The sequence below is a fragment of the Arvicola amphibius genome, chromosome 6 (assembly GCF_903992535.2).
Source record: "Arvicola amphibius chromosome 6, mArvAmp1.2, whole genome shotgun sequence".
Classification (NCBI taxonomy): domain Eukaryota; kingdom Metazoa; phylum Chordata; class Mammalia; order Rodentia; family Cricetidae; genus Arvicola; species Arvicola amphibius.
In genome coordinates this window covers 15,679,972-15,823,261 of record NC_052052.2, presented here as the reverse complement: position 1 = coordinate 15,823,261, position 143,290 = coordinate 15,679,972, and the positions used below count along the sequence as shown (strand labels likewise).

Below are 143,290 nucleotides of genomic sequence, written 5' to 3'. Positions count from 1 at the left end.
AGGTTCAATTCCTAGCACCCACATGTCAGCTCACAACTGTCTGTAGCTCCAGTTCCAGGGCTTCTGACACCCTCACACAGACATACATGCAGGCAAAATGCCAATGAACATAAAATAAAATGAAATAATTAAAAGAAACTATAGAATTATTTTTTAAGAAGTGAAGAACAAAACTGTGTTCATGTATGCCTGAGCCATGGTGCACCTGTGAGGATCAGAGGGCAACTTACACTTGATTTTAGCCAAAAAGCCGAGATGCAATCAGATGACAATTTATGAGAGTAGATCATGTTCTCTCTTTCCACCATGTAGATGTGAGAATTAAACTCAGGTCGTTAAGCTTGGATGGCAAACTTCTCTACCTCCTGAGCCATCTCTCTGGCCCCAAATTGGTATTTTAAAAGTTCAATTTTTCTGAAGTTGGGGGACAGTAATGGGACATAGAAAGCCATGAAGAGTCTCCCACATGGCCTTGAAAGTACAGGAGATGGAGCCCTGTCCTTCTATCTGGGACTTAGACTTACAGGTATATTGCAATGCAGAATGTGCCCACCACTGGAGTTCAGAACCCTGGACAGCTCTCTGATAGATCCAGGACCTTGGACAGCGCAGCCCTAGCCAAGTCAGGGGCAGCTCTTGAAGTCCTTTTCCAAGACACTGATCCTTGCCAAGGCACCTCAGAATCCTCCCTGTTGATTAAAACAACAACAGCAACAAAAGCTATTTTTTCACTTTATTTTGTTGTGGAGGTATTGTGGCACACAGTTCATGTGTGGTCAATTCCCTCCTTCCACGTATGTGAGTCCCAGGGTTTGAACATAGGCTGTGAGGTTTTGTGGCAGACACCTGTACCCGCTGAACCTTCGTGGTGACCCAGGCATAAAATCTACTTTTTAGAGAAGCCCCAGGTTCACAAACAAGTTGAATGGGAAATAGGATCTGTAGGTACGGGCTCTGTGTGGTTTTGTTTGCCATTCATTTTGTATGTGAGTGTTTTGCCTGCATGTATATATGAGCACTGCATGTCCTACAGCTTGACTCTCAGGCAACAGGAAGTGGTCTCAGACACTGGGCGGTATCTTAAGCATGTATGAGACCTCAAAGTCTGCCTCCACATTGACACACTTCCTCCAACAAGAACACACCTATTCCAACAAGGCCATAACTTCTAGTAGTGCCCAACGAGGGACATTTTCTTTCAAACCACCACATTGGCCTTGAAATGTATCTCAGGCTGGCTATCTGCCCTACTCAGTCTCCTTGATACTGGAGTTTTAGGCAGGTGCCCACACATCCAATTTCTTCTGGCTTTCAAATATTTTTTTTGTTTTTAAGATTTATTTTATTATTTAATGCATTACATTTCATACACTTGTGAGTGCCCTCAGAGGCTACAAGAGAACATCAGGTTCTCTGGAGTTATAGGCGCTTGTGAGCTACCCAACGTGGATGCTGGGAACTGAACTCCTGTCCTCTGGAGAAAGTAGCCAGGGCTCTTAACTACTGAGCTCCTTCTCTAGCCTCCAACCAGTTTTATTTTTAATCATAGACTACTATTTTGACACACAGGAGTGGGAAAACCTGGAAAACAATTAATGGGCATATATGCATCCATCATCAAGATTGAGCACTTTTTTGGGCCATATTTATTTCAGTCCTGTCTTTTAGAAAAGAAAATCAATGAAACACAACAAGTAGACTGGAGCTGAAGCCAGGGTTTATCTGCCCCACAGGGTCTGTGCTGCCATTATCCAGTTATTCATTCAAAACCTCGGCATCCTGTTGCAACGTGCACTTCTGAGGTTTCCATAAATGAGATGACACTCTGCTTGCCCCACTGTCATTCATTTCTCTCCGGATGACGTTTGGAGGACTCATCCATGCTGACTCGTGTTGATCTGGTTACTCGTGTTAACCGAGGTAGATTATTTCACTGGACTTGTTAAGCAGTGTGTTTTTGTGATCCCCCGCCGAGAGCCTGTCTGCGACTTTGCTTTTCCGTTATGTGTTAGGCTGGGATGGATACCCTCGGACACACGTGCTTTTGCATATTAATGGGAACCACTGCTGATGGAGCTGGGAGGGAAATTTAGCTGCAAACAGATTGCTTAGCGTTCTTGGGGGAGCAGATTAATCCACAATATTGTCTCCCAAAGCTCCAAAGTCACAGTTGATGCCCCTCTGGGTGTCTTTTTGTCTGTAGGTGGCATTGTTCCTCAGCAGCTGTGAGAGTCGGGTGCTAAGGGCTCATAGCTGTCCCTTCGAAGCAGGCTATGAATTTGTGGATGACCCACAGGCTGTGGTTAACATGAAGGTACAGAAAGACAAGCTATAGGGTCACTGATACTCCAGTGCCTCCCTTGATCATGTTAATGTTAATGTCGCAAGATCACTGCACTGCCCTGCTGTCCCCTCATGTGCAGGACGTCCTGTGCAGGATGCTCCATCCCAGGTCCTGCTGAGAGACCAGAAGCTATGGCAGCACACATTCATTGTGATATTGGCCAAGACATAGACCTGTTCATTTTGAAATTTACTAAATGTTTCTGAGCTAGGTGTGTTGGTCCACACCTGTATCTCAGCACTTTGGAGGTAGAGGAAGGAGGATCAAAAGTTCAAGGTCATCCTCTATTATGTAGTGAGTTCAAGGCCAGCTTGAGCTACAGGAGCCCTTGTCATAAGACAAACAACAATAAAATTTTCCTAAGCATTTTCAAATGACTCTCCAGAGTAGCGTGCCAATTTGCATCCCCCCATAGTGTGCCAATTTGTATTCCCCCAGCAGTCAATAAACAGAGCTGTTTCCCCCACTCCATCCATAGCCGTTATTAAGCGGATGCTACACTCAGACTGATGTAGACTGTGGCCTCATTATTGTTCTGCTTTGCATTTCTGTGTTTATTGGTTGAGAATCTTTGTAATATCTTTATTGGCTATTCAAATTTCTTCCTGTTATCTGTCCATCTCCGGCCCATATTCCTATTTTGGAGAGGGGGCAGTTGATGAAATGATTCCAAGGTTTTGTTATTATTATTGTTTATTTCTGGTTTTCATGGTACTAGAGATGGAGCCCAAGGCCTCATGCCCACTAGCCCCAAACACTACCTTGGTGCGATATCATGAATCCTTTGGATTTTAAAAGGGTTTTCCCCACACTATTCATGTATGTGTCACATGTGTGCACATGTCACAGTGCACATGTAGAAGTCAAAGAACTACTTTGGGAATCACACTAATCCTGGGAATCAAACTCCGGTTGTCAGGCTTGTTGGCAAGTTTTATAACCCACTGAACCACCTCAACAACCTTTGGATAAAAAAATAAAAAACAGAAACAAAAACCCATATATTAGTTTAGAAACAAATTCTGGTTTGACTACACAGATTATAGGTATTTCCACAGTCTGTATGTAGCTAGAAAAAAAAACCATTCTTATTGGGCTGGGAATATATCTCAGTGGTAGAGAGCTTGCCTAGATCATGCCTAAGACTCTGGATTCAATTCCTAGTACCACAAAAAGCATTATTTTTATTAGTCTATTGAGACAAATTCTTGCTGGGCAACTCAAACTGGCTTTCACTCATGATGTAGCCCAGGCTGGCCTTGGGCTTAAAAGCCTCCTGCTTCTGTCTCCCAAGTGTTGGGATAACAGATGCTACCCCCCATCTATCTATTTTCCAGTAGAAGTCCTTGTATTTAGTAATTAAACCTCATATTTTCTTTTATCATTTATGCTTTTTATGCCTTGTTGATATTTCTCCCCTAGTTGTTTTCCTTTGAAAATTATATTAGCTTTCTTTATCCATCTAAGGCTACAAGTCGCCCTGGAACTTATTTTGTGACTAGTGTGAGTTGGGACCCCGATTTGCCTTTTCTGCTGGACTCAGTTGTCCTGACGTCATCCTTCAATGGGACTGGGCTGTACCCTTGCCATAGTCAAACTTTCCTGTGTACCAGGCTTGGTTCAGAGGCAGCGTCTCTACTATTTTCGTACATTGGTCCCTGGCTTGGGACTAAAACTCTCCAGTTCCCACTTCAAGATGGTGACCAGCACACTGGAGTGAGTTCCTTTGCCTTTCCTCCTTGTTCTTTGCAAAGCCACGTTGGTTTCTCGAGGTTCTTTCTTATTCCACACTTACCTTGGGCTGACCTTGTCGCACCGATGCTGGTGAATCTTTTATTCAAAGTGCAAGGCGTAGTGAAAAAACAGAGGGAAGCAACCAACTCTGCCTCGGCACGTTTGCCCATCCCCAACCCACCTCGCTCCTTTTCCTCTCTGCATTCTATGCTTTCTACCAAGGGTTGCCCAGAAAATCAACACCCAACCCTTCTTTCTTCAGGAAACCCTTGGGGGACAGTCCCAGGCACCCTTCTTTCTGGCCTCCCCGAAACCCGTGCCCATTTCAGGAAGGTCCAGCATGCTGGGTATTCTGCGAAACTCCGCTCAGCTTCATGGCCCATGTGGGCTCAGTGGAACCTGACGATTGGTGGGTAAGGGTGAAGGCAGAACAGCAGGAGCCAGGGGGAGGGGCCTGGGGCTGGATCTGGAGTTCCCATCAGGTATGGTTTCACAGGAGGTTCTTGCTGCTGGGACACAGGAACCTCTGTTTGCTCTCTGCCCCTCCTCTGTTCCCACTGTCACTCAGAGGGAACTGAAGAGGATGCCCCCTCCTCAGTTGGAGAGCCTTTACTTGTTCACGGAACACGGAAGCATCTCCCCCAAATGCCCATGCCACTGACTCAAATGGACAGCCTTGAGTCTCACTGTTGCCGTGGTGTCCTGTACCATCCTGGCACTGATGTCTGCTCGCTCCTTTGGCTCCTGGTATTACATCCTCAGTTTCCCAAGGTGACTTCTGGGCCTCCCTGACTCCCTGTCCCAGGGAGTTGTTCCCATGGGCCTTTCCTACCTCTTGTCTTTCTCCACTAGCGGGCGTGTTTCTTACTGACCAGGCATCCAGCAAGGCCATCAAACTGCCATGAGGACTGGGCTGGGGGCTGAACCCCAAATGCAGCCTTGGAGTCAGAACCTGGCCTAGGGGAGGATTGCATCTCCCAGTGTGTGGGCTTCAGTTCGCCAGCACCCCGACTTGACTCCAAGACCCGTTTCTCCTGGAGCAGAAATGGCTGGGGGTGAGGGGGAGTCTTGCTGTGAAATGAACATTGCTAGTGCCTAGTGGAAACAGGAATGGGGGGAAAAACAGGATGCACAGGCAAAGATGAGACAGAATTTATTCTCATCACAGGTAATTTCCAGACAGAATGGGAGCCACAGAGAGGCCCCAGGAGCCCCCAGGGGGACCCACCTCAGAGGCCTTGCCTGAGGATCCCAAGCCCAGACACTGGGTGAGTGGGGTGGGGTGGAAGACGGGGTGTTCCCCCACCTCGTGTCCTGACCATGTTTCCCACTTCCATAGGAAGGAAGGGCAGCTCGGCTACATAGTACTATAATATATAGAAGCGCAGGAGCTGGCCGCGGCACCTGGGTGGGGCTGAGCCCCTGAATTATTGCAGAAGGGAAGGGGCTCAGTGCTGGTGTCTCGCGGGGTGCTGTGCTGGCTGTGGGCAGGGCTGGGAAGGGGAGGGGGCCGCCCTTTGCTCTGTGCTGGGGCTCCTTGGGCCCTGCCTCCCCCAGGGTGGGGCTTTCTCACCCGGGGTGCTTTGTATGTGCTTTGAAGACCATTTTTGCATTGCCAGGAGTGAGGAAAAAAATATCCTGACATGGTAGAAAAAAAAGATATTTACATACCCTGGTGGGCCGTAACGGGGGTGTCAGCCTGTGGGTGACGGGCTTCCAGGCCTCTCCCATCCTAACAGACCATGACTGGGAGGAAGGGGGCCCCGATCTGGAATTTGGTTGTCATGTGACCTCAGACAAGGCATCCCCTTCTCTGGGCATTCCTATCTGGTATTGGAAGGGGTGGGATCGGGGCTTAGAATTTGCCCCATGCTCCTGTTCCCAGCATGGGCAGGGGTGGCAGGGATGGGCAGTGAGAAGTTGGGAAGAGGCATCCCAGCTGTAAGAGCATGTGGCCAGGCAGCCAAGCCCCTCTGAGGGCATCTCACACTCTGCTGCGACCCTCTATGGAAGGTGGCCAGAGGGACTGGCCAGGAACCCTGTTTTCCTGTTGAGCAGCAAGAGGAGCCAGGCAGAAGCTGCAGGTGGCTCCCCCATATAGGAAGGAGGCCCGGACCTGAGATATAGCCATGGTGGGCTCACCCAGGCTGGACGGTGGGCCTGGTGCTGGTGTGATTAGGAAGCAGCCTGGGCTCCAGCCTCCAGGCACTGGGGGGAGTGGATGCGGGCCTCTGCCTGGTCCCCACGGGTACTGGGAACTGGACAGTGTCAGCTCAGATTCCTTGCTCACGCTATCATGCCTCCTCATCCATGATGCGTTATCTGTGGTCACACACATGTGGCTCCTGCCCTAGTGGATAAGCGCACACGTGGTAACCTGCACACATCTGGGAACAGAGACATGATCACATATTGTTTCCATCAGCTGCCAGGGCCTTGTGAGAGCACACCCTGATCACCACCTACATGCATGAATGTACACACAGGTAGGGGAGTGACGTCGCTGTTGGATTCTGGTGTTGGAGAGCCCAGGCTCTAGAAGACACAGGTCCTGTGCCTCTAGAGGGAGAGGGCAGGTGTTCTATCCACCTGGAGCACCAAGGACCTTGTCCCAGTTACTCCTGTAACTGTAGGTTCTATGGCAGAGCTCCTGGGCTACTGTGACTTCTGGGTGGCCCTGCAGAGCCCCGGACAGCTAGTATAACCAGGGCTAGGCGGCTATGAGTCAGAGGTGCCGGCGGGGCCCCTGAGTGCTGCTTAGCTGGGCTCTCATGGTCTGGATGCTTCCAAGGATCTTCTTCTGGTGGCCCATGAGGGTGATGCCAAGGGCACGCACATCCCTGCCAAAGAAACGAGGTCCACTAGTTTGGCCTTAGGAGTCTGGGAGCTGGGAAAAGAGCCCACTGCCCACCCCTAAACTGCTGTGGAACTGCTTCTGGCCCTGCACCCTCTTCCCCACCCTGTCACTCACTGGGCATTCATGCGAAGCACCATGCCAAGGGAGGAGTACCCGCCGGCTGCAAAGTGGTCCCGGTACCGGCCCATTCGGATGGAGTCCAACCAGTCCCCCACAGTGAGGTCCCCACTGCCACTTCCACCTCCTCGGAGGTCGAAGCAGCTCCTGGCAAAGGCAGGGGGTGGGCACCTGGAAGCAGAGAATTCAGTGAGTAGTCTATCAGGGCTCTGGCCTTTTCCAGGGACATGGGCACTGGGCATCCTCTCCCTCCATCCCAGCCCTGCATAAGGTAGATGATTTACAAAGCTGGACTCTGGGAAGGAAGCATACAGCTGGTGCAGGCCTCAGGTACCTGCTGACGGTGGCTGTGGCCCTAAGGTTCTCAGGGCTGTGGATCAGGGCATCGAGGACGCTCACGACTTGAGAGAAGCGAGGCCGCTGGGCACGGTCCTTATGCCAGCAGTCCAGCATAAGTTGGTGCAGGGTGCGTGGGCAGCCCATGGGTGCTGGAAGCCTATAGCCCTCCTCCACCGAGCTGATGACCTAGGTGGGGCACAGTGCTGGGCTCAGGCTGGGTTCCCTATTAGAGCCCTACTGCTGCAACTCTCTCCAGGGCCCCAGACTCACATCCTGGTTGGTCATATTCCAATAGGGCCGTTCACCATACGCCAGCACCTCCCACATGACCACGCCGAAACTCCACACATCACTGGCTGAGGAGAAAGTGCGGAAGGCAATGGCCTCGGGTGCTGTCCACCGAATAGGGATCTTCCCTCCCTGGTATGGATACAAAAATGTTGAAGGACCGGTGGCTGGGTTTGTCCTCTAGCCCAAGGCAGAGTCCTGCTTCCCAGCCCGCCAACCAAAAGTGCCTGTCTTAGGGGAGCCCACCTCCCTGAGTTACTAGAAAGATAAGATTAAAGCACCCTGAAACACATGGTGTGTTCCATGGAACACATTAGAACGTGACTGGCTGCTCCCTCCCCCCCCCCCCAAGCTTTAGAAACAATTGTAAAGCCTCGCCCATAAAACCCCTGCTCACAAGAAGATGTTGGAAACGCACCGCAGTGGTATAGGCGGCTTCGGGGTCATCCTCCAGAGCCCTCGAGAGCCCGAAGTCTGAAACCTTGCAAACCAGATGGCCATCTACCAGGACATTGCGGGCGGCCAGGTCACGGTGGATGTAGCCCAGGTCCGAGAGGTAGCGCATGCCAGCGCCCACCCCTCTAAGCATGCCCACCAGCTGCACAATGGTGAACTGCCCATCGTGAGTCTGCAAAGGGACACAGTGGTGTGGGCTTTGGAGGTAGTTCCTGGTACAGGGCTGGGGAACCTCCCATAATTCCCTAGAGACTGGGTAAAGTGAAGTGTCGAGCTGCTTAGAGGTGTCTCCTCTGGGGAAATGGAGGCCCAGAAAGGTCACGTTCCAGGTCTGACAGCCCCCAGTGGATACCTAGCAGTGGGGGCACAGGACATGCTATCCCTTAGCTCTGGGTAGGGCAATAAGGGCCCTTGCAAAAGTGGGACCTTCACGGTAGGGGGCTAGAAAGCAGTTCGATCACCTGACCCTTAAGATGTCCCTTGTACCTGCCTCTTCCCCACGTATGTGAGATGAAAGCTTGGGTGGAGTGAGGGGTGCCGCTTACAAACCCTGAGCAGCCAGACTGAACCTCCATATGTGGACGGCAAGCGAACATACCCCATCTGTGTGGGTGGCAGTGAAGGACGAGCACCCGTCCCCCAAGTGGGCACAGACATACCCTGAGGAAGGCATCCAGAGAGCCATTCTCCATGTACTCAGTCACGATCATTGCCAGGCGGCCTGGACAGGGAAGGGGAGATATAGGTCTGGTGTGTGGGGGGCCAGGGCTGCCGATCAGGGACCCCAAGAACATATGCCCACCCGGGAGGTGGTCAGGACCACTTTTAGGGTCCGACTGTGGTCCTGGGCTCTGAGCACTCCAGGCTCATTTAGGGACCTGAGACATAGGGACAGAGTTAGGACAGGCCCAGCAGCTGGGCCTGATCCCCCTGTGAGTAGAAGCATCCCACAAGGTGAAGCTACCCTTGTCTGGCACCTACCACGGGTGACGACACCCTCAAGGCGGATGATATTAGGGTGGTCAAACTGGCCCATGATGGCTGCCTCGCTCAGGAAGTCCTGCCGCTGTCTCTCGGTGTAGCCAGCCTTGAGGGCCTTGATAGCCACAGGCATGTCCCGCTGGCCCGGTACCTGCAGCCGCCCATAGCACACTTCTCCCGACTCCCCTATGGGGCACAGAAGGAGCAGGCAGCAGTGGAACCCAGCTCGCACTTGGGTCCACTCTTTCCATGCCGCCAGCACCAGGTGCTCCAGGGTCCCCATTCCCTACCCTCTGGCCATGGGTCCCCTCCCAGCCTCTGGGGCTCACCCGAGCCTATGATCTTCTCGATGTGGATCCTGGATGCCTCGATCTCTCGGGTAAAGCTGCGGCCCGCTCGACCTGGCTCCTCGTAGGTGTGGGGCTCTGCACAGAATTGGGGTTCTGGGAACTTCCCCGGGGGGTGATTCAAGGGCAAGAAGACAGGTGGGGGTGCTGAGGAGTCAAGGAGAAGGGCCCTCAATAGGGACAGGAGGAAGTTACCTCTCCCAATATTTCCTAGGGGGAATGGGGTGTCTCTGGGAATCCCTAGATTTAGCATCAGACAGCAAGGACCCAACAAGTCTCACCCACAGGCATAAGCGGGAAGTCTATGGCATGGCTCTGTGTTCTGGGTCTCTGGCTAATTCTGACATGTCTGTTGTTCTCTGTGCCACCCCCCCCCCCGTGCAATCTTAAAATTGCTCTTAGGGTGGTAATGCTATTAAGAAAAAGAGTTCACAAGTGCCAACTCTGCCTGAAGGTGGGTCACTAAGGATTCCGAGGCTGCATGGAGCTTAGTGGGGAAGACTATTCTGACTGGCATTTAATGGGCACAGTGGTGGGACGTGGAGGGGAGGATCCCCCATGTCTCCCCTGCTTCCTGGAATCTCTCTATAGGAACCTGGAAATCTTTCTGTAGTGGGGTTCTCGTCCAAAACTGCACAAATCCCCACCAGAGAAATCACACATGAAACATATATGAGTGGACATTGCTGGGCCTTGGCCTGGCCAAAGAGCCTTCAGTATCCCACAGGAGGCTGTCATCCGGCCAAGTGGAGGTGGCCTCTGTAACAACTAGCCTTAGCCTGGGCCCTGCCTGGCCTTCCTATAGACAGCTGGACTTGGCAGCCCTGCACTGGGTCCTGCTGGGGCGAAGCTGAACACTCACCCTGCCCATTCTGGTAATGCATCTTCTCTTCATCCGAGTCCTGGAAAGCCTTGCTGTAGCCGCAGTGCCTGCATGGGGGTGGGGGTGTCCGTCATGAATTAGGATGTCCCTCTCCCAGCAGGCTGGCTCTTGTCCCTCAGCAAGTGTGCAGGGGACAGTCCTTGTTTTGGGGCTCACAGTTAAGCCCATGGGGACAGCCCCAACAGCCACAAAACAGGCTCTGCTGGGCCACCCTAGTAAGTCCCCTTTTTTCCTGGCCTGGGGGTTGCTGGGCGTGGCTGGGCTGTGGCTGAGGTTGACTAGGCAAGTCAGTGTCTGGGGTGGGGCTGAGGTGGGACCAGGCTTGGTTGTGGCTGGGTTGTGGCTGGGGCAGGGGTGAGGTTGGTTGGAGGGGATAGGTTCTGGCTGGGTATGGCTGGGGTGGGGTAGAGGTGCACCTACCTCTTCTTGCAGATGAGAAGTAGGAGGAGCACCACCAGGCCCGTGATGAGTGTCAGGCAGATCCAGACAATGGTCCGGGTATCATAGCGGGGTCCTGCAGGAAGGCCTGGTCTTTTGCAACCAGCAGCCTGCTCTGTTCCCATGCCACCCTGCACTAGGCTTCCTTTGGAGTTCTTGCAGCTGGGCTGCCTTGCTTCCTACTGTGCAACCTGTGCATGCTGGGGACAGCTACTTGCCCTCTTTGACTCAAACAAAGAAGAGCTGAAAACCACCTGTGCTGCTGTCAATCTCACAGCACCAGGAGTGTGTTGAGAGATGTGGGCGCTGGCCTCTCTTCTCAGCCCTGAAGGTCGGGCCTGGCACCGTCTGCAGCCTACCGGAGGCTCTGAGAACTCTTACTGGAGGCCACACAATAAATGGAAGGGAAAGGGCATGATTGCCACCTTTTTTCTCAAAAGGATCTATAAACACTGAGGCATGTGCACACCTTTAACCACTGGGCCCCCTTTTTAGGGTTTCTGATTCAGGGCAACAGGCCTGGGGATTAGTATTTCCAACAAGGCCCCAGTGATGTGGATGCTGTAAGTCCCAGAATACACACGGGAAAGCCTCTACCGTCTGAAGAACATGAGATTCCGAGAGATGTCCCTGGGACACCCGTAGGGTCATCTGGAGGAGGCCTTCCAGCCTGTAAAAATCCCACTGGATTGGATAATGAGAACAGGGGTCCTGAAGGCACAGCACGGTGTGGCCACAGGTTTTCCCCTGCTTGCCCTCCTCCTCCTGGTCTCACCAGTGGGGCTCCCTGTCCCTCACCCTCCATGCACTCACGGGGTTTCCCGGTCTCCACCTCCATAGCCTGGCTGAAGCGGCCACAGCCAGCTGAGGTGCGGGCTCGGACCTGGAACACGTAGCGAGTGCCCGGCTTGAGGCCTGATACGGTAGCACGGGTAGTGACAGCCTTGACGGTAGAGTAGCTTTGCATCTCCTTATCCTGACCAAAAGAGGAGACGAGGGCAGTGAGGCCGCGGGGCTCTGAGGCCCTCCTTGCCCACCCCCCTCCGGGAACCATCTCAAACCTTCTCGTAGTACTTGATCTCGTACTCCAGGATGATGCCGTTGGGCTGCTCTGGCTCCTGCCACAGCAGTGACACGCTGGTCTGCCCCGCCCGCTCCTGCCGGATCACCACCACCTGGGACGGGGCTGGGGCGGCAGCTACCCATCAGGCCCAGCGTGGGCCACACCCAGGCCCCTCTAGGACCTCAGACTGAGCTTGTTGACCCTCCTGCTTCTACACCAGGACAATCAGCAGCCCCATACCCTGCAAAGGCACTGGCTGCCTCCTGGAGCACTCCCTGTGGCCAGCACAACAGCACAGCTTGGCTCTTGGGCCAGGATGTGAAGTTGGCTACACCTGGACAGGCCTGGTTGCCTTCAGGGCCTTCACCCTGAGCAGAGGTCTGGTTATAGCAGGTATGCCTGTGGAAGGACCCTGGGCTGGAGTCCTGGCTGGGGTAACACTGGACAACGAGGGGCAGGAGCTGAGGAGGCCTGTCTGTGTTCAGGGGCTCCTTAGTCACCGGAGGTGCCCTGCCTCCTACCCCTGGTTTCATCTTCGGGTGTTCTGTGCTCTCCTGAGTCTGCTCCAAGGTCACACATAGCTACAGACAAGGCCAAACAATGAAATAAGCTGGGCATGGTGGCTCCCACCTGTAATCCCAATACTTGGGGTGGAGGCAAGAGAATCAACATGAATTCGGGGCCAGCCTTGGCTGCAGAGTGAGACCCTGACTGGCCCGTTCTTCCTGCGTCTAGGTGTGCTGCTGCTCCAGCATGCCTGGGAGCGCTCTGAAGGCAGGGACTGCATACAGCTGGTGCCCAATAGATGCTGCTGCTGCTAGACACTCTGACGAGAAAAGTCAAGAAGCCCCTATGGAAGGACCTGAAATAGGGGAGTCAGATGTGGGAGCTCACAGCTCTGAGGTGGCTTTCTTTCTCGCTAGCCAGGGCCAGCTAAGTCGCTTTCGGCTGTTCCTGCAGGCCGCTCTAAGGAGACCAGGACTGGCAGGCAGATGGTCAGGGGTACAGAACAAGGAGAGGCACCTGCTGTGTGTGGCCATGGTGCCAAGGTGGGGAAAAGACTAGCAGGTGCAGTTGAGGTCACTCTGCAAGGAGAGCCTTGTGGGCCTTTCGACAGGGACAGCACATGAGATCCGCGGTGGGTGGAGTGGGGTAGCGGTATATCTCTTTCTAATGTGGGTGCTGTCCAAATGCTGCTGGGGTCTCTGCTCTTCCCCGCCCCCCTCCAGCCAGCCACCTGCCTTCCTGCTCCTGCAGACAGGTGGCTGAACAGGGCTGTGAACCCAGGCAAGGGTCCGTTCCTGAATACTGCTGGACAAGATGGTGGGAAGATGTGGGGAAAGGAAGTGTGTCCTGGGTAGATGCCACTAGGCCACGGGAGAGATGAGAGTGGTGAACTTCCCGGGAGGCTGCTCATCTGGGTCCCGACCTCTGCTTTCTATGTGGAGACAGGGGGTTTCTGAACCATGTCTGTGTATGTTAATGGTAGGAATGTTCTGGGGGTGACCATGCATAGAAAGCTGCCCCTGGCTGCTCTGAGGATCTCGGAAAGAACGAACCTCTGGGGGCTGAACTCAGTTCAGCTGACCAGAAATAAGGGAATGACCATGGTCCCAATATATCCAAACCCACCTGGCTCTGGAAATAGGCACTGATGTGATGATACCTAGGGCTGGGGATGTGGTTTGGTTGGTAGGGTGCTTGCCTGGCATGCATGAAGCACTGGGTTCGATACTCAGCCCCGCATAAACTGGAAGTGGAGGGCCATATCTGTCATCTCAGCACTTGGGAGACTAAGGCAAACTGGTGTGGGTTCAAGGCCAGCTTGGGCCAGCGTCAGACTCTGTTGCCAGCTGCTGGGCTGGGCACTCTCCCCTCTCTATGCCTCCACAGTATGGAGGGCAGTTACTTCCACTGCACAGGAGAGAAAGCAGAGATATAGGTAGGGAAAGTTCTAGAATCCAGGCTTATGATCAACCCCCCAAAAGAAGCCTGCCTCTGTACTTTCTGGGGTACATCCATTCGCAGTATGGGTTCCGCTTTCCTACAGGCAAAAATGTCCCCTGCTTAGGTCTTGGTGGGAAGGAAGAGCCAAGAGAGACAATGGCTTAGGGGGAAAAGGGGATCCCTAGGGCTGCTCCGCCTACCTGCCTGGTTCGTGGTGATGTTGACCATGGCAGCACTGCGGGGCTCGGGGCTCAGGTTGGACACACCGTTGACAGCCTCAATCGAGAAGGAGTAGTTCATATGGGCCAGCAGGTTGGCCACCAGCAGGCTGGCCTGTGCCAGGCTGGTCTGCTGCGGGACGAAGCGGGTTCCACTCCCACAAGCCTCACAGTGGCTCAGGGTCCAGGGGCAGCGGCGGCACACTGCGTTGTAGGTGATGTCACTACGGCCACCTGGGTCCAGGGGAGGGGCCCACTCCAGGGTCACGGATGTTCCATTCACACTGGAGATCAGGTTGACTGGAGCTGAGGGTGGCCCTGAGGGCAGAGAGTAACAAGTTGGGGTGACACTGGCCCAAGACCCCCCATTGTATCTGGGTCTTCTTTACTAAGGAAGCCACATCCACTCCATCCTCCATAAGCTCACAGGGTGGAGACTGTGCCAGCATCAGAGACAGGAGCCTGAGTTTCCATGTCACAGGGTCACAGTGTGTGTCCTACAATTCCCACCGATAGCTGGATGGACACCGCACAGTCCTGGGGAGCCCACAACAGTCATGCTTTATGTAAAGAGCCTGGTTGTGTCCACCTGTCTCCTCTCTGTGTTCTTGTGCTAACAGAAATGCCACCGAGCACTCTCTGGGGAAGAGGAATCCTGCTGTGTATGCACTAGGCTGTGTGGTACCACAAATCCCTGCCTTGTCCCTGGAATATAGCCCCAGGCTGAGCAACACAGACTCTGGAGAGAGGAGCTGGTGGCTCCTTACTTGAGATAATTGTGGGGCTGGGCAGATGTGTCATAGGGGTTGAGCCGGGAGAGCACAGGGTGGGTAGAGGACCCCAGGGCTCATCATTCCAGGCTGGGAATCTTGGTCTTGAGAGATTAGAAGCACACGTTCTCAGAACCCTTCTTAAAGGGTTCTCGGGGCTCTTGAAAGATGTAGGGAAGAATTTCCAAGCCCAAGGTACAAAACACCAAAAGCCCGGAGTTACGGACTTAGGCCAATTGGTAGCTCTGGGCCCTGTAGCATGGGCTTGGGAAGAGGCCAGAGTCTAGCCAAATGTGGGCATCTGCTTGGGACAGGGAGCTAGGCCCACCTCAGCTGAGGAGGAATTCTTTCTGCCCCATCAGGTCCCACATCAAGATAATGCTCAAGCCTGGGCAGGAATCACTACGGAGGGACGACTGGCATGTGTGTGTGTGTGTGGCACCTGTGGGTGTGAGCACATTGGCCAGCATGTGTATGTGTGGCACCCATGGGTGTGAGTACATTCAAGCCCTGACCTGCCTGTGCAGGGAGCCTGGGGCTGGGTGGTGATGGGAGGGGCAAGGGAGGAGGGATCTAGGCAGCAGCTTCAATGCAAAATCATGCAAGCCCTTCTGAAGCAGGCAGTGAGTGTGGGTTGGTGAATGCTGAGCCCCAGGCCAGTGGAGATCGAGGGGCCAGGGTTAAGGAACAACATCAATGCCAAGACAGTCCTGCAGCCCTCAGAGTCCCCTTGGGTACACAGGGCACACACACACACACACACACACACACACACACACCCTCCAGGCATGAGACACACTTGTTCAAGCTCAGGAATCCTTTAAACTGTCCTGTGTCTCACACATAACCACCTGAGAATCTGTAATACACATGAATACAAATGCACGCTGCACACTCACACTCAGGCGTGCAGACATCACCTGTGGGTCTGCCAACACACACACACACACACACACACACACACACACCAGCATCCAGCAGCTCCTGCTGGCTTGTCTAGGACGGTGAGGGTGGGAGTGCTGTTCTGGTTCCCAACCTCACCTCACACTGAGCACAAGGCTTGCCTACTCAGCCCTGGGACACTGACATCACTGCCAAGTCTGATGACCAAAGCCACCTTGCTCCAGGAAAGCAGGAGCCCTGAATGGATGTTCCTTTAGGAGAGAAAGACCCAGGGAAGGACAGAAAGAGGTTCTTGGGTGTCCCTGAAGAGATGGCAGGGGACCACAAGAAGACTCCAGGAGGTCAAGCTTGATGCTGCAGTGAGGGCCAGTGCCCTCCCCTACACACAATCCACCCTTATTTCACAGACACACAGCTCCTGATTCTTGGGGGTCCTACCAGGAGAGCTGCTAGGCAATACTCACGGGTGCAGGCTGCCGACGGTGGGTCCAAGGCCGCGCGGTAGTAGCTGAGGTCACAACGGCAGGTCTGGGCCGCAGGGGTCGCAGAATGGCTGTGGGGTGGGCATCGGGCACACAGCTGGTCCCCGGGGGCTGATTTGTAGAAGCCCAGCTCACAGGCTGTGGAGGACAGGACAGCTGCAGGCAATCTGGGGGCCCACCAAACGGCTTCAGGGGGACTCCCCCTGAGCTTCCCAGTATGTGTGTTGGGGGGTCCTGGAGGGACGAGCTTCTCGTCTGTAATACGATGCTACTATCCTCACCAATGAATAAGGGGACAGATTATAGAGAGGGCATTTGACTTCTGTAAGGTTGCACGGAGCTGAGCTAGGACCTTGATATGCATCCCAATACCAAAAGGGACACCCCAAAACCCCACTCCCACGCTTCCCAAATCACCCACCCTCCTTGGCCTTGGGGTCTGACGGGGCCCAAGCAGTTGAGAATCAATGGTAGGGTGGTTAAAGCCATGACCTGTGTGACCTGAGTGGGTCAAAGAGGGGGAGGGGAATGTGGGCGAGTAAGAAATGACCCACACACGACCTGTCCCAAGCCTGGACAAACAGGGACCCTCTCCCATTGAAGCCAGCTTCCTGGCTCGAGCACAAACCCTAAGATGGCAAAGGCTGCGGCCAGGGTCCCATACTTCATGCCTCACAAACTCCCTAGGGAACCTAACTCCAAAGCCCGCCACCCTGTTACCTCTGCTGCCAGCGGCTTGTCTCCTGTCTGATCCTTTCGTCTGCCGAACTTGTCACCTGTTCTACCTCATCTGAGTGATAGTGGCCCCACCTGCCCTCTCACATCTGGCCAGATGGCTTAGAGCAGGACCCAAGACCAGGCCCATTCCAGACTCAGGGAACCCTGACAGGAACCCAACCCACTTTCCGGGGCCACCATGTTAGGGAAGGAGACACAATATAAAGATGATGAAATTATCTTCAGGAGGGCAAGGGGATTGTGGAGGGCAGTGTCAGAAGGCCCCTCCCCAAGGAGGGGGATGTCTGAAAGCTAAGAACAAAATCACACAGGCAAATGGGCTCAGGAATTCTGGCACCCCCACCCCTGCTCAGTCCCTTGGAGTTCCAAATAAAAACAACCTTCTCTTCCAGGCCAATGCAGTTGCCCATCTTCAAGCCAGACTGAACAGGTTGCTGGCCTCAGGGCCTTTGCATATGTTGGGTTTTCTTCCCAAGGTGTCTTTTCTCTCCTATCCATGTGCTGAGCTCCTCTTTCTGGATCCAATCCAACAGTCCTTGATGACATCCTTGCTGGCCCTCTCCACTGACACACAGAAATGACCACGCCTGTCCCTGCATCTCCCTTTTCGCAGTCAGTCTCTCCCCCTGGATTCCCAATCCAGGACCTCCCAGGTCCTTAGGAGGTTAGGACTGATTTGTTCCAAAGCCGGTACTCGTGTGAACCCTTCTGGACCAGGCAGACCCAGTGCCACCCAGTTGCTTCCAGCTCTGTCATAGCCGAAGTCCTGTGCCACAGGGACAGCCACAGGCTCACTGGATTCTCTCTACACTAAATCCCATTCTGGAAAAGCCAGTCCCCCAGAGAAGTTTTATTTAAGGATGTCATTTCAGAGCACGGTGCCTGTGGATGCTGATCGGATCTCTTTATTATACCTGCTAATGCCAAGCAAATTCTAAAAGTCAGCAGACTTGTAAGAAAGTGAGAGGCAGGGGAAAGGACGACCCTAGAGTGACTTTGGGGGCTCAGCATTGTCAGGTGATGGACAATATGTCCATGCTTGGAGATACCTGCCTCATCCAAAGGGACCCCAAGAAGATTCAAGCTTGATTCCATCTGGGATCTGGGGTGCAGCCTGGACACAAGCTCCTCCCGAGGTAGGGAGCTATCAGGGCAGCACTGTTAGCAGGGGGCTTGGCACCTCCATACTGGACCTGGGATTGTGCTGAGCAACAGTGCCCTCACTGTCGTGGGCAGACCCCTGTGTGCTGTTCCTCCCCTACCCATTCCCCACTCCCCTGCCCCTCCACTACAAACTAGGTCAGAGGAGCTGGCTCTGCCCAGGGAGCCTTTGGAGCGGCAATGGACAGAGAAGCAGTTCTTAGGGACATCTTGCTGTGGCACGGCATGAAGGGAGCACAATGTGACAGGCGTCTCTGAAAAGCTTTGGCTGTCAACAGCTCATAGCTGTTGGATGGGCACAGGGGGTTGACTGAATCTCTTTCTGGTATAACCCCACAGTTGGGCTAAGTGACACAGGGCATGTCATTGGACCCTGGTTCCCTCATCTGTAAAACGGGGACAGCAATAGTCCTAGCTCGGGGCTGAAGAGAGGGTCACATGAGTGCCAGGATTTGGTGGTACCTGGCTCCAGTTACTATAACTAGATACGATCAGCAACTGTAGTACAATCGTTTTGTCTGTGTGTGTGCCTGAGTGCGTATACCTGTGTGTTGGTGAGCATGTGTCTGTATGCCTGTACCTGTGTGCATGTGCCTGTGTGTGTGTGCATGTGCCTGTGTGCGTGTGTATGTGTGTGTGTGTGTGTGTGTGTGTGTGTGTGCATGCTGGGGACAGAACCCAGGGCCTTGCACAGGCTCAGCAAGCGCTCTGTTACTGCATTGCACCCCAGCCCACAGGACCCTTTGGCAGAAGAGGGAACAGCAGGGAGAGTTATAGTCTTCAGCCCTAGATTCTCAGCCAGGAGGTGATGCAAAGACAGGACCACCTAGCTGGGCCCCTCCCTGGCTCTCCTCACAGTCCTGAGCTTAGAGGTGGCTGTGTCTTCCTTAACCACCAAGCCATCTCTCCAGGCAGGCTGTGACTTTCTACAGCTCACGGGTTGGCAGTTCCCTCCTGCTCCGCTAATACCCAATATGGCTATCACGTGTCAAGGCCAGATTAATCCACGCCTTGAAAATAAAATCATCTTTAATAAGAATACTAATCACTGGGCCTCAGGGAGCCCTGGATCCTGGAGGCTGGGCTAGGAATTAGTGGCTAGGACAGATGGAGGCGCTCCGGGCTGTGGCCTGGTCCTGCCCCGTGACCCAGGGGGCTTCCGGAGCGGTACAGGGCTGGAGCGGCAGGCTGTGGGCCAGGAGAGGCCACTGCCCCGCCGAGGGCACCTTGCCCAGCCTGCCTGTCAGGCTGGCAGCTGCCCACAGCCTCAGCCACCTCTCTGCTCCCCCTGCACCAAGCCCGAGATTTGACAAATAAGGTGCCCGCCCGTGGTCGACCAAAGGAAATTAATTCTAAATCAGATTTTAAACACAGGCAGGAAGGCGAAAGAGCTCGTCGTCCCTGCTCCCCTCCGCATGAGCCTCTGATATTTATAGAAAGATGATTAGGGCCCCCGAGGGTGATTTACATTCCCATCCAGGTGACAGGAAGGACAGCAACTAGGCTTCAGACTCTTCCTGCCACTCGGGGTGGGGGTGATGCTCCAAGGCCCTTTCACATGCTGAAGGAGTTGGGGGAAGAGAGGAGTACAGGTGGCTAAGGAGGACACTGAGTCACTAACTGGTAGCTTCCTGCTTGGAGGATCCCAGAGATTGGAGATCTACCTGCCAGTCCTTGCTGTGTGTCCCTGGGCCAGTGACTTTACCTCTCTGGACCTTTGTCTCTCAATGGTAAACTGGACTAGCTTCATATGACTCTGACATTTTCTGATGCCTGAAAGAAATCTCACTTGGGCACCTGAGGAGCCAGGTGACATGGCAGAGTTTACTGTCTCCAGACAGGGACCCAGGCTGGCCTGGCTTCCCATGTGAAGGTCTCAGTTCAGACCCCATGTGGCTCCGTCCAGATGTGGTAACATAGACAGTCACAGATGCCACCAGCAGGGCTGGGGAATGTCCTTCCATGTGGGACTCGAAACCGGCAGCTCATCCCTATGGCTGCCTGCAGTGCACTGTGAATTGATATTTTTTATAAAACCTGTAATTATCTTGCAACTAGCGTAATTATGTTGCATTATGATTTAAATGTAAAACTCAAAACACACTGCAGTTCCCTAACCCTGCCCTGCATGTCTTTGTTATTTTTTATTAATGGGCTGGCAGCGGCAGGCAGGAAGCTTGGCCTTGGCCTCCCAGTCTCTGAGGAATTCTCACCAAGAGCCCTGCCCTGCCCTGTTTCTCACCTCTTCCAAACAAGGGGACTTCCTAGTCTTTCCCGCAGGCCAGCTTGTCTTGGCGCACGTGGGACTGGCTGGCTTACTTGTAGAGCTGGTGGCATATAGAGCTGGGAGCTGAGACATCCCTGAGCAGGTGTTACCAGTTAGTAGTCTGCCTAGTCATGATGGCATGGCTGTACCCATCACTAGTAGCCTGAACGGGATAGGAGGACTCTATGGGTAGAGGGGGAGTCTTGAGGGGCAGTCCCTGGCTTGAGGGCCAGATGGCCTGGGATCAGATCCATTCTGCTACTGATGTTAGAGGGTCTCAGTTTGTCCCATCTCACTTAGAAAACTGTTGTAAGGATGGGGACTTTCTAAAGGCAGGGGCCTCCGGCCCAGCCCTCCATGCCCTGAGCACATGATACTCAGTGGAAGAATAGCTGACCTAATGTGTTGAGGGAATACATTAAAGTCTCCAAATATGGCAAACACTGGAAAAGGTGCCATAGAGACAGTGTGTTCTCCTGGACTGCAGGAGGAGATGTCTCCATGACTGCCACAGAGGAAGATCCCTCCCTGGACCCTCTGTAGCCAGAACCAAAGTTCTCCATAGGCAGCCCTGTCTGCGCTCTGATGGAAGAGGGACCATGTGTCCAGCCTCTAGGGGATCCAAGAAGGGCAGAGGGAATGCAGGCCGAGCCCCACACCAGCTGGTGCCCCAGCGGGTGCCCACGGAACTCCCCTAGATAACTTGTTCCCAGCATACTGGGCTGCAGGGTCCCACATGGCTCCAGAGACCACAATGTGTGCACATGCTTGTGTGTGCACGTGCACAGACACAGGCAAGCATGCATGCATGCAGTACGGTGCCTAGTCTTGGAACACCCAGTTGCTCAGCTGTCCCCTACAGCACTTTGCAAGCTCCCTGAAACACAGGCAGCCTGAGTCTGGGGCCATGTGACAAGTCCAGCCCAGCCTGTCCTCCTTGGGTGACCCTGTAGGCACATCTTTGCAATGTCCCCTCCCTATGCTTCTTTACTCAGAACCCTGGTTCTGATTCTGTCCACTCCACACTTTAGAGGGTTGACTTTCAGCTTAGAATCCAGAGCCAGCGTCAAAATCAAGCTTTGCTACTGCCTAGCTGTGTGCCCTGGGGCACGCTGCTTCCCCTCTCTGTACATCTTCAAAACCAGGACATTAACAGCCCCTGCTTCACAGGGTGGTGACGGGGACTGAGTAAGTTAATACATGTGAAGCCCCTAGAACAACGGCCGCACGGATTAGCACACAGAGTGGTTTCCTACCCTAGGGACATGCCCAATAGCATACCTGATCCCTTTGACAATGTCCACAGGACAGGCCACCTGCCTGTTCCCCAGCCCCCAGATGCCCTGTGCATCTGCTGACAGGGAGCCAGATGGCTGGTGACGTTGTACACCGGCAGCCCTGCCCACACGGAGCCACTTGCCACCCACCCGGCCAGCCAGCCTTGAGATAAACTCACCCATACAGGCATCCCGCCGCTCCTCGTAGCCAGCACTGCACACACACTTCCCAATGGGTACCAGCCACTCGCCCTCGGCACTGCAGTACATCTTGGGTGTGTCACGCTCCTCTGAGTGCCGCACACACTGCCCTCGCACCTCTACCAGCGAGGACGAGTCAGCCCCGGTCACTGCTTCTGAGAAGGCCGCCAGGTTGCGTACCATAGCGGGGCACTTCTTGTAGTAGATGCGGAGGGAGAGGATGGCAAGGCAGGCGCCTATGTCCTGGAAGGCCAAGTAGAAGCCACGCTTGCTGAGCGGGCCCACCCCACGCACCTCCGTGTTCAGCTTGAGCCTCCGCACGCCCAGGTCAGCGCCCGTGAAGCTCTCATCAGCCGCGATGGTGTCGATCTTGAGGAACTGGCTCTCCTGTGTGCTGGCACCCAGGTCCCGGTCAGACTCCAGGTAGTGAAGGTTGAAGGTCTCCTTGCAGGTACCCAGCACGCCAGGTATGCTGTTGCAGTCACGCAGTGTGAACTTGATCTCGGCGTAGACACGCCTGGCACCATCGCGGGGCACCCAGCTTGTACGCAGCCAGTTGTTCTGATTGGGACTCATGACGTTGCACACTTGGTATGTGTGGATGGGCCGGAAGGACTCGTCCACCTCATTGATGGAGTCCCACTGTGGCAAAGAGAACACAGTCTGCTAGGGTGGAGGCCACACATGGCCTTCTCCAGCCAGCCCCTGCCACAGGTGTCAGGAAAAACACAGGAGAGAATGTCCCTCTGGGCAGGCAGTCACCACTGCCCAAGGCCAGACATCTGCAAATGAACCCTCAAGTTACACCCATGGAAGTGTTACTGAGGAAGAGCCAGCTGTGTGCATGCCACCAAGGGGTACACCAGAGCCCACCTTTGCCTGACTGCCGCCCAGGCTCTGACCACTGTTTCTACATGGCTTGTCCCTCCATTCCCAGGGTAACAGGTCTAGCTTAGAGAAGTAGGTGAGTCCAGTTTCCCATTGAGCTACTTAAGGGACCTGTCCAGCACAAGAAGCAGTGGCCCTAGGTTGTACCCCACCTCAATTCCTTCTCTGGCTCCCTCTCCTTTGTGGCCACTTGCTGAATGACTGATGGACTCTTCCCTTTACCCTGCTGTCTTTTGGTTTGTGGTTTGTCGGAGACAGGGTCTCTTGTAACTCAGACTGGCCTCGAACTCACTTTGTAGTCAGAATCAAGCCCGAACTCCTCCGTTCCTCCTGCCTGGACCCTCTGAGTGCCTGGATTACAGACCTGACAGGTTGGTGGAGTGCTGGGGATGGGACTCAGAGCTATGTGTGTGCTTGGCAGGAAAGCCACTGAAAGAGGTTCTGCACCACCATCCTTGGCCTGGGATCCTAGGGCTGGTTTGGACCCCACTTGGGCTAGAACGAGGCTGAGGGAAAGTTAAGCGGTACTGCTTTCGTCTGGCCCTAGCCAGGCAATGGAAACAGAGATAAACCAAATACCCCACAGAGCTGAAAGAAAGGCAGCCGGGAAGCAGGGGAAATCTGCCAACCATATATCAGACGAGACATTAATATCCATAACAAATAAATACGGCTCACCAACAGAAAACTAAGAGTCCAATTAAAAAAAGGAGCAGAGGACTTGAAAAGACATTTTTTTTCTAAAGAAGATACACAGATGGCTAAACAGCATAAGAAAAGGCACTCGACATCACTAACCACTGGGGAAATGCGGATCAAACCCACAGTGAGAGCCCACTTCTCATCCGTTAGATATTTAAACAGAAAAGAAGTGGCGGTGAGGGCATGGAGAACGCGGAAGCCTGGTGCATCGCTGAGCCTGGTGCATCGCTGAGCCTGATGCATCGCTGAGCCTGGTGCATCGCTGAGCCTGGTGCATCGCTGAGCCTGTGCAGCTGCTGTGGCAAACCGTGTAACGAGGGCCTCAAAAACCAGAATTACACGACGCAGCGATTCCAAATGTACATCGTCTTGATGAGATACCTGTATACCCACCAGGCTCATGAGGTGGGCAGGCAATCGGATGTGCTGCGGAGTGTGCCTGCCTAAAATGCAACATCCCCTGGGTCTGATCCCCAGCACCGAAAACACAAACATCTCAAGTACACAACCTACCTGTCTACCAACAGACACACGGACAGAGAAAATAACACACACAGACAGGGGACTATTACTCAGCCTTAAAGAGGAATGGGAGCCGGGCGGTAGCTGCGCAAGCCTTTAATCCCAGCACTCAGCACTCGGGAAGCAGAGGTGGGCAGAGCTCTGTGAGTTCAAGGCCAGCCTGTTTGGTCTGCAGAGTGAGTTCCAGGGCAGCTAGGGCTACACAGAGAAACTCTGTCTCGGAAAAGCAAACCAAAGCAAACCAAGACAAAAACAAAGTGGGTTCCTGGCCCCCCAGCAAAGCAGTGGAGTGTAACAGCTCAGGGGACCTGGAATCCAGATGGGAGAGGGAGGGTGACACCTGAGCCCTCCTGATGTGGCACTTGCCAGCAACATCCTGGGTGAAGCTGGGGCTTATGTAGGCACAGCAAGGGAGGAGCCCTGGCTCCCTCATCCATACCACTACCTAGCTCTAGCCAGGGGCAGGTACTGGGCTGAGTCCTGAGGGCCTCAAGGAATTGCCGGGGCTGAGGACAGACGGCCATGTCCACATCTGTGACTCTCTCTCTCTGCCCTGTCGAAACTAAGGATCTTGTTACTTCAGTATGGGGCTGGGGAGCTTGAAGACCCTCCCTCCTGACACTTCACTAATCACTAATCTGTAGGTTGAGTTTGCTCTAAGTGTGGCACAGTGGGGGTCCTGAGTGTCCCAAGCCCTTTCCTGCCTCTCATGAGGCCCTCCACCTGTCCTCATTTCTTCTGGCCACACCAGCAGCAACCCCAGCACCCCCAGACAGGCCCATCTCTGCTAGGCTGGGAGGACGCCAGGAGAAAAATGCCTACGGAATGCTGAGCTCAGGCCTGGCACAGGAAGACACTCTAAGAGCAGAGCACGAATGCACTGCTGCCCTTGCCAGCAGATCCCTGGGCTGCCCGCATGCCTGCATGCCTGCATGCCCATTAGGACGAGGTTCTTGCCCACAGAGCTTCTGAGGGGTGTGGCCTCACTTGTAAGAGCCCGTGCTTGCTGCCCCCCCCCCCCATACCACACCGTAGCCCCAGCTCCAGGCAGCGGTGCCACATCTGGGGCTAAAGTCATTGTCACAATTAATGGAACACCAAAGAGCTTGCCAGATGCTCCCTGTCTGCTTCCTGCCAGGGGCCCAGATAAATTAACCAGCTTGAACAGAGTCCGCTCCAGCTGTCCCCACCAGTGCCAATGGCCTGGCCCAGTCCTGGCAGCCCCAGAGTGAGGGCAGATGCCTGGAGTGGCCAGGTTCCTGGAAATAAATGCAAGGACAAGCCAGCCCAGTCAGGACCACTCTGGGCCACTTACACACAAGTTGCCTCTGCAGCTGACACCTCAGGCTGTCCCCCACCGTGTTCTCTTCCCGGAACAGAACTGTGCAAAGCAGCTGTGCAGCCGTGGGCCTGTTAGACTCCCTCTCTGAGTGCTGGGTCTTTTATCTATGAATGCCTGCTTCTTCTAGCTACTCCAGGGCATGGTAAGGGTCAAGGGAGGTGTAGACAGTAATGTGCCCCTTTCTAAGGGCAGCGTGCACTCTGGCTGTTCATCGCCAGGCAAGCCACAGGATACTCTAGTGGGGCAGAAAGAGAGATGCATCCTGGTTAAGTACACAGGGTCTGGGCCTAAGCACAGTAGATTAAGCTCTCAAAAGCTCCTGGCTTCTCAATGGCCAATGCCCTTTCTATGCGTCACTCTCTGTAACTGCACAGAGCATGCTCCATGATCATCTCGGTATAAATGAGGTGAACGGCCTGTGCGATCCCACTGGTCAGAGAAGGCAGCCCTGCACCATCTTGGGGCCTGGTACCCATGCCTTCAGTCATGTTCTGCCCAAGCGAGTTAACCCCCCTCGTGCTAAGCACAGACCAGAGGAACAAGGAGCAAGTGGCAGAGAGTTGGACAGAGCTTAGTGAGCCAGTCCCAGAGGCTTTCCTCCTTGCTGGGCAGGAGGATCAGCAGAAGGGTCCCCGAGATGGGAATATGCGCTCACTCTCCCACTTGTGAGCTCAGTTTCAAGTCTGGGGTTGAAGCCAGCTAGCATATCCCTTTTTGGGCAAGTCCAGGCATCCTTGGAGTGCATCCTTGGCTCAGCAGACAATATGAATCCTCCCTCACCCCTTACAGGGAGGTCAGACAAGCCCTTAGCACTTTAAGTACCTATGCCACGTAGGTGCCAGGCCTAGGGAGATCTGGGTTTGAGTTTGGCTCACCACCAGAGCAGGGTTCTTTGCTCTTTTTTTGGTTTTTTTCTTTGTTTGCATCTACTACACTGATGCAGGCCTCATCTGTGGAATGGGCCTACCACCCTCCAAGGACTTGCTCTCATGGCGATATAAACACAAGGTTTTATCACTGTTTTCTAAAAGAAAGAAGAAGCAAGATGCTGCGCATGTCTGGCAAGCCCTGCAAAGCTGAGCCGTCTATCACCAGGTGTGAGCCTTTCCAAACCAAATCCAGGTTCTCATTAACCTAATGGTCAAGCCCTGGCCCAAGGGCAACAGAGACAGCTGGCACAGAGCCCACCTGGGGCCAAGGATACCTCTACCTCGCAGTTAAGAAGCTAGGGAGATGCCCGCTCAGCTAGTATCAGGGCACTCAGCATGGACCAGGCCTGAGACTGGATTTTCCCGTGGACAGGCCCATCACAGGCCTTTCCCAAGGACAACTACACTGAGCAGCATTTCTCAGAAGCAGAAGACCCTGCCTCTGTCCTCAAAAGCGGTGGCTGTGCAGGCTACAGCTCTGGGCCTCGAGAATTATAGCACTCAGGCTTGTGCCTGCCAGCTCCCAGAGTCCTGTGCTGATGTGGCTGATGGCCGTTGGCTCAGCTCACTGCTGCTTGCCATGAGACCCCAGAGAGGGAGAGCAGAGATCCATCCTGGCATCCAAGAAGAAAACCCCACCCCAGGTAAAAAACAAAACAAACAAAAAAACCTGTCCCTTTCCAGGCCTGAACTCCTGGTGCCACTGTCATCATCAGGACAAACTATGCCCTGTCCCCAGGACTATGAAAGTCAAAAGTATTCATAAAAGCCGTCACTATACATACCTGTGCTGGGACAAGGGTTTGCATCATGTGTGTGTGTTCATTACAATCACAGCACACACTAGTAATAATGCTCACTGACTCCAAGAGCCATACTGCTAAGGTCGCACCCTGCACCAAGGCCACGTGACATCCTTAGGAGATCACCACGCACGCCTGCCTTTCTACAGACAGAGAAACTGAGGCCTGGAGAGGTGAGGTGGTGACCCAGGTCCCACCAGTCACTGTCCCACCTTTACTATGATGTCCATGGAATTTGGGGAAGATCATGGAGGCCACAGGTTGTGCAGCATTGTTATGGAGTCCATGGTCACCTGGAGACCCGATGGAGCCTGGGAACGTGCCATAGTGGACTGCTATGCTCAAGGTGATTCCGACAGACACTCAAGGCTCCTGGGTCCTAGGAGCCCCTGGTGAGGCCTGGCAGTTGGAGGGAGGGGACCCAGCCCAAACGAAGGAAGGTCTCGGTGGACTTGGTTGTCTACTTCTCTGTTGCTATGGTTCCAACTACCCTGGGCCTGGGCTGGGCAGGCTGTGAATACACAAGTCCAGGGCACAGATATAAAGATTTTCAAACGGAGGGTTAGACAGGAATCGGGGGCCCGTGTCAGAGCCGGCTCTGTGACCCCAGGGGTGCCAATGAGCTAAACTGCTAAGAACTATCCACTCTGCCTCCCATTTCTGTGCCCTTGAACGAATGAATATACTTCTCAGAGCCTCTGCTTCCTTTTGACCTGTGTCATGTGAAGACCCCAAACTGTAACAATCTCAGAGAGACAACACAACTCCATCACTCACCCCATGGGCCGGATACGTGAGCCAACCCCAGTCTCCGTGGATGGTGGATGTGTCCAACAGGTTCACTGTCAAACAGAAGACAAGAGGGCATTAGGCCCCTGGGACCCCTTTCCCAGCCAGCACCAACCACACTGGTCACTCTTAGCTGCCCCTTCCCAAGAGCTCACAGTTCCTATCCCAGGATGCTTGTTCTTGCCAGTGTCCTTCAACGCCCCAACCAAGGGCCATGTCACCACTGCACCCCGTGCTACCCAAGCCCTGGGCTTCCCGGAATAGCTGGGTGTACAGAGCTGGTCTGGGCGAGGGCTGTTCTGGCTCTCCTCTTCACCCTCTCTAAGCCCCAGATTCCTCTACTGTGGAACGGGGCTGATGGTGTTTACCCCCAGTGCTCTCTGAGGAGGTGACAGCATTCACGTTTACACTATCAGGCCCCACCATTTCCCCGATTTTAATGTCCTCGGTGTCCCCAGGATAGAGCTCGGCACCTGCTGGACCACTGAAGACAGGAATGGGAGGGTCGTGGATGGACGAGAGCTCCCTCCTGACGCCACCTACTGTGTGCTGAACTCGGCCCACGGGAGCCTTAGATGACACCTTGCCTATGACGGTGTCTCATGACAGTCCAGAGAAGCAGTCCGTACTACTTCCACTTAGGAATGAAAGATGTATGTCTCTGAGAGGTTTGGGAATCTGCCTAGAAGCCCAGGTGTGGCTAGCAGGGCCAGCACAGAGAGAGCTACCACTTGACAAGGCTGGCCAGAGAAGCAGGTTCTCTGGGTGGTGCCCTGGGCGGGGAGGTGGGGGAGCTCTGACAGAAATGCCAGTTTGTCCAAAGTCAGGCCCCATGACCACCTGGGGGGCCTGGCAAAATCACAAAGAGCCTGCTTTTGGGGTCAGGCATTCCTGGGCCCTTGCTACATCAGCCCCTCATTACCAAATGGCCTCTATTTCTTTGAATCTCAATTCTTCATCTGTAAAATGAATCAGTAAGACTTGGGAGTTCAGATGGGGGCAAGGAAGCCATTTGTAAAGCACAGGGCCAGCTGCCTGGTCCAAAGCTAGTCCCTGTTGACACTCCATTCTTTTTCCTACAACCCTATGCCTACTCACTCGTTATCCTGCTTCGAGAATAGGACTCCAGTCTCAACTATCTGTGTCTGCTGTGTGTCCTAGGAAAGTTCCTTCCTGTCTCTGGGCTCTGCATTTTTTTTTTAATCTCAATGTGCTTTTGGCACAAACCCCATAGCCTTCCATGTTTTGTTTTGTTTCTTCTGTGGGTCTCCTTCCCTAGCCCACCACCATGGGCTTCCATCTACCAGGGTGGAAAGTGACCTGGCTAGGTTACAGATGGTTAAAGCTCTTGGAACTTTCCCACCGGGAGGAGGGGGTATCCTTCTGTTTGACATTTGCATAGCTCCGAGTTGGCCCCCTCTGGCCCTCAAAGACGCAGCCAAGTGTCATCAGGAACTGTGGAGTGAAGATGCTCTTACAGACTCATTTCCTTCTTCCTTCCACCCTCCCACCTCAATGTCAGGAGCCTGGCTGAACTGGGGAAGACTCCTCTGCACTCCTTTCTAGGTCTCCAGGGACTGGGTGGGACCAGAACCAGAACAAATGCCCACAGAGGGAAGTCCCCTCTCTGGAGCCAGCCCTATGCCAGGGGCGCAGGCAGAGAGAAGGCTTTCCGTCTCCCTCCCTCCTTTGCTCTCAGGCAATAGAGAGAAAAGTGGGTCAGGCAAGCTCTTTCCTCCTGCAGGCTGGGGGAGGGAAGGGGGCTGTACGGCAGCCCCTCCAAGACCGGTGGGGCCCCATTAGGAGAGAGGGTGGGGAAAGAACACCCAGAGGTGTCACCACACGAGCCAGTATCCCACATGTGGGTCTCAGCCTGAGGCCCCTCTTACAGGCACTGAACAGTCCAGTCCAGACCTGCTTCTATACTAGAGGACCCTCCATTGCCACAGAGGCTCCCCCTGAACACCTTGACCACAGGGCCACCGTCTGTTCCCAGGAAGTACCGCTATATCAGCCGGTCCTCAGATAATCCACAGATAAGTCAAAAGTCAATTCTATTGGATTCACAACAGGCTACAGGGGTCCAGGGCTGTTTGTTTCGATCCCTTCTAGACCATTCTCTGTCCCTTTCCTCCCATCTTTTTCCTCTGGACCACTGCCAGCCACCGTACCTCACATCTCATCCGGGAGGGTATGGAGGAGAAGTGGGATGAACCTCAAAGGACAACCCACGCCAACAGGGGTTGATGGGAACTGGGTGGAGTTCCAGTACTAGGCCTGTCAGGCAGTCTGAGGCCCCTTGATCATACAGCTGCCTGGTTTCCTGTCCTGCCAGACCGTGGGATGGATTCCCCGCTCTGGATGGGTCTCCTATTTGGAAAATGGGAGGCTGGACTCCGAGGCTTCCCAATGAACCCTCCAGGCCTCAGTTTCCTCATCTGGAACATGCCCACAGGCAATCCTCCGAGAACTCCCTGTCCAGGTTGTTCTGGGGACCACACGGGGCCGTGAGGTGCTGAGCAGCAGAGATAATTCCACCGCGGCTTCCCGCCTGACCGTGGAAGGCATTATGCGATTCCTTTTCTCTCCAGTACTGTCACCTTCCCCCATTCCATTTCGCTGAGACTAATACTTAAATTGATTCACATTCCCCGAGGACACAGCACGTGATGGGGAGGCCAAAGAATCGGGGTGGCCCAGGGACATCAGGCAGGACATGCAGACTGCTTTAGAGACCACCCTGAAGTGGAGGACAATCCACTCTAGGGAGCGAGAAGGGGCCTGGCGGCTGGCGCGACTCAAGGAATCTCTGCAGGTGTACGACTGCCCAGCAGCCACTGCGAGCAATGGGCAGCTAGCCAGGCTGGGCACTGTCGCCTCCGCTGGTCCCCAGCTGGGAAGTGTGCCTTCTCCCCAAGTCCCCAGTGGTCTTCCTAGCAGATTCTGGCTCTGTACCAGTGCAAAGAGTCCTGGGAGTTCCACATGGACATGGGGCCCAGGTCTCCATCATGTGGTCATCTGAGTTGTGTGGGTCACCCCTGCTTGGCTGGCCACTCCGCAAGCTATCATTTGGCTGTGTACCTTGCACTTAGCCGTGACCCCCTCAGTGTGGGCAGGTTTCTCCCTTTTTTCCAGGCCTGCCTTTTCCCCAGTTGTGACCCCTCTGCTGCACGCGTTCCTGTCTGCAGCATTAGAGCCTGAGAAAAAGGTCCCTGTACCATGGGGACTCTGGGACCCACAGCCTGTGACTCCGGAAGGTGGCTGGCTCCTCCACAGAACAGTTGAGGAAAGGACTCGGGGTGTACAGCTGACTCCTGGAGCCTTTCTGAGGACCTCCTTAAAAATCACTGGGCTAGAAACACCACCCCTACCCCCAGCCCTCGCCCACCCCAACGCGTGCGTGCTGCAGCACTTGGCCCAGCTCTGGGAAACCTGTTCTCTCTCAGGTCATCTTTCTCCTGAGCCCTGACTCTGCCACCTTCTATACTCACTCAGAATAATGCCCCCCAAACCTGGCTCATAACTAGATAGCCAGCCAGCTCTGCCTGCCCACCTGCAACACGCCCCCATACCTCCCCGGCTCTGCATTCCTTGGGGATAGCATCCTACCTGTCTCAGAGTACACACGTTTCACTGGGACGAATGTAAGTCACTTTCTGTGTGTGCTGCGGCACCTAACATGCCTACGTGGGTGTCACAATACACATTTCCATGTGCATATATCTGTGCATGTGCGTGTGCAATGGCTGCACTGCTGTGTGCATGATGGCATGTGTGCTGTCCATGCATTTGAGGTTCTGCTAGCCTGGGTCTGTGTGGATGAATGAGCCTGTGCTTGTGGGCTGGCTGGGCCCCCTGAGCTTATGTTTGGATTCCAGGGACACCCTGAGGAGAAAGAATAGTTCAGCTTGCTAGGGAGCAGTGAACACTGTAAGTCCTGCCTGACTGGTGAGACTGGCTTTAGTCCTGGACAGTGGGCCACAGCCTCCTCAGCACAGCATCCTAAGGAGAATCCACACCAGAAGCTGGGGTGTAGGAGGCAGGACCCTTGGTCTGACTGCAGTGTCTGGTGGGACTAAGGAAGGGTGTGGGTGGGCACTCGGGAGCCCCTCTCAGCTCTGAGGTCTCTTTCCCCACCACAAGTCACTTCCCAGATTCTTTTGGTCCTGATGTCCTGATGACTCCGTGACCCTCCCATCTTCCTGGGGCCTGAGTGAAGGGGGCACCTGGCTTTGACCCAGACAAGACCCTTCTTGGAGGCAGCATGCCTCTGTCTCTCCCAGTCCTTTGCTCACTGAACCTCTTCCCACCGAGTGCCTCTCCATTGCCCCTTTCCCCTGGCCAGCCTCCGCCCCCACCCCACTCTCAAGCACCGCTCAAACCCATGTTCCCTAACCCCTGTTCTCTAGTCTCTGTCAATTCTTGGCCTTGTTTCTCAATGCCATCTTCAGCCCCTATTCCTTCAGTCTTCTGTATCTTGTCCCCGTTTCTTGGAATCTTGCTCGTCTCCCTGTCTGCCCGGTGCCTGCCAGTTCGTTCTGTCCTAGGTCCCCATCCCTTGCCTTCTCTCTGTCCCCTCTCTCCTCCATACCTCTTCGGTCTTCTGTCCAGTCCTGTCCCCTTGCCCTGGCGTCCTATTCTCAATCCCCTGTGTATCTTCCCTCGGCCCCTGTCTGTGCCATCCCGAGCCCAGGCTGGCTGGGGTCGAGGCGGGGAAGTTGCGCCCCGGGCAGCGCCGCCCCCGCCCCCGCCCCGCCGCGCCGCTCCGCTCACCTTCGCCGCGCCCCGCAGACACGCAGGTGGCCGCCGCCGCCGCCGTGACGACCCAGAGAGCAGGGGACAGGCGGGCCCGGGCGGGGGCCATGGCCGGGCGGCGCCGCGCTCCTCGGGCTCGGCCCGGCGGCCGCGCGTGGCGCGCTCCTGCCTCTCCCGCACCCCGGCCGGCGCACACGCGGCTCAGCCGCACGCGGGCACCCGCGCCCGCCGCCGCCCCGGGCGGGGCCGCCCCCGCACGCAGCCAATCAGGGCCCGGGCGGGCGGGTCGCCGAGCCCGCACCGCGGCCACCGGCCGGCAGCACGTGCACACGCCCGACCCGGCCGGCTCGCGCCTGGGGGCGTTGGCCCCCACGCCACTCGAGGACCGCACTGCACGCAGGAGGCCTCGCGACCTAGACGCGCCTGGGAATGTCCCAGAGGACGCACGCGGGACGCACCGCCGGCTCTCTTACTCCTGCCCATGCAGTACCTCGCAGGGGACCGCGCGTGCTTGCTTCTAGTTCTTGGGCCATAGGTAACTCAGAGCCACTTGCAGTTTACACAACTCTCTGCCTCCCCCACCTCCAGGACTAGGCGGCCACCGAGGTTCAGGGAAGTCATACAGATCAGATGCTCCAGAGAGCTCTGCGTGCTGAGCATGCGGGCTGTGTGGCCTCAGGCAAGTTTCTTACCCTCGCTGAGCAAAGCAGGAGTCACTATGCCTGTGCCCCAGGGCTGTGGTGAGAGTTAAGTCAGAGGGTCCAGGTAAACTCCTAGCATCCTTTAAGGGCACACAGCCAAGCAGGCAGTGACTGAAGTTCATTTCCTATTTCTCCTTTACCTGATTCCCCTAATGCCCATCCATCCTGGGAGGGCCACAGGCTGGGGGTATTGAGTTATGTAATGTCTCTTGGGGAGACCCGTCACCGTTCAACACTCTGAGCAGCCTTTGGAGACCGGCCCCAAGTGTGAGTGCCAGCGAGGATGAGACCCACAAGTTCCTGATTGGCACAACCATCTGCCGAGGTCACACAGAACATACTTGGGGAGCATACCCATGCCTTATGCTGTTAGCCCCCTATTTCCGGGCCTTATAAATACACCTGTTATAGGTTAAGTCCCACACCGCCGGGCAGGGAGGAGCTGGGAAGGAAACTAAGGCCATCGTGAGCCTTAGGTACCCCAGCTGGATGCTTGAGGGGGCTCCAGACTGTTTGGCTCCAAGCCCATTTTTTTCCCACTGCATCTTTATCACAGAAGGGGCGGGGCAGTTCCATTTCAGAACTCTTTCTAGCAGAATGAGCTGACTGTCTCATTCTGTAGTGAGCTTCCTGTTTCCAGAGACATTTAAGCAGATATTAAGCTAGAGATTGTCACGGGGTGGAGCGGGGGGAGCAGTAGAAGAGGCAAATTTGACTGGACTTATGTGAGATCAGCAGGCATCCCTGGGATATGAGAGTCCCTGAGGAATGTCCCAGTGTGCCCTCTTGGAGAAGTCTTTACTTCCTGGCCTCTGTTGATTTGGGTGTCCGAAGGCTATAGAGGGAGGAAGAAGCCATTAAAAGTGCTCCAGCAGGGCCTTGGGTGAATGACACCCGGGGTGGTAGAGCAGCCACAGGGCACTGGGAGGTGCATAGATGGGCTGGGGCGGGGTCTTCCAGTCACTGAGCCTGGATCCACAGTCTTCTCACTGAGCCCCTGCAGCCAGGCTCTAATCCTGACACAGTCAGGGACAGGGGGATGGCAGAGAGGACCTGTGACTGAAGAGCAATCAGAACTCTGAGAAAGATACCAAGAGGGTGTGGGAGAAGGAGCTATCTCACGTATGTGCGATCTGACAGTTGAGGTCCACTGGCTTCTCTCTCTGATGCTTGCCGACCTACGGGCGGGCCCGTCTGCATAGTATCTTTCTGATGCACTGGAGGCCAAGTGTGGCTTCCAGAACCCTTGGAAAAAGAAGCTGAGCACTGGCTCCTCTCTACCTGCATAGTGCAACCTTGCTCTGCGGAGCAGGCAGGTCAAGGTGGCGATGCTAGAAGCCTGGCTGAACTGCAGCAACCTCTGGACTGTTCTCCTGGACCCCCCTCTGGCCTGTTCACTGGGGCAGGACTGGAGAGGGTAGGCCCTCCATAATTGGCATACCAGTCTCCTCCTCCATGCCTGGGAAGAGCCTGAGATCTAGACAGAGCTTGTATTCTCAGCATGAGGCCATGCAGCTTCCTTTAGCCTCAGTTTCCAGTTTGTAATGTGCCACCCGGGTTGTTTTTCTAGAGCTGCAAAGGGCATGGAGAAGCCTGGCATTGGCCCTCCTCTGTGAGGGTGCCAAGCTCTCCATAATAAAATGTGGCCTTGCCCTTGAAGAATACGAGGCCAGAGCAGAGGCAACCCAGCCGATAGCTAAGTCCCACAGTCTACTGCTATCTATCCTGCAGGAGACTCAAGCTGTACCCTTTACCTGAGTCCAGCCAGGAGTGCTTAAGGAAGTGTGTGCCACATATGAGATTCAAACTTTCCTCCAATATCACATTAAAAAGTAAAATGAACCAGTGACACAGGTATAAAAATATATGTATAGACTGGATGTTGCCTGGGATGGAATATTAACTAGTGAATCTGTTCGCTAATTCACTTAGGCACATGCCTGTAATTCCAGCCGTTGGGAAGTGATGGCAAGAGGATTAGGGGTTCAAGGTCACCTTAAGCTTCATAATGAATTTGAGGCCAGCCTGGGCTACATGAGGCCAGGCAGGCTTCAAAACAAAACAACAAGCCAATTCAAATTGTGAATCAGCAGCTGTGTTTGGGTCCTTCTCTGAGGTGGTGCCAGGTCTGGCCCAAGCTGATGGGCCGCACAGAGCCAGTTTCTGCTCTCGCTGAGATGTGGTGTATCCATGACACAGATACACAGGCGAGCACCAAACTCCCTCCCACATAGAGGTATGGTATGGCAGGAGCTATCGGCACCAAAACTTAAAACCAAATTTACAATTTAAAAATACATATTTTTAAAGTCCCTTTCAGGCATAAATGTGGCATGTGATTTAGTCCTTTTTTTTGGTGGCTCATAGTCACCGTATGAACAAAGAATCCTTGGCTTTATGTGGAAACCGATCCAGATATACGCGGGTTTGAACCACCATGTGGTGAGGGGGCAGTCTAAAACAGGTGTCCTTGGGAACACTGAGGTGGGTAGGCTGATTGCCCTCCAGCTGGGTGACCCTGGGTGGCTCTGTTCTCTCCTCCTCATAGGCTGGCCGTTGCCCGGTCCCTCTGCTGCAGAATCTCCTCCTAAATTGTGGTTTCTGACTCACTGCAGGCTTTAGTGACCATCACCGCTGTAAGAATTACATGTAAATCAGGAGTCTGTGGATTCCAAGGGACTTGGGAGTGGGGTTGGGGGAGCCAAGGCTGTTTGGAGGCCTCCCCTTCTTATCCCAAGCTTTTCCAAAGATGTTTGTTCTTAGGATATTGGTCTCCAGGTTGGAGGGTAAGAGAGGTGTCGTTACAAATACATAAGAGGTTTATTAATGGCTGGGCATGCACAGACTAATTGCTCCTTCCTGTTTATGCACAATCAATCACTTCTATGGTGGGAACCACTGGCAAGCGCACAGTGGATCAGAAAGACGTCCAGACGGGGAAGGGCCTCGGCTGCTCCATCCTTCAAGTTCAAGACTCTCATGTCAAAACAAAACAACAGCCAGAAAAGCCAACCAAACCATGCTTGGCTCCTTCCCCCATCCCACTGCCTTCTCCCTTTCCTCCCTTCTGCCTGTGTGGATGGGAAGTCTGTTCTCACTGTGTCCGGCTTTCATTCCAGCCGCTCTTCCTCTGCTCAACTCTCCTCGCCCTGAGATCCATTACAGCCTCCCTCATGCTCACTGCCACATGCCAAGGGCTGATACCCCTGACCCTCTCCAAGCTACACAAACCAGGAAGCTGCACTTGGTCTCTCTTCACTCTAGGGCCACCCGTACCTTATGATGAGAGCAGCACACGAGTCCGGACCACAACCGTCTCCCCATTTCGTCTCTGCTGCCTCTAGCCCCCAGTACCGTGTTGTCTCTATGTTATATCACTAGATCTGGGCATACTCTCTGGGCCCCTCTGGCTACTACTCACTGCCCAAGATCACAGTCATCAGATCCAAACCTTCAATCTCATTGGAACCCTTCCAGAGTCAGCTGCCCTGTGCCAGTAGAAATCTAACCCTATGGCTTCTGCAGGCCAATCCAGGAGCTTGACGCCAACAGCACATCTCAGGTCTTGTCTTAGCCATTTCCATTGGTTCTGAGCCCTACTGGGAGTTTTGGCTGTAAAAAGTAACTCCTCCCGGGTTGGCACATTCCCTCCCTTCTGTGCTTGCTGGATCTCAAGACAGAGGGGTCTCCTATCATAAATGCCTGGTGCTGTTTGGCCCTGGCTTCCTTTGAGACTTGAAACAGACCTGCAACTGAAGCTCCGCCACCAGGTGACCCTGTGACTCCAGGCAAATCTCCGAACTTCCTATCTGGGGCTCTGTGCAGCCAGGGGGCGGGGGGAGCTACTGAGGGCTTTCCACATCTGGAATCATGTGACAGCTCATGCACTGTTCTTATTAATCTTAATAGCAGCCCTTTGAAGTGAGTTCTATTCTTATCTGCATTATCTCTATAGAAATGAGAACCGGGTGGGGAGGGGGTGACATAACTTGTCCAAGATGTCACAGATGTTAAGTGGCAGGCTCAGATCTGCCTGGCTCCACAGTGGGGAGCACTTAGCCATGAGGTCTCTAGGAAGTGGGGGAGGGGGCTGGAGCACTGGAGAGAGGAGAAGTCCTGGATAAGGGTCCTGAAGGCTCTGGAGGGAGCTGACTCCATGCAGGCCCAGGCTATTGATTTATGGACTGCTGGGCTTGCTGTCCCCTCAACCCTAGCCTGCCAGGGGGAAAATAGAACAGTTCATAGCCTGAGGAGAGGCTCATGCCTGGAAACCACAGGGAGGGGGCAGGATGCTGCTGTGGAGTCTAGAGATCACAGCTGGGCCTGACCTCCCTGCAGGCACGGAGCAGAGCCAGAGCAGACTCCTGGGCAGCAGCTGGAGAAGTCAAGATTTGCTGGCAGGCTGAAAAGAGCATATGTCCTGGCCTCAGACCTACTTTAGGCAGAGCCCTTGCTGTGTGGCTTTGAGAGGACACTTCACCTCTCTGAGCTTTTGTCCTGGTTTGTAAAACGAGGACACCACTACCCAGCCTTTAAGCTTATGGAGATTAAAAGGCACCCGGCACACAGTAGGCCTACACATCTCACCTTCCTGGACCTGCCTTTCCCTGCCCATCTCAAGATGGGATCAGGAGGCTGGGGGGCGGGGGCAGTCCAGGACTCATCAGCCTCACCAGCAGAAAGGGATGCGTTCTTATCCCTGATATTAAAAGATAACCTTACTGTCACCCTGCCTTGTTAGGAAGGGAGCCCACATGGCATTCTGACAGCTGGGAGCAGCTCACTGTATGTTGTGATGGCTTCTATAGCCAGTCAGACAGACAGACAATGATGAGGGGCAAAGCCAGCAGACCAGTACGTGGTGACAGGACCTTGCTGGAGGTAGGGAGAGGAACAGAGGGGTGGTGGCGGCTCACTAGACCAAGGATTAGCTGAGGAGGGGGCCAAGGAGTTAGGACTCAGACTTGGATGCCAAGCAACCTGATGACCTGAGCCTGCTTTTCACTATGAGGGTCAGACAGAGGGGTGGTGGCATGTCACATCTGGAAAGGTCTAGTGCCAGGATTACAGCCCGGTCCGCGTGGTACCAGACTCTACCTGCCAGCTGCTCCCATCCAGGCCCTCACCTCAGCAGCCATTTGGAGGAAGTTCTGCCCTCGCTTGCCCTGCGGTGCTGGTGGCCAGCACCAGTCATCAGTCACCGCTGCGGCAGCCCAGGGCTCCCTGCGCGCAGCATTCCCCTCCCAGACCCACTTGTCACATAGGCAAGGACCCCAACTCATCTTGCATTTCATTCCTTCTCCTGTGCTCTGTACGGCCCGGCAGCCTGAGGTTACTTGGGGGGCACACAGACGTCCCTTGGGACACCGCTAGTGTGATGGCAGAGACTGGACAGGACAGGCTGCCTAGTCGCCCATTCACGACAGTGAGACAGGAACACAAATAGCTCCCGAATGACCCAAAGGCAAGGCAGTGCGGGGACAGTGTGCATGTGGGAACAGAGGCAATGACTTCAGGACCAGAGAGAGGAAAAGACGCCCCTGACAGCTGGCCCCCACCCCTCACTTAGTGCTCTGACCCTGCAGGAAACCATCTCATTCTGGAGTCACTGCAGACCGGGAGGATGCCAGGCTGTTGGCCTGTATGCATGCCAGCTCCCCAAGTACGGAGGACTGGAATGTGGCGTTGTAAACCCCCAGAAGTGCAGGTGACACACAGCTAGAAGGAGCTGCCATTGGTGAGGTGCCCACAGTGGCTGGGTGCTTTGCAATGCCCCTGTGTGCTACTGGCCTTGCCCTGAGGCTGCAAGAGTCCAAGACAATTTCTACTAGATTCCATGGAGAGTCGCGGTGGGAAAAGTGACCTGCTGAAGCTCTGGAAGGAAGTAGCTGGGCCGAGATGCAGGCCTGAGCTGCCAGCCCTGCACATTCCCCATCAGCCAAAAGAGTCCCTGAGATGGATTTCTTGGGATGACTTGGAAGCTAGGGACCCATTAATGGCTCAGTTCTCGAGATGCCATTTTAATTTAAAATTGCCCCAAATGCAAACATGTATCCTGGGGAATAACAGAGAATCGGGGGGCTAGCCCTGCCCCTCAGGGGCCCAGCCAGAGGTCCCTGTGTTTAGGGTGGCCGAATGCCTCCTAAGCTAACCAGCAGCTCAAGGTCATCTTTGAGGGAAGAAAGGCAGCTCCTGCCCGCCCTTGCTGCCCACTGAGCTTGGGCTCAGGCGGGGCTGACAGACAGTTCCTAGTGAAAGCTTAGGAAGAGGCTGGCTGGGGAGACAGGTCCGCGGTGACACTGTCTCCATGGGGGAGTTTCCTGGGGCTGCTATGACAGCTCCATCTCTGGCTGTGGAGGAGAACAGAGTGGACACAGATCAGCCCTCATGCTTCTTTGTGGCTTCCAGAGCAAGGGTTCAGCTCAGGGTCTCCTCCCCAGGAGCGCTGGGACTCATCTGTCCCTGGAGACCAGTGACCACATCCAATCCTGTTTAACTCCATTGCCTCTTGTTTCCTGGCTACAACTTCCAGAGGCTTTTCTGTCTTCACCCCGACCAGGGTGCCTTCCCAAAACAGGGCATCCCCCCCTGCTTCTCAGCTGCAGCAGCAATGCCCCTGATGCAGGAAAAGGCCTACCATGTCTGGGGTGGCTTTTTCCTGTAGTCCATCCCACATCTCACTGGCTCTGGGCCCTACATGTGTGGCTCTTTCTGCCTCCCATGGCCGTCACCTCCCTTCTTCCTTGAAGCCTTTCCTGAAGCATTGAGTGGAGTGAACCCACCCCCATCACATGCCCCTGGGACCATCTGTCATTACAGCAGGGTGCTCTCAAAGCCAGCTAACTGCCGTTCCCTGCCATGTCGAATTCCACCCAGCGCTGACCATGGTGACACTGGTTCATTCTTTTACCCACCCAGACTAGAGGCCATAGAACCGCTCTTGACAAGAGATCAGGGGGGATGGGCCCATGCAAAGGGGGGATCCAAGGACTCTGACTTACCCAGCCCCCCTTGCCACATATCACCTTCATGTCTGAGCTTTCAGCTCTCACTCCACAGCTTAGATCTTCACACCCTCACTTCATACCCCGTCTCCTGGCTCGCTATGCCTGCTGCTGGCTAGCTCTGTGTGCCACGATGGGCAGTCCGAGAAGTGCCCTAATCCTAGAGCCCGCCCAGACCCCACACTGGGCTTGGCTATGCTCTGTTCCTGTCCCCAGAACAGCTTGTAAACCCCATAGGAGCTTAGCTCAGGCCCCAGGCCTCTTCCCCATTAAGGAAAGGAGCTGGGGGCTGGGTATGATGAAGTTGTCAGAGAAGGACGGTGCTAAAGATGTAAACGAACCCATGAAATCCCGCGTGACAGCCGTGACCGCTGTAGCTCCAGCCATTAAGCACGGAGCTTTAGAGGCCCTGAAATACACCTGGGGCGCTTGTAGCTGCGCCTGCTCGACACACAGGCACACATCGCTGTGCATGAGCATACATTTCTGCAGCTCAGGGGGCTGCACAGAAGGGTAAGAGGAGGGCGAGCAGCCCCTTACAAGGGGGAGAGCGAGGCCCCAGACTGCCTCATGCTCCGCACCCTCTTCCAGGCCACATTTGACACGTGTATACAGCACTCACTCTTCCTCTGTGTCCTTCTAAAAAGGCTGTGGTTCATATGCCACTTAATTAACATCACACCATCTCATCCCTCAGCCCACCCTCCAAATGTGCAGCGCGATGCCAGGCATTGGAAGAGATGAACTAGGTGCCCAGGCCCTCAAGGAACAGCCCTCCTGATGGAGCTGCAGAGCCCGGATGGGGACTCTGGGCTCTGGGTTCCAACCTTGGCTCTGACTCCCATTGGCTAAGGAACAGGTTCTCTCCTGCCTTGCCTTAGGGCATTCTGCGGGTTTGTCTGAAATGGAGTACTAGGTGTTGGTGGGCAGTGGTTGCTGCCGCCTTGGTGGTGGGCTCGCACCCAACATCCCTGTTGGGTCACCTCAGGGCATCATTTCTGTTCAGCCAGCACTAGACATGAGGCCCATTGAGGTACCACGGTAATTCTGCTGGTGGCGGGTGGGGGGGACTCACAGGAAGGGTTCAGGTGTCCTTCAGCTCTACTGTTCCCCAGGACTCTCTGGCTCTTACTTCTCTCTGACTGCCTGTCATGTCTGACCACTCCTGTGCCTGTGAGGGCCACCCTGACTCCCCTTTCCCTGTCTGCTGTGGCCTTTCTCTAAACTGGTGTGTTCTCACCCCTGCCCTGCTTCCCTCCATTCCTTGTCTCTGAGCTGGTGTGTTTCCTCCCTGCTTCCCTCCATTCCTTGTCTCTAAGCTGGTGTGTTCTCTCCCCACCACCCCTGCTTCCCTCCATTCAATCCACTCAAGCTTCAAGTCTCCAAAAGACTCCCTGAGGGACTGGAGAGATGGCTCAGTGGTTAAGAGCACTGACTGCTCTTCCAGAGGTCCTGAGTTCAATTCCCAGCAACCACATGGTGGCTCACAGCCATCTATAATGAGACCTGGCGCCCCCTTCTGGCTTGCGGGCACACATGGAAGGAATGCTGTACACATAATAAATAAGTATTTTTTTTTTTTTTTTAAAAAAGACTCCTTGAGGAGGCATGGCGCCACACTCCGGTAATCCCATCACTTAGGAGGTGGAGGTTAGATGGTAAGTTTAGGGCTAGCCTTGGCTAGTATAGTCCTGTCTCCGAAAGATAAAGCCTCCTGTATCTCCCCACCCTGACCAGGTGTGTCCCCAGGTTTCCCCCAACCTTTGGAATGTCCCATCTTCTCAGACTGATCATGGTGGCATGGCCATGCCAGGCCATGCTGCCTTTCTCTTGATGTGATGTGGGGACATCTCTAGTGACGTCAGAGGTCCCTCATTCCCCCCTGGACACCTTTTCTAAACACTGGGTCTTTTCTCTTGCTCCTGAAGGCCTTCGAAGCTCATCTTTCTACTTCAGGCAAGTGACTTCTATCCTTTCCAGGGGTCATGTGTCACAGATGACAGAAGGAGAGTGTCAAGGACTTTTATTCTGAAGTTCACAAGCAGAAAACTGCCCTTCCATCTGGGCCTGATGGTAGTTGGTAATAAGACCGAAACCCAGAGGGCTTTTCACAGCAGAAAGGTCCGCCTGGCAAAGGCCATTGATGGCAGAAGGACGGTTCGGTCTGGCAGATTCCGGATACCTCGAAGCAGGAAGCCACCCTGTTAGGAGGAACTGACGGCAGGGTCTGTGACCTTAAAGAGGCAGGTAGGCATTTCCAGGGGGGACACTGGAGTGCAGGCAGTACCTGAAGGCCAGACCTGGGCTTGGGGCTGCTGGTGGAGGCTCTGAAGTTGTAGGCAGAGCAGGCATTTGCTGGGATAAGAATCAGAAGTCATTCTCAGCACATTTGTAAAATGGCGATCATGCCGTAGCGTCCGTTAATACAGTCATCTCTGGAAACAATGCCTGGTGCTTAGGAATGGCTAATTGTTACTGATGACCGTGGCTTTACTGCTGCTGCCATTCTGCTAATGATCCTTAATGGAGCAGCTGCCATGGGCTGGGTGCGAGTCAGGTCATAATGAATTTATCCTCACCACACTTTGGGAGTCCCTACTCTATGCGGAAGATGCCTAAAGGGGTGAGGTCAGGGTCACAGAGCCACGGGAGCACAAAGATGACCCAGAAGCCCCGTCTGACCCCAGACTTCAGCCCACTCAGACCTCAGCCTTGGGCAGAGTCTCAGTGGGCAGGACCAGGACGCCTGCTCTCTCCTTGCTGTTTCCCGTCCCCCATCTGTGGGAGAGGTGGGAGACCCCAGCAGTGGGGCTGTGCCTGGACAAGGCTGGTGGCTAACTCCCTGAGCCTGCTCTGTGGATGGGGCCAGCGGCTATGGTCAAGAGGAGAGAGAGACCTCATTCTCCTGGTGACCCTGCCTGCTGCCCGGAGCCTAAGCCCCCCAATTGTTTCCCACCGGGACTCATTTAAGAGCACTGGCCAGCTTGCTAGGGGACTTCAAAGATAGTATTTGATGAGTTTTAGCAGCTTCAGCGAAACTCTAATTTGAATTTCAGGCAGTGGTGTGTGATTTCCTTGGTGACAGCTCCGAGGGATGCACAGGCTCGGCTGTCATCCATGGGGCTTCTCCAGTGCTGCTATGCCCGCCTTCCCAAAGAGGAGAGGGAGTCTGCGAGAAGCCCAGCTCCACTGAAGCTAGGGGAGGAGGGGGGATAAACAAGTGACTGGGAGGGGACATAATAGCCGAGAGAGAGGGGGAAGATGGGAGGGGGAGGAGGACTGGGTGGTGATAACTGGAAAAGAGAATAGGGGTGACACTATGGGATCTGGGGGGAAGCAACAGACACCAAGAGACACCAAAGTGTGTGGGGGAGGGGTGATTAGCTCCAGAGGGAAAACTAGAGAGAGAAAGAGGAAGGGAAGACAGACAGACAGAGACTGGCAGGTCGAAAGCTAGACTGGAACAGAGAACAGATCCAGAGAGATGGGAAGAGTTGAAAGCCAACGGAGACAGAGCTCTGAGGGAGGCCCAGGGAACAGGAAAGGATGGGGAACGGCAAGGGACACCTATATCAAACAGAGGAAGATGCAGAGAATAAGCGGAGGAGACACAGAGGTGCCCACACAACCAGCATGCCTTTGCTAAACAGCTACTCCGTGCCCAGAGGACCCAAAGCAGGTCCCATCCAGAGGGCATGGGGATGCCTGTGTGCTGCAGCCCAGCCTTTCTTACTTAGTCCATGGCTACTCCCAAGAGCAGAGGTGACATGTCTGTCTGTCTTGCCGAGCTGCCCTGACTTTCATCTGATGCTCTGACCCCCTTGACTGTGGAGTTTACATATAGGAGCTGTTTCTCTCTCTCTCTCTCTCTCTCTCTCTCTCTCTCTCTCTCTCTCTCTCTCTCATACACACTCACACACAGAGACAGAGAGACAGAGAGAGACAGAGAGAGAGAGAGAGGAGGAGACCAAAGCCAAAAGGAAGGAACTTTCCCCAGGTTCAGGAGCCAGAAGTGTTTGGAACACTGACCTGAGCAAGGGTCTTGGGGACAGAGAGAGGACAAGACCAGTAGTCTGTTTCCATCCTCTCCCACCCCCTTCCCACCTCTGGCAAATGTTGACTGAGTTTTCATTAGGACAAGATTTGAAGGCATAATTTCCCAGAGTTCAAACACCTGCCAGGTGGATTAGGCGCTTGAAAAGGCTCCCGCCAAGGCTGTCAGAAGATCCTGACCCCAGCCGGAGGCCTCATCAAAGACGGGTCCAGAGAATTCATGACACCACAGCCCAGAAGGAGTGCGCTCATTTCAAAAGCCGCAGGGGGCTGGGGGGGACCGGTCAAGCTGAACTGCACCCGATTATGGTGTCTGCAGTTCATGGCTGAATAAAAGACAAGAATGAAGTCCTGAAGGTATTACCAGCATTGTGCCTGGGCTCTGAAGACTCAGCTAAAGGCCCGGCAAAGAATAAAGACGGTGTCTTGAGCCAGAACCGGCTGAGTGACTTTGGTAAGGGCCATGCTAGTGGGTGCAGGACCCTCTTTTGCAGCAGGATGTCTGAATGTGAGTCTGGAGATCAGGTCGACCTGGCCACTGGTCTCTGCCACTTACTAGCCCTGGGCCATCCTCTGTGGGTCCCTGTGTCTTCACCTGAAGCCATATGCTGCCTGTTCAGAGGATGGCTGAGAGGATCAAGGGGGTGACAGATGTGGCTGGCCACATGGTGAAGGGAATTCACTTGGCAAGCATTTCCTGGGCACCTGCACTAGTCCAGGTGTGGGGAGCCTGCAGCGAACACAGCTGGCCACGTCCCTACCCTAGGGGCTGTCCCCGTGGTGGGAATAAACCTAAAATGTCAAGGCTCAGTCTGAGAGAAACAAAAGGCATGTCGAAGGAAGAATATGAGTTGCCCTGTGGGGCCGGAAGGCATGCTGTCCTTGAAGGGGACAGCAGCAGAGTTGTGTCAGAGTTTGGGTCTGTAGCCTAGGGGTCCATCACAGCTGTGCTAGCCCAACTGAGGCTCTGATGCCTGATTGCCGGGGCTTTATCCAGCACCACCTCAGACTATGCCTCTAGGCAAGTCATTTCCCAGTTTGGTTGCTTCCGTGTTGCATGAGGATGATGGTGGATATACTGTGGGGGTGGTGACAGTCACTCTACTCCTAGAGGCAACTTCTGACTGGTAGCTGGAGAGACGGGCACACACAAAAGCTGCAGAGCCCAGGTTCCAGGTTCAGATGTTGCACAAAAGAGATCCCTACCCTTGGAAAAGCTGAGGGGGGGCTCATGCTTCCACACGGGAAGCCTTGAAGGCTCCCACGGCAGAGCAGATTCTCCTTGCCCAGAACTGGGGCAGCAGAAATGGGGGTGAGATAACCCGAGTGAAGGATGAAGCGAGGAGAGAGTGATGGGGCTGGGGGAGCTGGGAGAGGTCAGCTCTCGGGGGAGCCTGACTGGCCAGTTAAGCTGCCAGGACCTCATCTTGGGCGCCACAGGGGTCCGTATCAGGCCTCAGTGTGGTCAGATCTGTGTCCAGTGTTGGATATGACAGCTGAAAGGCCTGTGAAGACAGCTCCAGGCCCCCTGGGCTCCCCCTTCCCTGCTGCGGGTCTCCAGGGCCTCCAGCTGCCCCAGTCCAACTCCTTAGTGCGTGCCATGCTTCTTAATAGCTCCAGGAGAGCAAGATGGTGGCTCCTGGGCAGACAGCCCAGGCCACCCACAGGACAGTCAAGCACAGGGAATCTGTGGGTGCCTGCCCCCCATCACATATCACCCCAGTACCACATGCCCGTAATCTTACTTGCTTTGTGCCTGCTTTCGGTCACTGGGCTAAAATCCTGGTTCAATCCTACCTGGGTGACTTTTGACAAGTGATTAACTTCTCTGTGCCTGCTTCCTCACCTACCGAATGGGGCAGACTCTCTCCCTCACACGAGTGAACTCATTTATCCCTAAGCTGTGCTCTTTGGTTTCCATGGGTTCCTCCAATCAACAGCTGGGTGAAGCAGGTGGCAGCGGGGGCTGTGTTTACCTCTCGCTTCAGAGATGGCCAAGCCCAATCTGAGAGGGAAGTGACCCGTCTGGGGACACTAGGTACCCACCCCCATACCAGTACTGGAATTCTTACGTTAAATCGGGTAGCTACAAGAACAGTATCTGCTGTTGAGGAACAAAGCCCTGGCTGAGAACAGCAAGCAGGGAATTACCCCGAGCTGAGCCTCCTGATCCTACCTGTCCAAAGGGATCATCCTACGTAAGTATCTGTGTGCTGGCCTGCAGTGCCAACCCGGTCCATGGAACCTTGAAGCTAAGCCTGGCCCCTCCTGGCCCCTGGCCCAGTGGCTCTGACTACAGGGTGTCACGTTGCCTGATCTTGCATGCCACTCACTAGACTGTGGGCTCAAGGGCAGTGTCCCTGAGCTTGGTCACCTTTATCCCCAGCACCAGGATTGGCCACTGCATTCCCAGCCTTAACCTGGGCTGCCCCATTTTATTTTTGGTGTTATTCCCCAACGATCCCTTTAAGAATTTTTCCTAATTTAAGTTTCATACTATTGATGTATATATGTCTGTGTATGCGGCTTGTGTGCTTTGCGCATATCTGCTTTGGAACAGGGAGCATGATTTTCCAGCCCAGCAGCCCATTATCGCCCCCTTGAGGATGCACACGCCAACCCAAGCTGCCCTGGTCCTGAGCACACATGCTGGGCTGGTGTGATTGCCTTGCCAAGCCTAATCACTTCTCCGAGGGACTTGCGGAAGGCAGAATTGATGCTAGGGCACATTTTGCTGGTCAGCTCTGCATTCTAGGAGGGCACAAGATGCTGACACAGGGCCCTCCGAGCTTGGAAGATTAGGGCGGCCATACTGATCTAGTGAAGCTATGGGGGGCTGAGTTCCTGGGGCACAGGGAGACACTCTGATCCACATTTTACTGATGGAGGAACCTGGCTATCAGAGACCTGGGGGTGGGAGCAGAAGCTGGAAGGGGAGGTTGGGGAGTCTGTAACTGGAGTGAGAGTCCCTGGAGCGGGGAGGTCAGCCGAGTGCTTGCTCCCTGCTGAATCCACTGGCTGGGTCTGACTCAGGTTAGACACGCAGGTCGTATCAGCAGAGCAGATGGATGATGGACGGACAGACAGATGGACAGATAGATGGGAGAGCAAACTGACCCCGTCTCTTTCCCCACACTGAACTGATAAGTCAGAGCTGCAGCTGGAGTCTCCGAGGGGTTTCTGTGATGCCAGGTGCCAGACAGGAGACAGCAGAGGACCACTGGCCAGCGTGTTCTGTAACAGCTTCCCAGACTGCAAGCACCCAGAATATTCCTTCTCTCTTCCCCCAAACATGCCTTTCTCCAGGTCCCCCCATAGCCCTCAAACCCTGGGGAGCCATCCTGGACTCTCCTTCCTCTGAGACCCCATGTCCGACCCACCAGCAAATCTGCTTTCTTCTGCCACCCGTCATTTTCCTCATTCGCCTTAAGAGTCTCAGAACTTCGTTGTTGCTACAGTCTTATCCATTTGTAGAAAGCACCGCTGTGATGAAATTGAAGAGCCCCTTAACTAATTCCCCAGCACCCACCCTTTCCCTTAGGTTTATTCTCTAAACTAAACTGCAGCACAATGCTTCTGCTCAAAACCCTCCTCTGGCCATACCTGTGATACCCCCACATGCTCCTGTGTAACCGGAGCCTTCGTTATTCATCTAGCCTTATCCCCAACCAGGCTCCAATTCGCCTACTCTGCCTTAGCCACAGTGGCCACAGGAACGTTCCTGCTTCAGGCCCTTGCACCAGCTGCCGCCTCTGCCAGACACGTTTAAAGATATTTGTGTAGTTACCCCATGAAGGCTACCAGGCCTTCATTCAAATCCTTTGGTCAATGGGGCTCGTCTCGATTATACTGACTGCCATGGCGTGGACAGTTTGAATGGAGCTTGGGCCCCAGTGGGATGGTTTGGAGGAAGGGAATTAGGTGGTGGGATGCTGCCCTGGGAAGGCATTAACTCTGGTCTCAGAATGAATCCGTTCCTAAGTGAGCAGTGGTTGGGTGTCTAGGCCACAGCACCCGCTTGATTCTTTTTGCACACGGCTACCTCACTTTCCCTTTGTCTGCCACGTAAGTGATGCAGCCTTGGGGGCCTCACTCACCAGAGGACACACAGATATGCTTGATATTGTGTTTGCATGTTGTTGTTGGAGCCCAGGGAGCAGTAGTGAGTGGTAGCTGTCAGGAGTGGAGGCCTTTGGATGGGTTGCGCAGGGCAGGGAGAAGCTGGGTGGAAAGGCTAGCAGTGGGCATGGGTGGCCACAGCTGGGTCAGGGACTCTGGGAGTGTGCACATGTCTGGGGCATACCCTCATATCTGCAGTGCAGAGATGTCCTTCACCCCTAGGGCTGAACCCCAAGAATGACTTGTGAGAGTGTGGAGGGGGTGGCTCTCTTCTCAGGCTTCTTGAGTGACAGGATGAGGAAACGTTCTGGGGTCACCTAGCCAGGCAGCTGCGTTCTAGAAGCCTCAGCATCTGGATGCACTAGACACTTCTCAGTGCTCAGGCCCTGCCTCTCACAGCTGGCACAGAGGCCAAAGCTGCAGGTCAATGGGAATCTCCTAGCAAGAGTCTCCCATCACCTATGGGCATCAGAGCCCAGTCAAGCATGGCTTCTTCATGCAGCAGGCGGGAAGAGCCACTGTCCTCACGCCATGCTGTGCTGGACAGGTCTCTTCCCACTTTGGAAAACTTCCTTCTTCCAGGCCAGCTAAGTGGTCACAAGGCCCCATCTGCTGAGGGGAGGTCCCTTTGGAACTGTTCTCAGAAGTGTGGTCTAAGAAGGACACAATCCCTCCATGTCTACCTGAGGACAGGGCTTTTCTTTCATCTCCCCTGAGAGTGGGACCATGAGGCTGCTGTACACATGGCACAAAACCTTCACTGCACACTGGCCACGAGCATGAGACCTCACTCCTTCCTCACACTGCCAAGTTGGCATCACTAGACAAACACGTGTTGGCACAGATGGGGCACATCACACGAGTGGTGCAGAGCTCAGGTGCAGATCCTCTCAAGGCCGTGTGAGGGAGCGCTTCCTGACTGCTTCCTTGGCCCCCTTCTCATTTCTCTTCTGCTTTGGTCTACCACTGGGGATAAATAGGATGGAGAATATGGTACTCTCCGTTGGCACCAGCATGACCTCGAAAGCTGAGTGATAACAAGATTCTTAAGCTCCCTTTCCAGTGTCCCGAGTATCCATTTGGTCCCTCTTGGATGAAGATGGTGAAGGCAGAACTGGGATGTGTTTCCTGTGGGGCCTCAGGGCAGGAGACAGCCTTCGCGCTGTCAGTCTTCTGAAGCTTCATTCAGCCAGTACCACCCACATCAGGTGCCTTCCCTTCCTGGCCTGGTCACCAGTGGGAATGCCACAGGCGTTGGGCTCAGCCACCTCCCATCAGTGGTCCTCCAGCTAGTTCTGCTGTTTGGTGAGTCACTAGCTGCATCTGATGCTGAGATGGAGATTAGTATCAGGTCCCTCAGTAGCACCACATTCCAAATACCATCAGTCATGTGGGCCTAGTGATTTCCATATTGAATGACACAGTAGACTGTTCCCATTGTCACCAAGTCCCATGGGACCCTGATCCAGGGACCTGAACACAGATGCGGTGCCTGCGCTGGGGATGCTCACGGTGGGAATGAACAAATGGTGCCCCTGTCGCTGTACCCTGCCGGGATGCATGCCATCACGTTTCTTTAGGAAGCAGACTCAATGCCGGGCCCAGCTGCGGGTCTGCTATTGGCTTCTCAAGTGACACAGTGATCTGCTTTCCCGAAACCTCAACTCCTTCATGGGCAAAACAATGCCATGTCCTTCCAACCCCAAGGGTACTGATGCAAGAATCAACGAGCAAACGACCAGAAGTGTCCTGAAATATGGAAAACCAGGGCAGACAGAAGGACAGCAGGATGGGGGAGAACAGTCTGAATCTGGAATCAGGGAAGCCGCACTCCAGTAAGCCGAGGAAGTTTGAGAATGAGGCTGAGGTCTCACTCTCTGCAGCTCTTCTCTGCAGAGGGGAAGGGGGAGGGATGCTGAAGGTCCGTATTGTAAAGACCAAAAGAATACTCATGGGAACCCATGTGAAACAGCAGGGGGCTACTGGGAAGTGAGGTACGATGCGACATTTGGCCTGCTCATCCACAACGGAGGGTGCCCTTGTTAGGCTGAACCTTTGCCACACTCTCTTCCTGAGCTCTACCTGCCACAGTCTTTTGGTGGGGACAAAAACAGGGACAATGTATAGATAAGATGGCCTGTTTGGCCCACGTAAGAGGTGGCGGCTGGAGGAACACTGGTCCACGGGCCTCCCCAGTAGCCTCTGCTATCCTTTTCTATACACTTCACAAGTTTTCAGAGTGCCAGCCATGTGCCTGGCGCCAGGGAAGTAGGAAGATAGACAGCTGGGACCAGGCCTTGCCCTCTGATACTGTTCCACCTTCTCCTCCACAGTACCACCCTGCCTGAGCGTTAGCACCACCCTGTCGAGTCTTGGTACCAACTCATTATGTGACCGGTAATTAAGGTCTCTGACACTGATGACACACCAGTGATTATACCAGAGCCATACACACATACACTGTTGTGTGTATGGCTCTGGTATAAACACACACACACACACACACACACGACTGTCCATTTGTCACTCCAAGAGTGTTCACTGTCCCATCTAACAGACAAGGTCATCAGGACAGGACAGAACATCCAGAGTGACACCTAAGAAAGGACAGGACAGGGATTGGCGCCCTGATCTGAGTAACTCTAAAGCTGGGCTCTTGCCCTAATGCTTCCCAGTGTCTTCAGATCTGACTCTAGTAGGATGGATGTTGCCATAGGAAACATTTGCTCTAGGGGCCCAGGGTGAGATGAGAAGCCAGAGAACCTTCCTCCTAAGTGGCTGGGCCAAGGAAGCTCCCCAGTGTGCTACCCACCGTGCTGAGCTCAGACACCCACATGGAGTCCTAGAAGGGTCTGTGACTGCTGTATTCCAGGGGAGCCTTGAGCTGGGAGGTGTCAAGTGAATACTGGGGAAGCTAAAAGGGGCCCAGGGATCCAAAACACTGACAGGTCACTGGCCAACAGGCCCACAGCAAGACACCACTGCTGCTAACTAGATGGAAGTTCCCGGGGCACAGAAGCCATGTATCTCAACCTCATCCCAAGTGTCCAGTGCCTGTGGTGTGGGATCAGTCACTCCCAGGATCCCTGGCCTAACAGATATGTGTAGTCAGACACCTCGTGGGCGGGCCAGACTAACTGCCTAGATGCTCACGTGTGTGTACTTGAGCAAGGTTAATGCCATTTTTGCCCTTGAAGGGGTCACAATTGCTGAGGGAGGCCTGAAGTCACTCCGTGACAATCGAATAATCTCACGAGCCCAAGCTCACCTGTGTGTTATTTTACGACTCTCTCCCCTACATGCCACAGGAACATGTACAAAGCCACCTTGTTCCCCAGCTGCAGGCCCTGGCCTCTGAGGCAGCTCCAGTGCAGGCTTTGAGAGCTGGCTTCTGTCCTGACCCTGCCTGGATCAGGCACTTCCATCTTGCACAGGGTGAAAAGCTGCTGGGCCCCATGCCAGTCCCCAGGGACCCTTCCCAGGCTGTCCATTTTTCTCAGACCCTCTTGATGGCAGGACTACGACATCTCTCCTGGAAAGGCCTGCAGGTCCCTGGACTGACCTTGTCCAGATGTGTTTGATCAGCTGTCCCTGGCCTGCGCTGGGGGAAGAAGAGCGGCAAGGCGGTGCTGTTTGATCAGAGCAGCTGGGGAGCTCAGGCTAGCTTGCTCAGCCTTCTGCTAATCTCATCTCAGAGGACAAAGAAAGGAGGATGTTCCCACAGACTCTCCCACAGGTATCTATGGGAGCATCCTTGCCAGAGATGTGAAGCAGCGCGGGGCGGGGGAAGACATCAAGCAGAATACTGGGTCCCCTTTGTTCCTAAGCTCCCCACTTTTCCAGCGAAAGTTTGTCAGGTTTGGTCCATTCCTCGAGGCTCAGAATCCAGCAGGGATGGAGCTGCATAAGAACTGCGGCAAAATCTAACTTCTGCTGCCAGGGGTTTCCATTGTGAAGCAGCTGGAGAGGAAAGCTGGGCAAGCCCCACCTCCCTCTGTGGGACTCCAGCAACACTCGCCCCAGGCCAGTGCCGCTCTCTGTCCTGCCAAGCTGCAGATGTGCAGTAGTCAGGGAGGACCGGATGGAATTACAGTACACGCCACCCGCAGGAAACAGCTCCCGCAGGGCATCGGGTACAAGCTCAACACAGTGTGCCTGGGCTGAGTCCCATTCCCAGCGGCAAGCAATGCCTAAGCATCCAGTGACTCCACTGTCCATGATCAGTTCTGCTGTCGCACATGCAATAGGTGACGTGGGACCTGTGTGCTGACAGCACTTAGCAAGGGGGCAAGCAGAGAAAAGGGGAGCATGGTGTCTGCATATGCCGGATGCCTCTTCTCGGGGAATCCTTGAGTTCTAGGCTTACCCAAGCCATAGTGGTGATGATACCGCCACACACAATACTTCATTCTCCCCTCCATTTTTCTCTGTGTGTTTTGTGACTTGGTCTCACAATGTAGCTAGCTGGCCTTGAACTCAGAGATGCTCCTGAGTGCTGGGGTTAAGGAGTGTGCTATCTTGCCCAGAATTTTTTTATTATTTTTTTGAGGCAAGGGTCTTGCCAAGCAGTCAAGGCTGACCTCCAACTTGCTCTGTGGTTCAAGCAAGCTTCGAACTTACAATCTACCTGTTTCTTCCTTGGGAAGGCAGGGATTATAAGGCTTGTGTCATCACATTAGGCGGCTTTTCTTTTTTCCACCCAAAGATATTCATGATCATAGGCCGACAGACAGTGAACGGTGGACTGAAGATGCAATTGAGCAGCTGGGAGCTTGGCCATGTTCGCCAGACTTGGTCCTTTGGCTGTGCTGCAGCGGATTCTAGGAGCCCGTTTGTCCTAGGGAGGCTCTGGGCCTACTGCAGTGCAGTCTAGAGGACCTTGTTCTCAGCCTCCCCTGGGATACACAGGGCTCTCTCCTCCTCTCTAGTCCTTCTTGGCCCTCGCTCGTTCCCCTTGAGCCTGTCACAGACAGCAGCAGCTAACAGGAGCCTCTGCACGCAGGTACTTTATGTTAATAACTGTTCTGTCACTCTAGGAAAGGCTTGCCCAAGGTCATCTTCTTACTAAGAGGGTGGGGGCTCCCACACCCATCCCTTCCCTCTGTGTTGTGCTGCCTCTCCCAGCCAGGTCCCCTCATCCGGGCTCGCCAGTGATCCCTCAGCCCATTTCCCACCTCTGCTCACACCATCCCAGACCCCATATTACCCTTCCTCCAGGGCCCAAGGACATGCTTCAGTTAGACCTCACAGCAGTACGGACAGTCAAGACTACCAGTCCAGATGAGACCTGGACAGCTTTAGTCTCTCTGTGAAAACCTCACACGTGGACAGTAGGGTGTCTGTGAGTTCTGAAAACATCCACCTTTGTACCCCAAGATCATCCCAGAAGTGAGCACAGAGCCCCCACCCACCAGTCTTGGAGCCGAGTTCATCTTGAAGATACAGCAGGCTTCTGTTGGGAGATGTGAACCCCCAGATCCTGAATTTCTGGAAAACAACTTGTAATGTTTGCAGCTGCTTTGAGCAGGAGACACTCAGGAGTTCCTGATGGCAGGGGAGTGGTTTCTGGTGGGTTTAGCCGGGGCATGGCTACCAGTTAAGGATCCCTATATAAACTGCCCCTGGACACAATAAAGGGGGCATTCCTGTTTCAAGGATGACCCCTTCCTGTGTCTTTGTGTGTTTAAATCTCCAGCCCCTTGCCCGGTTCACGAACTGTATGGTAGTGCAAACGGGCATGGTGCGCTTCAACTCTGGTCCTCCTAGCACCACCTCTGTCCTTTGTCAGCTGACAGCAACGTTCGTTTCTGCTTATCTATTGCACACTTGGTACGTTAGGAGCCACTGAGATCAATACATAAATGAAAAGTGGTGGATGTTGTAGGGGTCTCAAGGGATTCAGGAAAGGAGAGAGGGGGAAGAAAAGATTCTCCTCGTATCAGAGAACATAGGAGGCTGGCCTGCGTGTAAACCTTCCACACTAAACTCAGTAAATCCAGATTTTATAGCCACCATTCCCCTTCTTACCGTTGGAGCCCAGGAAGGAGCCGAGCAGGTGTCCCCCCCACCCCTCCAGTAGGATAGTGCAGGGCAACTCGGGTGTCCCCCGGATTCCATGCTCTGAAATGCACTCCTTTTGAAAGAGAAATTAGAATGAAATTGTGTGATGGGAGTTATCCCCCAGGCCACAAATATGGCCTGAAGGTGCACAATGGTCCCGGGACACCAAGCCCTTTGCCAAGAACCAAAAAGCAAAAGGGTCTACAACACCAGTGTCCTGAAATAATGTACCACAACTGCTTCCAAAGTACAGACTTTATTTGTAAGCACAGTGCGTGTTGAGTGGAGATGTTTGCCATCCAGTTTACACATCTCACGGGGCTGGTTGTCCTGGTCATGGGGTGGCTTTGCTTAGGGAAACCATGACCATTGTCACAACTTAGAGGCCATGTAAATTAGCCCAAGGAATGATTTCCTCAACATAGTCCCCAAAGAATGCACTGCTCTCTCTTTCCTTATAGGCCCAGTTAGACTGGAATAAGTTTGAGTTTCTTTCTGAGTTTTTAGCATAAGTCCTCAGTGCCCCCAAAGTTTCCATAGCAACAAAACTATTAACCTGCCTCTGACTCCCTTGGCCCCATGTCTTTCACTTTTCTTCCAGGCTCCCAAGTATCTGATGGGCCATACAGGGCGCTGCAGAACAGGGCTAGGCTGGGAGAGCTTACTGGAGCAAACCAGTGTCATTGCCACCACTGGCCAACTTCCTAGTTCCACAAGAAATACTCCTGTCCCCTAGAAGCACTTGCCTGTTCTAAGTGAGGCTGTCAGTATCCCCATCTTTTCTCAGTACAGGTTCTCAGGCACATGAGATTTAAAGGCACACCCTCCCATCCCCAAGAGAATAGAGATCTTTTCCCCTTATTTGGCATGTCTGTCATTCATCTCATTCCTCAGCCCTGACCATTGGAGCTCAGATTCTAGGGACTGAGGTATCGCCCCTGTGGTCAGCAGGGGCCAGAGGCTTCCTTGGACCGGGTAACACAGCATACAGGCCTAGAGTTTAGGCCACAGACTTGGTTACTGACTGAACTCAGAGCTTTTCCAATAAAGAGCTTTGGAGACAGAAGAGTCAGTTTATAAAATAGTTGAGAAAGACCTTTGTCTGTTGCACTGGCCAAAATGCTCACAGTGGTGTCTGCTCCTCAGTCACCTGCTTGCTGTCCATGCACTGGTGACGGACCAACTAGACAAGCTTGGTATCTATCTGCCTTCCCTCTTCAGTGGCTGAATCGGGAGCCCTGGGGAGGACTGGTGCCCCATGGCTCAAATACACAAATTCCAAGGAACCCAGAGACTGACTCCTCTGGCTGCTGCCCAAGGGCCAGGCAGACATATTCATGGGGAGGAAGCAAATGGAATCACACTTCCATTGTAAAAGCAATGTGGACAAAGAGGCCCATTAACAATGCCCTCTGCGATAGTTCAGGTCTCTGGGGCAGCAGCGGCAGACTTTCCCCCGGCTTCTTCGGAGTTACTATAAAAAGTCAGGCAGCTGAAGCAGAGGCCACCAGTCAACAGAACAGAACTCACCAAGGATAGGTGAGATCCAGTGCTGTGGTGCTCCCATACAGTGTGTGCACCAGAGCTGTGCACCCAAAGATGGGTGGCAAGCCTACCTGCCCTATGGCTCTCTGGGGCAGACACATCTGGTGACTGAGGGAGCGTGTGCCCGAGCACCACCTGGGTCCCCAGGAAACCCGAGATTGGCTTTTTCAGGCTCAGAAGGGCCTGCCACTCAGGTCTCTAACTTCCGGCTCTTTGTATTCAGGCTGACCTTCCCTCATAGGCTCTCAGGGATGTATTATTTTGAACTGCTGTTCCTGACAGAGCCTGGAAGCATGTGCCATCCACTGTCTTTCAGTGGGTTACTGATGTGGAGGGACCAGCATACCACTCACAGATCAAGAGCTCCCCTGGTCGGCTGCCACAGGTCTGAAAGCCAGCAGGCCAGGGCCGCAGTGTGGGAACACTGAGCTTTCAGGGAGGTGAAGTCTTGATGTTTGAGCACCATCTTCTGGTCAGTGTTTGGTTTCTGAGGCTGAATGGCTTTGAAAAACATTTACTTTAGAAGGGGAAAGATTCTCTAGCAGATAAATTCAAGCAACCTGCATATACAATGAGGGTGGGCTTGACTGGGTCAGGCTGGCCAGAGCTGGAATCCAGCTTGGAAACTCACCTGGGCTGCCCTGTGCCTGGTGTAGGGGCAGCCCTTGAAACACTGCTGTAGGTTGAACTGCTACCTCTCGTCCTCCACAGTGAGCCAGGTGCAGAGATGGTGGCAATGCACCTACACCATAACAAGACTTGACCCTCGTCTCTGCACATGTGTGAGTTGCACGCGTGCGGGCTTATCTCTGATAGCAGGTGGTTTACAGGCAAGTGACCAAATCAGGGCATTCCCCTCTGTAGGGAGTCAAGCCACACTAGGTGGCAGGGAGCCCTGCCTGATGAACAAAATCTGTGATAGCCCCACTTCTATCTTTGGGCTTCCAGGAAAGGAAGGTAAAGGCAAACCTTCTCTGTAAGCAGCAGGAACCAACATCCATCTAATTGCACTTCCAACAGGATTCCACGAGCCATCACTCACCAGACTGTATCTCAGGATCTAAAGACAAAAGGCTCTGTGACGCTCAGACTTGAATGGAGCACCGACCTGCAGTGAGCATGCAGCCAGGGGAGCCCAGAGAGAGGCCATGTACCAGGCAGGTGGGCCAGTGGCAGAGACAGAGACCACCTCGAATATTTCTCATCCGCCACCTGCAGGCTCAGGCCTGCCCCCAGGAGCTGGGTCATTTTATCACATGCTCCAGAGGAAGCCAGCAAGAGGTCTCCAGGCTGAGGAAAGGTTTCAGCCTCGATTACTGGAAGGCATTGAAGGCCCGGGATCACAGGGTCGCTCTCCATAAGGAATGCGACAAAGAACATCCAGAAAAGCAGGCACAGCTAGATGGCCTCACGTGGAGGTGCCTCCCACAGCAATGCTCCAAAGCTTTGTTTTGGGAAGGTCAGAGCTGGAGGGATCCGGATTGGCAATGAGAGCTTCTTGTGTTGTTAACATTGGCACCTGCTTTACAGCAAAGCTCTGAGGGGCACCTGAGCCGAGGAGAGGATGGGGGAAGTGGGAAGGGCAAGCTGCAGAGCTGACGTCCCTGGAGGTTGTTGGTGCTTTAGTGCAGAGGCACTGGCGGTGTCTGCAGGCCCTCTGTGGGCTCAGATGCAGGTAACTCCCCTGCTCTTGAGACTATCCAGCACGCTGTATCTCCTCGGCCACCTTGGCCACCAGTTCCCATCCACTACTCTTCAGACTCTCATTTCAGAAGCCAGACTTCCCTGGGGGTAGGTGGAATCTAGGCCTGAGCTGCAGCCTGGAGGACTGAGGCTGTCTGCCACGAAGGCGGTAGTGCTGGCGTCAGAGTGGATGGCTCAGACACTGGGTCCTAGGAAAATGACAAAGCCTCTGATTTCCAAGTGAGAGTACCAGGGTGGAGCTGAGTTGAACAGCTCACCACTTGGGACAGCAGCTAGAGCAGAGGCAGGCAGGCTGAGAGCTTCCTCTGCGGTCAGGTCCAGGCCCCTGCTACTGGAGGATCAGCCATTCACTTGGCCTCACCACAGATCAGGGTGACAGTACCATCCAGCAGATCCTCCACCGTCACTGCCACAAGCTCAGAGCTGCTCTGAGAGGTCTGTGAATCTGGCAAGGTCACAAACACCTGTGAGCCAGCAAGTTGCGTCTCCTCTAACGTGATCACCTGCTCGGCTGGGGCTGCTGGCTCCGGAGCTTGGATCACCTGAAAGGAAAGACAGGAAGGCTGCTCCGGGCAGTGTCCACAGTGAGCTCCCCAGAATTTACATGGCTCCCGTCTCACGCCGTAATGATGATATTTATGTTTTCACCTGAGGAGAGCAATTACTTACACCTAATGGGAAGAGGGAAGTTTCACACACCAGCGATGCAAAAGAGAGGCAGGCAGACAATTTAAATAACTCTGCGCACTAAATTGCTATAATTTTGCTCAGTACGCCACCTCGGGGTGCATGGACTCTGTGATTACACCCCAGTGAACACTGGCGCAGCAGCTTGCACTGGCTTCTCCTAAAGGAATGGCATTGCAGAGTAAGTGCCGTGCAAGGGCTCCAAGGAAACAGGAGCGCTTTACCAAGAGCTCAGGTCCCTCTGAGGCTGTATGCCTTCTTGGTGAGAAAGTAGCTCAACTATGGCTGCTCCAACTCCCTTCAGTCAGTTGGCCCAGTGGTTGGTGGGGCAGGCACAGGCTCCTGTTCTCTCCACAGGCTACAGCTGCCCCTGCAAACCTGCACACTCTGCTAACAAAGGCCTTCTCAGCTCTTCTGGGGTTCCTGCTGCACCTCCAAGCTATTACTTCCAACAGTTTGACGCCTTGACATTTCTAAGGCAGTGTGTCCCAAAGGGCATAGCTACCTGGCTCTGGAGGACCTGCCAGGGCTGGAGAGTGGGCACTGGGAGGAAGGTGGACTCAGCTGTGTGGCAGGGTTGTGGGATAACTGTGGTGGCCAGGCACCAGGTGTCTGGTTCAGTAGCTCTGCTGTAAAGTAAACGGCCTTTCTTTCTTTCAGGAGTGGAGTCCTCTCCCACCTGTAGGACACCTCGTCTAAAAGCCTTGTTTCTAGGCAAGACAGAGGCAGAGTAGCTCAAGGTGGGATGACAACGGGAACCTCACCTGGAATCCTGCCCTGCTCTCCAGAGGCTGCAAAACAAGACTGGCTTACACCTGGATAGTGTGACAGCTGGACAGAGACACCTCCATCAGTATACAGCCCCTACCCCAACTTCTCTGACAGCCGCCAGAAGTCAGTTTCTTTTCCTTTCTGCCACTTCTGGAGAAGATGGGAGAGCAGAAAGCAGCAGGGAAGCAGGCTGGCCAAGCTTAGCCTTCTCACCACGTGAGTGAAGGCACGGGGCTTACACAAATGCGTACTGTATCCAGCCAGGTCTACCCATGGGCCTTGCCCGCAGAACACAGCAGTCTTCTCCAGGGTTTCCTGACAGCCCTCCAGATCCCACAGTGCCTTTCAGAAGGTGGGGAATGTGAGACTGCTGTTTCCACCTTGGCAAATTCCTGTTCCAGGCTCCCTCCACCTAGGGGCCACTAACAGACTAGAATTTCCCGTTGTCTGATAGGCAGTTCAGAGATTCTAAGATCAGGAAGGCATTGTGTGAGGACCTGTGAGAGGCCCACAGAGTGGGGCGAGAATCTAAGAGTGAGTGTCCTAGAGGAACCCCTGGAACTCTGTTCACATCCAATGACCCCAGTCTCACCTGCACCATCTGAGAGCTGGTTGCCTGGGTCTCAGTGCCCATTACCTTTGGGTGCTCAGACTCCAAGTGGCCATCAAGCTGGGCCTGGGAAGTAAAGAGCTCACCACAGAGCTCGCAGGGGAAGGTGCTCTCTGACTGCTTGAAGTGCTCTGTGGAGACATGGTGCTGCAGTGCTCCTGGAAAACGGAAAGTGGCCGCACAGTACAAGCACCGGAATGGCTGCGACCCTGGAGGAGGAGGCAGCAGACATTATCTGGCTGCAGGGGAATGATGACTCAGAGCAGGGGAGGAAGAGGGAGGGAGGCACAGTGAGGATGGGGGAGTAGAGACAGGGCTCACGGGACCTGAAGCTCATACACCTTCCTTATGAAACTGCACAAAGAGCAGGCTAGGGCCCTCAGGCCACAGTGCCATTTGCAGTGGACTCTGGCCAAATTGCCTCTGCTGAGGTATGAATTTGCCCACTATTCACTCAATAGCAGACGGCCTGCCAACGGGACGGCATTTCTTCAATCTAAGAAGCATTGTTTCCTGTGCTGGGAACTGAACTTGCAGCCTCAGGAAGCACATCTGAGACTTCTGAATGGGATGGATGGCACCTGACCACTAGACTGCAACTGTGCATGCTGGAGCTGAGTCTGTGGCTTAGGGGAGCATGTCTAAACAGGATGGGGCACACTTTTACCTCTCAAGGATCCAGTGCTCTAAGGGGGAGAAGGCAAATGGAGTACTGGCTACATTCCAAGACTGGGAACCTAAAGCAGCTCAATTTTATAAGGTATTCAGGGGACCAAACCAATGGTTTCCTGTCCTTTGATGGAACCCTATAGCTTGTGCCCAATATCAATGCTCTGATGGCAGAGTGACACTGGAAAAGGGACCAAAGGCTACTCTATAATGCTCAAGTCTTCCTTTATTTCTTCTGCTTTCCTTTTTAAGTATGTACTTGAGTAAATGACATGACAAAAACTGGTATCAATTAAGACTAAATACTGCCAGGTGGTGGTACACAGACCTTTAATCCTAGCACTCAGAGGGCAGAGGCAGGCAGATCTCTGTGACTTTAAGGCCAATCTGGTCTACAAAGCAAGTTGTTATACAGAGAAACCTTGCCTTGGAAAAAAATAACAAAAACAAAAAAAAAAAAAAAGGGAAAACTACTTTGAATAGTCTATAGATTCTAATGATTGAAAAAGCACAGCTTGGCTGGAAGCACTATTCCTTCTGGATGTTTCTTTAAAAATGGTTCAATTTATATTTAATGAAATAAGCACCAGTGACAGTCATGGCTCTCACAGGGCTGTGTATCGGGCCAGACCTGAAGCTTTCATGGTTTCAGATGAGGTTGGTACTGGTGTGCCATCTTCCAGATGAAATGCACAAGTCAGTAAAAAGACAGGCTGGGCTCTAGCGCGGTGAATGGTGGAGCTCAGCTCAGGGAAATGCAGAAGGGTCACTGACCTGAATGCTGGCACTTGATGTGAACCTGCAGCAGCGCTGGTGTGGGGAAGAGCTCCTTACACTGGTCACACTCGTGGAGCTTCAGATCTGTGAGTGTGAAAGGAAAGGACAAAGGATGAAGAACAGGGCTGGGTGGGGCGAGGACCCACGTTCCATATAGCACCTGCAGACTGCTAGGACCCTGTGCCTACTGAGATCTCGGTAACCTACTGGTAAAGAGCACTCATCTGCTCCAGATGGATGCAAAGGGGTTGCGAGAATTAAATGACAAAATATACAGAGTGCTTGGCTGGTGCCCTGCGCATAGGAAACGCTCTGTAACTGACAGCCGCTGTGATTATCCCCAAATGTACCTGCAAGGAAGGTATTAATAACTTCCATTCTGAAGAGAAGAAAACAGACTCAGGAAAGAGATGTCACCTGCCAAGGTCATGCAGCTGCTGAGAGCTAGAGCCAAGACTCCCACCTGGACCCATCTGCCATGAAAGCCGACACCCTTTCCAGGAGCTGGCTGGCTCCTGAGGGCTGGCTGGAGCTTACACTGCTCTATGCTAGGGGGCTTGAGAACTGCTGCCACGTACACTACAGCTCCTGATGGGTAGGTGTGGACTCCTCTGGGGAGCCAGGGCAGGACAGAGGCAATCATCAAATGACACAAGACCCTCCGCCCTCAGCCGCACCAGCGTCACCTGCATGCTCTGCTCTGACGTGCTTCTTGTGTTCGATGGTGTTAGGAAAGGTCTTGTCGCAGGAGCTGCACTGCAGCGATGAGAACTTGGGTGACCGATGGTTCTGGGCAGCAAATACATCCGGGTGGTGGGTTCGATTGTGGTACCAGAGACCAGACAATTGCTGCAAGGCATTTGGCAAATGTTAGACCCTAGAAAGTCCCAGCAATGACAGAAAGTTTGGACACAAGCTCATGGATCTAGAATCATGCCCTTGGAGACTGATGTTAGTGGAGAGGCCACTACAGTCAGAGCTCAGTAGACCCTACAGTAAGCCCTCACTCATGCAAGCTTATGTGGGATGTAAGGATCTTCCCATTGAGGCCGACTGACACTATATTATATGTAGATAGTATTATAAAAAATGTGCTCAGATGTTAAAGAAAGAAAAGAACATAGGTATAGATAATGGTGTGCAAAGTCCCTCTGTATATGTGTTGCCTTTATTGGTTAATGAATAAAGAAGCTGCTTTTGGCCAATGGCTTAACTAATAGGCCAAACAGTGATTTAATTAATACAGTTTCTGTGTGGTTATTTTGGGGCTGAGCAGCCTGGAACAAACAAGCGGCCTCCTACTACATAGACAGTCATAGAAAAATAGGTGAATAGTTTGAAAATAATAAAGTCTCAGAAAGTAAAGTAATATAAAAGGAAAAAGTGATGTAAAGATGGAAAATACACAGGGTGTCTGAATCCTGTATGGTGTTTTGTTAACTTTAAATTTTTAAATGCTAAGAAACAAAAAACAATAGCTGGTGACAGACACTGGATTATGGAAAGCGCTGAATTAAAGCAACCTATGTGTTTTAAGAATGTCTAAGCTTCAGAATGGAAGTCAGAGATGGAGAGATTGTACTTTTCTTTCCACAGAAAACAAAAACCTAGGGATTTATCGTGATATTTTATTTGTGTTTTAATAAATAAAGCTTGCCTGAAGATCAGAGTGCAATGCTAACCAAACTAGTCAGCCACGCAGGCCAGGCAGTGGTGGCTCACACCTTTAATCCCAGCAATCACACTAGTTTGCCACAGAATCCAGGCGGTGGTAGTGCACACCTTTAATCCCAGCACTAGAGAGGAATATAAGGCAAGATGAAGTCTGAAGGCTTTGCAGAGGTAAGAGCTCTCTAGTAGTTGGCTGCTTTGCTTCTCTGGTCTTTCAGCTTTAACCCCAACATCAGTCCCTGGGTTTTTATTAGTTGTGCTACAGAGATTCCTTCAAAATCAGTAAAGATCAGATTTGACTGGGGGAGACCTCTTAAAAATCTTGGCTACAGACATAAAAGAAAAAAGCCAGAAAAGACTACAGGACAGGTGATGTATAAACCCTCTGCTATGGGAACAGATCTAAGACTGGATGAGACATGATAAATCTTGTTGGCTAGAGTCCTCATGACCTATTATTACATGTCATCCTTTCCTATGGCATGGATAGAGGTTTGGTTATACAGTCCAAACAAACTTAAAAAGTTAAAAGATGTCTTTTAGCTGCACAAACATAAAGCGAAATTTCATTTTTAACTGACTTGTGCACACTGCAATTCCATACTTGTGTTACTGATGATATATGTTACCTTTAAAAGTTTACGTGTTTTCAAAAAAAGGACCAGACACCAATAAAGACAGTCCAAGTGATCCAGCCTCGCAAAATGCCTGTTATGATTTCCTCAAAATTCTACATCCAGATCAACATCAAAGTTGCTAGTAGAGATTGTCCAGCCTTACAGAGTGCTGCAGCCCAAACTTCAGATAAACTCTACACTTTCCCATCACACACAGACTAAACAAAAAAAAACAACACAGCTACCTCTCCCAGGACTTGACCATTATCCCAATTTTCTCAGAGTCCCTTAAAGAGGCCATTGCCCCCAGATAGCAAGAAGCAGTTTAGAGAAAAGATGCCCACATCCCCAAGATGTGGGGTGGGTGGTTTTCTGTTATTCCATGGCTATGGGTGTTGGTTACAAGTTGTTATTGGTCATGGTCAGGAAAAACACTGAACAAACGAGATTAGATTCAGGTATCTCTTTCTGAAGAGAAAAAGAAGGATATACTATAGAAATTATGGAACAAAAGGATGGATTGTTGAGTCTTTTGAACAACCACTAGTCTCAAATATTTTACATTGGTATGGATTTTTGTATATCAATACAAATTTAAGGTTATTTTTGTTATACTGTGTATATTTTTCTACTCTTGTTTAAGGTGTAGTATCTATGCAGCTCATTTAAAAACATAAAGTTTTAGCCAGGTGGTGGTGATACATGCCTTTAATTCCAGCACTCAGAGGCAGAGGTAGGTGGAACTCTATAAATTCAAGGCCAGTCTGGTCTATAAGAGCTAGTTCCAGGAAAGGCTCCAAAAGCTACAGAGAAACCCTGTCTCAACCCCTTCAACCCTCCTCCCCCTTAAAAAGTAAAGTTTTAGTCCTTTAAAGCTATTTAGTATAATAAAGAAAGACAGGCTAGTAGTTAGTCATCAGTATCAAACTTATAGTCATGTTAGGTATGTTTTCAAGGTCAAACATATTTTAAATAGATGGTCTTCAAACACTTTCAAAAGACCTACAGAATATGACATTTAAAATGTTTTAATAACATAAGGCTTTTCATGAGTGAGACATATCTGCTCCTGGAAGCAACAATTTACTTCAAAAAAAGGATGATGGGAATTGAAGAACCTCCATATGGAGTTTGCTTTCTTTGTGGCAAAGTTAGTCATGGGACAAAGAAACTACCCTTGCTTTGACTGCTGTCAGAATGCTGTCCAAACTGGACAAGAAGGATGCAAAAGAAAGTGACTACCAAACTTTGCCAAGACAAAGTAGGACAGGCCTTCAAAAATTCCTGCTTCACAGAAAAGTCTGTGATATTTTGGCCTACAGGCCAAAGATGGATGTTCCAACATTGCAGATGAACCTTGGGTGACTCTCCAGGCAGTCAGCTGTTTCTGTCATTTCTATAGTTTTAGAAGTTGGTTTGCTCTGCACTTCCTGTTGACTCAGGTAATATTATATCCTTCTCTAGTCTCTAATGGAGCTGAAGATGAGATAGATATTGTTTTCCTTGTTACAAATTTCAAAAAAGAAACTTACATAAGAGATGTAAAGTTTATAAGGCTGAGAAACATAAAAGCTTAAATTGTTTATCTAAGAAAATGTTTTAGGTATAGAAAGATAGTTTAAAGATAGTAATACAAATAATGATAAAAATAATGGTTTAGGTATAAAACTTTAAATTCATCAAGATAAGATGGATACTACTTCCTCCAAATATGCCAAATACAAATGGACTGGACATTGTGAATGCAATTCTTAAAGAATAATTGTTAATACTGTATTTAGTTTTACTGTGTTAGAGTTACAAGCATATCTTTTTGTTTAGACAAAGGGGGGAAATGTTGTAGGATATTTGTACACTGTGTGAAGATATATTGCTGTGGTTGGTTCAATAAAGAGCTGAGTGGCCAATAGCTAGGCAGGAGGTAGAGGCGGGACTTCTGGACAGAGGAAGTAGAAGGAGATAATTGAGGCACGCAGGAGATGCCAACAACAAATCAGACATATAAGACAGAAGAAAGGTAACAAAGCCTTGTGATAGAATACAGATTAATAGAAAGAGGTCAATTAAGTTATAAGAGCTAGTTAGAAAAAAGTCTAAGCTAAGCACAAGCTTTCATAATTAGTAAGTCTCCATTTCATTATTTGTGAGCTGGTGGCCCAAAGAAAAATCAGACTACAATCTGCTAGGGATGTAACCCAGGGTCTTATGGATGCTAAGTGTGTGCTCACTGAGTACAGCCCCAGCTCATGCTTTCTCAGAGTCAAATTGTCTGTAATATCCTGGAGACAAGTTTGCAGGCAACAAACACCAATAGGGAATAAGGCACAGACTGGGTGTGCTCCTGGTGGCCAGGGTCACCTGATAGGCCTTGTTGCAGATCCCACAGCTGAAGGGCTTCCCTCCGACATGGGTCACCATGTGCCGCTCCAGCATGGAAGGGGCGCTGAAGATTTTCCCACACGTGGGACAGGGGTGGAATTCTTTGGAGTGCACCTCATGGATATGCTTCCGGTGATCCTGCAGCGTGGGGAAACTCATCTTGCATTTCTTGCAGTCATAAGGATCTTCTATGTCTGCTTCCAGGCAGGGCATCCACGGGAGGGAGGGACAAAGGGAGACAATAGCACAAGCAGCAGTCAGTGACATGCCACTGCTACATACAAGCAAGATGGAAGGCTGCTCAGACTTCCTGTGGCACCAGAGTCCAAGGACCCCAACTCAGTGTGGCAACAATCTGGCTCTACTCCCTTTTCCCGAGGAGGCAGGACTCCTCCAAGCTTTTAGACTTACCATCTGTGCAGTGCCAAACTGCTCACCTCCACCACTCACTTCCTGTCTTATATGTCAAACTCCCTCCATCATGGGTCTACTTTACAGGCAGTATCATGCTTGCTTCTCCTGTCTGCAGTGATAGGTCTGTCTACCACTTCCCAGTAGACCTTCCCAACACACCCTCTAGAGTGTCACTGTGTCTCCTGACAGTGGCAGTAAGGGGACGCATTTTTGGTCCCAACTTGAGACCCAACAGTAAAACCTTTGCACAGACTCCTGGTGAGCACTGGGCGGGTGTATTCAGGAAGTTTGTGCATGTTAACTTCCTCAGAGACCGGGAGAGGAGGGTCTAGTTTGAGTCTTATTTTAAGACTAAGAAAATCAGCCGGGCTGATTAAACACCTTTAATCCCAGCACTCTGGAGGCAGAGGCAGGCGGATCTCTGAGTTCGAGGCCAGCCTGGTCTACAAGAGCTAGTTCCAGGACAGGCTCTAGAAACTACAGGGAAACCCTGTCTCGAAAAACCAAAAAAAAGACTAAGAAAATCAAGGTTTAGAGATCAACCAATCCTTGCTCAAGGATCTAATTGGGAGGAGGTCTCACCTATACATCCACGGATATGCCAACTCCTCAGTGAGACCTCAAAAATAGGAACCACTGCTGATGGACATTTCTGCCATCTAGATGACAGAAAACATCATATCTTTTTCTTAAAGCAACTGAAAGCAAAATATTTTGATAATAAAATCCCCTGTCCACAAGAAAGTCCAAGCCATAGCTCCACCTATATATGTAGTGACTTTGCTTAACCCAGGAATACTGCCGACAGCAGCCTTGAGAACCATTTTGCTAGTTACCCCTATGATGAAAATGTCAGGTTCACACTATCTTTTAAGACTCTTTGACAGTTTCTATGAGCAATGCTGTGATCCTGAATACTGGACCCTGAATACAGGGATTGTGTGAATGGTACACTCTAGGATATGCCAGCGGGAGTTCTAGGATATGCCAGCGGGGCTCTAGGGTATGCCAGTGGGGGCTCTAGGGTATGCTAGCAGGGGCTCTAGGGTATACCAGCAGGGCTCTAGGGTATACCAGTGGGGGCTCTAGGATATGCCAGCGGGGGCTCTAGGGTATGCCAGTGGGACTCTAGGGTATACTAGCAGGGCTCTAGGGTATGCCAGTGGGGGCTCTAGGGTATGCTAGCAGGGGCTCTAGGGTATACCAGCAGGGCTCTAGAGTATGCCAGTGGGGGCTCTAGGATATGCCAGCAGGGGCTCTAGGGTATGCCAGTGGGGGCTCTAGGGTATGCCAGCAGGGCTCTAGGGTGTGCCAGCGGGGGCTCTAGGGTATGCAAGACTAAGTTTGAAGATTAAGTGTTCTCCTTCACTGATTATCCCACTGCTGTGAAGAAGAAGACTAAAGCAGATCATGATTTCCTGAGGTCGAGAAGACACTGGAACTGTGGCACTGGGTCTGACCCAAACCCCACTCATCTGGAGGTCCACTGTGACTAGAGGTCAGGACAGTCTTGTTAACTCCTCAGGGGTACATGACCCAGGAATCCTTGCACATGCTGGGCACATAGGAGCTCTGGGAAAGTCCTTAATGGGTGGCTGATAAGAGATGTGGACATGTTTACAGAGAGCATATGACCACAACTAGACACTGGGATAAGAGAGAAAGTGGGGGCAGACGGATGAGAGCAAGGTACCTAGCAATGCAAGAAACACACACTCTGAGGGTGATGTATGGTACGCAACAAGGCTGTGCTTATCACCCGCAACACCAGTCTTTGGCATTTACTAAGCATTTCTGAGTCAGGCATGGAACGTAAACCTTTCCATTTAATATCTCTGTGGTGGTTTGAATAGGAATAGCTCCCATAGCCTCATATAATTTGCATGCTTGGCCATTAGGGAGTGTTGCTACTTGACAGGGATTAGGTGTGGCCCTGTTGAATAGGTGTGGCCTTGTCAGAAGAAGTGTCACTGGCGGTGGGCTTCAGGGAGTTTCAAATGATCAAGTTGCCTGTAGATCTGGATCTAGAACTCTCAGCTACCCTCTAGCACCATGTCTGCCTGTGTGCCACCATGCTTCCCACCATGATGATAAAGAACTAAACTTCGCTGCAATAGAACAATGACTAAGACACGCTCATTTAGTTTTTCTAACAAGTCAAGCTGGTGGCATTACTATTCCTATTTATTCAAGTTTGCAAGGCAGAGGAGGCTTACTTAGCAGGGCAAAGAAATGTAAGGTCTCGAGGAAAGTATATGGAAGGGTCAAAGTGCAAATCTAAACTCATGTGACTTTCAGAGTATGCACTCAGTCTACCTGCTGTGCTATGTTGACTATATATGGTAGTTACAGAGTACACGGTTACTGCACAGAAGGATGAAGAAAATGACAGGGCCAGTTACCCAACAGTGTTTTATGGTGTATGTGTGTGTGTGTGTGTGTGTGTGTGTGTAGCTCTCTGAGAAAGACAGGCAGCTATGGCAGCCCCAGACAACTCAATGAGACACAATGGTACTTGGGAAAGAAATGCCAGGCAGGAGAATTTGAAGGGAATATGGTAGCATTGCCAAGCACAATGGATATTAATGCAGAAAGGGTCAGGCTTCTTTAGAGAAAGCAGGAATGGAAACAGGATGAATATGGAGAGGGGAAGGGTAGAACATGGGAGCTGGATGAGTTGATGGAATTGTTCCAGTGTCCTGTGAGCCTGACAGTGAAGACACTCTCTCCTTCCAACACAATTTGCTTCTGCTAGCCAAACACTGTGAGGTGAGCTAAAGAGACAAGGAGGCAGGCTGGACAGAGAAGCAGAAAGTATACAGAGATATGCTAAGGAGGGACTGAGGGACTGTGGGTTTATAACACTGGGAGGAGAGGGCCCAGAATGGGGCCCCGCTCTGGTGCAGTGACTGCTCTGTTATGACTGTCACGGGCCTCCTTAGTGCCAAACGTGGCCTGTGGTGCCCGACACTGTGACTGCAGTACTCACTGTGAAAGGTGTGCAGGTGGATGGAGAGGCCATTGGCTTGCCGGAAGCCCTTTCCACAGTCCCTGCAGACATACGGCTTGTCCCCAGTGTGGGTCCTCACGTGCCGGGACAGCTCGATGGATTGGGCGAACACAGCATCACAGTACTGGCATGCGTACATTTTCCCTGCAAATGCACATGAACATGTGAGAACAAGCACTGAACACGGATGGCACTCCTACAAACAGATCAAACTCTAAAGCACACACCAGAGAAATGTCACTGGCAGGTGACATTACCTCAGGCAATGCTGGGTAAGTCTGAGGCACCTCATCAAACGCATGTAGCTCACAAACATAACCCATCACACAGTGGGTGAGCACAACTGGATGGGGAACAAAGCTCTTGTCTCTAAGAGAACTGTTTGTTTATCAGGTTTCTACAGAGAGAAAGAGCCCACTCCACTTCCAGCCAGAGATAGGTCCTTCTGTCCAGAAATGTGAGTTAGATCTTGCAAAACACACTGTGTTCTTGTAAAGCATAGCCTAGATTATGGGAGACTCGTCTCAACAGATTAACAACCAAATCTAGCATGGATTCCCACTACTACAAAGATAATCTGGGGATTCTGAGGGGATGAGGGCTTGCAGTGACCCACCGCAGTCAGCGCACAGCCCTTGACTCCTTCACTTTCCCATGTGCACGAGAATGTAACCAGAGTTTCCTCCCAGGCCAGGGAGCAGCCACTGGGGAGGGGTTCCTGATCAGCAAGCCCAGTACTAGGCCCCACTTCAGCTGGAGCAGAAGCCTTGTTCTTACTTTTTTACTGGCCAAGCTTTAAGATTTTGCACATGCACACACACATACAAACACATGTGCCCACTGTGAATCCCATCTTATCATCACCTGATCCAAACTCTTCGGTGGCTTCTGTAGCAAGAATCTATTACTGTCACCTTATAAAAGTCACTGCTGTGACTGAATCAAGCGTCTCGTGATGAGAAACTGCACTATCCTATCCAGGTGGCCTGGGGAATTCCAGATACAAGAGAGGACACAGAGCTCAAGGAGGAGGTAGAAAGGCTGGAGTGGTGTGGCTCAGAGCCTAGCAAGAATCTAGAAGCTTCACAGGTCAGGAGCGGAGTCTCCTGATAAACCTACTCCAGAGGAAACCTTGGTTTTGTCATTCAGGACCCTTCTAAAAATAACCTCTAGCTCCCTGGTGGTAATGACACGTATTATTTCAAGCTATTACTTTTGGTAATTCATGAGGACAGAAGAGAAAACCGAAGTCCTTTCCCTGGCTGTAAGAAAACCCTGCAAGCCTTGGCCTTTGACAGTCCCTCTCTGAATACTGCCTCTTAACGCAGTCCCCTCAGGATTCTGCATCCAGCTCTGTGGTCCACTTGGAGCTCATCTGCACTGAGGAGGGGTGTGACGCTTCTTCCAGATGTCCCTCTGGCTGAGCCCATCCCTGATGGTGTGAGCAGCCCTGTCCTTCCCCATTGCTCACCAGCCTTGGTTTCCACCACGGCAATGACTACCCTCTCGTTTCTATCCCGCAGTTGCTGTTTATCTTGTTCACTGAAATTTAAGTGCTACAGGAGCAGGGCAAGCATGTTCACAAATCATCTACGTCTGGAACAGCACTCAAGAAATCCACTCGCCCAAGTGTTTCTTTTTTGTTTGTTTGGTTTTTCAAGACAAGGTTTCTCTGTATATCCCTGGTTGTCCTTGAACTCAGGGACCCACCTGCCTCTGCTTCTGGGGTTAAAGGCTTGAGGCACCACGGTCGGATAAACAAGAGTTCTTGAGGGCCTTTTGCTGCCATGCACTGTTCTAAGTTCTGAAAAACTAGCAATCCTGTCATCACAGAGCCTGTGCTCTAATGGGGCATTAGGGTGATTGAATTATGGTGCTTGGTTCTCGACTCGGCAAGCGTGTGGAGAAAAGTTAAAAACTGGCTGAGGGCAGTTTCCGCTAAGGAGGACAAAGAGGGTATGCCTAGAGGAGGAAGAGGAGCAGAGACCTCTGAAGGGAGGGGTCCCAAGAAAGGCGGAACAAGCACAGAAGTCCAGGAGGAAGTGCCTGGGGAGCCTAAGCAAGGACACTAACGCTGCAGGGTGTGGTGTGAATGCTAGGGATGCTGAGAGCAGAAGGCAGAGTGGCGTCCTTAGCCCTGGCAGGTTATCAGGACTCAGATTCCACTGCAGATAAAAAGCCACTGCAGTGTGGAGCAGAGGCGTGGCCTGCCAAGGTTTAGTTTTCAAAGTAAAGAGGGAATGCTGAGACAGAGAGGCTGCGAGGACACTGAAACCATCCAGATAAAGTGATGGAGGCACAGCTACTCACATCTAGGAGCTGAGCTCTTCTTGACTGGTCATGTCCCCCACATGGTCTCCTCCACCATCCTGGGATGCTATCTTGTGATGTACTGATATGTTCCACCCATCTCTAACCCTCCCCAGCCCTCAGGCCAGCAGGTGCAAGGGCACAAGGATCTCAGACTAGTCACCTGGAACTTAGCATGGCCTAGTCACAGAAGTACTCCATCAGCCCTTTCTCTTGCTCCAACTCTATGAAACGATTCCTGGCTGCATGTAAATTCTGACCACAAAGTCCCAATACTGCTCTGGCCGACTCTTCAGAAACCCTCCCAGAAAGCTTTCTACAGCCTGTGCATATATGCTTACTTCTGCCTTTACTACCCCAACTACTGTGCTGCCTAAAGTCAAGTGGGTTTCAGCTCCCCCAGTGGCACTGTGCAGGGAATGGAAGGGTGCCCCTCACCTTCTGAGTGCTTCTTCTTGGTGTGGTAAGCCAGGGCTGAGGCCTGTGTGAAGGTCATGAGGCAGTGCTTGCACATGAATGGGCGGTCCCCAGTGTGGAGGCGCAGATGGTTCTTTAGGGTGGAGTTGGCAGCAAACTTTGCCCCACATTCTTCACAAGAGAAAGGTTTCTCGTCGAAGTGCTCGGTCAGCTTGTGGTATTGCATGCCTAGGAAGGGGGTACCAGGCCCGGACGAGACACCAGAGTCAGTTAGGAACACAACAGAAGACTGTCGAAACAAGCGGCACTCGCCAGGCTCAAGCTCACTAGACTCTGTGTTGCCAGCCACACCATTCACATGCCCACTAGTCCGCTCCCCGCTTCCCTGTCACCTTAGCCTCACTCCTGGTTGAATTTGGCATAGAGATTTTTAGCCAATCTTTCCCATTCATTCCTTACACTTTCATGGTTCATTAGGTTTACCTGACATCTGGGGCAAGGCAAAATGATTCTGACTTAATACTTTAGGATTTTCATATCAATAAATTGTTTCTTATTAATAAGTAAATGGGATGTGGGCACCAACAAGCCAGAGGCCAAACATCTGGCTACAGTTACAATCTCCAGGGTGTGGGTGTGGTGCTAGGTGTTTAGTTCTATTGTCAAACACCCTAACAGTGCAGAAGAGAGGGATGAGACCTCCCCAACAGTTGGGAGAGCAATGTTTGGGGAGCCAACCCCAGTGACTATGCTCTTCTCAGAAGACCGTTGTGTGTCTATGAACTGGTCCTAGTGCCAAAGGCACACACAGGGGGCCAGGCTGGAACCCAAGCCACACCATCTGCAGCCACTGTCCTCTACGACCAACTTCTGACATACCTGAGGCATGGGCAAACTCTCTTCCACAGAGGTCACATGCCACAGGCAGCCGCTTCTTCTTCTTCTTGGGGGCGTCGGGCTCTCCACCCATGCTGTGGGTCTCTGGCTGCTGCTTCTCCAGCCCCTTTTCCGAGTCCTTGGTCCCACTGCTGTCCTTGCACTGCACCTGTTTGCTCTTGGCCACCCGGCAGCGCTTCATGTGCACCTTCAGACGACAGTAGAAATGGAAGCTCTTGTCACAGGCTTTGCAGATGAAGCTCTTCTTGGCAGAGTCCGGGGAGGCAGAAGTGTCTTTCTCCTGTTGCTCTGGCACGGACCCAGGCTCCCCCTGATCCTTTTGTTCCGTAGGCTGGCAGTCTTTGCTGGCTGCGTTGGCTGCTTTTTCCTCTTTGTTCTTGGCTCCAGGGTGAAACCTATCACTCACCGTCAACCTCTCCTCTCCATTTTCCTTGGTAAGAAACCCTGCACAGGAGAACACTCGTGGCTCTAGGGCTCGGCTTCTATCATGGTTTGCTACTTTTTAACACACTCTTAGAGACACCGGATTATCTGGATCCTCAGGAAACTCAGAAGTAATACTGCTGTCATCTTCACTTCCCACTAAACACAAATAGCACCATACCACACCTGCGCTCCTGGCTGTTAGGTGCCAAGAGCACATAAAAGGAGTAAATATCTTGAAGCACGGCATCCTCTTACATCAACCTGTTTCTTCTACTCAATACAGAAAGGGCTCTGGGGTCTAGCAGGACCCAACCCCGTTCCTTACCAACGTGTGCCAACTCCTGCATGAGGGGTTGCAGGCCAGGGAAAGACTTGTGGACACCACACAGGAGGCGACAGATTGCAGGGGCTGAGACAGATTTCTCCATGTCCTTTCTCAGCACTGCTCTCAGCGCCGCGTCAGGGCTCACTGTCTCGGAGGATATGCTCAGCATCTAAATGAAACCCAGAGACAGGGCTGTGTTAACATCAGATTTTCTCCATGCTCTTCAACAGCGGGGGCGGGGGATGGGTATGCGGGGATGGAATTCGAGGAGACACAGAGCTCTCCAGGTGGTTTATATTTCTCCTGGAGACACACGAAGAGCCCTGTTTTTCAAAGGACAGAAAATTAGCAAAATGCAAACCAGGAAAGCACATATCAAGACAGACGTGCAAACAGAGAGAACAAATGGGGGCACTGGCGTTTCCTGTAGAACTGTCTTCTTAGCACCTGGCACCTCAAGGAATCTTTCTAGAACTAAGCACAGGAAGTTACAGGGAGGTAATAAGAGTCTAGAAGGGGGAGGAGGGTATAAGATTCTGGATTTGAACATGGGAAGCCGGGGTGGGGGGTGGAGGGGTAGGCTATAGCATTTGGCAGCGGCTGCTTCTGTAGAGATCAGGATAATTTTTCATAATATATAATTGCTTCCATGTCTAGAAGTAATTCTGCATAGAGAGTGGCTTCATATTTTTAGACACTTAGATGTACCCTTTTAAACATCATTGAAACTCAGCGTTTTAAAGCCGGTTCAAATAGGGGCTTTAAAGAGGCCAGGAATATGATTTCAAAGCTGTCCTCTTTCAGAATGTTAGAGCTATGGGCAGAGAGCACACTGAGAAAATCAAGTGAGAGCATCTAGACGGCCACATGGAACTTTCATTTTGGAAGGTATTTCCTTTATGCTCTTCTCAGGTCTATCTAAATAACCCTGATACCCCTGGAGGCAGGCAGGAGACCAATCAGTGAGGCTAAGCGATCAACGGCTCTGAAGTGCACAGCACTCTGGAGAGACAAGGGCAGATGAGTGAGCCCTGCCTCTGGAGCGCTGCAAGAGCGTGCACCGCCTTCTTCCCATCTGAGAGGCAGACTGAGGCGGGGCTGTCACCAGTGGGGATGGTTAGGACCCTGCCCTTCTGTCTGTGTGGATCAAAAGGTCACTCCAGGTACATCTGAGATTTAATTTTATGTTCCTTTATTTATCCTTCCCTGTTGGAGATGTACAAGGCCAAGTTTGGACATCTCTGAGTCTTCCTCAGCCCCCATCTAGATTTTCTGGGATGCTGGTCCCATTCTGAGATGCCGCATAGAAAACGAGCTGGCACTATTTGCTGCCTCATACGGGCAAAGCTTTTTTCTATGTTTATCTTGGTTCTTTCAGGAAGCCAGAAGAAAACATGCAACTTCCTTCATCTGAGACCAGCTGCCTCTGAGAACATGGTTAAAAAGTCACCATTTCTCCAGCTACTCTGAGCTTAGGCAGTTGGAAGATGTGTTCGCTGGGGCTGTGTCACTGGCTTCCCCGCTCACTCACCAGTTTCCTACACTGGAAACAACTGTGAAGCCTGGACTCTTCTGTAAAGGGAGATGACATCACCTGCCACTTACAGCTGGAAAGCTGAAGAACAAAGGCGTTCTGTTGTGGAATATTATTTTAAGTAGGCAAAGATGTGCTACATTTGTTTATGCTGTGTGAAGGTGTGGCGTTACATTTGTTTCACCTTGCCTGCCTAAGGCACCTGATTGGTCTAATAAAAAGCTGAACAGCTAATAGCTAAAGCAGGAGATAGGTAGGGATGGCAGGCAGAAAGAATAAATAGGAGAAATCTAGGCAGGAGGAGAAAGAGGAGAAGACAACAAGGGAGAAATGAGGGAGTCACCTGGGGCCAGGCAGACAGCCAGCAGACACAGGAGATACAGAAAGGAAGGTAAAAAGGTAAAGAGAAACAGGTTAAGATAAAGGAGAGAGCCAAAAACATGACCAAGCTAGGCCGAACATTCATAACTAATAATAAGTCTCCACGTCACAATTTGGGAGCTGGTTGGTGCCCCCCCCCCACAAAAAAAAGCCTGGTATGGTGTTCTGAAGAGCCAGCAGAGCACTAGGCATGCAGTAATTACGGTATACTTCAGTAATTACGGGATACCACAGAGAATGAAGATGGCTCCAGGGCATCTCCCTGTAGAGTTCTACAGAATCCAGTGACCCACAAACCGTTATCCACCCCCCTCAGTTCCCCACCTCTTTCACAATCTCAGATAGGACCTCATCTTCTGAAGAAAAGTGCTTGAGCTCCATCGTCTGCTGGATGGCCTCTGTGACCAGCTTGCTATGCTTCAGGATTATTTCCAACACAGTGCTCTCTGGGGCAGTCACTGAGAAAAAGGGAGACTTTTTTATTTATTTATTTATTTTTATTAAAGATTTCCATCTCCTTCCCTCCTCCTCCCCCTTCCCTCCCCTCCCTTCCACCCATACCCCCTCTCCACCCCTCTCCAAGACAAAGAACCATCAGGGTTCCCTTCACTATGTTAAGTCCCTTGAACACTCAGCCAAACCATGGGCATCATTCTCCCCTTCACCTCTCAATTCCACTCTTCACGAAGACAATACATGTCGTCTCTAAGAGTGAGATCAGTTAACCACTGTAGCCAGGGCCTAATGAATAAGGGCTTGTCAGCACCACACACACATCCCCAGACACAATTTCCTTTAACACATAAGCCTTTGTGTGCTTTTACCACCTGATGTTTCCGTGTGTGGATGCTGTGCCATATTTGAACCAGAATTCACTACCTAGCTTCTCAAAACGCCACTTTTCTGAACACACTGAAAATCCTTCTTCTTGCTTTCCTCAAACACAGCACCTTGGTCACCTATTGTCACCCTGCTATGTAGGAGAACATGGGAATTTACCTGCCATTGCTCCTGAGGGGAGGGACACAGATGGCAACCGTAACAGAGTCCTCTTATTTCCTGGGGGTCGACAGTTATCTCTACAGGGGCAACATCAAGACAGAGGGCAGACAACTCACCTGCCCGGAAGAAAGCCCCAGCGCCAGGCTCCTTTCCTACTTCCTCCAAGAGAAGGTTCAGTGGGCAGGTCTGGGTCTCTTGAGCCACTAGCAGCAACTGCCAAATGGCTGTTGCAGAGAGAGTCTGTCTTTCCAGAGCTGCTGATATCAGGGAATTGAAGCCACCTGAGCCAGAGTCCTGTTTCACAAGTGTCTCCATAACCTTCAAGATGTAACATAAACATGGGTGTAAGACTCTGATCCTGAGCTGGCGGCAAAACAGTTAAGTATCAGCACTGGGTTCAGGTGAATGTGTTCTGGCGGGGAGGCCTTTTCAACATTCACCTCCTCAACCTCGGAGGCTTTTACAATCAAATGTACTGTGTGTGTAAGCAGGTGGGGTAGAGTCAGGGACACAGCCTAGTAATAGAACGCTTATTTAACAAACATGATGAGAGCATGTGTGTGGCTTCTATACACACACAAAATAATCTTAGCTGAAAGCATCTCTCTTTCTGGTTTGGTTTTTCGAGACAGGGTTTCTCTGTGGCTTTGGAGCCTGTCCTGGAACTAGCTCTTGTAGACCAGGCTGGTCTCGAACTCACAGAGATCTGCCTGCCTCTGCCTCCCGAGTGCTGGGATTAAAGGCGTGCGCCACCACCGCCCGGCTCTGGTTTGGTTTTTAGGCAGGATTTCACCGTGCACCCCAGGCTGGCCTTGAACTCAGAACGCTCTTCTCCTCGGCAATGGGATTACAGGCACGTACTACCAAAGCTGGCTACTGACAGAGTTCTAATTTGTGACAAAGTTCTTTGTTCTTTCTTGTGAAGGCTTTTCTTTATTACTACAGAACTATGCAGTGCAAAATATCGAAATACAACTAGTTAGGTCAGTGAGGTGGCTGAGGGAGTACTGGCACTGGCCACCAAGTCTAATGACCTCAGTCTGATCCCTAGACCTCACCTGACAGGAGGGAACTGACTCCTGCAAGTTGTCCAGTCTACAAACTAAATAAATAAAACTGTAAAAAAGGAAACTGCAATTATTCTATTTGGCATTTACCCTTAGAAAATGAGTCACCTTCTAGTCTCCTTCTTGGCATTTCTCAACTTGGCTGTGTATATGTATTTATAGAAAATGTAAATGTGTGTGCATACATAGCCGTATTTCCCTCCCTCCTGCTCACCTCTCTGTCTCCAGGGGCCAAGCTCCTCGCACGTGAGATCACCTTTAGCAGCACCTGGTTGTCCGTGAGAACCTCAGACAGGTTTTCATGGTACTTTCTCAACAGCTCAGCTCCATAGTCCTCAGGACTAGGGTGGGCTGGAAGGACAGCAGTACAACAATAAGGCCTAAGGCACCACAAGAGCCAAGGGCTTCTAGAGACAAGGGCCACAGACGCGAGTGAGGGGAACAGCTGAGAGCTATTTCTGCCTCAGAGTAGAGTCTCGTGGCTAGCCCGGGCCACACACACAGCATTTGAGTCTCCTCTGGTCGACACCTGTGCTCCAGGGTCACAGAAACAGACGAGTGCCTGGTAGAAGCCAGGGACTGCCCAGCAGACGGGTAATGAGAAGGCTGCACTGTGAGAGGCTCTGATGTACAGATCAGGGGTCTTCCTCACAATGCCTGGGGCAAAGGACCCATGTGGTGATCCCAGATACCATCAGCCACCAGTCCAGGCCGTGCCCAGGAAGAGGCATGCCGTTCTGTTCAGATGCCCCCTGTGCCCATCTGTTAGCTACTTCTTAAGTCATGTTTCCTTAAAGGTAAAGAAAATACAAGCAATCTGCACAAAACTAAATCCCTTGGTTTATAAATAGTTATGTTTTTATTTTCCTCTTTGACCCAGTAAATCTACGTCTTGAAACTAAGCTTAAAGAAACAAAAAACCCAAAGGCCAAGAGCTATTGCCACTGCAGAGCCACGTGATGACACTGTGAGGACAGCCCTAATATCTGCTGAGCCCACCATGTGCCAGGCATGTCACTGAATGTTTAATGGGTGTCATCTCACAACAGCCACAGAAATGAATGTGATGGTCCAGTTCTTACACCCATCCCAGGACAATAAGGTTCATAAAGGGAAGCTGCAAGCTCAAGGTCAAACAGCCGGGATTGGCACCATGGCTTCCCATTACACCACGTCTGCCCAAATCAGGACACGTGTAACATACAGTGCATATCTGTGTGATAGAAAACTATACAACCTTCAGAAAAAATTAGAGTTTTTAGAAATGCAAGAGAATGTTCTGATATTGTTATCCAGGGGCAATTATACAACTGAAAAAAATAAGGTAATCTATGACCATGAGCACACAGCGCCAACAGTGGAGTTGGCGCTGGGGAGTAGAACGACAGCTTATTTTCTTCATTTCTGGGAACCCTGCTTTGTGTGTGTAATATAATTATTACACAATTACATAGGCAAAGTAATTCCAGTTGGGTTAAGAAGGGAATTGGGCTCCCGCCCGCAAGCTGAGGGACACCAAGGGGGCTACACCCAGGGACTGTAGAACACATCTGGGAAGGGGGCAATCAGGATTTGAATTTGCCACTCACATCCATCCACACAATCTGTTGGAATGCACAGCCTTCTGGGCTCCTCTGTCTGTTCAGTCTCACAGGTGACCCTGGCCAGCCCTGTGGGAAGAGCGTCCATTAATAAGCCTGAACCACAGATATGATAGAAGGGAGCTTAATGGAGAAGAGTCTCAGATCCCAGCTGATCTGACAGAGCTCACCTCACAATGCAATGGCACCGCTTCACAGAGCTCCTCTTCCCAGCGTGGAGCCAGAAAGTAGCTTTACCCTGATTTTCTGTACAAGCTACTCCTGTCCAGAGACGGAATAATTAACTAGTACCTGTGGTGCCAGGTGACTCCGCTGCTTTCTGCAAATTCTCCAGCAGGAGGCCCAGGTTTGGGAATGCTGCTCTCACAGCCTGTAGGAGTTTTACCAGGCTCTCGGCAGGCAGGGTCTTCTCTTCAGTCATTCTGTGCAACAAATTCTCTATCGTCTCCTTGGGAGTTCTGCCCTCACAGCAGTTCAGAATCACCTGCAGGGGCATGCAATCAAGCAGACACCGTTACTGCAATTCAAAATGGATCTAACACGGAAAGAAAGCCAGCAAGAGAGCCTTACCAGATGCCCATCTCCAAGCCCTCCCCAGCTGGTCTCTAGCACTAATTTTTGTCACAGTCTCTTCCTTTTTCTGTTTGTTTTGTTTTGTTTTTAATCTCAAACATTCGCCAAATTGCATTACAAAACTCTTACCAGCGGCAAGCCCACGTACAATAAATAGCCTTTGCCCCCAACAGCCTGCACTGTTTGAAAACTCTTTTCAGAAACAAGACTGGCCTGGAACTTGTTATATAGCCTAAGCTGGCCTTGAACTCACAGCAATCCTGCTTCAGCCTCTCAAGTGCTAGGGGTACAGGTGTGCACCAGCACATCCAGCCGAAAGCCCTTCACGCCTGGTTTGTGTAATACAGGAAGTAGTGAACATCTGACCTGTCCCCCTGAAACACAGGCCGGCGCTTTGCACCGTCAGAACGCTTTTCTATCTGTTCCATATTCAGTTCTGTTTATTTACTTCATTTGAATATTGAAAACTTTATAGTGTCTGGTTGCAAAACAATAAAGTGTTCTTTTAGATTATTTTTCTTGTAAAATCTTTTGTTTGTAGAGACCAGGTCTTATTATGGCTGCCCTGGCTGTCCTGGTACTCACTCTGCAGCACAGTTTGGCCTCAAACTCAGGGAAATCCGACTTTATTTAGCCTTTTGAATTGAGGTTACAGTGTGTGTCCCTAAGCTTTGTGGGTTTGGTTTTTTTGTTAATTTTTTTTTGTGTGTGTGTGTGAATTATTCTCTGTGTATATACACACCTGCACTATGTTCTCCCTCCCTCTCCCCCCTCCTTCTCTCTCTCTCCCCCTCCCCCCTTCTCTCTCTCTCTCTCTCTCTCTCTCTCTCTCTCTCACACACACACACACACACACACACACACAAACTCCTATGCTTTGTACATGCAAAGGCCAGAGGAAGATACTGGATGTCCTGTTCTGTCGACTTCTACCTTGTTCCCTTGAGACAGGTTTTTTACTGAGCCCAGATCTTGGCCTGCCAGCCCCAGTGATCCTCTGCCCCACCTCCAGCACTGGGGCTACAGGCACACAGGGTGACTCTGCCTATTTAGTACAGGGGTGCAGGATCCATACTCAGGTCTTCCGCTCATGCAGCTGTCTTACCCACCAGCCCATCTCCCCAGCCTCTGAATGGCTGCTTGTTTCAGCTCTACTCACAACTCAACAGTCCCACTTCCCTTGATCTTTCTTGGTCTGCCAATGGATTTTCTGAGCAAAAGGTCACAGGGCTCTAGAAAATATGTTCAACAATTAAATATGTGACAGACACTTTCCTATTGCCACAGAACTATTTTTTTTATTTTTATTTTTTGAGGCAGGGTTTCTCTGTGTAACAATCCTGGCTGTCCTAGAACTTGTAGACCAGGCTGGCCTCAAACTCACAGAGATCTGTTTGCCTCTGCCTCCCCAGTGCTGGATTAAAGGTGTGTGCCGCCACCCCCTGGCATAGAACCATTTCTTAATGGACCATGGTGCAAAATGTGTAGCATGGTTCTTACAGAACCAAGAGAGCAGATTATTTCAGTATGTTTGGTCCATGGATCCACAGCAACTGAACTGGAAGCCTTCCTCTGGGAAATGCCTGCTCTCAGGAGACAGTCAAGCAATCAGTCACAGAAGCATGCCAGCAGCTGCCATTATCAAATTACCTCTGTTATAAAATAACAAATTGAGCTTTAAAGCCAAATTGGCTTTCTACATATGAAAGGAATATGTGTAAAATAATCAAGTTGTCATATTCCTTGTTAGTCATCTTTCTTTGGATAAAGTCTAATATACGGTGGATAGTGACTAAGTGAATCATAATTTAAAATTTAAGACCTTGTACTTAAAACCTGTAGTGACTTCAGCACCAACCCCTTACTCTTAAGCAGCCTTCTGATGTCCGACGAAGAAGCTCAGGGATGGCTCTTAGGGCCAGATTGACCCAGTTTGTACCCCAGCTCTAGCTATTCACACTGTGTGACTTCGGGCAAGTTCCATTATTCTTGGGAACTTGTTTTCCCCACTTGCAAATAAAGATAACCACACCAACTCCTGCAGATCTCCAACTTCTGGGGATCCTGAGATGAGGCTGCAGCTTACAAAGCCTGCCGTGACTGCTAAGGACACACGTGCTCCTTCAGAAGCATGGTGCCATTGGCCACAAGCCATCTGCACAGTAGTGAGAATGCTCTCGATGTGCTCGAGCCCAGCCAAGCCCCAGCCTCCCCAAGCTCCCACTTCTTATGGGGATGGTCCCTGTCCATGAGGCTACAGAACTGTTGGGAAGAAAAAGTCAGAAACAGCACAAGTCTTCAGTATATTGCTTAGCAGGCCATAAGCAGCAAGCAAATGGCAACTTGTAACTGCTATGCTTATGCCGTGAAGTAAGAAGTTCTTCTTTCTCATTTTTTACAGAAAGAACTCAAGACTTTTACAGATAAAGCACAGAAAGCATAATTTCATAAAAAAGTTCTGAAAGGCCTGCTGCGGGGCTGGGCTGCGGATCCTCTAGCAGCTGTGCCAGGCTGAGTGACCCAGCCTGAGAAGTGCTGCTGTGATTTGCAACTCATTTAAGTTCTGCTCCAGCCTTTTTTGTCAAGTAAACTGAAAGTGACAGAAGAAAATGACAGTGTGGTCTATCCTGCAGCAGAGCTCAGGGCTGGGGCTGGTGCTACCTCTAAGTGCTGTGTTACAAGATAATGGAACAGCTCAAAGTCCACTTTCAGCCCAGCTCATCAGGAAAGGGCTGGGAGGAATAATCGAATGAAATCTCTCAACAGGGAACCAGAGGCTTCTGGGGCAATAAGAACTCACTGAAACTGAGTGCCCAAGATTACACCTAATCTGAAACCTCAGGAGGAAAACACGAGTTCATTCTCCACCATATTAGCATCGTCTATGAATTTTACAGAACTTTAAAACATCAATTTCCAAAATATACTTCTGAGATTAGATGCTTCCCCCAACTGTCTGTCTGCCTGGATATTTAACCTAAGATGACTCAGGCAGAGAGAATCTAGGACCCAGCCCAGTATGAACCCAGTGCTATCACACCAATGGTTCGGAAACCATCTCTCCTGGGCATCTAAGTCACTCTCTCAATTTTAAGTAATGCCACGAAAGTTCTCTCTAGAGAACTCTCGTTCCTTCTAGAGAGACATATTTTTAGCACAAAGTTGAAATCGATAACCCCAAGAAAAACAGTTATCTAGTTGCCCTAAGAAGTCATGCCAGCAGTTTTATGAGGTTTTAGCAGCTAGCTGTTGGGAGAATAAACTGGTGTGTGACCTTCCTGAAGGGCAATTTGAGAATGTCCACGAAGACTTTTACATTCTATTCTAAAATCTCATTTAAAAATTACCTTAAGGAAATAATATTGAGAAGTCTGCAGCGCTTAGCCTGCAAGGATGTCCTCTACAACATCATTTATTATACCAAAGTATTGGCAACAAATGCCCAAGAAGAGCGAATGAGTCATGGGATGTCCATTAGAATACAATAGCGCTCCCCAATCCCTTAGTGTAGAGATATGTGGTAGCAGAGAAGAGCCGTGAGTTTGTGCTGCCTCATCCCAGGACTCCAAAGAGACAAAGAGAAACACATGCTGCTGTAGCAGGATCCTCTCAATTTTTTAAATATTTATTTTTGCCTGCTTTCTTCTGTATCTACATATTAACCATGTATCATTTCTGTAAATAAGAAAAGCATCATAATTACAAATGTGCCACAACACTCAGCTCCTGCAACAGTAGCTTCTGGCAGTCAGAGTCCCCGCAGCAGTAGTGTCATCTGCCCATCCACCTGCCCAGGGCCATGTGCTGCAAAGTGCACGATGTAAGCTATGGCAAGAAATGTGATGCAGCATGCGACAGGAACCTCCAATCAGCCAAGGTGATTACAATGCAGAAAGTATCAAAACATTGCAAGGCAAAAAGCACCTCGTGCAGAAGAGCACTAGAACAAGCTCTGCAGCAGTTCAGAAGGGGGCAGAGGCTTGACACAGTTACCCTTTTTTCGGAGACAGGCAGGAATTCCTCCTTGGCTGTTTCCAGGAACTCCACAATAGGTCTGAGCTGTGTTACACACTGGATCAGGTCCTCTTTGTGTTCCAGTAACAGAACAGACAAGGTCTTTCCCTCCCCTGCGCTCCCTGGGGGAGAAGGAATTAGAGACACACACGAGAAGCTAGTCAATTTGAAGAAAATGACAGCGTGGTCTGTCGAGAGAGATCTAACGGAATAGTAAAGAGCTTCGGTGCACCTGAATGCAGAATCACTTTTGGAGAGGAAAATACTTTATTATTCTGTTTAAACTCTATGAAAGGAAAAATGTTTCATTTATCTGTCGAAATACAAAGCTTCAGAGCCAGCCAGAGGTTAACTTCTGGTAGGCAAGGCCACTGCTTTGTACCTAACCCAAATGAGAGCAACTTCAGCCTTTAAGTGCTGGCAGCGAACCAGTCACTTGAGGCACTACTTTGGACATTCAGCTTTTTGAAAGGCATGAGGACAGTGACAGTAGCCTCAGTTTGCTGAGGGCTGAAATGGAGACTCACATGGAGCCTGTGCACATTTAACATGCAGCTTCTGGGATGGCACAAGAACCTACATGAAAGCCACCAACAACACACATCACTGGCTGGAACTGTAAAAGCTGGGTCACCCAGGTGGCCAGAATGCCCTCCTACCTTCTGGCTGAGACTGAGACACCTTCTCTGCAGATGTGGACTCCTGGTACAGTCTCATCAGAGACGAGACCACCTGCACATCCAGGCTCCCATCATGCACTTTGCCCAGGATTCTCTGGAATGCTGAGCCTCCTCCGTCATCCTTGAGACATTCTATTATGATCTGTGAACCAAGTGCCCAGAGAGAAAGAGGTCAATTACCCACAAACACTCTGTCTGTGGCATGAGGGCTCTGATAACTTGACCCTCATATCTCTCCCTCAGCCCTTCACCCACTGTACCAGCTTGTAGAGGTACAGCAACCCAACCAACTCAGGCTCCAGGGCACCCACTCCCACCCTCTCGTCTTCCTTAGGCTCCCCACAGGCCCGCTTGAAGCTTCTCTGCTGGTCCTCCTCTGTATGGACACATATGCTGTAACTGTTTACTGCTTTCTCCTCAGAGACTTTTGGAAGACAGCAATCCTACTCCCAGGACTCTACAGCCTCAGTGAGTACAGCCTGCCACATAGTAGGCATGTTATTTTTAACAAATGCAACACACTTCTTGCCTAATTAGACCTTTCTGAATCTTATGACACTGGATATTTCTCAGGCAAAGATATCTGAATTTCAAATTGAATGAACTGTCATTTTACTATTTGAGAATGCAATTAAAATCTTGCGAGTTAGGAAAAAAAGAACACTTTAAATCATTTACATTCCGAATGATAGACTATTTAGAAAGACACGGGCCTTATTACTTTTAGATATATTCTGTAATAAGGCTAACAATGTGTTGGCTTATAGGTGCCAGCTGTCAGAGAATGTGATTCACATATCAATTACCCCATGGAAATGGCTGCATCTACTCTAGAAACGAAAAGTGTCAAAGTTTCTTCTGGAACTCACACACAGCCTGCCTTGCCTCTCGCCTCATGCTGCCTGACCTTATAAGAGCATTTGGCATCACTCCGCCTTGGCATCATAATTTCCTGACATTGGTGACCCTGAAGTACTATGGCTAAAAACCCATCTTTGTAGCCAGCCCCTTTCAACTTTCTCCCAAATCTGTAACCATAGCAGATCTAAAACTGGTCTAAAACATTGTTTTGAAGAGACAAGAAACTGTTCCACAGCCCGGCTGGCCCCAGCCTCCTGTCAACCCTCATTTCTTTCCCGGACAATCCTGCAAAGAGGCTCCGATCTCCAGCCCTCTTCTGAGAAGAGACACACCAGTATCACACCACACAGCTCTTCCAGCTATGCCTTAGACTCCAGGTCTAAGGGCACAACCTGGACTACCTCAGATCACAGTAAAGTATTAGCAACCCCAGTGGGAAGATAAATAAAATGAACATGCCTTTCTTTGATTTGATAGACCATCTCTTACATGAATGGGAGGGAGGAAGACCAATGGGAAGATAGAATTAATATTTCTCTTTTAGCAAAAGTTTATTTTGAAAAAACATGAGGTCACCAAAACATAATTCCTTCATACAGTTGCGTATATATTTCCTATAGTAACCTTTAAAGGGTTTCTTGTGGTTTTGGTCATCTCTAAAAGTAAACTAGGACAGAACCTAGTTTAATAATCCATGCTTTTGGCTAAGAGCACTTGCTGCTCTTGCAGAGGATCAGAATTCAGGCTCCAGTACCCATAAAGGAAAGTTCATAACCACCTGTAACTCCAGTTCTAGGGGATCTGATGCTCCTTCTCTTCTGGCTTCTGCAGGCATCTGAATAATACTGCATGTGTGCAGGTGCACACACATTTTTAAAAATCTACATAAAGATTTTATAAATAATTTCCATTAACCTTAGGCAAATATCATCTACTTTAAAAACAATGAACAAGAAATAAAGATATCAGGTGAATGCTTAAATCCCCTTTGGCCAAATTAATTCACTTTCTCATGCTTTTTGTAGTTGGCCTACCATCTCTTTAGAATACCCCTCACTGATAGTAGTAGGGATCCTGGGGTCAACATGCAAAACAGTTCCCCAGACTTCTGCCTCCAGGTAGTTACACCATTGGTCTGAACCTCATGACTTATTCAAGAAGAGACTATGGCATAAGCAATGAGATAAGCCTCTGGGAGTTAGGTTACTATGCTTTTCTGTCTGGTGTTGGGGACTGTGGACTCCCAGACCCTGAATTTTCTATGACCCTTTGCCTGCAGCTGCTCTGAGCAACCTATGCTTGCAGCTGCTCTGAGCATGAGACTCTAATCAGGGACCAGCCAGGTTCCACCTGAACTCCTGACCTGCAGAGTCTGAGAATAAGGAGTCGCTGTTTCCAGGCTGCTGAACGTTACAGTGATGCCTCACACAGAAGAGGTGGCTCACAGTCACTCTTCATTCCTAACTCCCTCGGTAAACACACTGTTTCTGGTCTTCCTTTTCCTCCCTTCCTTTCTCACTGATACCACACAGTCCCCTTATTCTAGTCTGGGCCAGGCTGTTTCCTTTGTTCACCTACGGCTCTCTGAATAGTCTGCATTCTCTCTGGGTAGCCACTGTGTCTGGTATTATCATCTGAGCTGAGGGGAATGGAGCTTCCACCAGCAGAGGCTTCTGAAGTGCTCTCATCTGCTGTCTCTCCCTCTGCAGAACTACTCAGCGGTGAAATTAAAACATTTGTTAACTTCTTTGCTCGGCAGTGGTGCTGGGTGACCACCTGGGAGGAGAAGCAGGGAACTGTCAGCTGCCTGGGCAGCCCTGCTCTTCAACCCAGCACTGACTGGGCATTCACATCAGAGCTGGCACTCCAGGCTTGCAGGCATTCTGTAGTGCAACAGCAGCTCTGCCCAGACAGGAGTGCCAAGAGGGTGCCATATATTGCGCAGGGCTGTCACCATGTAACAGAACTCTAAGATCCCAAGAAAAATATAGCCTTGTCACTAGGGCCAAGTTTTTTAACCAAACACTACTACTTCTTTGATTCGTAAGGAGTTAAAGGTATTTCAGTAAACTCATGTCAACACATGTTCATGCAAGTAGTCAAAATTATTGAGTAAAATATAGGTAGACATATTTCAAAATGAGGCAGTTAGTTCTCCTTCTACAACACAGAAAAAGCATCTAATCTGTCCCTTCACCCAAGCCTTTTTGTTGCTTATCTCAACTGTTTCTCCCTAGGACCTTCACATTTGTCTGGGTGACAGTCTTGTGTGCTCAGACCCTCCCATCCCTGATGAGGGTCGGGGGACAGCAATAATGATAAAGATGAGGCTGGGGTATAGCTCTGGGGGAGTGTGCCTGTTTAGTGTACATCAAGCCCTGCTCAATTGCTAACACCAAAATAAATAAAAATAAACTGCAATACAGACCATAAATAATAGTTCCATACCATCCTGGACTGAGTGTAGACCTGCTGTCTACTTTACTCCTCACACTATCCCAGGAGGCATTCTAGACAAGCTTCTTCTGCTATCTAGACAAGTACTGGAGAGGCTAAGGAACTTACCTAAGGTCAAAGGGCAGCAAGCAGAGTAGTCTGCATAAAACGCTGGATACATTAACTCTATCTGCACTGCATGCTACCAGACCTACCAGAACCAGGCACTGAACACCAAGTAGGACACAAGCAATAGGCACACTATTTTTCTTAGTCTGTAGTACAGAGTGCTCACGCAAGTGTGAGCCTTTCCCTACAACTGCAAGCCTTTCTAGAGCTCCAGCTGTGTGACTCAGACCTGATGTCCAGAGGAGATCTGGAAAACACCAGCTGACCTGTAGACCTATGGATGAGAGGGTTACCCCAGCCAGTGAGCACTGTCCTTAAGACAAAAAGTTGCACCGGGCCACAAGGCAAAGCACCACTGAGAACATCAGATTCACAGAGGAGGAAACCAGCTCGCCTTTGAAATGCAGCTGAAAGAGAATGAGCGCTACCTGGTCTTCAGCTCTGGGAGTCTTTCTAAGACAGCAAATCTGAACGTGAAATAAGATAGCCGAGAAATCAACAGTGGAGAAGTTAGCTTCTCATTCCTGACAAAGATCGCTTTGCTATATACACAGTTAACTAAAAGCAGGGACATGGCTCGGAATAAAGGAAGAAGACATTGAAAAGGTATAGCACACGCTGAAAGAAAATATGGGCTGGGGCTGGAGAGATGGCTCAGAGGTTAAGAGCATTGCCTGCTCTTCCAAAGGTCCTGAGTTCAATTCCCAGCAACCATATTGTGGCTCACAGCCATCTGTAATGGGGTCTGGTGCTCTCTTCTGGCCTGCAAGTATACATGTAGACAGAATATCGTATCCATAATAAATAAATAAATAAATAAATATTTTTTAAAAAAAAAAAAAAAGAAAATATGGGCTGGCATGAAACAGGTTTTACTCAGCCAGAAAGTCACCATTGCTTTCTTTAATGACAGTGGCAGTTAGACTGTGTATAGTTTGGCATGAGATGCTCCCACACCCCAGCTCCAGCAGACCTGCTCTGATCAGTTCTGGCTGTGGAGCTTCCCTGGGTTCCAGCACCCAGCCTCTTGTATTTCAGCAATGATTACTTAGGGAATAGCTTTGCCACCTTTCATCAGGTAGCTTGGGAGATAAACCTATCAGGACACCAGGAGCACAAGCTCTCCCTGAACTCAGTCCATGTCATCTGTATGCCTTGGATCTGTGTGCTTCAACCAGAACCCGATGCCACTCACCAGTGGCAGAAGGCCTCAAATGGCACACACAGTGGGAATATTTTTAATGGTGTCAAGTTATATCATGATGATTAGCCCAATAACAAGAACAATAAAACATTCAAAACTTCTTGGGAACTAAAAATTTAAGAACAGGAAAAACAGCACCACCAATGAGAAAAGTCAAACCCTATAGTTGTACTAGAGCTTAAACTATGCTGCTCTGGGAAATAATTCTTGAATACACTCATCACGGAAACCTTACAGCAGGATCCCACCCAGAAGCTCGCTATACTTGTGGAACAATGTTTTCACCATGATGTAATCTGCAACGATAGGGATCAGGGTTGCCTGGTTCATACCAGTGCGTCACCGAACATCTGTTGAATCAAAGGCAAGAAGAGTGACACCCGGAGAGTTATGGCAGTGGTTCTCAACCTGTGGGTTGCAGCCCCTTCCACAGGGGTTGCCTAAGATCATTGGAAAACAGATATGTAGACATATGTAAACATTATAATTTATGACAGTAGCAAATTAGTTATGAAGTAGTAACACAATAATTTTATGGTTGGGGTGACCACAACATGAGGAACTGTATTAAAGGGTCACAGCATTAGGAAGGTTGAGAATCAATGCTCTCTAGCCTCTTAGGACACAGGCATCATGTCCTCTGCCATCATGAACTATAGCAGTCTGGAGGTCATTAACTTCAGCAGTGATTCTCAAAACGTGGTTCATGGCACACAGAAACCTGGATGGCAGCCCCCTGAGAAACCTGCTAAAGGCAGATTCCCAAACTCTCCCATGACTTAAGAATCAAACTCTCTGGAGGTTCCCGTCTTAACAAGTATCCCAGACCATATGGAACAAACCACGGTTGGAAGACCAAGGACTTTGTCTGAGACCACACCCCTGCATTTCAGGAAGCTACTTCCACTCAAGAGGTTGGTACCTCTCTGAAAACATGTCCGATAGATTAGGCCTAGGGCTACACAAACATCTCACACGTCAGAGTGAACCACACAGCACTGGGACATCTAAGTACTCAGTGAAAGGGGGAGTGGAGGCTGCTTAGGCCAACAAGCATTGAGGTAATTAGAAATCAAGACAGCAGTTGCTACCTACTGAATTCCTGCTGTGTGCCTGGCATTTTATAGAGAACACCATATAAATAATCTTAATTATGTCATAATGACCCAACAAGGTGATACCTGGTGACATTACCATTTTATAAAGTAAGATACCAAGCCTTATAAAGACTAGGTTGCTCAAGGTCACAAGGAGGTAGTCAAGCTGAGCAAATAAACTATTAGTATTGCAATAGATTATTACCCAGCAAGAAGAAGGAATGAACATACAATAGCACGGATGAGTCTCAACAAAGTATGGTAAGGAAACAGACCCCCAACAGACTCCATTTATGCAATACTCCAGAAAACACAAGCTAATCTAAATAGACAGAAAGCCAATCAGCGGTTACCTAGAACCTGACCCAACTGGGATCAGATAACTGAGTGTGTGTGGGGGAGGGTATTACAAAAGATTTGGTGACAAAATGTTTCTGAATATGCAACAGTAAGAAAATCAAAGTTAAAATCAAATGGGTAATAAATCTGTGGAGTTTCTGGCCATGCTCACTTGGTCTGACAGTGAGACTTCACTGAAGCCTCGGTTCTGAATGCAGTGTGGACAATTTATTCTGCATACACTGGCATGCCAGGCATGCCACAAATGCTACCTCAAGCACCTCAGCAATCAGTCAAGGCTACTGCTTCTAGGAACTACAGGGGTTTTACTGCTCTCACCAAGTTTTTTCTGCTTACAGAGACACATGGTTTAGGAAAAGCAAAGGCTGAATATTTTTCTACCATCATTTCTCAGCACGTGAGTATTGAATTAGTGCATTTGGGGTTGTGCTATGCTAGAAATGCTTGATTTTTCAAATTGCTGGCTCATATTTTATTTTTTTTTAAGAAGGTTGAATGAATTTCGTCTTGAGATTAGAACAGTATTTCACATCATTTCTGAAATGGCCCTCAACATCCTTGTGCCATTTTACGTGAAGCAGCACTCTCTGCAGTCGCAACTGTGAAGCCCAAGTGTTCATCAACGTGGAAAATGCTGAAGATGCTCTCTGCATCCTGTAGTATCAAATATTCAGCCAAGATTTTTTACATAAAAATAGACATCCATCTCATTAGTATGCAAATCTTCTTTCATGTATAACAAATGATGAAATTATATATACATCAAAGAATTATCTTAAAATAAATTTCTTGATGATTTATTATCAATAAATATTGGATCTGCATATTTTTTTTTATATATCTGTATACCCAGGGTCACAAAAAATTTCTCAAGCAAAAACAGGTTATGTATAGGAAAGGCTGAAGCTGCTTGACGTAAGAGATAAGTGAATGGAGGGATGGATTTCCAAAGGCCATGAGGAGATTTGGGGTGCTGCATGTCTACCCTGACTGTGATAATGATCTCTGGACATACATTAAAACTTACCAAATTGTGCACTTCAAGTGTACAGTGTACTACAGTCGAGTATGCCTCTCTAAAGCTGGCTGAAACAAATGAGAGCAGAAGATCCGGGAAATATGATGGCTTCCCAACCCTAACTCAGTAATATTTTTTTTTTTTTTTGCAGTGATAGGAATCAAACCCAGGGCCTTGTGCTTACTAGGCAAGACTTCTACCATGAGCTACATCCTCTGCCCTCATATTTAATTTAATCTTATGTTCTTAAAGACTGTTTCTATCTGCATTCTGAAGTCCAAAGATGTATTATGGACAGCTTAAAATAAATACAGCCACCAAGTGATTTTTAAAGCTAGTACTCTGACCTCTAAAATCGAGGAAGAAATAACACAAGCCTGTAATGATCACCAGCAGTGACTCAGGGCTCTCCTAAAGCACTTCTAAAGCTACTGCCATCAGAAGAACAGAACAAGAATTAGAAAGGAAAGAAAGAAAAAAAGGAAGCGTTCAACAGACCCACATAAAGATATATTTTTTTGCAATTTATTTTTCTTTTATGTGTATCATGAGTGTTCTGCCTGCATGTATGTATGTATGTACATTGTGTTTGTGCATCGTGTCCATAGATACTAGAGCTATGGATGATTGTGAGCCTCCATGTGGGTGCAGAAAACTGAACCCAGATCCTCTGCAAAAGAGGTGAGTGCTCTTAACCACTGGGCCATTTCTCTGGCTCCTGCAATGAACACATATACACACAGCGTTATCCAAAAAGGGCAAAGACACAACTCAAATAACACAAGTTTTACTCATCTGAGCACTGCTGATCTAAGGGAAGGAGAGAAAGCCTAAGAAAGAAAGTAAAGAGGCGTGTCTAGATGTTGTCAAGGTAACAAACCAACAACAAAAGTGAGGGATTAGGCAGTGAAGAGGATATGCAAGTGAAAAAATATAAAACCATAATGTCCTTCAGAGCAATCAGACAAAGGCTGACAGGGATTTACAACTTGAACCTCATCCCCTACCAGCACCCAGACAGACATCAGGGTTGACCCGGCCTTGTAAAAAGTATTATTCTCAAGGCAGAGATTCATGACTATGGTCAAATATTTACTAATATGGTTGAAATCAATACTGAATCTTAAATTTGTTTTCTAAAATGTAACCTACAATGAGTCAGGAACACAAAGCAATGCTGGTAGGCATTTACTGCAGAATTAGCAGTCAGCAGGCTGCAGCAGCAGAGACCCTCATCTGGCATTCCCCATCAGATGGGTCGGCCTGCTGGAGCCCCCTGCAGAGTTCTCAGCAGGTTCTCCAGAGGAAGCAGGTGGGCTTCTAAGTGCCTGTGGAGTGAACCCTGCAGGGTCAGGTGTGCAGAGCACAGGTGGGGATGGGTCTCACTTGCCCTACTGAAAACAGAAAAGGGCAGCTAAGAAACAGCATGACAGCCATCTGGCAGCTTCCTGTCAGGAGATTCCTAACGTGTTTACACATATGGGTCACTTTCGCACCGGTAGAATCAGGATAATTTGTGTGCAGCTCTCTAATGTCAGAATAGGAGCTGAGGGTGTACTTGGCAGTAGAAGACACGCAAGGTAGGCCCTGTGCTCTAGCCTCAAGACCAAAGTCAGAATCCTTGTGTTTTCCATCTGGCTACAACTCTTATGTGCTCTGTGCCTTTACCAGGCTATTTCACCTCTTTGAATTTTCAACCATAAAACAGGACCAAAAGATAGACCCATTGTTTCTATGAGGATTGAATGAGATAAATTATGTATCAAGTTTAGCATAGTGTTACTAAAAAATGTCTACTGTTGTGTTTTTAATGTCAGAAAGGGCCAGTGTATTCCTCATGTGATGCCATTTGCTGTGTGTTTCTATTAAACACTTTTTGCACATGTTTTGAGTGTCTGTTGTCTACCTCTCTGATTTGGGGTTATCTGACACTACCTTGTGGCATATTTAACTAGGTAAAGGTGTGTTACATTTGTTTATGTGTGGCATATTACTTTAACTATGTAAAGGTGTGTTACATTTGTTTATGTTGTGGCATATTACTTTAACTATGTAAAGGTGTGTTACATTTGTTTATGTTGTGGCATATTACTTTAACTAGGTAAAGGTGTGTTACATTTGTTTATGTTGTGGCATATTTAACTAGGTAAAGGTGTGTTACATTTGTTTATGTGTGGCATATTACTTTAACTAGGTAAAGATGTGTTACATTTGTTTATGTTGTGGCATATTACTTTAACTAGGTAAAGGTGTGTTACATTTGTTTATGTGTGGCATATTACTTTAACTAGGTAAAGGTGTGTTACATTTGTTTATGTGTGGCATATTTAACTAGGTAAAGGTGTGTTACATTTGTTTATGTTATGGCATATTACTTTAACTAGGTAAAGGTGTGTTACATTTGTTTATGTTGTGGCATATTACTTTAACTAGGTAAAGGTGTGTTACATTTGTTTATGTTGTGGCATATTACTTTAACTAGGTAAAGGTGTGTTACATTTGTTTATGTTGTGGCATATTACTTTAACTAGGTAAAGGTGTGTTACATTTGTTTATGTTGTGGCATATTACTTTAACTAGGTAAAGGTGTGTTACATTTGTTTGTGTGGCATATTACTTTAACTAGGTAAAGGTGTGTTACATTTGTTTATGTGTGGCATATTACTTTAACTAGGTAAAGGTGTGTTACATTTGTTTATGTGTGGCATATTACTTTAACTAGGTAAAGGTGTGTTACATATGTTTATGTGTGGCATATTACTTTAACTAGGTAAAGGTGTGTTACATTTGTTTATGTTGTGGCATATTTAACTAGGTAAAGGTGTGTTGCGTTTGTTTATACTGTATTTGTTTAATTATGTAAAGATGTGTTGTGTTTCACCTTGCCTGCCTAAGACATCTAATTGGTCTAATAAACAGCTGAATGGCCAATAGCGAGGCAGAAGAGGAATAGGCAGGGCTGAGTAAGTAAGAGGAGGAATCCAGGCTCAGGCAAAAAGAACGAGGAGAATGGGAGGGGGAGGCACAATGCAGCCAGGCCAGACAGAAAAAAGAAGCAGGAAAGTAAGATGGAAGAAGGAAAGAGAGGGGTGGGAGGGCATACCTTGACAGTTACAGTTCTTACCCATGATAAACCCCAACACACACAAAAAATTAAAAAAGAAAAGAGAGAGGGAAAGGGGAAGAGAGGGGGACAGAAGGGAGTAAAAAAGAAAGGTAAAAAGCCCTGAGGTAAAACATAAAGAGAAAAAGGCTAAATTAAGTTAAAAGAGCTAGCAAGAAACAAGTCTAAGCTAAGGCTGAGCATACATAACTACTAAGTCTCTGTGCCGTGATTTGGGAGTTGGTTGGTGGCTCAAAAGAAAGCTTGGTACAAGGCACCATGGTGCACACCTGAAATCCCAGCACTTAGAGGCTGAAGCAGGAGGATATTCAAGGCCAGTCTGGGTTACAGAGCAATTCTCAAAAACAAACAAAAAACTGATTTAAAAATTGAATTCTCATGGTGATCAAAATACAACTTCCTTTTGGAAGTATATTGCTTAGCGGTCTTTCAAGACCTTTCTTTGGAAAGGGAGGGAGGTTATTTCATTAGGGAAAGTGAAACCCTAGAAGTTTTGCATTTTTCTATTTCTGCCCTGTGAGGGACATTGACTTGGATTTCTGAGATGTTGAATCCAGACAAATGATGCTCAGAGGCACCTACCTCCTTCTGAGGGCCTTTAATCTCTGAGCATCCTTCCAGTCTTTTCAGTGTGTCCTGGGTGGGCAAGACTGCATTTGAGAAGACACTTTCCTGTTCTAGCAGGAAATTCAGCTGCTCCTGCTTCCTCTCACACTCTGAAGGAAGAGCAGAATGAAACAAAACAAGGCTTTATAATTTGAAACGACAAAAAAGCAGTTTCAGTTGATAAGAACTGTCAATCCCAGACTGCCCCACCTAGCACATGAATAAGCAGGATGTCAGCATTTTGAGGCTTTTTCTCCACACATCATGTCTAGTTGCGGTCTTGGGAAGCCCTGGGAAGCAGCAGGACACTACTGTCTTAGTATTGCAAACACTCAGTGAAAACAAAATTTGCAGGGCATGATGATACATACCTGTAATCCCGGCACTTGGGAGGCAGAGGCAGGAGGATTGCCACGAGTTAAAGGCCAACTTGGTCTTACATGGTGAGTTCCAAGCTAGCTGGAGCTCCATTGAGGGACTTTGTCTCAAAATAACAAACAACCACAAAACAAAGAATTTCAAAAAGTAAAAACCATCAAATACTGTAATTGGCATTAGAAGTATGGACTTCAATTAAATATAAATTTTAATGAAATGAAATACAAAATCAAACGATTGTTACCTGCTTGTGTGTTGGCTTCCTCTGTTTGACTTGGGAGCTGTCCAATAGAAGGGGAACAAATTTCAGCTGTGTGAGGAGTCACCCCTGTGATCTCTGTAGCCATCTGAACAACGGGAGGATCTGAATTTATCTCTTGGGCAGCCACATGAGTTACTTCCTGGGTCTTGGCTTTCTCAGGGCCTGCTGGTATGGTAGAAACTTCCAGGGATGAAGAGGGCTCCCCAGGACCTTCAGAAGAAATGACTTCTACTTGAGGCTTCTCTGAGTCCTTGCCACCTGCCTCTGAAGACAGCACTGAGATATCCCTTACCACCTGCCCCTGGACAGAGCAGTTTACAAGGTTGGTCAGAAGATTTTTACAACCAACAGCCACGTCAAACATCTGCAAGCTATCTGCTAAGGAGATGATCTTGGAGAAGTTGTGCTTGCCCACGGGGAGCTTGCCAGTGTATGTCATTTCTAGCAAGAGGGCAAACTCCTCGGGGCTCACCACTGATGCGTCGATGGAAATGGCATCTGTGTTATCCAGCAAGGTTTTAAACAGGAGGCTGGCCGCTGCCAGGACGAGCTTATGGGCCCGGAAGTAGATGTTGCCAATGGAAATAGTGCAATCACAGAACCGCTGCTCCTTGCACAGAGCGTAAAGCTGCAGTAGCAGCTGCTGGCTGTAGTTGGGGAGATCCATGGTGTCTCTCCAGCCTCAACTCCTTCCTCTCTCCCTCCAGACTCCACCTAGAGAGGATTAACCCTAGAGAGACGCACAAAGAACTATGTCAAACACACAGACATTCAGGGAAGATGTAGTGGACAAATTCACTCACAAGCCAAAGGGCACTCACTTGTTCAACAGGGAGGATCTGGGCACCAAGACTCCTGAGTTAGCAATAATTATAGTAATAATCCTATGTGATTAGTTAGAGGCGGGGACCTTGCTTAGTGCCGTGCATGCATGTTCTCACTTGCTCCTCATGGTGACTCTAGAAGTCATCTTTCCTTCCCCATTCCAGAGAGTAGCACAGGGAAAACCAGCTATGGAAGGGCCTGTCATCACTACAGGCTGATCTGGAAGCTGTAATTGCTCTGCTATATGCCACTCCTGCCCCCTAAAAGTGCTGGCAAGCAGGATGGACAGACATATAGACAAAGACGGAAATACAATGTTCCAATACTCATGCTGTCATAGCACTGGGCAGGGATCATCACCCTCCCCTTGTACACATGTGTCATCCAGTTCATGCTTGTAGATGGAGGCTGCTTGTTTGTTCCCAGCCACCCAGACCCGAAATAATCACACAGAAACTGTATCATTACAACAATGTGGCCTACTGGCTCATGCTTTGTATTGGCTAGCTCTTATATCTTACATTAACCCATTTCTATTCATCTGTGTGTTGCCACATGGTTGTGGTCCACGGATAAGGTTCCGTCCGGCATATGGCATCTCTCTCCTGTGGTGGCTACATGGCTTCTCTTTGATTCCACCTACTCTCTCCTCCTCTATCTGCTTGGAACTCCCACCTTGCCCTATTCTGTCCAGCAATAGACCCAAATCAGATTCTTTATTAAGCAATGGTATTCACAGCATACAGAGGGGAATCCCACATCACATGCTGACTCACTGGCCAGGCTTCCCTGTTTTCTTTCTAGGCATTCCTTATCACTTCTCCAGTTCAAGCCTCCTCTCAACTTCTGGTATACACTTCCAACATCTGGTGTACCAGCTTCCCGGTATTCCTTCTCAATGTCTCCAACCGGAAACCTAAAAGCTTTCTATGTCTATGTCTCCAAAGCTCCCTGTCATCTTCCCCACTTTCCAGAAAAACTATCCTAACTGCTCACACCAAAACCCTATAATGGGGCTAGAGAGATGGCTCAATAGTTAAGAGCACTGGCTATTCTTCTAGAAGACCCAGGTTCGATTTCCAGCACCTATGTGGCAGCTCACAACTGTCTGTAACACCAGTTTCAGGGGATCTGGTGCTTTCTTTTGGCCTCCAAGGTTACCAGGCATTCACGTGGTACACAGACATACATGCAGACCAAATACTAATACACATATACAATAAAACAAACAAAAGAAAATCTATAGTTAACTACAGATGCCTGTGTATCTTCATACACTAGATCTAATCCTTGAAAACCCCACTTGCCCTACCTGCAATATATGGAAATCCCAGCACCTCTCATTCCTTCATGGCCAGCCTAAGATACCATTTCCATCTATCAAAATTTCTACAATAATCTCATAGCTGATCTCCACACCTCTGCCTTCCCCACCTTCTATTCAACCGCCAGAGTGATCTATATAACACACAGCCAGAACCTGGCATTTCTTTGCACAGATGCCTTAAATGGCTTCAGTGTCAGATCAAAGTCAAGGTTCTTATAATGAACTTTACCCACCCTTCAGAATCCAGCTGTCACTGGCTGTCTAACCTCCTCTACATTCTGCTCCTCCGCCCTCAGCTCTAAGTGCACTGCCTTCCTTGCTGACCTAGGAGCACATGTGTACACACGCGATATATGTATATTCATGTGTGTGAATGTGGACATCAGCTTCCTTGGCCCATGAGTTTCCAGGTATTCTACTGTCTCCACCTTCTATCTCCCCATAGAAGTAGTTGGAGTATAGATGCACTACACATTCAAGTTTTATGTAAGTTCTGGAGATTTAAACTCAGGTCCTCATGTGTGTGACAAGCACATTTACACACCGAGCCATCTTCCCAGCTCCTTGACCTGCATCTTAAAAGACGAGGAAGTCAGAAGGGTTGATGCTAAGCTAGTGTGTGCAGGGCAGGTTGTAGAAGGCACACAGGTAAGAAAGCATCCTCTTGGTCAGGAGGAACACTGGTGTGGAGGAGGTTATAAAAAGATCAGGTGCAGAATATAAAGTGGGGACTGGGAGAGTCAGGAGACGGGTCTGGAGAAGCACAGTATCATGAATAGGCCACTTGGAAGAACTTGGTTTTCTCTTAAAGGCAAAGAAAAACCCTGAAGGAATTTGTAGTAGAAAGTAACATGACCAAAGATGTACTTTAAATATGTTATTTCAGTAGTACCTCTTCTTTTTTTGTGGGGGTGGGGAGGTTTGAAACAGGATTTCTGAATAGCCCTACCTGCCCTGGAACTTGCTTGGTAGACTAGGCTGACCTCAAACTCACATTCATCTACCTGCCTCTGCCTCCCAAGAGCTGGGATCAAAGGTGTGCGCCACCATGCCTGGCATCAGTAGTGTATCTATAGAATTTAAAGAAGATAATTTTGAAGGCATATTCTATTATTAAAGGAGATCCAAACAAACCAATGAGGATCTATTGGGGATTGCAGACCCTCAGACCCTGAATTTTCTATGATCCCTACCTAGCCTGCCGGATTAAACAACTTGTTTTCCTGTGCTTGCAGCTGCTCTGAGCATGAGACCCTCGTGAGTTCCTGATGGCAGGGGAGTGGTTTCTGGTGGGCTTACAGATGGAAAATCCTGAGAGCTAGGGCAAGGCCATTAGCCAATGAAGAGCCCTATATAAGCTGCCCTGGAACACAATAAAATTGGCATTCTTGGTATTCTTATTTCAAGGATGACCCATGTCTCTGTCTGTGTGTGTTTCAATCTCCAGCCCCTTGACTGACTCGTGAACTGTCGTGTGGTAGACAGGTGGTACAGTACCAGAGGTGGAGGCAGAAAACAGGAGAGTCCAAGTGATTTAGGAACTGAAGAGCACAAAGAAAGAGAGAAACACACCTCAGGGCCCTAGTGTGGTAAGGATGGTCCGGGTTACCTGTCTCTGAAGGAGTGAGGACACAGCTCAGGTTTGGGTTTGTGGCTTCTACAGTGAAGGTAAAATTGTAGCACCTCCAGAAGGTAAGAGAAGAGTAGAGAAACCTCTGTTTATAAGAAGAGAGAGAAACTGTACTTGTCTTTGTTAAACAGTCAAGGCTGAGTCTCTTTTCACCCACCACTAGTTTTTTTTCCTGATACCTGAAATGAACATACAAAAGCTGAAACATATTTGGAGTTCAGGCTCCACTGTGCATGTGAACGGCTTATAAGGCACCACGATCCTCACAATAATCAAAAAGCTGAATGATAGAAAAGCCTTGATTAGAGAAGAGACCACTGTCTCCCTAAGACAGGGGCCAGGCAGACACAGAAGATCACCGGGATCAGAGGCCCAGTGCCAATGTCTCTCTCCAAGAGACATTGGGTCAGGAAAACCTGTTCCCTGACTGATGAACTGGTGAAGGCCGAGAACCCAGGGCATCCTGCAAACATTCCCAAGTTCTCCCTCAGGGTGACTTATACACCCACTTGTACTTCAGTCCCAGAGGCACGACGCCATCACCTGGCCTCCACAGGCACCAGATATAAACAAGGCACATAAACAGATGCAAGCAAAATACTTGGAACACAGAGTAAATCTTTTTTTAAAAAAGTTACAAAGTAATTTCCAAGAAATGTAGACTTTGTTTCAGTACCTCAACAGTGGCTGTTATTTGTTAATTCATACAACTGTTTCAGTTTCTTCAGAGATGATGGCCAGCCATGAGAGCATTTAGCCCTATCATCTGAGTACAGGCTATCTTAACATCTGTGTTCTAAACATGGCTGTCTGTGGTGGCACATGGCAACAATCCCAAGCAGTGAGAAGACAGGGGATCACCCAAGTCTACATATCAATTCCAGGCCGGCCAGGGCTGCACAAAAGCCACAGGAGAAAATCCTTTTGTGTTTCTAAATGCACGAACAGTCCCCAGGGCTGAGTGACAGCAGCAGCATGAACAGCATGGGAATTTGCATCCATCTCATGGTACTTAGAGCAAAAGAAAAAAGTTGCAGAAATTTAAAAAATTTTAAGCATTGCCTATGTGATCTTGTGGCCAAGCTATTTAATATTTTTATTAATAAGAAGAAATAATAATGTAATAAGTTGATGAATAAACAGTGGAGCAGATCAATACAGGATCTCTTTTATAAAAGAGTAACAAAGATTTTTATTTAATATTTATGTTATTTGTATGGGTGTTTTGCCTGTATACGTAATTACATCACATGTCTGCAGTGCCCATGGCAGCCAGAAGAGAGTGTTGAATCCTCTGGACCTAGAGTTACAGGTGGTTGTGACCCACCATGTGGGTGATGGGAATTGAACCCAGGTCCTTTGGAAGAGCAGTCAGTATTACATAGTGAGCACACAGATACTAGCAATGTCATAAACTTAGAACAATAAAGGGAGGATGGAGGTAGTTATGGCCAAGAACGATCAAGGACAGGCAAGGGCTACTCAATGTATAAGCTGACAATATTAAAAATTACCATTCCTGTTAGTTTTAGGTTTTTTTTTAAATTTCAAAATAGACCTTTGGCAAAACAGCACACTGAGGTGATATAAAGTCATCTTTTCTACTACTACAGACATACAGAAGTGCCGGATAAAACCCATAAAAAATGCTTTTAAAATACATAGTCAAGTTTAAAAAATATTCCCCAGGCACCTGAAAATGAAAGAGACATCAAAATCAAAGCTAGAATAGTAAATGGGAGTTGAGACCAGGGGCCCCGTGGAGTATTCAAGCTCGTGTACAGGCCCTGAACTTGAAGGACGCTGCAGTAACACAGGCAAAAGACATGGCTTCCAGCAGGCAGAAGACAAGGAGTGAGAACTGAGGCCCTGTATGAAGCCTAGGGCCCAGGCCCATTCCCCGTGCTAAAGCAGTGCAGAGCACCAGGAAGCAGACAGCAGCAGCCAGTCTCCTAGACCTGACGCAGAGAACCACACACAGGCCCGTGCCACACAGACACAGCAAGCTTTCTGTGTCTTATAGGAAACCCAATCTGAGAAATTACTGCAAAAACTTGTCTCTGGTATGCATCAGAAGATGCTGGGTAACTTTCATAATCCAAAGCAAAGAGACTCCCACAGAGAGTCAGAAAAACCCCCCAAAGGATGCTCACCACCACAAATCACATGAGGAAAGCCAGGTGAGAAAGGCAACTGTAGGCAGGGTCAGAAGAAAGTTTCAGAGGGACCTTTGAAGTGAGGGTAAGAAAAGACTTCTTAAATAGTGCCCTAAAAGAAACAGGAGGCTCATATTTTCAGTGTATAGATATCAACAGAGTGCTCTACAAAGATTCACAAATGGGAGATAACATCCACAAAGTTTAAAGGAATCAAAGAATTTGTAACTAGAAAATGTAACAAATTCCTCTAATCTTAGAGAAAAAAAAAGAAATCTGCAGAGGAAGGGCAAGCAAAGTAGCTCACAGGTAGTGATGATGTTGTTACAAAATAATGACTCATTTTGTTTATTAACTCATTTTATTTTCATAACACCCAAGAAGACAGACACTGACACTTTCCTTTCTTCGTGGCAGACACTAACATTATCCTCTTTACTGATGAGAAGACTAAAGCCCAGAGAAGTTGCTCAATTTCTTCAAGGTCAAACAGAAAAACCCCTAGCAGAACCTGGGTTTAGGCTGTCACGGGGGTTGGGGATGGTATGTAATTCATACAGCTGTTCTGGGAAGTTGATCTGGTAAAGAGTTCAGGAGACAGGCAACACACATCTGCCTTGCAGACTGGGAAACATTCTCCTGTGCATACACACAGGCCCATTAGGAAACAGCACTCACTGAGCACTGTCTGGTAGTAGAGAGATGGAGAGCATTTGAAATGTCCAAGCCTGAGAGAATAGAAAGGGAAGCTGTACACCACAGAAGACAGGCCACCAGACAATACCCAGGAGTGATTAAAAAAAGCCAAACCAGCAGGATGAGACATAGCAGGCAGTACCATGAACACAGGCTACAAACATGTCAAAGGACATTATGTATCAGTCAAGATCACACACACACACAGAGCACACATGCACTGGGGGTGGGGGTACGTAGGAACTAGTCACAGAAATCCACTCACTGCCCATCAGATTAGACAGAGCTGAAGAGAAAGGTACTCACTTGAAGAGAAGTCGGAGACAACTGCTCACGGCAGACAGTAGAATTAAAAAGACAGAAAACAGGAAAGGGAAGCTAAGACTGTAGAAGACAGAATTCCAAACCTGACAGGCATCTGGTGGGCATTCTAGATGGAGACATGCTGAGGACACGTAGGAAAATATACCATTTCTGAGAATTTTCTACAATTAAAGAAAGGGCTGGGAAGACGGCTCAGTGCATTCCAGTGCATGCTGTGCAAACATAGGGACCTGAGTTTGAATGCCCGGCATTCATGTAAAAGTTAGGCATGACCATGTGTGCCTATGATGCCAGTGCTGAGAGGTGGGGAGTGGGCAGAGACAGGCAAATTCTGTTACCCTAGCCCATATGGCAAGCTCCAGATTCAATGAGACCCTGTTTCAAGGGAATAAGTCATTGAGTGATAGAGCAGGATGCCTACAACACTCCTTGGCTTCTGCCGCACTTCTAAGAACATGCGTGGACATGAGCAACCTCTCAAAACAAACAAATAAATAAGTGACAGATAGGCATAGGCCTTTGGAATAAAATTACAAAATATTAACACAGAAAAAGAATTTAAGGAAACAAAAAAGTATCATGAGAATGGCAGACACATTACTGACTTCTCAATCATGGTAATGGTGTCGAAAGAAATGGAGAAGCTGTGTTCTCATGTCCACAAATAGGCCTATAAACCAAGCATGCACAAAACAACGAAGTGCCATTTGAGATGAGCCTCAAAGTGTGACAATCGGTGACAGATTGCTGTGAGGGAAAATAAGCAGAGAAGAGATAGGTAAGAGAAAGAGTAGCAATAAAGAAAGCACAAAGCTCCCAGCTCAGCTAAATAAGAAACGCTGGAAGTACTGAGAACTGGAACCTCTTCAGTTGGTGAAAATAGAAAATAACTATTTGAGAAACCGCACACTTTATACTGATGGAGAGACCTGTCTATACAACGTCATGGACACATTTTAAAGAAACTGCCAGAGAAAGCAGACACAAAAGAGCACCTGACTAGATGGTCCTGCATACAAGACGCAAATGCAAGCCAAGCTGATCTTACGATAAAATCAGGTGGTGGCATCAGGAAGCCATTGCTGGGCACAGAAAAAGACAGAATGAGAAACATGGGGAAACTCTGGCAGAATGGAGATGCTCTCCATCCTTTTTTTGGGTAGGGAGCAGTGGCAATTCCTACTGTTTTCTCTTTTTAGAGTTCTAGGTATAGAAGTCAGGGCCTTACAATGCTAGATAAACAAGTACTCTACCATTAATTATCCCCACCCCACGCTATGAGTTGGGTTTTACAATCAAATCTGCTAAATTTCATCAAATACAGGCTGGGCACGGTGGTGTATGCTTTTAATCCCAGCACTCAGGATGCAGAGGCAGGTGGATCTTTGTGAGTTCACAGTCAGCCTGGTCTACAAATCAAATTCCAGATCAGTCAGGGCCACATAGTGAGATCCTGTCTGTCTCAACCCGGTCCCACCCCCACCCCCAATTTTTTTCAAACACAGAATACTTAAGATCACTAATGGTGACCAACGATGGTGCACACCTGCAATCCCAGCTACTTGGAGGGTTGAACTTCGGAGGGCTGAAACAGAACTTTGAGCTCAAAACCAGTCTGGACAACACAGTGAGACCAAGCAAGACAAACTGCTGATGCTGAGGGGAGTGGTCTCAGACACCAACTCTGGGAATTAAAGATCAGCAACATGGAAGCTAAGAAAAGCGAGACTAGACTCATTTTCTATGAGTCAGAAGATGCCTCAAATAACGTTGGCCTGTTAACATACATGGTGACATGTAGAACATAAGGAAATAAAAGCTAAGACTAGGCAAAGCTCAGCGGTAGGGTAGTCTCTTTCCTGGCATGCATGAGACCCTTGGTCTGATCCCTTAACAGTGGCTACAAAGAAAGGAATTTACAAACCAGAGGTATAAGAAAGGATAAGAAAACATGACTAATTCAGTAGGGAAAGTGAAAATGAAGGCAAGGGAAGTACACTAAAGAGAAACTAATTAAGATGGAAGCAATAAATCCAAGAGTATTGTCACAACAAATGAACAGGTGACAATTTTGTTAAGAAGTAGGGATCCTCTGCTTGAACTTTTAAAAAGCTATATTGTGTATTGGCATGCTGTGTGTGTTTGCACTTAAAATAGTACCGTGTGTATACCATTTTGCACTTAAAATAGTCGTGTGTGTGTCTACACTTAAAATAGTGCAAGCATTAATGAATTAGCTATTTTTACTACCAAGGGAGGCTATGAAATCTCTAAACAGTTTTTAAACTAACCTCCTGACTTAAGTATCTGTCTTTAAAGAAACAAACTATACAGCCTTTGCAGACCACTTTGGGAAAATGGGCTACAAAAATCCCAGAGCTCTGGCTAAGCTACACAATGAGAAACAAATTACACAACCTATACAACCGTTGCAGAACACTTTTTCCGCTATGTTACTAAGTAAATGAATGCAATGAGACATGCAGATGTGACCTGGAGGCGGGAGCAACAGAAAGTTCAAGAGGCTAAGCTACACCCGCCACAGCTTCCAACATGCTTTTCTGCTTCAGCCTAACTCCATTTGCAGGAAGTCCCACTGAGAGAGAATAGAATAGAACACTCACTACAGTGTGGTTTGGGAGGTAAAGAAACTTCCAGCTGATCACTGAGTGCTGAAATCTCTAAATCTTGAAGATTGACACAAGAGCAATGTAAAGTATGTTACAAAGCACTTGCAGAAATTGCTAGGCTGGGGAAATTGTCAAAGGTCCCATGGGGAAAACGTTTAAGCAACAAGAAAGAACTCCAGAAAGAAGGATGCCTCTCAAAGGAACACTATTAAAGCCTCAAGAAAAGGCTATACTGACTCAGAATAAAGACGCCAGACAGAAGAAACTTAATTGGCTGAACCAAGTGCTGTATAATGACCCAAACACAAATGGGAATTCAACACAAAGTAGAAAACTAGGCCAGCTTTCTAAAAGGGGCATAAAGAATATTTATTTAAATTTCTATCCTGACTCCTTCCAAAGAAGATTTGGAAGTCTCGGGTTCCTTACGTTCCACAGAACACAAACCGGACAAGACAAGTGGGGCAAAGTCACGTTTGGAGGGAAGGTGACATCTCTCTAAGGAACGTGGAAGGAAATAACGCCGAAGATTCCAATGTTCACATACACTGCAAAATTGAAACAGTTCTGCCCTCCACAGCGGCAGGCAAGTGAAGGAAGGCCTCTGCAGCATTACCAGAGAGCAGAGCACCTGACCTCCCACCTCAGGGCGGCAGTCCACACACCACCACCTATTTGGCACACCCTAGGTGCTGTGTGGGAGCCAAGACCATGGTCCACAGGGAGCACGTGGTCCACCCAGCAGCAGCAAAACTGAAACAGAACTCTCAAACTGGCTCAGTCTGTAAGAGACCAGTGAGACGAAGGGAAGGAGAGAATGGATGGGCTGGCCTCCACTGAGCAGCAAGAAACGGTAAAAGGGTGGAGCTGTAATTGCCACTTAAGTATGACCTCAACAGGTGAGGGCAAAGGTTAGGCGTGCTAGCCAGAGGAGACACTTGGGCCCATTTCTTTCTTTCTTTCTTTCTTTCTTTTTTGGGGGGGCCCATTTCTTGAAGGGATCCATGGCACTGTACAGGCACAGGTGACAGAGGTCTCCAATGCAGCATGTAATGCATGTAACAGCAGCGCAGTGGATGTGGCCAAATACAGAGCAGAGGAAAGGGCACCTGAGTTCTGCAGGCAAAGCCTCCAAAATAGGAAGAGTAAAACTGAGTCAGAGCCGTAGGAGAGGACAGGTGGATCCAGCAGGGGGACCAGCAGCAAGGACAGATGACCTGATATCCCACCCACATTGTCTAGCAGGCACCAGCTGCAGGTGCCCAAAGGCTGTATTTCTACTGCAGGAGGGAAAAGCTATTCGAACTCTTGGTTAAGGATCGCCAGTTTGGATCCCCTACTAATTCCACCTCTTGCTTTATTGTCTCTAGTGATATTTCCCGACTCCTCTGCAATCTTGCCTTCTGTCTCATTGCCTGGGCTCTGTGGTAGCCAGAGAGCTGGGGGACCTTGGAGAGTCCTTTCAGTTACTTTCGCAGTGCAGGAGTTCATTACTTCATCTGTCACGTACTCCTGTCACATGACCAGATGACCTTAGTCCAATCTCCTCCTTTTCAAGGGAGGAAACTGAGGTCCTGAGAGGCTGAGCTGCTCTCTGATCCTAGTCTGCCTTAACCCTGTGGCTATTTAGTATCTCACAAACAACCAGAGCCAGGTGAAATAGCTGGCACTCTCAACATAATTAGAGCAAAGATCACACACTCAGAGACAAGAAATGGGGGATTGCTCCACACGAGAAGATGATTTAAAATGTAAGGTATCTGAGGAATCAGCCGAGTTAAAAGAGAAGCCCTGGCAATTATTTCTGAGAATGTGAGGAGGATTGGTGAGGTTAGAAAAGGGTAACTGTAGCTTTCAGCAGGCCTGGATTTCTCAAGTTCAAAAGCAGCTGTCATTTGGTATCTTCTCTAACACTGAATGCCTGATAGGCAGAGCTGCAGTGTAAGGAATTCAGATTTCCCTGTGCTACTCTGGGGTTCACGGTTCTGTCTCTCACGTGGAGTTGTTGTTTCTAATGTTACCATCACCGTTGGCATCATTCTGCCCCAAACGTAGAGCAACACCTAGATGGGGCAGCGGTCTTTTGTAAAGGTCACTGGGAATTCCAAGCAGCCAGAACAGCTTCAGAGAACTCCAGCATGGGAGGGTCTAAGGGCCAGCCCAGGCACAGCACTTACCTTAAGGGACTTTGGAGGCTATCTCCTGAGCAAGAAGATGCATAGATCCATAGCTTGTTTATGTACTAGGATTTACAGCTCACAATCCCATCTACCCTTGTGTACAGATGCAAACCAAAGCACCAAGATATTAAATTAAATACCCTGTGAAAGGACCAAAGAGCTAATAAATTAGGGCTAAGTCCTGAATTAAGTTGGGGCCTCAACACGCAAGCCATGGTTATGTGGTCTACAATGCACAGCCACGCTGGTTGCTAAGACTTAGCTGTCCACCCCCTCTGCAGGCAATTTTCCCACGAACTGAGCTGTCAACTACTGGTTACCTAACGGAAGCATCTCCAGTCTCTCCTCCAGGAGACTGGTCAGGGAATCAACCAGATCTACCACACAGCAGCTCCGGAGATCTTGTATTTCTCTTCCCTTTCATTCTCCATCTATCCCTCTGTTGAGGTTCTAGGGATGGAACTAAGGGCTTTCTAGGTGCTAACTGAGCAAATGCCGTACCACTGAGCAACAGTCCCAGCACTTGGTTTCTTAACTCAGTTTCTTGCCATACAACCCAGGCTGGCCTCTCCACTGTCACTCTATCTGGTGACCAGTTTTTTTAAAAACTGCCAAATCATGCCTCCAGTCAATGTTAACGACATCCTGATCTTTCTTTTTCATAGTCTACCAATTTATATGAGGCTGTCACTTTTCAAAGAATCACTAATAGCCACCATAATGATGCGCCACACTGCATTTCTAAGCACTTCTTAAGCTCTTTCATACTACCAACCCAGTAAGCATTCAACTGCGCTCACAACAAGGCCTTGACAGTGAAGACGTTAAGTAACCGCCCAAGGGCACAAGCAGTCAATACAGGCAGTGAATGTGTCTGACTTGAAACTCAAGTCCTCTCATCCACCAGAGCAACTTCTCAGACTTCTGTACCCAAGAATCACACGGGGATCTTGTCAAAGGAAATTCTGGCCCAGAAGTTCTAGTGTGAAGCCCGAGATTCTACACTTCTAATAGCTCAGGATGACACAGATACTATGGAAAAGCCAAGCACTGTCTGCAGCGGCTTTACTTCAAGTCACATCCATTCATATCTAATTATTTTCAAATATGTTAAAGCAACAGCTCATGTCTATAAGTTACAAGTCATTCACACGTCCCTCCCTTTTGCACTGGCTCTAGTCAAAACAAGAACAGCTACAACACTCTTGTATCTCTGGGAATAATCTACAGAATACAGAGAATTCTATAGCCAGGCCAGCTTTGAGCAAACAGCTCCATAGCATCTTAGCACTATCCCAAGTGCCTCTGGTCTGCATTCCAACATCCTGGTCTTCCAAGATCCTCTCACTTCCCTGGCTGCTGCCAATCTAACTTGACCTAACGAGATTCATTTTCAGGGTGAGCTATTCCTTACTTAAGCAGTCACTGGGACCTGGTCAGGCCTCTGAAGAGTCATCGATGGCACACACAAGCCATAAATATATGCAGAACTGAGCACAGTGAACAGATCTTGGCTCATGCCACTATACATGACCTACTGTGGCATTTCTTCTCTAAACACAATGCATCTGTCTTCCTCCACACAACTCAGCAGCCTGCTAAGATCCTGAAAGCTGCCTGTAATGGCATTCAAGACCACTATTCTCTTTTGTGGAGTCAAAAATTAAAATTCAATATTGCATGCTGCCTTGGAATTTAGCAATACTGGGAGGCTTTCAAAAAACCTAGCCCCAGTTCCTTTCCCCGCTCAGCTCTAGGTCACTCAGCAGAACAATTTTCCTATCAGAGACCACGTGCAGCTCCTAGTTGTCTCTCAGTAGTGGGTTTCAGCTCCCCCAGAGTAGCTGGAGAAGCCGGTCACATCTTCTGAATACTACAAAAGCTGCCTCCCACATGCACTCTGTGCATGGGCTCCTGCACACTGCACATTGTTCACACCCTCCAACTGTCAGATTTTCTGTGCAGGGCTATCCCCAGACTCCTAGGACAGGAACTCCTTCTCATCAAGGGGGTAGGCAGGAGGAAATTAAAACATCGTTTTCAGCCAGTCCACTAGACCTGCCCTCTTCCATATCCTTGACTCTCAAACACCAATGCCAGGAACACTAATGTCTTGTGTATCTAAGCATTTTCCACCTCCTGTTTAATTCTCCTAACATCCCCATCAGATAGAAAGGTTACAATCTCTATTTTATAGTAGAGGAAATTGGTATCCAACAAGGGAACTTGGCCAAGACTGCACAGGAGTCATTAATGTTAGGCACAGCTCAAATGCAGATCTGCCTGGCTCCTTATCCTTAAAATATTATTTATTATTAGAGAGTGAGAAGATGTCACAGCATATATGTGGAAGTCAGAGGACAACCCTGTGGAGTCAGTTCTTTCCTTTTAGCTGTATGTGATATCCTAGATAACTGTCACTGCCTAGAGTAACCCGAGGAAGGGGGTGTCAGCTGGGGCACTGCCCAGATCAGACTGGCCTATGAGCATTTCTGTGGGAAATTGTCTTGATTGTTAATTGATGTAGGAGAGCCTGGCCCACTGTGGGCAGCAGCTTTCCCCAGGCAGTTGATCCTGGGCTATGTACAAGGAGGCTAGCTAAGCATGAACCTGTATGGAAGCCAGCAAGCAGTTCTCCTCCTCCATGGTTTCTGTTTACAAATTCCTGCACTGGAAAACTCAAGTTTTCAAGTTCCTCCACTGTTTTCTCTCAATGACAGACCGTAAGCTGAAATGAACCCTCTCCTCCTTAGCTGCTTTTGGTCAGTGTGTTTTATGACAGCAACAGAAAGGGAACTAGAACATATGGTGGATGGGATGAAGCCCAAGTCACCAGACTTATACAGTCAGGGTTTTTCTCCACTAAGCTATCCTCTCAGCCCCTGGCTCCCTGTTCTCACTTAAAGCCTCAGTTTATCTGGTTGCCAGGGCTTCTGGGCTCCCCAAGCCTCTCCCAGGAGAGATGAAATGCTCGCTGGCCTGATGAGAGCGCCTCCATTTGAGGAGCCTTACTGCACTTTGCTAGAGACTGAGTGACGCTATGTATCTAGGAAAGTGCTCCTGGCATAGGCCAGCTAGCTGGCTGCCAAGAAACTTCCCCAGAGGGCTTGAACTTAATTTACCAAAAGGTCTGACTTGGCTATCAGCCTTACAGATACATAAACTAACCTTGCAAAGTCTCACAGTTGGCTGGACTTAAGAAACATAAATAACTCAATATAAATCAGAGAATCGATTCATAATGTGAGCTATGCCTATTCTTTGCAGTTATCTGCAAAAAGATGCAAGTAGCTAGAGCAGAAAACATCAGAAAGCCCTTTACAAATCACAGAAGAGAACAACAAGAAGTTGGCTATATGGAACTGACATTTAGAGAAAATCCTGCAAATCACTTGGTCATTAAAGTAAATACTGGGCTCCAAATTCAGCAGGCAAGTTTTGGGATCAAAGTACAATGCCAAAAGACAGTGTCTTGTTCTTCCCGCCACTGATGTCCCATACTCTTCTGCAGCCCAGTCTCTCCCATGACAGGTGCACACAGGACTCTGTTGAGCACTGGCCATGAGCTAAAGTTTTGATGGCTCCATCAGAACGCAAGGAGGATCCTCACTGACTCTGGCCAAGGCCTTGATTTGCTCTGAGCATCTATCTGTAACAGATCAGATCTCTCCCTCTTCCAAGTTGCCTAAGCTCAAGGAAGCTCACTTCAAACTCATCTTCATACTGTTCCCTTTCAGGTTGCCAACCACACACTGGCTGCAACGGACTCGCCCCTCATCCCCTCTCTGCTCTCCTCACCTCACTCCTCCCTGGCTTTCTCCACATGCCTCACTCACTTACTACTCAGCCCACCTTCTTATCATTCATCACCAGATTAAAACTAGGGAATGAATGCATCAATGTATACCACCATGAAACGATCTTTATAAGAAGGTGATGAAAGCTGGGTGTGATGGTGCCTCACCACACAAAGGTGGAAGGATAGTGAATCGGATCTCAGCAAGGACTACCAGCAGAATACCATCAAAAACCAAGAAATGAAAATCAGAAAACTGTGCAATTAGATACACACATATCTAGAGACTACATAATTCAACCATATTCATTCATGGGTGAAGAGACTGACAGAAATTGAGTGGCCTGACCAAGTCATTCATGTACCTACGTAATGCTAGGGCCAGAATCAGGATCCTGGCTTCTGGATCTTATGTTTGAATTTGGGTCAAAACTAAAACACCCAACTTCTAGCTAAACAACAGAGGCCCTCAGCAGGGAGGGCTCTGTGTCATGGCATTGGACGTGATACACAGCATATTTTTTACTCCTTCTCTGACTGTGATTAAAATATCAACCACTGACACTAGAAGGATGGCTGTCCACTCTCTCCATTCATTTTGTATTCAATTTAGTACTCAAAGTTCTAGCTAGAGCAATAAGACAACAAAAGGAGATCAAGGGTATACAAACTGGAAAGGAAGAAGTCAGACTTTCACTATCTGCAGATGACAGGATAGAATATATAAGTGACCTGGAAACTTCTACCAGGGAACTCCTCCACAAGCATGACCCCAGCTAAAAATCTAAGCAATAGTGGAGAGGGTGCCTTAACTGCCCTTCCCCTGTAATCAGATCCATGACTACCTTAATTGTCATCACAGAACCTTCATCCAGTAACTGATGGAAACAGATGCAGAGATCCACAGCTAAGCATTGGGCCGAACTCCTCAGTTGTAGAGAGGGAGAAGCAATAATATGAGCAAAGGGGTCAAGACCATAATGGAGAAACCCACAGCTGACCCAAGCTAGTGGGAGCTCACTGACTCCAGACTGACAGCTAGGGAACCTGCACAGGACCAAACTAGGCCCTCTGAATGTAGGGGACAGTTGTGTTGCTTGGGCGGTTTTGTGGGGCCACTGGCAGTGGAACCATTATTTATTCCTAGTGCATAAACTGGCTTTTTAGAGTCCATTCCCTATGGAGGGATAGCTTGCTGAGCCTAGATACAAGGGGAAGGGCCTGGTCCTGTCCCAAGTGATGGGATAGACTTTGTTGACTGACTAGCCATGGGCCTCGCCCTCTCTGAGGAGTGGTTGGAGGTGGGGTGGGCAGAAGGTGGGGGGAGTGGGAAGAAGGGAGGGAGAGGGAACTGGGACTGGTATGTAAAATAAGATTGTTTTAAGAAAATTAAGAACATTAATACAACTTGAAGGCAATTAAATCAGAAAAAATTTCAATGGTAATATTTGAGAAGTAGTTTTATGACATAGGACTCACTGTTAAACTTCCTTGGAAAACTCCACGACCCAGGTAAGCACCTTTAATTACTGAACGTTAGCATCTTAACAGTGCTGTCGACACTAAATATTCAATAAGTGTTGAAAAGAGTGCGTATATGTGTCTCATGTAGCCCTCAAACCTGCTAAGTGCGTATATGTGTCTCATGTAGTCCTCAAACCTGCTAAGTAGCAAAGGCTGACCTTGAACGTCTGTCTCTTGCTCCTCTACCTTCCAGAGCTGGGGTTTTAGGTGATGGACCACCCCAGCTTAGATGGTCACATTATAAAAATGCCAGCATGTTAATGCAAAAGAGGGAACAATGAGTGAGCACTCACATGATGCTGGGGAAGTACATATTGGTGGAGCCTACCTGCTCATCTAGAATAAGAAAAATGCCCTTTGACAGGATAGGAATATTTGGGGATGGAGAACGATGTATTTACTTGTGCCACTACTTGACTGTTTTACCAAAATAAATTTACATATCAGGTACATAATAACAAAATGTGTAATCCCTGATAGAAAAAAAATTAGATTCATTCTAGAATTCTGACAATGCAGAGAAAGAAAGTGAAATGGTCACCCGCACTGTATTGAAAGCAATAGAATTAATGGTAAAACAACAAAACCACACACACACACACACACACACACAAAATAAAAACTTTAAAAACTTAAAATACAAGATATTTTTAAGTAAATACAGTATAGAGCCACATTATGCAGCCATTCAAACAGGCTGTTGGCTGGGGTATATTTCATCAGAAGTATGCTTGCTTGACTAGCAGGTATAAGAGCCTAGGCTCCACATTCAGCACTGGACAAAGTTCTCTATGATACCAAAGGACAAGTAACCGGAGACAAGAAAGAACCCAGCTATCATGTCATCTTAGCTTTTCAGAGCACGGTGGCACACACCTATGTTCTGTGCAACTGTGGAGTGGGGACGGGAGGATCAGGAGTTTAAGGCAGCCGAGGCTGCACAGGATCACACAGACCAAACAACAACTCCTCTATATCAAAGGACACTATCGTGAAAGTAAAAGGGTAACTCATAGAACAGCAACACATCACATAGAAATCGTCGATCTGAAAAGGACGGCATAGAAGAATTAGCTTTCACAACAACAAAAGACCAATAAGCCAACCAAAAGTGAGCAAAGGACTGAACAGGCGTGTTCGTTAGGCTGACCAAACAGCCAATGAGCACCAGGCTGCAAGGGAGCAGACAAGGAGAGCAAACACAAGTGCTGCTGACATGCAGCAGGGCTGAAAACCGACAGAGTGCAGGCGGGCATGTAGATGGTGCAGCCGCCCTGGGGGAACAATTTGGAAGTTCCTCAAAAAGCTAAACACACTCACCTGATGTGTGATGCACACCTATAATCTGCCACTCAGTGGGGCTCAAGCACATAGACTTTGTCTCAAGACAAAAAGTAAAACTCTAAATGGCCCAGCAGCTCCATTGTTGGTAAACACACGAGAGAACTAAAGGCAAACATCCACACAGAAACTTCTGCAATGGTAAGGACTGGAACATGAAACACAGCAGGCAGTGCCAACAACCTAATGCAAACGCATCAGCACAGCACACATCTACAAGGTGGAATAACATTCAGCCATAGAAAGCAGTGCATGCTTACCACATGCTACACACTGTACGAGAATGTCCACAGAAGGAAAACTCCTAAGAACTGCAAAAGGGTGAGTGGTTACCACAGACTGCAGGGAGGAAATGAAGTCTGAAGTAATGGTTACAAATATTTAACCACACAATTTAAACTGAATTACATCTAAATAAATCAGATCTAATAAATTACATTTAAGTAAATTTCCTGGAAAAAAATTAGACACTTTAAGAGTTTTTAGTAGTGTGAGGGAAATGCTGCTGCTTCTCCAACACAGTTCACTCACTAAACATTTACACTCTGCTATGTAGCAAGCATAGGAAACAAGACACTGTCAGAGGGGAATTTGCTTAAATCTAGGGTGGGGTTTAAGGCCACATTATGTAGGGAAAGAAAAGTCACAAATTCCTTACACTGCCCAAGATGCCCAACTGCATCTTTTTCTGGGGGAAGGAGTTCTCTCTCCCCAGGTGTGGCTTAGTAGTCAAACCAAACTACAGTGTGGTGTGAATTCCAATTGAAAAACAAAACGACGTTACAAATCATGGAATCTATGTAGCTGCTTTCTCGCCCAAACAGGACTACTGAAAGGCTGGGTGAGCACAGCACATGCAGTACATACTCAATCACTCAAACAGCTGCCAACACCAGCATCAGCACCACTTCCTCAGATCCTCAAGGAAACAGAGGAGAAAAGGGGGCTGGAGAGATGGCTCAGTGCTTAAGAGCACATCTGTCCTTCCAGAAGACGGTGCCTCACAACCTCCTGAGACTACACTTCCAGGGGATCTGATGCTGCTGGCCTCCATGAACACCTGCACAAATATACACTAACCTACACATATGCACACAATTAAAAACAAATGTCTAAAAACTATTTAAAATTTTAAAAAGAAAATTAAGGATCACTGGGAAGGCTGGTTTCCACAACTCCAAGCTGGGAGCATGCCTCTAACAACCAACCAAGGCAACTAATTGCTTTTCCCAGATTCTCTCAATTCCTAATGAAACTCTTCTTGAGGCGTTCTACAAAATACAACGATGCAAAAACATCAAAATAGCATAGCAAACTGCTTATACCCTCTTATCGTCTGACTAATTCATAGAAACAAGCGGTTCTGCACGCCTATTACAACAGAAGGAGGCTCTGCAGGACTTAGGTGCCTTTCTGGGCACGCTGCTCTGATCCAGTTCATCCAAGATTACTCTTCACAGACTCCACTGCAAAATCCCCTGAGCAGCACAGCCGCCTAATGAGCAACTGGGGATTGTGACTGCATTATACTTAATGCCAACTTTTCCATCTTGCAGTCAAGAGTCTCAACAAGCAATCACTGCTTTAATGCTTTCAAATCCAGCCTCTTAGGTGTACAAAAGACCCTTGGCTTTGCCACTGATAGGCCTTTTGCTCTGACATGAAAACCTGAACGACTTACAAGTTCTCATAACTTGATTATCTGAATACATCTTTCTTCGGTGCATCTGGACTACACATTGAACCCAAAGCAAAACTCTAAAACTCCAAATCCCCATCTAATGTACAAATGAAAGCGCTCTGGCAGGGGCCCAGCAGCCCACTAAGTGCTGTGATTCTAGAGGCTGTGGGCTCACCAGTAAAGGTCTGGAGTGTGCCCTCTAGACATAGCGGTTCAGGGGTGAACACCAGCTTGGCCCTTTAATGAGCTAAGATTTGAGACAGATTGATTATTCTTGGGAACTCAGTTTCCTCCTTGGTAAAACAGGGATGACTTTAGGGCTTGCCTCATGAGATGTTGCAAACTGATACAAACCAGCAGCTCCAGCAGCCTCGAAGACACTCGTCAGAGTGAGCTGGTATTGCCCAGTGAAGGCCACTGTTTCAATGAAAGAAACATAGAAGTTCCCCTGCTGAAATGCTTGTTTTTATTACTGAGTGTCATCATTTTTAAGTTCTATTTTTGTCTTTGATACATGTGTCAGATATTGTATAATGGCTTTGGAGAGCAAAGACGAGACAGTCCCACTGTGCATCTCCCACAGCTGTTTGGGATGAAAGCCAGCTAGGGAAGGGAGAAAGTGGGTAGTGTGAGGCCTCTCTTAGGAGCACCAGGCTATGATCTGAGGAATTTCTCAGGTGACCCTGGCTCAGTTCTCAAATTGCATAGCTGAGTTTTTAGCTTGCAGTTCCTTGGTGGTGGAAGTCTAGGAAGACCCTTCCTGCTTTCTATATTACACATGCAGCTGATCTCACTGTAATTGGTCCAGGACATCCTGTGGATACCTCCCATTCCTCACTGATAGGTCAACTGGAGCTGGATTAAACCCAGGGTATAAATACTTACCCCAGCCCTAAGTTCGTATTAAATTCACAATAATAAATAGCTGCTCCTTGGTACCCATGCGTATTGATTCTAGTCCCCCAGAGTTATCAAAGCCTTTGGATGCCCAATGACCACAGAACATTGTGCAGAACTCCCAATTACCCCTGCACATCCTTCTGTAAGCTTGTGTCTCTTAAAAATGTAAATGCTATGTAAACAAACTGTACATGTTCTGAACAGATGTATTCTTCCCCAAATATTTTTTTCTTTTTACTGATTTTTATTGAGCTCTACATTTTTCTCTGTTCCCCTCCCTGCCTCTCCCCTCTCCTCTACCCCTTCCCCAAGGTCCGCATTCTCCCAATTTACTCAGGAGATCTTGTCTTTTTCTACTTCCCATGTAGATTAGATCTATGTATGTTTCTCTTAGAGTCCTCTGGGATTGTGATTTGTAGGCTGGTTTTCTTTGCTTTATGTTTAAAAACCACTTATGAGTGAGGACATGTGATAATTGTCTTTCTGGGTCTGGGTTACCTCACTCAGCTCCATCCATTTGCCTGCAAATTTCAAGATGTCGTTATTTTTTTCTACTGTGTAGTACTCCATTATGTAAATGTACCACCTTTTTCCTTATCCATTCTTTGGTTGAGGGGCATTTAGGTTGTTTCCAGGTTCTGGCTATGACAAACAAAGCTGCTATGAACATAGTTGAGCACATGTCCTTGTGGCACGATTGAGCATCCTTTGGATATATACCCAAAAGTGGTATTGCTGGGTCTTGAGGAAGGTTGTTTCCGAATTTTCTGAGAAATCGCCACAATGACATCCAAAGGGGTTGTACCAGCTTGCACTCCCACCAGCAATGCAGAAGTGTTCTCTTCTCCCCACAACCTCTCCAGCATAAGTTGTCATCAGTGTTTTTGATCCTGGCCATTCTTACAGGTGTAAGATGGAATCTCAGAGTTGTTTTGATTTGCATTTCTCTGATGACTAAGGATGTTGAACATTTCCTTAAGTGTCTTTCAGCCATTTTATATTCTCTGTTTAGGTCTGTATTCCATTATTTTTTATTGGATTATGTGATCTTTTGGTGTCCAATTTCTTGAGTTCTTTGTATATTTTGGAGATCAGACCTCTGTCTGATGTGGGGTTAGTAAAGATCTTTTTCCATTCTGTAGTCTGTCGTTTTGTCTTGTTGACCGTGTTCTTTGCTTTACAGAGGGTTTTCAGTTTCAGGAGGTCCCCGTTTCTCTCAGTGTCTGTGCAACTGGGGTTATATTTAGGAAGTGGTCTCCTGTGCCAAGGCATCCAAGTGTACTTCCCACTTTCTCTTCTATGAGGTTCAGTGTGGCTGACTTTATGTTGAGGTCTTTGATCCATTTGGACTTGAGTTTTGTGCATGGTGATAGATATGGACCTATTTTCATTCTTCTACATGCTGATATACAGTTATGCCAATACCATTTGTTAAATATGCTGTCTTTTTGTCATTTGATTTTTTTTGCTTCTTTGTCAAAAATCAGATGTTCGAAAGTGTGTGGATTAATATCCGGATCTTCGATTCAGTTCCATTGGTCCTCCTGTCTGTTCTTATGCCAATACCAGAATGTTTTCAGTACTGTAGCTCTGTAGTAGAGTTTGAAGTCATGGATTGTGATGCCTCCAGAAATGTTTTTATTGTACAGGATTGTTTTGGATATCCTGGGTGTTTTGCTTTTCCATATGAAGTTGAGTACCCTTCTTTTGAGGTCTGAGAAGAATTTTACTGGGCACTGTATTGAATCTATAGATTGCTTTTGGTAAAATTGCCGCCGTTTTTACTATGTTAATTCTACCTACCCAAGAGCACGGGAGATCTTTCCACTTTCTGGTGTTTTTTTCAATTTCTTTCTTCAAAGATTAAAGTTCTTGTCATACAAGTCTTCCACTTGTTTGGTTAGAGTTACTTTGAGATTTTTTTATGCTATTTGTGGCTATTGTGTGTAGTGAGGAGCTGCGGGCTGCATTCCAGCCCGGCTCCGCCTGGCTAGTTTATGCCCCGAAATAACAACACATAAACTTATTCATTTAAACAGTGCCTAGCCCATTAGTTTCGGCCTCTTACTCACATCTTGACTAACCCATTTCTAATAATCTGTGTAGCACCACAAAGTGGTGTCTTACCGGGAAAGATTCAGCATGTCTGATCTGGTGGCTGGCTTCATGGCGACTGTCCCAGAGAGGAGAGGCAGGGCAGTTGTCTGAGCCATCTACCTCACTTCCTTCTTCCTGTTCTGTCTACTCCACTCACCTAAGGGCTGGCCTATTAAATGGGCCAAGGCAGTTTATTAACAAATGAAATCAACACAAACAGAAGACTCTCCCACATCATTTGTGAAGGGTGATGTTTCTCTAATTTCTTTCTCGGCCCATTTATCATCTGTGTACAGGAGGACTACTGATTTTTTTTGAGCTAATCTGTATCCTGCTACATTACTGAAAGTGTTTATGAATTGTAGAAGTTCCTTGGTAGAAATTTTCCCCCTAATATTTTCAACCCAAGGTTGATTAAATCATGGATGAAACCCATAGGCAAACAGGGCCAACCGTATATTCCAAATGGTAAGCAATGAGGAAGACACTCTGGAAAGACAGCTGTGAGGTAACCCTAGGGACCCATCCATAGCAGGTTACATTTACCAAGCATTTCTCGTACCCTAGGCATGGTGGCAAGTATCTTATACAAGCAGCCTTCCACAATCTCTGCAAAACTAGTGAGTTAGTTACTAATATTAACCTCTTTCCACTGAGGAAGAGGAGGCCTGGCAAAATGAAGGGATTTGTCCAAATAACCAAGTCAGCGAGTGGCAGTCAGTAAATGAACCCACATTGTCTGATGCTGGAGACGATACTGTTTCCAGAAGATTATAAGGTCCAAGCCTGAGAACCCCAAACTCAATGAACCTTGGCATCTTAGTTTTCTCATATCTGAACAACTTGCTGCTGCTCAGAGGTACTGCACACACATAATAAACAAGGTGGTTTTTTAAATAACAGCACAAAGTGGGTGTGAAACTCCTCTGTACGGCACTTATCTGGCATGCCTGAGGCCCCGGATTCTACCCCAGCACCAATAAGACTGAGGACATGGTAAACCCTACTTATTCTCTGCTGTGTGAAGCCCTGGCACAGTATAGATCTTAAATGCTCTCACAGGCTCACATGCTGCAGGCTTGTACTTCAGAACAGAGCTACTGGGGGTGGGGGAAACTTAAAAGGTGGGGTGCATGGAAACTCTGGGCACTGGGGTATATTATATCCTAGAGGGCATGGATGAGTCTGGTCTTCCATGTGCTCTTAGCCTCACCACAGGCCCCAAAGCAACAGAGCCAACCTACCAGGGACCAAACCATGAGCCCCAAACCTCCAAAACAATGATCTCTTTCATTATGAGTTGCTATCTCTCAGGTATTCCGTTTCCCAGCAGTGGCCTGTGCAACCAGCAGAGCTCTGCCGAGCTCAGGTGTCATGTCTTGCACTCATAGACACTTTGCTCCCAGGGAGCTTATGACCCAGCTGAGGAGAGCCCTCTCTGCCTAAATCCACCTTTTCTTCCACCTCTGTAAAGAAGAACGGAAGCACAGAACGACTCCAGACGCCTGTCTTTCTGCACCATGTGCCACCGCAATGCTCAGATCATTGGGCCCTCAGTTCCTTCTGTGTGAGCTCCACAGAGCAACGTCAAGCTCCTTGCCTGTGCTGGGAACTTCGTCCTTTGTCTTTGAAGAACTGGGAATGGCTTTTATCTCTAGCTTTCCCCCAGTCCATCACAAGGGAGTCTAACAAGAGGGTTATCTTAAGGAACAAAAAAAAAAAAAAATGCAAAAGTGTAGCTTCTCCACTGCCGTTAACGCCGGCAAAGAGCCTGTGGGATTCCATCGTTATTTGCTCAAAAATGTTCAAAGAGAAACACGGAAAATTTCATCCTTACCATGCTGCAGCCCAGGAAAGAAACCCAGAACTCCAGAACTCTAGGGGCCAATTACTCCACCGTCTGGACTTTGACCTTCAGAAGTCTCCCTCTGGTTTTAGCCTGACTGGAACTGAGGGCAACTGACAGCAGAGGGCCAGTTGAACGGGCAGCTTGTGTCCAGGGTGGTCATACTTAATGACTGCCGGGCCCTCAGACGCTCAAAAGTTGCAGTGCTGTGCCAAACCTACGGGCTAATTGAGCAAATTTCACTGTCACTTACTTTAAAGTTGCTAACTTTGTGACAGCGGGCTAGCAGCTGGGCACTCAGAACAGGGGCAGCCCTTTGAAAATCAATCACTATCAATGGCTCCAATAAAGCCAGAGGGAGGAGCCAAGCAGGCAGAACACACAGAGGCAGTGAAGCATGAGCAAGAGCTGGCTGGCTGCAGACAGAAGTGAGCAGCATTCTGGATGAGAAACTCATGCCAAAGCTGAGAACACAGGCAGGCTGAGGACGGTGCGCCTCCCTCCCTCCTGCCTTTCCCAGGACAACTGAAGCTGCAAGTGTGAAGAGGCCTTACACAGAACTAAGCCTAGTTTAGCGCTGCAGTTCTCGCATGGAGCCTTCAACATGTGCTTTCCCAAGCCTTATCCTCAAATTAATACACTGGGAATTGTTCTTCAGAGTTTATAGGAGTGTGAACTAGGAGAAATTGGGGGAGTCTAGTTCATCAGTAGAACACTTCCTACCATGTCCAAAAGGCCCTAGTACCACAGTAGTAATAATTTTAAAAAAATGCTAATAATTGGGACCTTAAATTATAAAAAAAAACCACATAGAAACAACACCAAATGGACTCAGCAGGTTGTATTTATTTACATACACATATATGTAACAGTAATATTTAAGAGGTCATAAAGTTGAGAGGTAGTCAGGTGACACGGGGGGGGGGGAACTGGGAAGGGGAGATGGTGGTGTAGAAATAATATAAACACAGGACTTGTATATGAATTTCTCAAAAAACAAAATGTTCAGATAGTCAGTACTGAAGCTCTAAAGGCTGAAGTCATTTTGTGCAATGGACACGGGGCTGCTGTACGGCATTTTCTTTGAAATGAGGATCGGCTCACAGGCTGCACACTTACTGGAGTAAGCCTGGATGACCCTACTCACCTCGAGAAAAACTAGTACTCACTGGCTTCCAGTTCTGCTTAGAATCAGAAAATGTGAAAATCAAAATAAAATAGGTGAAAGCTCCCTTATTCAGGTGAATATACCAAAGGAGGTAATAATATCCAATGCCTAGTGGCTATCAAGGGCACACAGGACTACATGACATAGTTATGTAAACACAGTGCATGGCACTTTGTGTCTGTTCAACAACAGCAATTTTTATTATGATAATGGTATTTCTGGGATGGGTTAAGGTAGACAAACCGCTCTGCATGAGTGGCTGCAGATTTAGGAGTGCCTGGGTGCAGGCCTCTCACTGTCACCCTCTCTCATTTCCCCTTGTCTAGTTTGTTCATCTATTTAGTGGGTGGATACTGACTGCTTCTTAAATACAGGACAAAGTGTTAAGTACTTAATAGGAAACAGTAGAAAGAGACAATAGAAGGGCCTTTGAGGGGGCAATGTAACGGGATGAAATACCTAAAGGGGTAGTTAAGAAGCATCTGGTTACATGCTACAAGGCTGTTGCAACATCCAGCACATAGGTTATAGTAGCTTTAGCCAGAGGTGGAGGGAGGGGAGCAGATACCAACCCAACAGAAAAGCGGCTTGACCAGCAAGCAGTTTCTACCACCATCTCCTGTGAACTAAAAGAAGCAACTGTGTAACCAACTAGACTTTACCATTCTGCAAGGTGACATGTAATACAGTCAACCACCATGTTGTACACATTTTAAAAAATTCACTCCATGTCACTCTAAACAATACAATAGCTGCAGTGATGAAGCTATGTGACAAGGTGCATACTGAGCATGGGCAAGGCTGATTTTAATCCCTCGCACTAAAAAGAAATACATCAAATATTAAGAAGAAGGAGGAGGAGAAGGAGGAAGAGGAGGAAGAAGAGGAGGAGGAAGGGGAAGAGGAAGAGGAGGAGGAGGAGGAGGAGGAAGAAGGAGAAGGAGATGGAGAAGGAGAAGAAGAAGAAGAAGAAGAAGAAGAACAACAACAACAACAACCTGGGCTTGGTAGCCCACACCAGTAAGCCTAGTACTCAGAATGAAAAGGCAAGGAGAATCAGGAATTTCAAGGACATCCTTGCTGAGATAGTAAGGCCAGCCAGGCAGGCAAGCAGGCAGATCTGTTAACAAGGTCACTAAGAGACACCATCCACATCTCACTAGTCTTCTGTAAGGCACTAACATTCACAAGGAATTTTGAAGCATGCCCTTAAGTTTATCCATCATGTCTGACCACTTCATATAAGAAACAAAACCTAAAAAGGTACTTCTAAACCTCAGGTCAAGGGCACAGATCTGTACAAAGTGACTGCCTGCATGACTTTAGTCTGGCGTTACACTTGACATTCATTATCAGCTCTGCTCCTTTTGAGGGGTCAAGGACTCTCTGAGATCTGATTAAAGTGATGGCTCTCCTCCTGGAAGAATGGCATTCTGGAGGATTCGTAGCCATTTCAAAGGCCTCGTGGAGCCACTGAGAGTCAACATTTCCCTGGAGATTAACGATCTCGGTTTTTCACGAATCATCTATACCTCTACTTACTCTGTGTAAGGAAATGAGTTGCTTGGTGTCGAAATTTTGAGGATCTGAGTTAAGTAACATCAGGGAAATAGAAGGAAAGTCACTTTCTTTCTTTCCTTGCCCTCTGTTCCCTGGAGAGCTGCCAGGGTCTCACATTGTGCACTCTCTGTGAATGAAATACTGTACCCTCTGCACAGCTTAAAGAAAATGACAGCTTCATCTCTGAACTTATATGTCCTTAATATTTAATTCCTTCCTATGTGGTTAGTAGCTTGGGTCTCCACATTCTCCAGATGATGGCTTTGGAAGGTAAGCTATTGGAAGTTCAGAAAAGTGCATACCCCAATTCAATTTCCTCTGAAAAATCAAAAGGCTCACAGGGGTGAGAGCTCAGAATGATTGAGGGGCCAATGCCGTTGTTCCCCAGGTGTGCTGGGGAGGGGTAGCATGCGTACTGAGGATGGAGCAACAGGGCACACCAATTTGTTTTTCAATCTATTTCACTTCAGTTCAGAGCATCATCTCAGACAGACAGCCCAGGAAAACAAGCTGCACTTTGGTTACTTTCAGTCTTCCTCAATCTGCAAATGTAGCTGAGTGTTGCCAGAGTGCAGCCTGTTTTCCTGGGCTGCCGTCTGCACTGATGCTCTGAACTGAAATAAAATAGATTGGAAAACAAATTGGTATGCCCTGGCTCCTCCTGCAGTTTCATACCATACTTCAAAGCTGGCGTTACCACCTACTCTTTACTGGAACCCAACAGACCCAAATCACAAAGTAGAAACAGCAACGCTCAGATGGAAAGGTCCCACCCAACCCCGAAATAGCAATTTAATTCTGGGCTTGCAGTTCAATACTGCATTAACATGCCACTCTGTGGCCAGCTCCCAGCTCCATTCGCTGGCCTGGTTGACATCTTCTGATGACATGCCTAACACGGTTACTGCATACAGTATAAAGCAAAACCTGACATTCATTCTTCCATATGACAGCTCCAGTGCTCCATGGATTTAATACAGCCTATCGTTTCTCACGCTCTTGTTCTGTTCATACCTATTCAAAAAGCCTTGTGCTTTTCAAGTATTCCATACCACGGTAAAGATGCTATGATTCTGTTCTTTGAGACACAGCCTCACGATTCTCACTTTTTTGGTGGGCTGGCTTCGGACTCACAGAGATCCACCCTCCTCTGCCTTCTGAATGCACAGATTAAAGATGTGCCTCACCACACCTGGCTTTTAAAGGATGCTGCTTCATTAGAAAACACTGAAAGGAAACCCACAATCAACTGCAAACACACCCTAGAGTCAGCACCCAGATTTCCCAACAAAGTCCCAAGAAAGTGCAGATATTGGGGCTGAAGGTGTAGCTCGGGCTCAGAGCACATGTTTGCTGTGGGACAGACTTTGGTTACATTCCCAACATCCCCAAAATGCAGGTATCCCTGATGGAGGTACATTAACAGTTCTAAGCTTAAAGTGCTAAAGCGATGAAAAACTTTCTATGTAGACAACTGTAGAGCTGAGTTGGTGGGATGGCTCAGTGGACCAAAGGTACCTGCTGCCAAGTCTGACCTGAGTTCAGTCCCTCATGGTGGAGCCACGTGGTGGTAGGAGAAAACCAACTCCCGTAAACTGTCTTCTTCCTTCCACCATCACACTGCAGCATCCAGGCACCTCCACCCATCCACACTCTCCTCCCCCACCTCACCACATGTGCGTGCCTGCACACACACACAATTAATGTCATTTTTAAATAATTTAAAAGAACAGTTAAATTCCAATTGGGAAAGCTGCCCTCTATTTAATCACTAGAGAATTCTATCTTTCCCTCTCCCCAAAAGATAGAAAACACACATCCTCCTACCCCTCATTTTGCTTGTGACACATCTGAAATTTCACTATTATTTAACACATCTGGGGTCAAATTTGGGTTAGTCTTTCCAATTAGATGTAATTACATACAATAGTAAGCACACTGTACCCCAGCACTCCACAATAGGGCAAGGAGGTAGGTTGCACTACTGGCTTAAGACCAAGAAGACCCCCCTCTCAGAAAGCAAACTCAGGACCTATTAAGACATTTTTCTCTTCAATAAGCAAGACAACACCCCACTGTGCAGACCTTAAGAGCAGACAACAACTCTGCAATGTGTCAAGACACCCAGCTCTACCAGTGCTCGTGGTGTAGAACAAATTCTCAAGTATTTGCTCTGTGGATGCTCAAGATTTGTATATTTACTACCTTCCTGAAAACATCAAGTTGTGGCACGGGCTAGCAGCTAAGGCCACAAAAGTAAGATGTGGCATTACTCGTGTGGACCTCACAAGCTGGCAGGGAAGGCAACAGATGGAACACAGCATGGCATGATCTGTTTACTTCAGCTCCATGCTCCCCATGCATAAACCATGTAATACTGGCCATGTCTCCAGGGTAAAAGGTTAATCCTAACACTGTCTGTGTCACAGACTAAGTGACAGTTCACATTAAGCCTTAGTGCCAGTATCTGGCACAAAGAAACAGCTCAATGAGCATTAACTACTCATTTTATTGCTCTGGTGCTATGAGATAGCTTTGAAATTATTTTTGTCGGACAGGCAGGGGTAATGTACAACTGCAATTCCAGCATTTGGAAGCTGAGGAAAGAAGATCTCAAGCCAGGGCCGTTTCTGTGCGCCTGTATATCACCCAAGGCCGTTGAAGACCCCTGTTTCTGTGTGTCTGTATATTACCCAAGCCCGTAAAAGACCCGTTTTCTGTGTGCCTGTACATCAACCAAGCCCGTAGAAGAATTTAAATTCCAAAGAGACAGAGGTCAAGGCTATCTTGTACACTAGCACATTTCCAGGAATCAGACCTGCACACAGTAGAAGCAAACGGCTAATTAAGTTCACTTATGCAAGCATAGGTGTTAAAATAAACAAACAAAACAAAACAACCGTTAAATGTTTGAGGGGGCTGGGCAAGGGGCACAGGCCTGTAATCTCAGCACTTGGGAGGGAGAGTCAGGAGCTCAAGGCCAACCTCGGCTACCGTGTGTGTGCGCGCGCGCGCGCGCGCGCGCGCGCACACACACACACACACACACACACACACACACACACACACAGGGGTTGGGAAATACCGTCACAGAAGAACCATGTGTACATGACCCGTGGGTATAATTTATGCCAAGTACTGAGATTGCTCACACAGCTATAACCAATACCAAGATTTGGATACAATTACAAGAAAGAACACTCCCAGAGGGAGAAAGCAGTCTGAGGCAACAGGGGGTTCCCAGTGTTAGGCTCAAATTGCCAGTCCTATGACCTGGTACACCCCAAAACAGCTTAATCTCACATTTATTTTGCAAAAGAAAAATATCTCGAACGCCATGTGTAAACATAAAGTAGATAGTCTATTGGACGCACTGGGCGGGCAACATTGCGAAGTATAAGAAACTAGCTTGACCGTGACACGGAAGTCAGGGTATTGTGTCAATCGAACATTAGCTCAATCTACTTGTGCCTCGGGCCAAGGTTGGCAAACTTCTGTAAAGCGCCACTGAGAAATGACTCCAGCTTCACGGGCCTTTCCATCAAAGCGGAATAAAAGCCAAGCAACTGCGAGCACTCCCCCGCCCCGAGTCGGGCAGGCGGCCAGACGACACATAAACAATGAACGTGGCTGCTTCTCGGTGCAACTTCACTTCTGGGAGCTGAAGTTTTATTTCATATGACTTCTATTTCCCCACAACTATTTTAAAACGGATAAACCATTCTTGTCTCGCTGTAAACAAAAGCTGAGAGCAGGGACGGGGAGGGAGCCCTGGGAGCGCGGGCGTCGGCTGGCCAGTCGCGGGGAGCTGGGTAAAAAGGCCCGCGGTCGCCAGGCAGGGTCGCGCGTCCTCCCGCAGGAGTCCACGACCGAGACTATGCCCGGGGTGAGGGCCATCCCCGGGCAACGTCCAGAGGACAGCGGCGGCTGTGACCGATGCGAGCCCCGAGGAGCTCGCCACGTGCGTAGCCCGCAGTGCGCAAGGGTCCCGGGGCGCCCCTAATTCAGGGAGTCTCTCGGGCCGCTGCCGCAACAGGGGTCTCCACGCGGAGTCCCAGCGCCGTTTCTATGGTTACCTGTTCAGTACCGATTCAAACTGCCGTTCTTTATTGACAGCGCCATAGAGGACACGAACACTCCTGCCCGAAGGGAACAATAAAGCTTTCTCCATTCAACAGCGCTAGAGACGCCAAAAGGCAGCCATCTTGGGGCCGGGGGACGCTGAGGGCAGAGACTCTGATGTGCTCGCGTCACAGTCACGTGCTGGGGGTGGTCTCGCGAGAAGGCGGTGCCTATACCACGTGGTCACTCTCCACCAATGGTAGGCTCCTAGGGAAAGTTGTCTGCTAGCCTGTTCTTGACCTCTGACCTCCGCCCCAGTTCCTTGGGAGAAGTTTGCCTGGTGTGGTCGCTCATTACCCGGGCTACCCTGAGATAATCAGCGTGGAGACAACAAAGGTTTCTGTCCGTTTTCCATAACAACGAACACGGTCACGTGCGGGACGGTGACGGGACTTGGGCTTGGCGTGGATTCTTTTACCCTCGTTCTCTCTCGTCTTACTGCACCCCGATCCTGGCGTCTTGGCAGTCAAACATGCAGACTTTTTTGTCCCTGCTACCGATGTCAGACCCAGATCCAAGCAAGCCTCTTGTTGCAGTGTCGAGCTCCCTCTGTGATTACAGCTGTTCCATCGGCAGTGACAATATTCAGTGATCCTCAGCGCTGTAGCTGTCAGTTAGACTCGGTGCAATGCCGTTTGAAACCAGAAACTGCCTATCGAGTAGAACTGCCTCTCGAATTGCTGCTGTCACCTGGCCTATTGTTTTTACTGTCACTGTGCGCTTTGCACCCACTGCCAGAGACTGTAACGTTCCTACAGTTCTGCTCATTGGAACACTCTGGCCAGCTGTTGTAGTTCGTTTCTGTTGTGATAAAACACACTGACAAAAAGCAACATAATGAGTCAGGCTTGGTGGCCCATCCTTTAATCCCGGTGCTTTGGAGGCAGAGGCAGGCAGATCTCTGTGAATTTGAGACCAGTTTAGTCTACGGAAGGACTTCCAGGACACCCAGGGCTACATAGTAAGATGAAGAAGGAGGACCAAGGAGAGAAAGATTTATTTCAGCTTACAATTGTAGGTTAGTGCATCACTTTGGAGAAGTCAAAGCCAGACAAGGACTTCACAGTCATATCACGTCCACAAGAGCAGAGAGAAGCAAATACACACACCTGTTTGCTTGGGCTCAGTTGGATTTCTTACACAGTTAAGGACCCCAGTTCAGGACCAGTCTGGAGAGTGGTGCTGGCCACAGTGAACTGGGTCTTCTGACCTTGGTTAGCTCGACACCCCCCCCCCCAGCCCCTCACACACACACAGACCCACCTAGTGTAGACAATCCCCTAGTGAGACATACTTCCCAGATGATTCCCGGTTGCATCAAGTTGACAAAGCTAAACATGACACCCGCAGTCACCTGTCAGTTGTTTCCACTGTCATCACTCAATCAAACCAGCATTTAGCAGGCCCCCTGTCCGGACACAGTCACCTTCTGAGTCACTCACTCTCCACTCTCCTCACAGGGTCACCATCACCTTCAGCCTCAGATTTACCACTGGTGTAGCCTTTAGACCTTCACCTGCAGCTGTTATGGCAACCGAGCCCGACAGCCAGCAGCCTCTGGTTCACTTATAGTAGGAGCCCCCCAATGTAGAACTGTTGGCTTTAAGAAACACCTATGACAATGCTCGGCACATGAGTGGATCCTTTAAAAAACGGTGTGGTCACTGTGCTTTATGGAAACGTGGCTGACGTGCAACTCATGCAGCAGGGATCAGTTTTAAACTCCTCTGCTTAACCAGTTCCGCATCACATAAGGAGTAAGAGGAGAGATCACAAGAAAAGAGGTCACTGTGTCCACATCATTTTCATGACTGTGGTGACAAAAAAAATTTTTTCAGTGGTGGGGATCAAGCCTTGCAAATGGTAGTCAGGGACTCTACCACCATGCTGCATCTCCCTATCCCAAGAATAGGGTTTCAGAAAGCTTTTTTTTCTTATTTTAAAAGGAACACATGGAATCAGGCAAAATGTCTCAGCAGGTAAAGTCACTCGTCACCAAGCCTGGTGACCTGCGTTCCATCCCCAGGATGCCACATGCTGAAAAAAGATAACTGAATCCCACAGATTGTCCTCTGACTGCCACACATGCTGTGGCACATGTGGCACATACCCAAATAATGAATATACATGTAATAAAAAGGCTACATGGCCAGTGAGATGGGGCAGTGAGGAAAAGCTCTTGTCACACAAGCTTAACCTGAGATCAATCGCCAGCCCGCATGGGGAAGGAGAGAACCAACTCTAGAGAGTTATATCCTCTGACCTCCACATATGTGCACTGTACTCGCCCACATAGATACACATCATACATGAATAATAAAAATTAGAATAATAGCTGGGAGTGTTGGCGCACACCTTTAATCCCAGCACTTGGAAGGCAGAGGCAGTCGGATCTCTCTGAGTTTGGGGCCAACCTTGTCTAAAAGCAAGTTACAATACAGCCGGGGCTACACAGAGAACCCCTCTAAAACCGCCCCCCACTAAAATAACAGGCAAGGCCTTCCCTAGTAGACATGTGCGTACACACACACACACACACACACACACACACACATCCTTAGCTGCAGTTTCCTGGTAACATTTACTTGAAGTTTTTCGTTGAGTATTCCTAATTCAAGAATCTATAATCCAAACTGCTTCAGACTCAGAAGACTTTCCAGTGGTAATGTAACCTGATGAGTAGAAAATTCCGCACTATATCTCCTGTGGCAGATTGTAGTTAAAACAGGTGAGAGGTCTAGAGAGCAATAGGTTAGTGGGTAAAAGCCATGACTGTTTTTCCAGAGGGCCTGAATTCAATTTCCAGCACCCACAAGGTGTCTTATATCCATCTGTAACTCCTGTCTCAGGGGATCTGATGCCCCCTTTTAGCCTCCTTAGGTACCAGGCACCCACATGGTACACAGACATACATGCAGGTGAAACACCCATACACACACATCCACAAATGCACTGACAACCTGATTTTATATAGCTTTCAGCCTATGTATGTAGGTGTATCTGAAGTACCTGTGACTTCCTGAGCCCATGATTTCTAATATGTATGGCAAATATTCCAAATTCCGAAATCCAGAATACTTCTAGTCCCAGGCAAATTCAACTTGCATGAAACATTTTTTTTAATTTCATTGGTGTTTTGCCTGTATGTATGTCTGTGTGAGGAAGTTGGATCCTGGAGTTATAGACAGTTGTGAGCTGCCATGTGGGTGCTGGGAATTGAACCCAATTCCCCTGGAAGAGCAGTCAGTGCCAGTAACCACTGAGCCATCTCTCCAGTCCCCCATACATGAAATATTTTTAAGAATATATTTTACTTATTCTTGCAGTTTCATAGATTTAAACATCTTGACCATATACACCCCCACTTGCCCCCACTCCCCTGAAGACCCCTCAAAAAGTCCCCCTCCCAACTTCATGTCTTTTTTTTTTAATTTTTGTAACCCACTAAGTTCAATTAGTGCTTCCTGATGGAATCATGATTGATCTTGTTGGTTTGATCTTGTGCGGGTAACTGTGAATTCATGGGTGCAGTGGCCATGTTGTGTCCCAAATATAGCACTACACAGCACACATGCAGGCAGAACTCTCTCTCTCTCTCTCTCTCTCTCTCTCTCTCTCTCTCTCTCTCTCTCTCTCTCTCTCTCTCCTGCCTGTCTTCCTGCTCTTGCATTCTTTCCACCTCTCTTTGAAAGTGTTCCCTGAGCTTTGGAGGCGGGACTGATACAGGTGTGTCTGATGTGTGCTGGGCGTTCAATAGATTTATTCCCAGCACTTTGACCAGTTCTGTGTCACTGTTGCCCACTGCAGAAAGAAGCATGTGTGGCCAAGGCCAAGAGGAGCACTACGCATGAAACGTAAGACAATCTTCTGGAACTGACTTACCTACAGTTCGGGAAGAAGAGCACAGGGCTTGTGAGTAGGTTCCATGGTAGGGCGTGTACTTAGCACATGAGCCTGTACTTCAAAACAGCAAAACTCTAACTGGGCACAGCGGCACATGTGTAGTCACTGCTACTCAAGAGGTTGAGGCAGTTGGGTCACTTGAGCCCAGAGTTTGAGGCAGTGTGGTAACATAGGGGGACCCCGTCTCAAGAAGGAGGGTGGTGGAGAATGTAGGAAGCATGGCATTACAAAAAGCACTGCCCCTGGCTTCTGGCTGTTGTCCCATGGAAGAATAAGAAAACAGTACCTGGACCATCTAATAAAGTAGCCTCACTTTCTCAGAGAGTGGCAACAGCTTTTGTAAAAATAACATGAGCTTCCGCATTGGTAGAAACTTGACCTTGATGGGAAAGACACTTGGGGACTTTTCATCTCTGTCTATTGAGTTGGTTCTCGGGCCACCGCCCTATGTAAGATACCTGATGGTTTCAGTTAATCCACCCACTGTGGTGTCTCAGGAATGTGGGTCAGTGCTAGAGCACGCGATCATTATTCAAGACCCCATCACCAAAAAATGAACACAATGAAAAGCTACCATTTCCACAGCGCTGGACACATACCAAGGACCCTGAAGCGGGAGATAGCGCAGCCAGCAGCATTTCCCTGCCAATGAGAGCAGTTGTCATTTATCTCTTTATGTCTCTCTGCCACATGCTATGCCACCCGGGTGTCTGGAGTATCTCATTTTACTCTCATAACCACTCAATGACCTTGGTACTGTGAGGCTGGAAAGACAGCTCAGCAGTTAAGAACATTTACGGCTCTTGAAGACAACTTGAGTTTGGTTCCTAGGACTTCTACCAGGCAATTCACAATCACCTTAACTCCAGGTCCAAAGGGTATCATACCCTCTTCTGGGCACCAGTACTCGTGGGCATGTCGCCCTTGCCACATACACACCTAGACACAGTTAAAATTGTTTTAAAGAGGAAACTGATTCGGGGGCTGGAGAGATGGCTCAGTGGTTAAGAGCACCGACTGCTCTTCCATAGGTCCTGAGTTCAATTCCCAGCAACCACATGGTGGCTCACAACCATCTGTACTGAGATCTGGTGCCCTCCTCTGGCATGCAGTCATACATGGAGGCAGAATGTTGTATACATAATAAATAAATCTAAAAAAAAAAACCAAACCCATGTTGTTTAACAAAAAAACAAAAAAAGAGGAAACTGATTCAAAGAAAGAAAATAATGTGCCTACAAACTCACAGCTCTTGAAGGAATTCAGTCTTCAGCTAGGAGATCTGACTCCAGAGTCTGCACACCCTTCAATCTTGCATATTAACTTATGTTTTATGTAATAAATGTGTTCAGTGTAAGGAATGGGAAGATTACAGAAAAACACAAAGATAGTGGGAGGCCAGTGATTGTAAATCCCACCAGTTATCTTTACCCTGCCATTAGAGCTGAGCATCTCTCCATCTTTGGACATATTTACATTAGTAGGTGACTGTGGAGGTGATAATGACAATTGGTGACAGCTTCTATCCACTGATGGCGATGTGCTGGGCATTATTCTAAACACTTTCCCTGAACCAACATACTTAATTTACTCAAAGAGAGATGGAGAAACATCATTTTATTAAAATGAGCTCAGTGGACATATTCAGGGTTCACAGCAGCTGGTGTCTCCCCACCAATCTGGTTCCTTCCTCGGCGTTGCTGCCCTCCAGTCAAATTTGCAACCCAGAGTCCTGCGGTCCTGAGCTGCAAGTCCTTAAATAGCGTTTTCCATGCAGCTACTGCCGGGTCAGCTATCTCTGCTGCTCCCCAAGGTAGTGGTGGTATTTGTGGAATCAAAGTCTGCTGTGTTAGTTAAAGCAGGTATAAGCCCCTCCCTCCCTTTCCAAGAACTAGTTTCTCTGTCCTTCTCTTCAGTCCCAGTGAAGCCTGGTCTTTAGATCTTGCCCAGTGGCCACCTCAGTCCCAGATGGTGCAGCTGTTGGAATTTGCCAAATACCTCAGAAAGGTCAGCTGCTGCTCGTCTGTCCTGGAAGACAGAAGACGAAAGGGCGATCGTCATGCTCCAGCTGCAGTGCCCAGCCTGGAGCACTTCCCGAGCCCTGTGCCTGCTGATGTATTATAGATGAATTCGGTGTCTCAGCTGGGCCAAAGTCATGCGCACATTCAGAATGCTTGAATCAGTGTCTCTGCTGACACAGTGCACAGGCCCTTCATGTTCATCTCACCCAAAACCCAAGTGGTGGTTTTCCCCTCAAGCCTGTTTTTTCCTTTCAGCTCCGAGATGATGCCCCTGGCCACCATTCTCTTCAATATTTCTCTTTTTAGCCTTCAACCAGTCATCAGATCCTGTGGATTTTACCTCTAATTTGATGTTCAACACCACAGATATGCGCACGAGTTCACATACACACTCATAGAGAGAGATTATTTAAATCCCTTTTATCATCTGAGCCTTCAGTGATATATCTGTCTGATGAGGGGTTGTTGAGGATGGACGGGGCAGTGTGCACACTCCCCGAGCTCTACCTTTCAGCCCAAAGTATATCTTTTTGCTGGCATAGGGTTTTGCCCTGGTGTTGATGGCTGCTGACTGACTGATCAGGGTGGTAGTTGCTGATGCTTGGGGTGCCTGGCAATTTCTTAGAACAAGACAACAGTGCCTATCCTGGCTAGTCTGACGTCAGCTTGACACAGCTAAAGTCATCTGAGAGAAGGAAACCTCAACTAAGAAAACGCCTCCATAAGACTGTGCTGCAGGGCCTGGAGAGATGGCTTAGCAGTTAAGAGCACTGGCTGCAGTTCCAAATGACCCGAGTCCAACCCCTAGCACTCACATGGCGGCTCACAGCTGTCTGTAGCTCCAGTTCCAGGGAATCTGGCATCTTTACACAGACATACATGCAGGCGAAATAGCAAAGCACATAAAAATAAACATTTTTTAATGGGATTCAGGCAAACCTGTAGGGTATTTTCTTAATTAGTGATGGATGGGGGGAGGCCAAGCCCATTGTGCATGGTACTAACCCTGGGCTGGTAGTCCTGAGTTCTAAAACAAAGGCCGAGCAAGCCATGATGAACAAGCTAATAAGTAGCACCCCTCCATGCCCCCTGCATCGGGTTTTGCCTCCATGTTCCTGCCTTCACTGCTTCTCATAATGAACTGGTATAGAGAACTGTCAGGGAAATAAACCCATTCCTCCCCAAGTTATTTCTGATCATGGTGTTTCATGGAGCAGTAGTAACACTAACTAGGTCAGTGACTTTTAGTTCGTTGATTGACTTACAGTGCTAGGAATTGAAGCAGGGCCTCTTGCATACAGACAAATGCCCTACCACTGAATGACATCACAGCCCTCAGTTGACAGTATCAACTTCCACACCAAAACAGCCCTAATCCCATTGCATGACTCCAACAGAGCTCCTGCATAACTAGGTTCATTGCCAATAGCCGTGTTTTGAAAGGAGTCCTTTTTCCCTCAACAGTGGGTTTAAAGTATTCAGTAAACCACATTGAAAACAGATGTGTACTCATCAAGGCTTGTTCTGTTCCTACAACACAAGCAGAGGAGGGATTTCCTATAATCCTTTTTAAAATCATGTTTATAAACTTTATTATAAAAACCCTTGCAAATAAATAAAAACGTCACATACCAAAATTAACCAGACCCGCAGTCTATACAACTCAGTGAGCATCTATGCAGTTAGGATAGGCATCCAAAGCAGATGTGGAACTTCACCTTACCCCTTACACATTTGGAGTCAAATATATTTTATGTTCTTATCCTCCACTAAAACCCAAACAAAAAAAATCTATGAGTTAGAACTAGAAAAACAGTTCCTTTTCTCTTCCTTCATAACCCCTGTCCGTTACCTGCATTCCGTCCTTCCTCATTCCCCTGATAGTCACCCTCTCCTGTTCCCCTTTCTTCATGGTGTTCTGCACCCACATGTGCATTTGCTTACACATATGCATATACTATTGGCTAGATGCCACATATGAGAGAGAACATGTGGTTTATTTCTGAGGTTGTGTGATCTTGCTTAATACCTACGTTCAAGTTCATCCATTTTCCTGCCCAGTTTTTTACTTCATTTTCTTTAGCGCTAAAAGTGTCCCATTTTATATATGTACAGAATTCCCGTTATCTGTTCATCTCTGACGGACAACTAAATTGGTTCCAATCCTTTCCACATCTTGTCCAACACTTGTCATCAGATTTATTGATGACAGCCATGCTGATGGAGTGAGGTGGCATCTCACATAGCCGTTTTAACTTGTGTTTTCCTGGGGGCTGGGGATATTTAACACATTTTTTTTTTTGAGACAGGGTTTCTCTGTGTAGCTGTGTCTATCCTAGAACTCACTCTTTAGACCAGGTTGGCCTTGAACTCTAAGAGCTGCCTCCCTCTGCCTCCCTAGTGCTGGGATTAAAGACATGAGCACACACCAATCATCCAGCTTTGAATACTTTTAAAAATATTGGCCATTTGCCTTCCCTCAGTTCATTTGTCCATGTGTTGATTGGTAGTTTTATTCCCTTAGTAGTTAATTTCTTCATTCTTTGTAAATTCTACACATTAGCTCTTATCTGAAGTGCAGCTAGTTAAGATTTTCTCCCACTCTGTGGGCTGTCCGTTAACTCCGCTGATTGTGTCCTTTTCTTTACAGAAACATTTAAACTCGTGTGCTGTTGGTGTTCTATTTAAAAAGTTCTTGCCATGGTGATGTATTTATACCAGAACTTGGGAGGGAGAAGGAGGTGAATCTTTCTGAGTTCAAGGCCAGCCTGGTCTACAGAGAGAGTTCTAGGACATGCAGGGCGACACAGAGAAACCTTCTCTCAAAAAAAAAAAAACAAATAACAAATAAATGGTTCTTGCCTACCCCAATATCCTGAAGGGTACTGTATTGTGTTTTCTACCAGAAGTTTCAGTGTTTCTAGTTTTAAGTTAAGGTCTTTGATCTATTTTGAACTGATTTTTGTACAAGGTAAAAGAATCGAATTCTATTCTCCTGCAGGCTAAGTCCATTTTGTCGGCACCATCTGTTGAACAGGCCACCTTTTTCAAAGTATGTTCTTGCCTTCTTTGTCATGAATTAGGTGGGAATTTCCCATTTTATTTCCAGGACCGCTATTCTGTTCCATTGGTCTTCTTTTCTTTTTTTCCTCTCCCAAGACAGGGTTTCTCTGTGTAGCTCTGCCTGTCCTGGAACTTGCTCTGTAGACCAGGCTGGCCTTGAACTCAGAGATCTGCCTGCCTCTGCCTCCTGAGTCCTGGGATCAAAGATGTGAGCTACCACCTCCCCACTCTTCCTTTTATTTTTATGCCAGTCAGTCTTTATCACCGCAGCTCTGTAGTATAATTACACCCCAGCAATGGTCTTTCTCCTTAGGACTGCTCTGGTTATTTGTGGTGTTTTGTGATTCCATTTGAATTCCTACTTTAATTTTTCTAAACATGGGAGATATGACATGGGAATTTTGATAAATACTGCGTTAATTCTGTGTATTAGTTTTCGTTACAGATATTTCAATATTAATTCTGCCAATTCTGGAACAGAACATTTTTCCATCATCTAGTATCTGCTGTGATTTTTCTTTTTTAATAATTTGAATTTTGTTTCAACATTTCACTTCTTTGTTAACCATATATTCCATGATTCTTTTTGTTTGTTTGTTTGTTTTCTTGAGACAGGATGTCTCTACATTGTATTACAGCTCTGAAGGGAAGGTACCCTGACAGTGGGGAGCCAGGCTATAGCTGTGTTCCAGTGGGGGGGATGGTTTCCCGGCAGGAATGTTTCCATCCCTGCTACTCTCCAAGAGAGCGGCTACAGCTCAGCTCTGCTGCACTCTGCTGAGAGAGTTTCCCAGCAGACATGTCTGTTGCTTCTCTGCTCTATTCCACCAAGGGAGTTTCCCAGCAGATACCCATTGCCTCTCTGCTCTAGCAAAAGTTGTTGCTTCTCTGGTTCACGCTGCTAAGGGGGAAACCCCACAGAAATGTAGCAGTTTGTTCCTGCTCCAGTGAAAATGACTTCTCTGAGCCACTCCACTAAGGGAGTTTCCCAACAGACGCTTCCATTGCTCCACTCTGGTGAAGGTTTAGGGCCTTCACCAAAAACTCATTCAAGACATTTATTGGGAGGGAGGAATCCAGGAGAGTGACTGCCTCTGCCAGGACAGAAAAAAGCAGCTCCCAACTGAGCAGGCACAGGGCTTATATAGAGCTTCTTAGGGGAAGAGTTTTTCCAGGGTGAAGATTTTCGGGGTGGGTCTTGGCCAGATTTCAGTCCCTGAGCTTGTTGAAGCTCAGAGATTGGCTGGATTTTGTGCTCAGAAATTGGTTGGTTTTGTGCTGAATTGGTCAGAGGCACAGAGTGTGTTTCTTTAGCTCTGGTTTCATGGCCAGGGTGTGTTCTTTCACTGGCTCTGGATTCAGGGCTAAAGTGTGTTTCTTTCACTGCCTCTGGTGTCAGGGTCAGGATGCGTTTCTTTGGCTGGTCCTTTCACCCTACATTCATAACTCTTGCTGTCCTGGAACTCACAAAATAGATCAGACTGACCTAGAACTTACAGAGCTCTACTGACCTCTGTAAATTCTATAATTTTTTAAAGGTTTCTGTTTTTAGAATTACGGTAAATGAGTCTTGGCTTCAGCGATAGTTACTACTGATTGTCAAATTGACAGGATCTAGAATTCCCTAGGTGACAAATCTCTGGGTACACTTGTGAAGTATTATCTAGATTAGCCTAAATGTGGTCAACCCCCCTCCCCCAGCTGCTGTCCTGGACTGCATAAAAAGGAGAGGAAAAAAACCCAGCACCTCATGCATTCTCTCGTCTGCTTCTTTACTGTGGACCCAGAGTGACCAGCTGCTTCCCGCTCCTGCCGCCTTGATGGGCCTTGGTGGGCCTTGGTGGACTGTACATGAACTATGGCCTAAAATAATCTTCCTCCCTTAAATTGCTTTTATCAGGGTATTTCTTTTTCACCACGATAAGAGGAAAAGGAACAGCTCCAACATGAACCAGCTGCAGTGGCCCTTCATATGTCCACCTGTGATGGGACAGTGGCCTTGACTTCTCTCTAGGTGTGACCGTCCTTGATGGTTTCTTCCAGTGGAAGCCATTCCTCCCCACCAGGACCCCTTTGTGTAGTGTGACCGCTTTCATCAGCGGTCAGAACAATTGGTTCTGGATCCCTGGTGCCTGCAGTGTTACCTCACTCTTCCACGGAGATGGATTCTCTCTTCCAGCCACATGTACCAACCTCTGAGAGTGTCCAGCCTTTCCTTCCCCGTCTTCTTCCAGACAGCACAGAACTGACAAGTTGGGGCGTGGCTCTGGATTGGACTTTGGTTTACAGGAATATTGTGGCTCGGTGGGTCTGTTGACTTGGTTCAGTGGGTGTTTAGTTTACTTTTCATTGCTGTGGTAAAACACTATGACCAGAAGCAGCTATAGGAGCTTCCTCCCCTGAAGTTGCCAGCCACCCAAGTACCCACCTAAAGTAGTCAGCTTTTGACCATACTTGAGCACAAACCCAGCTTGTGGCGGACATGTCATCAGCTCTAGCCCATAACCTATGTAACCTCCCTGCTTTAGTTGGGGCATGCAGCTTCTCCGCCCTTGCTCTCTGGGACTGGAGAACCCAACTGGGAGTTGCTTTGCTCAAATAAACCTTTTGTTATGCTTTTTCAGTTCAGCTTGATCTGGCTTACTGTATCAACCGAGAAACTTATTATTGGGAGACAGAAAACCTATTACTTTGGTCCAGTATTTCCTCACTATTCTTCCTTCCCTGTGTTTTGGAGTGGTAAAGAATATTCTGTGCCATTATATGTTGGAAGTATGTGATCTGCTTTTTTGTTTTAATTTTATAGTGGATTACAGTTAAGAGATTGCTTGAATTGCAGATGAGACTTTAAACTTTAGACTTTTAAATAAGTTTGAGACTATGGGGATTTTTAAAGTTGGACTGAATGCATTTTTGCATCATGATATGGCTACAAGCCTGTGGGGGGGCAGGGAGTGGTGGCTTGAAAGAAAATAACCCCCAACAGAAGTGGCACTAATGGGAGGTGTGGCCTTGTTGGAGTAGCTGTGGTCTTGTTGGAGGAAGTGTATCCCTGTGGAGGTCAGCTTTGAGGTCTCTTATGTGCTCAAGCCACACCCAGTGAGACAGTTCACTTCCTGTTGTCTTCAAGATGTAGAGCTCTCAGCTACCTCTCCAGCACCATGTCTGCCTGCATGCTTCTGTGTCCCACCATGAAGATAACGGACGGAAGTTCTGAACTGTAAGCAAGCTATCACAATTGAATGTTTTCCTTTATGAGAGATGCCATGGTCAAGGTGTCTCTTTACAATAGAAGCCCTAACTAAGACAGGAGTAAAGAGCCTGTTGCATCTTGCAGGTTGTCCTAGTCCATCACTGGGAGAAGCCAGGACAGACACTTAAGGCAGGAACTTGGAAACAGGAACTGATGAAGAGACTATGGAGGAATGCCACTTACTGACTAGCTTCCAGGCTCATGTTCAGTTCGGCTACCTTAATATACCTCCCAAGATACCTGTCCAGGGGCAACACCACCGCTCATCAATCATCAATCAAGACAATGCTCCCATTGAACCCTAGTTTCTGTCAAGTTAACCAAAACCAACCAGCACAGTAGTAAGGGTGCTCACTTCTAATGCCATGACTTCAGTCCCTGGGACCCATGGTGAAAGGGGAGAACCAACTCCAGGTTGATGGAGGAGTGTCTATGTGTTACTTTCATTATTAATAAAGATACTGCCTTGGCCCTTTAAGAGACAGAAAATTAGGTAGGTGGAATAGACAGAACAGAATTGTGGGAAAAAGGAAGCAGAGTTGGGGAGACGCTTCAGGCAGTCTCCATGCTTCTCCTCTCCGAGATGGATGCAGGTTAAGATCTCTCCTGGTAAGCCACACCTCATGGTGCTACACAGATTACTAAATATGGGTTAAAGGAAGATGTGAGAATTAACCAATAAGAGGCTGAAACTATGGGCCAGGCAGTGTTTTAAAAGAATACAGTTTCCGTGTAATTATTTTGGGTAAAGCTAGCCGGGTGGCAGGAAACAGCCCTGCCGTTCGTTCTACACCAGGTAGTTGTTCTCTGACCTCCACATTCAAGCGAGGGTGTGCCCTGCACCCAGAACATTTTAAACAAAGAAATGAAGAGAGGCAATTCCTGCCAAAGAGCGAGCAAATATAGCACAGGATGGGGCTAGAGAGGAGGCTCAGCAGCTAAGAACACATCTGCTCTTGGAGAAGACTCAGCTGGGTACAACACCCAAGCTTCTGTGGTTCCAGCTCTGAGGGATCTGATTTCCTATTCTGGCTTCCTGCAGCACCTGCGCACACATAGCACACACTGTATAGGCATATTTAAAAAAAATAAAAGTAATGGGTAGCTGCTGCAGAACCAAGGATGCTGTAGCAGGATGCTCTGAGCTACAGATGGTGAGGATGATCGTGATGATATGGTGATGAAGAGGAGGAAAAATGAGAAGAGGACAAAGAGGGGGAGGAGGGGGAGTATTAGGAGGAGGGAAAGGAGGAGCGGGAGGAAGAGAAAGAAGAAGAAATGATTAACCTAAACTAAGTTTTTATTTATTTATTATGCATACAATATTCTGTCTGTGTGTATGTCTGCAGTCCAGAAGAGGGCACCAGACCTCATTACAGATGGTTGTGAGCCACCATGTGGTTGCCAGGAATTGAACTCAGGACCTTTGGAAGAGCAGGCAATGCTCTTAACCACTGAGTCATCTCTCCAGCCCCTAAACTAAGTTTTAAAAATAGTCTGTTATCTCTGGTAACAAGAGGCCCCCAAGTTATGTAACTGAGGATCTTGCATTAAAGTCATCAAAGCCAAATTTCTTCTATCCTCAGTGCATTATCTTAATTTGCACACTGTGTCTCCTCTTAGAGACAAGATGGCTGTAGTAGCTCCAGACTTCACACCATCACAGCTATGGTCACTACCAGAAAAGGGGCTCTTTTTTTCATTCTTGTTTTCTATTTTGTCATAAAATAAAAATTAAAAGAAAATCCTTTTTTTTTTCTCAAAAATCTGTACCCTGAGCCCTTCCCTCACATGTCTTCTGCATCCTTAGATCTGACTCTCACATCTAAGCATGTATCGTTGGCTAGAAAAGGGGGTCACCATTTCCACAGAAGTTGAATCCGGGATCCTCTCCAAGACTGAATGGGCCAAAGTCTCCCCTGAACTGTTTGACTGAGCAAAGATGGAGGGTATTGGAATCACTTCAGGAGAGGCAGTCGACCATATTAGGAACAAAGTGTGCCAACGTTTTGTGAAACTCTAAAACAATGAATATATTTTTCGGGGGAAATTATGAAATGCCAAAGTTGGTACAAGTAAAAAAAAATGGAATAAAACATTCTTTGCTTCGTTCCTTCAATAATTTAATTACTGAGTGCCTATTAAAGTCTAGGTACTATTTCTATTCAAACACAGTGACCATCCTTATCCCTAATCAAAATGTTACCAGGCCAAGGAAATTTTTTTTCTTTTTTCTTTTTTTTTTGGTTTTTCGAGACAGGGTTTCCTTTTTTTTTTTTTTTTTTTTGGTTTTTCGAGACAGGGTTTCTCTGTAGTTTTTTTTTTAGAGCCTGTCCTGGAACTAGCTCTTGTAGACCAGGCTGGCCTCGAACTCAGAGATCCGCCTGCCTCTGCCTCCCGAGTGCTGGGATTAAAGGCGTGCGCCACTACCGCCTAGCTCGCAGGCCAAGGAAATTTTTGCAGGCAAATTCTTCCAAACGTCTATAGAATAGCTTATTTTTTATTTCTTCAAAGTTTTTGCAGAGAGTAAAGAAGACAGTCTCCCAATTAATTATTAAATCTAGACAAACCAGATTATAGCTAAATAGGTACAATATGGGAAGACTTATAAGCCAGCCTATAACTACAAATGGGAAATTCACAATTAAAAAATCACAGTAGGGCTAGTTTAGAATCAGATAAAGCTACCAAGATTCATTAGAGAAAAAGATACAGGAAAAACATCAAGTTGTGGTTAAAGTAGCTTTCTTACCTGATACATTCTCTCTATCAATCGCCTACAAGGCTGGAGAGATGGCCCAGCAGTTAAGAGCACTGTCTCCTCTTACAGACATTCTGTGTTCATTCCCGGTTACCATATGGGGGCTCACAACCATCTCTAGTGGGATCTTTTGTCATAAAGTCAGTCTACAGAGCGCTCATATACATTAACTAACTAACTAAATACATAAATAAATCTTTAAAAAAAGCCTATAGTGGAGGTAGGCATAGTGATATATGCTTTTAAGTCGACTGCTCAGGAGGCAGAGGCAGGTGAGGTAGGCGGATCTCCCTGAATTTGAGGCCAGCCTGGTCTTTATAGTGAGTTTCAGGTCATCAGGGCTACATAGAGAGACCCTGTTTCAAAAACAACCCCCCAAAAAAATTTTCCAAAATTTACTGCAGCCAGATGTTGTGGTCCACACCTTACCCAGCACTTGAAAGATGAGGCAGA

The 143,290-nt window shown here is 48.8% G+C and overlaps 2 protein-coding genes across 3 annotated transcripts; both read right to left on the bottom strand.

Annotated features, from left to right (window-relative positions):
- Positions 1-6,803: 6,803 nt before the first annotated feature.
- Epha8 (EPH receptor A8) lies at positions 6,804-32,649 on the bottom strand. The gene is made up of 17 exons (XM_038333453.1): positions 32,559-32,649; positions 27,774-27,838; positions 21,789-22,452; positions 16,150-16,305; positions 13,995-14,330; positions 11,846-11,970; positions 11,598-11,760; positions 10,767-10,860; positions 10,326-10,393; positions 9,446-9,610; positions 9,117-9,302; positions 8,795-8,856; positions 8,098-8,307; positions 7,662-7,811; positions 7,387-7,577; positions 7,050-7,223; positions 6,804-6,918 (listed from the first exon to the last, which is right to left on the bottom strand). Exons 1-17 carry the CDS (start codon positions 32,647-32,649, stop codon positions 6,804-6,806), a joined length of 3,015 nt encoding a protein of 1,004 aa, XP_038189381.1.
- A 24,739-nt stretch (positions 32,650-57,388) lies between these two features.
- Positions 57,389-127,937, bottom strand: Zbtb40 (zinc finger and BTB domain containing 40). 2 transcript variants are annotated; one of them, XM_038333869.1, is made up of 19 exons: positions 127,791-127,937; positions 96,016-96,763; positions 95,370-95,503; positions 84,538-84,700; positions 83,858-84,000; positions 79,583-79,775; positions 79,280-79,360; positions 77,905-78,041; positions 76,740-76,941; positions 75,946-76,079; positions 73,707-73,875; positions 72,938-73,399; positions 72,080-72,286; positions 69,311-69,475; positions 65,887-66,101; positions 61,927-62,089; positions 61,238-61,324; positions 59,777-60,003; positions 57,389-58,268 (listed from the first exon to the last, which is right to left on the bottom strand). In XM_038333869.1, the coding sequence occupies exons 2-19, from the start codon at positions 96,698-96,700 to the stop codon at positions 58,074-58,076; spliced, it is 3,762 nt and encodes a 1,253-aa protein (XP_038189797.1). In that variant the 5' UTR covers positions 96,701-96,763; positions 127,791-127,937; the 3' UTR covers positions 57,389-58,073. The 2 variants fall into 2 exon arrangements, with proteins under 2 accessions (XP_038189797.1, XP_038189798.1); XM_038333870.1 differs by having other exon boundaries at positions 59,822-60,003.
- Between the last annotated feature and the right edge of the window lie 15,353 nt (positions 127,938-143,290).

Excerpts from the sequence above, each read along its gene's own strand:
- Epha8 (XM_038333453.1), bottom strand. The coding sequence starts at position 32,649 with ATGGCCCCCGCCCGGGCCCGCCTGTCCCCTGCTCTCTGGGTCGTCACG. Across the intron at positions 10,861-11,597 it reads GGTGGAGACCGGGAAACCCC|GACCCCGCTATGATACCCGG; the intron begins GTGAGTGCATGG and ends GCCTTCCTGCAG. Across the intron at positions 6,919-7,049 it reads GTGCTTCGCATGAATGCCCA|GGATGTGCGTGCCCTTGGCA; the intron begins GTGAGTGACAGG and ends TTTCTTTGGCAG.
- Zbtb40 (XM_038333869.1), bottom strand. The coding sequence starts at position 96,700 with ATGGATCTCCCCAACTACAGCCAGCAGCTGCTACTGCAGCTTTACGCT. Across the intron at positions 76,080-76,739 it reads TGGGGCTTTCTTCCGGGCAG|TGACTGCCCCAGAGAGCACT; the intron begins GTGAGTTGTCTG and ends CCTTTTTCTCAG. Across the intron at positions 72,287-72,937 it reads AGAGTTTGCCCATGCCTCAG|GCATGCAATACCACAAGCTG; the intron begins GTATGTCAGAAG and ends CCCCCTTCCTAG.